General features: G+C 38.9%; 7 protein-coding genes across 10 annotated transcripts in view; 6 read left to right on the forward strand and 1 right to left on the reverse strand.

Moving 5' to 3' along the window:
• Positions 1 to 4334: 4334 nt before the first annotated feature.
• Positions 4335 to 51672, reverse strand: LOC121871902 (mannosyl-oligosaccharide alpha-1,2-mannosidase IA-like). Its single transcript, XM_042374497.1, has 9 exons — positions 51006 to 51672; positions 37469 to 37687; positions 31801 to 31980; positions 30221 to 30434; positions 27333 to 27557; positions 26183 to 26466; positions 24556 to 24672; positions 23913 to 24030; positions 4335 to 10984 (listed from the first exon to the last, which is right to left on the reverse strand). Exons 1-9 carry the CDS (start codon positions 51621 to 51623, stop codon positions 10965 to 10967), a joined length of 1995 nt encoding a protein of 664 aa, XP_042230431.1. The 5' UTR covers positions 51624 to 51672; the 3' UTR covers positions 4335 to 10964.
• Positions 51673 to 69639: 17967 nt separating this feature from the next.
• Positions 69640 to 78825, forward strand: LOC121871903 (eukaryotic translation initiation factor 3 subunit E-B-like). Its single transcript, XM_042374498.1, has 9 exons — positions 69640 to 69742; positions 72399 to 72566; positions 72995 to 73105; positions 74343 to 74465; positions 74773 to 74965; positions 75381 to 75517; positions 76374 to 76609; positions 76923 to 77157; positions 78646 to 78825. Exons 1-9 carry the CDS (start codon positions 69653 to 69655, stop codon positions 78670 to 78672), a joined length of 1320 nt encoding a protein of 439 aa, XP_042230432.1. The 5' UTR covers positions 69640 to 69652; the 3' UTR covers positions 78673 to 78825.
• Positions 78826 to 84947: 6122 nt separating this feature from the next.
• LOC121871923 (mucin-2-like) lies at positions 84948 to 96435 on the forward strand. Its single transcript, XM_042374524.1, has 2 exons — positions 84948 to 85699; positions 94989 to 96435. Exon 2 carries the CDS (start codon positions 95002 to 95004, stop codon positions 96433 to 96435), a length of 1434 nt encoding a protein of 477 aa, XP_042230458.1. The 5' UTR covers positions 84948 to 85699; positions 94989 to 95001.
• Positions 96436 to 96542: 107 nt separating this feature from the next.
• Positions 96543 to 104442, forward strand: LOC121871904. 2 transcript variants are annotated; one of them, XM_042374499.1, is made up of 2 exons: positions 96543 to 98666; positions 100185 to 104442. In XM_042374499.1, exons 1-2 carry the CDS (start codon positions 97346 to 97348, stop codon positions 104309 to 104311), a joined length of 5448 nt encoding a protein of 1815 aa, XP_042230433.1. In that variant the 5' UTR covers positions 96543 to 97345; the 3' UTR covers positions 104312 to 104442. The 2 variants fall into 2 exon arrangements, with proteins under 2 accessions (XP_042230433.1, XP_042230435.1); XM_042374501.1 differs by having other exon boundaries at positions 96543 to 97988.
• Positions 104443 to 107206: 2764 nt separating this feature from the next.
• On the forward strand, positions 107207 to 112228 carry LOC121871924 (proline-rich protein 36-like). Its single transcript, XM_042374525.1, has 2 exons — positions 107207 to 108058; positions 108875 to 112228. Exons 1-2 carry the CDS (start codon positions 107207 to 107209, stop codon positions 112226 to 112228), a joined length of 4206 nt encoding a protein of 1401 aa, XP_042230459.1.
• An 11007-nt stretch (positions 112229 to 123235) lies between these two features.
• LOC121871895 lies at positions 123236 to 127925 on the forward strand. Of its 3 annotated transcripts, XM_042374490.1 has the most exons (4): positions 123236 to 123372; positions 124512 to 124657; positions 124987 to 125912; positions 125943 to 127925. In XM_042374490.1, the coding sequence occupies exons 1-4, from the start codon at positions 123362 to 123364 to the stop codon at positions 127080 to 127082; spliced, it is 2223 nt and encodes a 740-aa protein (XP_042230424.1). In that variant the 5' UTR covers positions 123236 to 123361; the 3' UTR covers positions 127083 to 127925. The 3 variants fall into 3 exon arrangements, with proteins under 3 accessions (XP_042230424.1, XP_042230423.1, XP_042230422.1); XM_042374489.1 differs by having other exon boundaries at positions 123236 to 123470; positions 124987 to 127925; XM_042374488.1 differs by having other exon boundaries at positions 124987 to 127925.
• Positions 127926 to 134738: 6813 nt separating this feature from the next.
• The window catches only part of LOC121871905 (pre-mRNA 3'-end-processing factor FIP1-like), a 9952-nt gene continuing 511 nt past the window's right edge, over positions 134739 to 144179 (forward strand). The window contains exons 1-8 of the mRNA XM_042374502.1: positions 134739 to 134888; positions 137183 to 137270; positions 137718 to 137869; positions 138085 to 138194; positions 140259 to 140400; positions 141381 to 141551; positions 141714 to 141811; positions 143834 to 144079. Coding sequence (XP_042230436.1) covers positions 134754 to 134888; positions 137183 to 137270; positions 137718 to 137869; positions 138085 to 138194; positions 140259 to 140400; positions 141381 to 141551; positions 141714 to 141811; positions 143834 to 144079 — 1142 coding nt within the window. The 5' untranslated portion in view covers positions 134739 to 134753. The remainder of the gene's footprint in view (positions 134889 to 137182; positions 137271 to 137717; positions 137870 to 138084; positions 138195 to 140258; positions 140401 to 141380; positions 141552 to 141713; positions 141812 to 143833; positions 144080 to 144179) is intronic.

Consider the following 144179-nt stretch of genomic DNA (forward strand, 5'->3'; position numbering starts at 1 on the left):
GGGTCAGGGGCGACGTCAGGAGGAGGGTCTATGATAGGAGCAGGTTCTACAACAGCAGCAGGGTCCACGATAGCAGCAGGGAGTGCCTGAGGGAAAAAAAAACGGTGTGTGGGGGCAATGAATGCTGTGCTTCCCTCTCGGCAGGTACAGAGTCCTCAGATGCGCCTGCTGGGGTTGGTAGGACGTGGTGCTTGGGGCAGGAAGAGGAGCTGGTGTCTGCTTAGAGAAGCAGTGCTGCTCTAGGGTGTCTAACCTGCGGTGTAGAGACAGTAGCTGTAGAGCCGATAAGAGCTGCCTCTGTGTGGATAAGCCAGTCTTCCATGTTGCTTGATGACTGGGAGAGTGATTGGTTTCTCCTCCATCTTGTGTCAGTGCGAATCTCCGGGGGTCACCATTTGTGGGCTACGAGATGTTTCTCCTCCATCCTGTGTGAGTGCGAATCTCCGGGGGTCACCATTTGTGGGGTACGAGATGTTGGTTCATACTCAGGATGGGGTGGAGAAAGGAAACTCACAATGTGCTCTCTGTATACATGTATTGGATGTACAGTGCAACTTGGTGCTGGGAAGTGGCAGCGTGGTTACAAGCATGATGTAGAGAGAGCTGGTTGGTGAGGATGCTCAGAGGAGGACCAGCTTGTGGGTTGCCATGCTCGCCGGCGGGAGCGAGGGCTGCCAGGCAGGAGCGGAGGAGTTGGTGTTGCTTCCTGGTTGGTGTAAGTAGAATGAGAGGTAAGTCACCACGAGGTCAGGTCTTATATAGCGGAGGTAGGCGTGGCTTAATAGTTGACCTCCGTCATGTAAGGCGGCGCTGGTTGACCTAGACCACGAGGCAGTCCCTAGGGAATTCGCGGGGTCGGCTACTCGGCGACAAACAGCGTTTGTAGGGGAGGAATCCACTACACTAGATTATCGACTTTTGGGGAAATTTACCTAATTTTCTGAAGTAGATTATCATAGAAAATGGGAAATATCTTCTTTCTGGGAAAGTTGGTTATCTACTTACCATAGAAAATGGGAAATTTGTATCATAGAAAATAGGAAATATCTACTTTCTGGGAAAGTTAGTTATCTACTTTCCCGAAAAGTAGATTATCTACTTTTCGGGAAAGTAGATTATCGACTTCGGGGAATTAGATTATCGACTTTTTGGGGAAATATTACATAATTTTCTGAACTAGATTATCATAGAAAACGGGAAATTTGTATCACAGAAAATGGGAAATATCTACTTTCTGGGAAAGTTGGTTATCTGCTTATCATAGAAAACGGGAAATCTGTATCATAGAAAATGGGAAATATCTACTTTCCGGGAAAGTTGGTTATCTACTTTCCCAAAAAGTAGATTATCTACTTTTTGGGAAAGTAGATTATCGACTTTTCGGAGAAGTAGATTATCGACTTTTTGGGGAAATATTACATCATTTTCTGAACTAATTAGATTATCATAGAAAACGGGAAATTTGTATCACAGAAAATGGGAAATATCTACTTTCTGGGAAAGTTGGTTATCTGCTTATCATAGAAAACGGGAAGTCTGTATCATAGAAAATGGGAAATATCTACTTTCCGGGAAAGTTGGTTATCTACTTTCCCAAAAAGTAGATTATCTACTTTTTGGGAAAGTAGATTATCGACTTTTCGGAGAAGTAGATTATCGACTTTTTGGGGAAATATTACATCATTTTCTGAACTAGATTATCATAGAAAACGGGAAATTTGTATCACAGAAAATGGGAAATATCTACTTTCTGGGAAAGTTGGTTATCTGCTTATCATAGAAAACGGGAAGTCTGTATCATAGAAAATGGGAAATATCTACTTTCCGGGAAAGTTGGTTATCTACTTTCCCAAAAAGTAGATTATCTACTTTTTGGGAAAGTAGATTATCGACTTTTCGGAGAAGTAGATTATCGACTTTTTGGGGAAATATTACATAATTTTCTGAACTAGATTATCATAGAAAACGGGAAATTTGTATCACAGAAAATGGGAAATATCTACTTTCTGGGAATCTGCTTATCATAGAAAACGGGAAGTCTGTATCATAGAAAATGGGAAATATCTACTTTCTCTCCTAGGAGTAGATTTAGAAGTAGATGATTTCGGAGAAGTAGATTATCGACTTTTTGGGGAATATTACATAATTTTCGATTATCATAGAAACGGAAATTTGTATCACAAAATGGGAAATATCTACTTTCTGGGAAAGTTGGTTATCTGCTTATCATAGAAAACGGGAAAATCCGTATCATAGAAAATGGGAAATATCTACTTTCCGAAAGTTGGTTATCTACTTTCCCAAAAGTAGATTATCTACTTTTTGGGAAAGTAGATTGTCGACTTTTTCGGAGAAGTAGATTATCGATTTTGGGAAATATTACATCATTTTCTGAACTAGATTATCACAAAATCGAGAAAATGAAAGAAAATGTAATATCTACTTTAGATTATTTGGGGAAATATTACAAAATTTTCAGAAAATTATGTAATATTTCCCAAAATGATAATCTACTTCCCCAAAAAGTCGATAATCTACTTTCCCGAAAAGTAGATAATCTACTTTCCCAGAAAGTAGATATTTCCCATTTTCTATGATACAGATTTTCCGTTTTCTATGATAAGTAGATAACCAACTTTCCCAGAAAGTAGATATTTCCCATTTTCTATGATACAGATTTTTTTTCTTGATAAGTAGATAACCAACTTTCCCAGAAAGTAGATATTTCCCATTTTCTGTGATATAAAGTTCTCATTTTCTATGATAATTCTACTTCGGAAAATTAGGTATATTACCCCAAAAGTCAATAATCTACATCCCCGTAGTCGATAATCTACTTAACTGAAAAGTAGATTGTGGGGTTCAAGATGTTTGGTTCTCACTCAGGATAGAATGGAGAAATGAAACTCACAATGTGCTCTCTATATACATGTTGTATTGGATGTACAATGCAGCTTGGTGCTGGGAAGGCAGCATGGTTACAAGCGTGATGTAGAGAGAGCTGGTTGGTGAGGACGCTCAGAGGACAGCTTGTGGGTCGCCATGCTTGCCGGTGGGAGAGAGGACCGCCAGGCAGGCGGAGGAGGAGCGAGGGCTGCCAGGCAGCGGCGGAGGTGGTGGTGTGGTGTTGCTGGCTGGTTGGTGTAGGTAGAAAGAGACAGGTCACCACGAGGTCAGGTCTTAAATAGCAGGGGGTAGGCGTGGGCTAGTAGACCCCGCTCTGTGATGCATGGCGGCGCTGGTTGACCTAGACCAAGAGGCACACACACTGGAATTCGTGGGGTCGGCTTACAAACAGCGTTTGTAGGGGAGAAATCCACTTCAGGATAATCTACTTTTCGGTAAAGTAGATAACCAACTTTCCCGGAAAGTAGATATTTCCTATGATACAAATTTCCCGTTTTCTTTAATAAGTAGACAACCAACTTACCCAGAAAGTAGATATTTTCCATTTCCTCCGATACAAATTTTCCATTTTCTATGATAATCTACTTCAGAAAATTATGTAAATTTCCCAAAAAAGTCGATAATCTACTATCCCTAAAAGTCGATAATCTACTTTCCCCAGTAGATAATCTACTTTTTGAGAAAGTAGATAACCTACTTTCTCAGAAAGTAGATATTTCCTATGATAAGTAGATATCCAACTTTCCCAGTAGATATTTCCCATGAATAAACTGTTGAACTCTGGTAGCAAATTCACGCTTTTGGAGGACGCATTTATATTTATTTTTACCAATAATAAGTTATACCAAGACATTTATTTTTTTTCAGTAATATATAAAATTAAAATTTTAAAGATGAGAATCGTGAAGTTACATAGTAAGAAGCAGAGGCGGGAAAACAACTTCATTTTTCCCCGCATCTGCTAACATCCGTGTAATATTTCAATGCTCTTCAGATCTTTTAAAATTTTAGTTTTTGCATAATATAGTATTACTGATAAGTAATTTGTCTTAGTATACCTTATTGTGGGAGTATACATATTAAATGCATCCTCCAAGTGTGAATTTGCTACCAGAGTTTAACAGTTAATTCATGTATAAGCTTTCTGATGAACTTCCTACGTGCTCATGTTTGAAATTATGAATGTATGTATCTTCATAATTTAGCTAAATATCTTTTTCATCAGAAATGTTCATCCCAAAGATGAATAAACTTATTTAGAAATTCATTACTTCAGGACAAAATCAAACAAATTTGAAACAGCCAATCAGGTGTAACTCTTGAGGAAGGGGCAGGGCATCTTTTCTCAGCTGAGAAAAAACGTACTATAGAAGGATGTATAATTTACTTGGACCATAATATCTATGAAAGACTGTACAAAATCTTCAGAACCAGTGATAATTTTATTTCCAACTCTAAAAAGATCAACACGACCACACAAAACATAACAAAGCAACTCTGGTACTTTAAGTGTAACATTTATATATCCAAACAAATATATTCATTGTTTCCTAAGTCCACTTTCTCCATTTGAAGTAACATGTTCCATAATTCTTCTTTCATCCAGCATTGCATTTACATTAAGGTTTTTACAATTAGCAAGTCATGTTCTAAAAGAAATCATTGTAGTCTGACTTGTATTATCAAATGACAAATGTAGTCTACTGTCAACAACACATACTTCATGAGGATATACAGCATCATTCACCATGACACCTAAATATGCTTTATGTACAATTACTACTATAGTATTATTGAAGAATCTTCATATCACAATACACTATAATATATTATCACTTATACTAAAGTAAAGAGTATTTGTACAGAAAATTTATAAAACCATCAAAATACAATTTACATACAGCAACCTTGAAACCAACTTCAAAATTACTAGACTATCTTGTGAAATGCAAATTCAGACATAAAAACATTCAAGTAAAATAATTAGTTATTTTAATTTTGATGGGTGATTTTTGAGTCCTGCATATCCAATGATTGGGTTAGATGTTCCACTAAGAACTTTCACTCAAAAGTTATAAATAGTAAATGGAAAACATACTGTATACCATAATCTCAATGCTTCTATCATCACCAAACACACCAAATACTTCTAATAAAAGTCCTCTTTATCTACATGATAATTTATAACTACAAACATTCTACAGCAAGAAAATATATATTTTATAATACTGTATTTAAAAGAACAGTTAACCTTTCAATAATAACTAAACAATGCAGAGGGAACGCAAAACCAGTATAAAACTTGGATCATTGTTTTCATAAATGAAATAAACTTATTAAACCAATCTGAATTTACAACTTATATTTTAGAATACCCGGTAGTACAGTAAAATTCAAGGAGTAATCCACATTAGGGTGGTTCATAATTTAAGTCCCCCAACTTGTAAAGGCTTAAATGGTCTGTAGTAACAACAATAGTGCAGACATCAGTTACGCACCAGTCATTTGAATATAATTAATCCTTAAAATCATCCACCACTCTTTCTCTCCTGAAGCTTCTTGTGATATTATTTTCTACAACCTTCCACTGCTAAGTTTCATTGATATGCTGCTTACCTGACCCCAAGACAAACACAACATCCTCTCATACAAAGCTGATCCTTTCAATTAACTTTTCAGTCCCCAATAATGATATTCTTCTGGGTATTTTAGACTACTATTTCTCACAACCTGACTGCTTTAAAATAAATTAAAATACACCGTAAGCCACAAGATAGAACTATCATACAAATCTTGCCCTAAGTTCACAGCCTCTATCCTATGTATACTGTGCCAATACCTTTCATCCATGCACAACTTTAAATACTACAGATATTGCACATTTTTTCTGTGTTCATGTCTGCTTACATAATTACTACCTACCTTACACTTGTATTCCATCACAATCTTCCAAATATATTTAAACTTTTATTTGCTTTCATATGATTGAACCAACCTAATGCTCCCTCAAGTCGAATATTGTAGCTGCTCAGTCAGTCAAGTGAGGCATTAACCTGCACACTATTTCTTCTCCATTCAATCTTAACTTTCAAACAATACATGTATTATCATAAATATCTTAACTGTCACTGCATTTCCTCATTTGTATATCCTCACTTTATTCCACTGTCATTCTAACAAATACTCCAAACATTTTAATACACAACTATATCAAGTAACATTACTCTCATTACATAGTTAAAGTTGATGGCCTGAGTAAACCTATTAATTCCTTTCCTGAATGTTTAAAAAAATATAATTTTAGATTTATACAAGACTTACAATAATATTATTTTTTTTTTTAATTTAGAAGCATTCATTGGGTCTTAAATCAAGTAGAAGTACAGTACAGCATAACTTTGTAACAGACTGTATGACATTAACATAACCTTCACCTGTATAACTGTTACTTTGGCAACTGTTACCCAGGACATATTGTGCAGGTCATTTATACATTTTTATTATGTACTGTACTTCGTTTTTCTCACAAGAAGCAATGTACAAAAGAGTCATGGTATCTGCATTCTTAATTTTTACCAAATTTGAATTCAGTACGAGGAACTAAAAAATTAAAGTATATTACTGTATACTGTATAGTATTTCAACAAACAAAATGGCTTATGAGTAAGACTTAAGTGGAAACATTCAACATATTTTAATATAATTGTAATGGACTTCAAATCACTCAATTTTTTTTATCAATTATGCAGAGTATAAGTGTGTAAATAAACAACAGTGTTACTGCAATAAAGTTTGGAATTAAACCAGATTAATCAATTAATTTGTTTGCCTCTACTCCTGGCACACACACACTGCTGTGTCCTTCACCAATGTGGAAACAGGACAAGTCTTCACTGAAGTGTGGATGTAAACATGATGAAAAAGCTGAGGCTGGTGGAATACTTCTCTATTTTATAGAGTTAAGCTAAATGTAACTAATGTTATATTTACAAATTAAATGTACCTACCCTATATCTTCACAACATACAAATCATGCTGATATTTTTGGCAGTATATGTCAGTGGAACACCTAACCCAAGACAGATCATTAGTACAACACAGTGCTCTTTTGTGAAACACCACACATAAAATAAGATCAATTTGCATGTAACACCTCACACTGTGTTGTTTCATAATGCTGTATGAAGAGATATAATCAAATAGTACAACTAAACCGTGATGCCAAGGTGTTGCGATAAAATAAAGTGCAGTACTATTCTGGATGGTAGGCTGGTTGGGGTTCCCTAATACTGATGCTAAGTGCATGATTATTGTAATGCTATGGCTGGAATCACCAGTTTAAACTGGAGTACACGTTACCTATTAAATTATCTATATTCATGCCAACTAAAACTTCCTACATCTTTAGCACTGAGCAATACTGATGTTTAAATTACAGGTTTAATATCCATGACTTAGTAATTATAGTGTATTTAAATATTTAAAGTAAAGTAGAGGAACAAAAGTTAAACCTCAGGTTCTAAATACTGAAATTAGACTTGAGAACCCAGTTGCTCATGCACACAAACTTTTTATTTATAATTTACAATATGGCTAACAACAGGTCATATCAGTCAACTTCCATCCTTTCTATTCATTAAGTAATATTTCAGAATTTGTCCTGAGGATAAGTTTAATCAGCTATGTTATGGATTGCTCATACAGTAACTACCTGGATTTTACCTGTTGAAAGGTAGCTAAGTAAATGGAGAAAAATAAATCATTCAGAGAATGAAATAATTTCTCTTCCTGTCCCTCCCCTCCCACTGCTCAGTAATATACTGGAACACTACCATACCAAAGTATGAATTATATTTGACCTCGGATGTATGATATCAAGTAAAAGATTAGTCATCACTACTATAACTAGTATGAGGTAACTACCACCACCATTTTACACAACCGCACCCCTTCTAACTAATTTGCAATCAATTTTATACTCGCCGTCATGCATCGAAGATCTAGACTAGTGTCTGATCCAAATCAAAAAAATAAGAAAAGATACAATCTTAACAAGCCAGCTTGTAACCTTCAGGATTTTATAAAAATAGCCCATAAATTATTTGTTAACAATAAACCTTGGTCTGAAAGATCTTTGTCTGACAAACAATTATGATCAATCACCTCATGTTAACTGACCCACTGCAATAGACAACACTGAAATTGCCATTCTATCACCCCATAGAAAACTCATTAACTTCTATGTACAAATTTGAACCAACAACATGACATCTTGTTTTTCCACAAAAAAACATACCTGCCAAACTATGAAAAATCTTCATCAACAAAAGGTCAAACCTTAATACTGTCCACGTCTTACTGATGTTTTTGGTATAGAGTACAATAAAAGCAAAGAATTATTAAGTGATTAATACAACTGAATTAAGTAACCTTGGGAAAATGGATGTGTGAGGAGACGTATGTAATAATATTCTAATCAGGCTAAGAAAAAACAATGGGAAACAAAGAATTGGAAGAGTCGAGCTATTCTGTAGAGAAAATAAAATTTTGGAAGATATTACACATGGAGTGTCAAAAGGATATTAAAGTACAATGAAGCAGAAATAATGCTGATCAGAAGACCAGTACAGTACCTCTGATTTGAAGCCAAATCAAACAAATTTTTTAAAGGAAATTTACACTTTGTCTTCCAAATCTATTAGGCACAGCTGTATACAATAACCAGAGTAAAACATAATATATTGTTTAACAAATCTATGAAATATGCAACAATTGGTCTACTAAATGTTTGAAAGAAACAGTCTTGAACAGGAACAGATATAGGAGTACTAAATGAAAATCAAATTAACAGATTTATAATGCAACTCACTTCCATGCAATTAATCGATTCTTCCACTCTCTAACCAAAACTTGCAAATGAATTCTTTATTCTTGTCACAATTTCTTCATTTCATTGATCAAACAAACTGTGACTGTTCGACTTCAATGTGATAGTTATGATAATAAAGTGTTATACTGTACAATACTTCTTTATCAGATGCTCTGACCACTGTGGCTAAGCCTTCAAAACTTTGTATTCTATTCACAGAGGAATTCACTTGGCCCTTCATTTAATGTAATAAAAAGCATAATACTGTTCAGATATATAGGACTCATGGATAGCAGGACAGACCATAATTTTTGTAGATGGAAGGAGTTATGCATCATGTCAGGCTCATATATTATGATAAAAAAAATTCTTGGAATGTAATAGAACGTACATTACCGATGATGGCAACTACAGTAAAATCAAGCTACACCTGTTACTGAACAACACAACATTTTAAGATGACCGGGAAAAGGAATGCTTGTTTCCATACAGAACTTGAAATCATATAGGTGTGAACACGGTCCTAGAGTCTGGTCTATTATCCTGTGGGGAGACGCAATCTAAAACTTAAGGCAACATCATACTTTCATAGTGTAATTGTGGCATTATATACAGACATTATTTCTATCAGGATGAAATTAAAGTATTATAAAAAATAAAATTGTAAGTACCGTACTTTATCAGAGTTTGTAAGAAGAAACTATGATTAAAATATATTCATGATGTACTGTAACTGTATTAAAATCAGCTACATGTTAATACACCAGGTTTAAAATATGAAATAAAATACACTGATAAATAATTAAGTTATTTCACAGGATAACTTGGTGAAGGAGAACAGGAATGTAACAACTGGTAAGAAAAAGTAAATGGTGGGCATGTAGATGGTATACAGCTTTACCTTGGCTTTTCTGAGAACGAATTTATAAATAAAGAAAAATTAAGACCAGCAACTGCGATAACTCATGGACAAAGAGGTAAAATATATAAAACATGCAAAATACAACCAATGTACAGTAATTCAAAAAGGTATGTCCACACTCTGTGAAACATTATAAGACAGAGGATGATAGATATTGGGACGTGCATTTACTTTGGTATATACAGTACAGTAGTTTAACGTAAGTAATGCAATGTGCATTTATTTCAGCATAATTAATATGATGTTTGGTTACCAAATGTAGTAGGATCAGTATGCCACAGAGCCACACATACCAACCCTCCCAGGACATCAAAGAGCTGCATGTAACAATTTGGAAGTCATCAGACCAATCCTGGCAGTTTTTTTTTCTTTTCAAGATACTATACAATCTAGATGTACTGTAGCCTGGTGGGATAAGATAAAATTTAATAAAAAAATCAATTACTGTATAAACAAAATTGCACTACTGTACTGTATAATGCAGTATTTGAAAGAATTATCAATGCCATTAACGTAGGAAATAAAAGATATGGAGGAATAAGATGTCAATGACCTGTTGGTAATAAATTTTGCTAAGTACCTGTGGAGTCTTTTTTTTTCCCCTTTTGAACCGAAGAAAATTTTAAATCTTAGTTTATGAGGAGTGATCATAATTTTTTCATCTAGCATGGTATAATTTGCAACAGTAGTCATTCTGAATCTGAAACATCCACATATGCAGAAGAAATTCCTTTGGACATTGTTCTCTCAATATGATGAAGTAGGATTCACAATCACTCATTTTGCAATTATCAAAGGCAACAATAAAGGACAGGGCAGAGAGAGGTATTTTTTTTTTACCTATAGTAACAAACAACTGATGCATTCAAAGGATAAGAGAGGTACGTACTGTATTGGTCACATTCAGAGGAAAGCTATTTAAGCATGTATCAAAACAATGCCAGTGTGAGCAATTGCTGACTCCTGAGTTTCCTTCACCCACAATATCCTTTACACTAATACACCACAGTACTGTACCAGAGTCCCATTTACTAACCTTAAGCTCACACTGACATAACTTTGATGCCACTTGTCTTAACCACTTCACGAACCTCTGGTGGTGATCTCCACTTCAAAACGTTTTGAGAGTTTGGGGACAACATTGTAACTTTTGTATATAAATATCTTTAGCCAATATAATGTTTCTACTTCAATTACTTTCCTATAGATACTGGAATACCTTGTAATATGTTTATGTCACCTCATCACCACTTTCCTTGATGTAGTTCACCACTGGTTCTCCGTCTCTAAAAGTGAAAGATGATGCTACTGTATATTAATTTGGATTTCATATAAAACCATTCAATAAAGCAGTAATAAAAATTAGAAAAAGATACACAATAAAACTTCCTTTTATGATGTACAAAAATAACACAGGCCAATACACACAAAACTTACTCTAAATATACTGTACTAGCAATGAATGCAAATGACATTTAATTACAAAGATTATCAACAATTTGCTATTTATGAAATTTATTAATATTCACACACAAACATGCATATGTATTCCTGCATGTATGTACATCTCTACATGCATGTGTGCGTAAATGTTAATGGGCATGCCCATAGGCATGAAAATCATAAAACAGGTATGCCAAATTTTTAAAGTTGTGCTTATTGAAGTACCATAGCTTTTGGAGAATTACTTTGTTCACATTGGTTCCATCTTCAATATGCCAGAGACTGATGCTAGAGGAAGTTTATCTATATATCTGTACAGTAAAGTACAGTATTTAGATTTAAAGTAAAAAATGGTTTTTTTAGTTTTCTACATTTATTGTATCATTTTCTGCTTCCTGTGACTGCAGACTGTGGTGTGATATTAGTTTCTTAATAAATTTTGATGAGGATGAGGCAAAGGAGGAGGAAGAGAGACAGAGGAAGCTGTAAAAATGAGAGAAAACAACACTCTCACCATATAATATTTCCGAACCTTCGGGAAACTTCAGAGGTTCTACACACACACACACACACACAACCCATCACTTACTCTTGTACAGTACTTTACAATAGCACTTTATCAGAAAAAGAAGAATGAAGAAAATCATGAAACCCTGCCACCATGATGGGGATTCTGCTAAGGTACCTCGAGACACTGTGGAAAGTAGTACAGCCAATAATAGGATAACATTTCAGTATAAATAAAAGAACAGAATTACATCTTAGAAAAAGCAAAAATAATGAAAGAATAAATAAATGGTGAAATGGGAACATGCAAAAAGTACAATGCTTCACTCAACTGCTTCTTACCGCAGCAAAACAAAAAACACATACACAATGCCACCCTCCCACACAGAAGGCCTAACAGCCTCCAAAAATAAAATAATCTCACCTAGTTGCCATCAGAATTTAACAATACCCTACCAGCACACATTAAGACAATGATTTGGTGTATGACATCATCACCCTTAAAATCTACAAGATTACAGCCTTGAGAAACTGAAATACCCTCTCTGGATTACTGATTTTGGGGGGATTTCCAAGATAAATTAAATATAAATATACAGGTTGTACCTCTCTAGTCCGGCAACCTCGGACCATGGAAATTGCCGGACCATGGAAATTCACCCTTTTCCTGGATAGATAATGACTTGTGTTTATGCCTGGAAGCACTAGCACCACTTTCTCTATGTCTCTTTGAAGACATATTGAAGGGTTAAATGTGATAGTAGCTTTCTAAATTATAGTTTTTAATTCTTAACGATTTTTATTGGAACACAAAAATAAATAAATAAAAATTTTGACGGCGGAAACTTGAATTTCGACGGGAGTTTGAACGCCCGCCAACGCAGACGACGGGCATAATCGTAAACAGCGCGCTTTCTTTATGTACAAAAGATTCATTATTGTTTATTACTGAATGTCTTTTTATTGAATTAATGTTTATGTAAAATGAGCAATACAATTAATTAATAATACGAGAATATTAAACACACGAGAAATGACACAGCATTGTTTTTGTTGATTACAAAACCAGTGACTGACTGGTTTTACATATAAAACTGAAGAAAATAAGACCTTGGTTGTAGCTGTAGTAAAATTAATATGGTTGTTTTAAGTAATGTTATTTAATGTTAATAAATGGAACAATAGAAGTAGCTAACGATAATGGTAAAGAAGAAAGAGATCGCATATGTAAGTGCGCATGCGCACACGTGAAAACATATCATCATTACTTTACATAAGAATATGAAAGCAACACTTATTTACTGTTCATATATATTTTAATTAATGTTTCTGAATTTGTTTTTATTGAATTAATGTACGTGTGTGCAAAATTAACAATACAATTTATTAATAATACGTGGAATATTAGAGGAGACGAGACGGCTGCCGGCATTGTTTATGTTAAAGCTTACGAAACCAGTGACTGATTGGTTCTACATATAAAACTGAAGAAAATAAGACCCTGAGTTTAGCTGTAGTAAAATTAATGTAAAAAATTAATATGGTTGCTTGAAGTACCTGTAATGTTATTTAATGTTAATAAATGGAACAATATAAGTAGCTAACCATTAATGGTAAAAAAAAGTGAGACTGCGCGTATGTAAGTGTGCACATGTGAAAACATATCGTCATTACTCTACATAAGAATATGAAAGCAACACTTATTTACTGCTCATATATATTGAAGGGTTAAATGTTGTACTCTGTATAGACAAGCAGAGAGAGAGAGAGCAGCCGAACTGCCGGATGTAAACAAACCTTAATTTCTCGCGGCTTTGTTTTTTTGTTTTTGTTTTTTAAGGGGATTAGCCCACCCGGGCATAGGTCACTGACCCACATTGGGGCCTGAGGGGCAAAAATTTAATACTACTGTAATAATAATTCACTTCAGTTATATATATATATATATAAAAAAAAAAAAAAAAAAAAAAAAAAAAAAAAAAAAAAAAAAAAAAAGCTGCCTATCTACCTATTGGACAAACTAAAATCGTTCCGGACCACGGGAGTTTCCGGACCACAGAATGCCGGACTAGAGGTACAACCTGTATTACCAAAAGAAAAAAAATCACTGAATGAAAAGCATTAACAATAAACAATACAACAGTACAGTTGATGGTATCCATATGTTCCATGGAAGGGTGAGGTGAGCAGATGCCTACAGGGAGGATGACTTTAAAGTCCTTTGGCAGCCTCACCTTGCAGCAATGTGCATTAACTTCATTTGCAAAATTATGGGTAAACCAGTGATCCAAGCCTGTTTACTAGCCTTGTAAAGCATGGGCATAAATTTCATGTCCAGTGCATGAGGCTTGGCACTCTTTCCTAAAACAAGGACTGTACAGTACTATAGTTTACATATATTGTATGTATATTAGCAGCATTTGTTATGTAAGAAAAGTAAGTCTCTGCCTGGACTCTGACACCATATACCACCTTCTCTCCACCAGCAAGTCGGTTACAAAGGAAAACCTCAAAAAAGAAAAGTTCTGTCAGCATCATAAGTTTGTGTACTTTTCATCACATGTCTTTAAATGACAAATACCATGCAAGTGGCAAGAATATGAACTACAGTACTTCTGATTGCTCTTGAAACTCCTGCTCTCTAAATTTCTCAGTATTTTACAGATATTAACAGTACAGTATAGAGCAGGAATCTTCAGTCAATATTCTGCATAATTGAAGATTCCAAATTTCTGAGTTTCAGATTCTGAGGTTATCCTTTATCACAATCCTTCCCCATATAGATACAAGTTCATCTACACATTACCATATTCAATCAAACCCATGGTATTACATTGGACAAGCACATCTGTCTTTCGCACAACACAAATACGTATAATATTTCTGTCGATTCCACACACATTCAGTTTAGCACTGCACAGCACACTCACAAACTCCACTTCTGAGCAACAAAAGCACTGTTTTAATAACCATATGGTGTTCCCTTTCCATAAAACAACCCTACGTCATCCATCTGGTTTACTCTTCTCACTTTATAACACCCAGTGTCACCCACCTGATCATGTTCAACCCCACACACTATTTAACACCATGTTGTATAACCATCAACTTCTAAATACAGTTTTACCAATCTTTCATTCCCGATTACCTCAATGTGTCCAAACCTGATGGCCTCTATATCATATATTCTTTTCACTTCAAAATATTAATTTCAATAAATTATACTCATAAAAAAATATTTATCGTAGTTTATGAAAGCTGTGACAAAAAGAAGGACAGTCGACCCTCGTTAATTCGGACTAATAGGGGGGAAGGGTGTCCGTTTTAGCCGATTGTCTGAATTAACCGATTTAGGGGTTAATATTGCAATATATTTCAAAGTCATTGTTTTTGTCACGATTTTATCCCACTTTCCACTGAAATACGTACGTCATTTCAGCAAAAATATTACATTTCCGTGAATGCATTATATCGAGCACAGTATGAATAGAATACCATTGTAATATAACAGTATTTTAACCAAAAACTATTAAAAAAAAAGAGTAACTTCTCTTGAACATCGGAAGGTAAGGTAAAATCTTTTGTTTTCGTCATGTATTTTATCCTATTTTACATTAAAATACATCACGTTTCAGCAAAACTACTATTTATTTCCGAGAATATATTCATTCAAGCACAGTTAAGGTAAAATATACATGTGATGTAACAGTTTTTTAACTGAAAACGATTCGAAAAACACGTGTACCGTCTAGCTGATACTCAACAGCTGGTGGTGCGTCATGCGTCGTTGTAAACAATAGGAGGTTGAAGTAGATTACCGGGTATTATATTAAGTGTGAAATATCAAAAAGGTTTTTATTACCGGTATTTTTTGTAGATCAATGAGAACTGTGATACCGTATATGATATGATAAGTTAGCCTGTGCTAAGAACTTCAACATAGACTACTGAAAACACGTTGTAAGGTAATTTAGCCTATTGTAAGTTGGTGAGCTTCATTTGCTGAAGGAACTGCACAACTTTTCATTACTAATTGGTACATATTTTACGTTTCCATTGTTTACTGGCAGTAAATGGTAAATATTTTTCATGTCTGAAGCTAAAAGTTGCATCCCCCCCCCCCACACTAGTGGTGGAGATGTTACATTTAACCAAAAAGACGCTGGTGTTTTATCCCAGCAGTGGGTGGACCAGCATTTTAGCTTAAGGTCCGCATAGGTAATATTCCTACAAATCTTAAAAAAAAAAAAAAAGTTTGTTCAGATTTTGTCCGAATTATCCGAAATCCGGATTAAAGGGGTCCGAATTAACGAGGATCGACTGAATACAGTAATCCCGTGTTTTTCTAGGGTTTTTTTTATCGAGGTTTTGACAATTCGCGTGTTTTTTACTAAAAAAATTATATATACTGTACAGTATATATAAACTATCCTTTAAAAATAAAAATTTTAATTCCGCGCCATTTTCGATGTTCCCCTGTGCCATGCGGCAAACAGACGCCACCCTTTCCCGCCTCAGACACCCGCTGCTCCGAGAAGCCTCAGTCAAGACGTGCCTAACGTAGTACTGTGATTACCTCTTCTGTTTGTCCTCCCAAGTGCATTCCACATGGCTCTGGGATGTAAGTCAGCCTCATCAAAGGCAAATATTACTAGCAAAGACTCTAAAGTGACCAAGAGATCAAGAATAGTGATGACCTTAACGGAAAAAACAGTTTTATTGGACAACCTCAGAGGTGATATGAGCTATGGCTCAGGATGTGGTGAAGACTGACAATTCATTTGTGTCTTTTGTCAGAATACAAATCTTCAAGTGGAGGAATGTGGGTGGAAGAGGACTGGCTGGCTGGCGTGTGACTGCGTGAGGGCGGGCAGACGCCGGGACAGCAGGGAGAGGCTGGCAATACAGTTGTTGCTGACCTCAGTGAAATAAAACATTTTTTATTTACTTGCAAATAATTTTTTTTAGTATATAACTGTTTTTACGTTTTTCCATTATTATATGACAATTTGATTAGTTTCAAATATTGATGTTAGTAAATGCCAGTACAGTGCATCAGTGTGACCACTGGGCCGTGAGTGGAGAGCATGGTGTGGTTAAGTGCATGACCTACCTGAGCTGTTTGGTGGCCACAGGTACAGTGATTCCTAAAGGAGTATTTGCGGTATTGGCTTTTCGCGGGGGTTTCAGGAACGTAATTCCCGCTAAAAACACGGGATTACTGTACTACATACAGACTTGACTAAACTTGACAATTACTCTAAATGAAAGTTGTCATAATACTGTATCAATCATGTCACTCTAGTAGAAAGCCATACACAGGGCCGGATTAAGCTTAATAGGGGCCTGAGGCACAGATCAACTTGGGGCCCCCTACCCTCAAGGTATATATATATATATATATATATATATATATATATATATATATATACTGTATATATATATAGCAAGAACAAAATATACCAAAATTTATCAATGATTTCATCAATATTAAGCTTCTGCAAAATAACACATTCAATGTTCATGAGACAGAAAATTGAGACGTTGCAAGGACATCGTTGAACGAAGTTCATGCTTTATATGCTTCAACTTCGAGAATGTTTGGATTTGGGGGGCCCCTTAGAGTCGGGGGGGCCTGAGGCCAGTGCCTCAAGTGCCTCATGGTTAATCCGGTATTGGCCATACAATATGATTAATCATTCCCAAACAATACCATATGACATCTTATCCAGAATAATCAAACCAAGTTCCTTCAAAACGAAACATCAAGCAGAGTTATGTATATTGCTTACAAAATCAATAATTTTGCTGTTCACTCTGCTGAAGAAAATTATATAAATGTACAGTAGCTAAAAACAATCTGTGCAGGTGGGGGTCGATATGCTCCGAAATATTACGTGTGACTAGTGACAGCTCTTATATACCAATATTTATCGTCCATGGTCTCATATTGTTTCCCACAAAGTATGCACAGATAGTTGTTTTAGCTACTGTACATACATTTTATATCACACAATGAAGATTTTACTTAACTTGCTCTGTAAACTACATTCACTTATTTACCCAAATTACTTCAACATTTCAGGAATGCATAAAATATATAAGAAAATAACCAAATGAATAAAACAAACTTATTATAGTACAGTACTGTAAGTAATAAATTAAAGAATAACTCTTAATTTATCTAAGTTAATAAAACAAAACTGACAATATAATTTGACATTCAAATGTTAAAATTCAAGTTTACAATAAACATCACACAAGCAGTTAATATTAGAGTATACTGAACAAAACTATATGGTACAAACTTCCAATTTAAATGTCCACCTCTCAGTTGATAGTTAAGTTTCAAACTTGGTATGTACACTACCAAGTGTGCCTCCCATTTTCTTATGAGGGTTGTATATATGCTCTCACAGAAATTATGGTGTTCTGTATTACCATAACTCGGCATGCACAGTGAGATAGTATGCTAACCCTGTCCTACCATGTAAACTGCAGAGGGCCTCTTACACTTCCTGTATCAAGAGGGACACTGAATGCTGCCCTTCTCCCCCGAGGACAACCGTCACTTAACATTCATTCCAAGAGAAATCTCACAAATCTTACTTTGTTTAAACAATTAAACCTGCCTTGAGTTCCTGAAGTATCTTGTACAACCATCCGAGACATCCATTTGTCGTTTTGGTCAGACATTGACTGTGCACTACGGTATCCTCTAATTCCTTAGGGCTCTATATATAAAATAATATTGCCATAAGATACACAGTTCTAAAAGCAACTTAATCCTGGTGGAAGTTGGTATTTCTGTAAGTCGTAAAATGCAACAGAGTTATGTGATGAGCAAGAAAGCATCCATTATTGAATGCAAATTCATAATTCTAAACATCCAAGAAACTTGGTGTTTTATTTGTGCAACTGATGTATGTGTAGCATACCCCTCCATCATGTTTACATACCATTACCTAGGACTGCCAAGTCATACTGATAACACTCATTCCAATTTACTTGCACATTGCCATTCTATACAGTGTTTACTGTAGAATCAATTTGCTCAATATTAATGGACAGAGTTAAATACTGTTATTACAGTATACTGCATCTGTATTACAACTGCTGCTTACAAAATAAGGAGAGAATTACTTGTATGCATGAGCTACATTGTACGAGTTTTATTAATTTTATATATATGCTAAAGAACTTCTTGGCATATAAACAATGGGTGGGTAGGCACATGACTTGGACACTCTTGTCTTTCATTGTCTTGCTGTTATGCTGCCCATTAAACCAGATCAATATTTATTAAGACCTTAAAATATGAATTTTCTGAACCGATTTGTATTCTTATGTGCTTCATTATTATTTTTTTTCTAAGCTTTAAATTATTGTCCACATTAAAATAAACATTTAAAAAATCTTAATTTCACAGTATAAAAAAATATTAATGATAAAATAAAAAATAAATAAAAGGAAAAAATAGATGTTCAAAAAACCCATTCCTGTATGCCACATAATGCCATAAATCACATTGGCCTGTCATCAATTGGTGAGATTTATAAAGTTATGTGAAGTCTTGAAACTGTTCCTTGTTGAGCCTGTTGCTGGGACCTACTTCTCCTACATCTCAACAACAAAAGTTTAAAATGATTTCCTCCAAAAATATCACTTCTTCCATTTGCATGTCTAACTGTAAGTTGCCCTTCAGTCTCTCTCTCTGAATCTGCATTATTTCTATGCCCGAGTCTTCTTTCAGCTATATTGACTCCAGTATTTGAATGACGGTGTGAGTTTGTTGCAAGTCCACACATGCTTCTTGGTACTCTCTTGGTTCTCCTCCTGTTCCTCCTCGCACTGCCCCTAGAAGTTCTGTGACATTTTGCACACTGCCTATTATCTCTCAATAGAGGAACTTGTGAAGTTCTAGAAATTTGTTGAGTACTTCGATTGACATTGTCCCATGAAAATAGATGCCTTGTTCTTTTCTGAAGCATGTGGCCCATGTTTATTTCTTTATGTTGTTGTTGGTCTTCATTTTCTCTCCTGATAGGAATGTCAATTCTCACAGTTAAATTCTGGTTTGCTGGAGGAGACATTCTTTGAATAGAGGAGACGTCTGCATCACCAGAAAAATAACTGTGAGAATAACTTCCATTTCTTGTAGAAACTCCATTTGAAAAAGAATTTCTGTTTTGCATATGATGATTACTCCTCCCCCTGAACAGTCTATTTAATGGAGCATGTGCTATGTTCCTGTATGAAGGCCTTCTTCTAAAATGTTTTACCTCATTCCTGTGTGGACCCTGCGTGTGATGTCCGTCCTCTGACGAGGATGTGTTACTACCAACATTATCCCATACAAATAAATTTCTACCCAACTCTAAGTGATCAACGATAAGTGACGGCCGTCCTACTAAGGAGAAGAACTGCCCTGACCCTGACCAAACAGGATTGGCCACCCTCCCTCCAACACTAGAAGGTGGAACCACCAGCCTCCCTGAAGGTGTTCAAAGTCAATTAAACAAAAAAATATATATTATTTTCTTCTCCAGTAGATCTGAGTTCAGTAATATATTATTTGAATTGTACATTTTTATCTCTATCACTATCAAACTAAAGTGAAAATTTTGGTATTCTCTTAATCACTGTGATCTCCTCTAATAAGCTTAATACATTACTCCAACAGTCCTCTCCTTATTAATTAACACATGAGACAATGCTGTGGCTCAGATGATTATTTTGATACTGTAATTCCCAGCACAGCTCAAAGCTATGTCACTGTATCCCAGATTTTCACACAAACAAACTGTTAGTAAGATTTAATAATTCAAGTTCCCAACTCGTCTCTACTTTTTATTAAATGCTGTTATATCATCTGCTCTGGAAAATTAAGGCAATTTATATAAAAAAAAATTACTCACAAGGCCATAACTAATTTTTCAGCCATCAATGCCCAATGACACAAAGCTCTCAACTGTTTGAGGAATATGGAATGTCTTCCAGAAACTCTCAACTGATGTTAACAAACTTGATCCTATTATAAATGAAGATAAAAATTCACAAGCTAATCTGCCACTCTAGTTAGAATACATAATTAAAGTATCCACAACATTAACAAACAATCACAGAGAATTTGAGATTTCAAGGTACCTATATATTTTGAGTACAGTACTTGTGCCACCCCCAACAGTTAGAGAGAAGAGATTGTGTTAAAATAAAATAAAAAGTTGCAGCACAGCAAAGAGCAGCAGCAGCATTAAATTGTGTGGGTACTACTGTTAGTTTTCACATGGTTTGAAGAGTGAGGGATGGGTAATGTAAGCTGTTTATATTTTTTTCCACAAGTAAACACTTTCACCATGCCTAAAAAGGAAGACTATGACACTGGTGTTATGCCACAAACTACAGTACACTTAAACTAGACAAGGTAAAAACCATACAAACAAACAACCTTCTCCTATTCATATTTTACTCAAATTTTAACTGTACATACTGGATGTCTTCACCACTCCCTAGTGTGTAACTCTCTTTAATGTAACTGACAACTTTTTACCAGTAGGACATCCTTAAACAACATTTATCTCTTCTGCAGGATGTAATGCATGATCTATTTCAGTACAGTATAAGGAAGTGTCAGTGTGTTGTAGCTGTTCCTGCATTTACCCAAGCCTTTTCCAAAAAAAAAGAAATAATCGATCACATGAAGATTAGGCACCCTAACTTATTACACCCAATGATTAAACGCCTAAATGATACCTGAGGGGTAAGGTAAAGGTAAGTTAAGGTGAAATAAACTGGGGTGCCCAATCTTCAAGAGATCTGAAAGAAAGAACTAAAGAAAAAGTGCGAATTTTCCAGATAACTGTTAACCCAATTTGTTAACTCTTTAGAATTTTTAAAGGAAACTATATCAACCCATCCAAAATATAAGAGCACACTATGCAGCAGTAAGGAATATGTGACCCACATTATAAGTAAAGTTATTTTGGTAATCCGAATATCAAGCTTAAGAGTAAAAAATGAACCTACAAAATATTTTATTCATCTTTTTACAGAAAACTAAGTAGTATGCAAAACAATAAAACAACATCCAGGTGACTTAAGAAAATGACAATAAAAGTGAAGTCAGGGGTCAAATACAATGACAGAATATGTATACCGGGTAATCTTTGACCATTTTAGGTATCCATAATACGGCCACAAAGCCACACACACTACTGACCCATAACACAAAGCCACACACACTCCTGACCCAAAACACAAAGCCACACACATACACATTACTACTGACCCATAATACAAAGCCACCCATAACACAAAGCCACACACACACTACTGACCTGTAACACAAAGACACACACACTACTGACCCATAACACAAAGCCACACACACTACTGACCTGTAACACAAAGCCACACACACTACTGACCTGTAACACAAAGCCACACACACTACGTTAATAATACATAGAGTACAGTATTTAAAAATCTGAATAACACTATACATAATCTGTATTTTGCACCAGTAATGTACACACATATGAGTATCGTATGCACGTGTGCATGTGTGTGTGTGATTTCTCCTTGCCTGAACCTGTTACTTTTTCACAGTTGTCTTCACAACTCTCCCCCTTTTTTGAGGTTTCTGCACGGTATCCCTTCATCCACACCACACAATAGTGGAAAAGAAGCAGATAATAACCAAAACCCTTGTAACTCATCTTGCTTATATAACGCCAATTAGAAATTTGGTGGTGATGGAAAACACATCTTACCATTACCTCCTAATGCATCACAACAGTTAAATCCACTTCCTTCACAGAAGCCACAGATCTACAATTGATTTGAACTTATTTTGGTGTAACTATTCACAGCCATCAGGATAAAAGATCACATCTGTCCAAACTGTCGAGTCCTACTTAGGAACTGTCCATTAGATCGGACAAGATAAATCCCATTTCAACAATTACCAGTTTCCCATTGAACTGAAAAGTTTGTCCCTATATCTTGTCTCCAAAGATTTTCATCCACAAAACCCCTATCCACTGAAAAATCTTCCCTAACTTCATTGTAAGAGCTGAAAAGTTTGCCTTCCCAAACAATTGCTTGCATTGTCTGCATGATACATTCCCTGAAGACAAGAGAATGCATAATTCCTTAGGAATTGAAAATCTTCTCAATCTGAAAATTTTCAGACTGATGGCATAAGAAAAACATCCACTCTTACTTAATACAGGTACCTGTACTGTACCAGTAATTATATGGCCAAGCCCAACATTAGTACCACTGAAGCTACAATTAGCTTTTTTTTCTACAATAAATGAGGTATGAGAGATACTGTACATCGTTCCTCAGGAAGGTTGGTGGCTGAGGTAAAGGGGGTTGTTACTGTAAATTGGGTTTATGACATATCAAATGAGAATCACCCTGCACAGTGGAAAGCATGAGATGTATGGTATCTTGAGTCGTCCCACTCCCATGTGTCCGGACACAATGTGATCTCTAATCTCTCATTCTGAGCAATGGCTGTTATAAGGGAGTGAGTGACCTTTGCCCAGGTGTGATAGGAGAAACCATGAAAGGGCCTGGACTTGCATCCAATTATAAGTAATAAATATATGTCTAAAATCAATGAAAACTTATCAAACTGGTCAACAGGTGATCATAGTGATAAGCCAAGACTGTCATGTTGCAATTTAATAACACTCGTCTCACATGACAAAACCTATTTTAAAGGGTTAGACAGTTTCTAACCCCAGAGCTTTAATCTGGCAGACTTGAGTACAGTGGTAGGAAGTTATTAGACAGAGATGACTGTCCATTGATTCCAGCTTCAAATACAAGCGAGAGATACAGTAATATGTGATTGCTATCCACTGCGAGCTAGTACTAGTTGTATACCCAAATAATCATTGGTTCATCATAAAAACCCAATTGGCTCACAAATACAGGGGTGTATCAATATTATTGGGGAAGATATATCCAAGAACACTCAAACAACAGTTGCTCTGACTTGATTCATAATAACATGCTCTGACTTGATTTATAACAACAAATACTCTGGCTTGATTCATAACTTCCATGGTGCAAGCCTAACTTGAGTATAAATCACATTGTCAGCGTACATTATCAAGTGCATCTCACCGAGCGAAAAAAATTAGGTTATCCACAGAGGTCATATTCATAAAAACAAACTAGATCATGCAAAATATTTAAATCTACAGACTATCACTCCAAATCAAACTTAGAGCTACTGTAAAAACATACCTTGGGCTTTGCGGTAAAATGCATTGTTACCATCTACAGGGATTGGATGAGCTTCCGTGTTCAACACCCACTCATCAAGACTCAGGAGGGAGTCATCGGAAAATATCAAGTACAGATACTGTAAAAGACACAACAAAACACAACATTAGCACATAAAATGGCAAAAATTCATGGAATACATGAAAGAGTTAACAAAAGTTGTGTGAACACAACATAGCTCATTGGCAGTGCACAATAATGGTAAAGTTCAAATATACTGTAATATGAATTGGTTAAGCAGCCAATGATACATATTAAAAACAAATCTACAATGTAAAAAATTGCTTATAAGAGCACCATTACAGTTCTGATAACTGTGACAACTGTAGAAGTATGATAACCTGTACTGTACAAATTTGTGCAGGTAAGCTAAGAACTGTACAGCTGTATTTGTATTTCTTGATATGGGGATAAAGGCTTTATGTGGTAAAGCAAGTAGCTTGTTACAGTGTCCCAGAACTGTTTTTCTTCAATTACCAAACCTGTGTGTAATGTCACATTATGAGTCAGATCGAGTTGTGTGGTGGACAAGGCTCATCTCCAAACACCACTAAAAATAAAATTTTATCTTACAAGCAAGGAAAAAGTGAGAGCATATACAGACCTTGAAAGTTTCAGCAAAGATGAAGCTCTGTTGAACGTCATCCTTTTGAGGGTTTTCCATGTACACATTTTGAATACCACTATAGCCAGCCTCGGCTCGACAGTATTTCTCCAAAGCCTGGAAGGAGAAACATTTACCAAATTATGCAAACTAGTGAAATTATTTAGGTTACAGGATTTACATCTCATACAAGAGTTCCCATATTCCTTGCAAATTTTAAAAGGTAATTAAACAAGCATGGAGATGTTGAAAGCCTCCTATCCAACTCTAAATTCTTCCGCCACATCTGTGACCAACCATCTTAATACTTTTATATCTCACCAACAGCCATTCAGCTAACTCTTAAAATTGTATACAGTAAACCCTCGATAACTGGGCATTTAATAGCGTGGAATTTCATATAACTCGACATGGATATGGTCTCGGAATGTATTATTATAACGCGGGAAATGCCGAGATATGTAAATTTATCTGGGAAAATCTTGACATATTTGGCCACCTGCATCAACTACCATGCCTCTGTGTCACCTACTATGATGCTTCATTCTTTGCCTGCAGTGCTGGCAAGTTACTTTTTTTACATTTAGTAATTACATGTACACATATATGGGTCGTTAAATTTTTTTATAGGAGCGCAGGTGGGGGGCGATAAGTCGGAATTTGGGATAATTCAGCATGGCCAGAGCCCCATAGTATGTGCCGAGTTATCGAAGGTGTACTGTATATGAAAACATGAAGCAAGGAAATATAATTTTAGATTTTTCAATTAAAAATTAGGTTTCTATGATTCTTATTCTATATACATCTTGTTTACACTTTTTACAGCAGGATGACCAATGCAACGTCGTTGTGGAAACCATTGTTGGTTTATATAACACACCAACTTCCTTCTTACCCAATCTTTCATTTCACCTTATTAAACAATATTCTCAAGTACCAACACTGACTTTTTCACATCAATTCTCTATACAGTATATTTCTACACTGCCTCAACAATTCATGTTATACTACTAACCATTCTCACTAATGGCCTGAACTCTTTAAATTTTTACATCACTTTTTTAATTCACTGATGTGAACTTCCAACTTCCATGAAACTGATCTTAACTGCCTTTGATCTAATATCCATGCTATTATTGCCACCTTAAGGTCCACTTTTTCACAATAGAGATTTTTACCAACACAACAACAATCTGTCAGCCTTTCAAAATCTGAAACATGAAGGTATCTATTCAATCATACACAGCAAATCTTATTTACAGGTTTGACCAGTCATCCTTCACTAGGTAGTTCAGATAAGCAAGCTAAAGCTGTGGTCTAGACCCGGGGGACCTAGGAAAGATGAGGTGTACACTAGCTCATGAGACTTTACATGCTTGTTCACCCTCAAGCCCCCCTGTTGCCCCTGAGGGAAAAATTTGCTTATGCTCTTCCTATTTGTGCAACATTTACAATAGAAAATGAAATACTGTATTAGTGAAAAAGCATATTTAATTCACAAGTGATTGGTAGGAGAGAGAGTGAGAGGGTAAAACCTAGAAGATGGAGTGAGGAAGGCACACACACACACACGCACACATACAGACATACATAAATAATCATGCAAATACAGAAATAAGTGACCTACCAAGATAGCCTCCCATGCCCAATCTCGGTATTTTTGGTCTTTGGTAAATCGCCACATGTAGAACCAAGTTTCAATAACCTCTGGTCTTAGAATGTAATATTTCTCTGATGATTTTAACGCTCGTGCTTCAATTCCTTCAGTGAAACGGAAACTTTCTGGTCCAAGGCCAGTCGGGGTGCGAATGTAAGACTCATGGCATGTGTTTGCCAAACCTTCTGCAATCTCCATATGAGTTGCAGACACTTGACTTTCAATTCTCTTTGCCCCCAGGGCATACATACCACCTGTAAATACATTTAAACATATAAGAAAAATCCATTACTAGAGTATTTAATACCACAAAAAAAAAAATCTACTACATGTTAATAACTTCTTTTAGTAAACTTAAGACCATGTGTAAGACAAACTGAGATGATACTGTTACTAGCACAATAGCAGGATATCAGAGGTTGTCAATAAAACACATCTGCTCACTGAAAAAGTCTAATAATAAAATTTCCAAAGGACTGACTGTTTTATTTCTAACCACAGTGTGATAATTTTTAAGAATAACAGATTAAAGTGATGAGAGTAAAATATACTGTACTGTAATACTACCTAAAAATTATAAAATCTTGGAGCTTTTAGGCTTGGCCCAATGTATCCCTACCAGAGCAATGGCCTTGACACACTGCAAGACGCAATATACTCCAAGATCCCAGTATCATCTGATGATTTTATTGAATAATCTGCCGCAAAATATTTACCTAACTAACCATCCTGGGATATGTACCCACAGGTGATGATAGGTATGGAAAGAGAAGCAGCTGAATAAGTTGATTAAACACATTGTCAGTAACAAAGAGTAGGATGAATGTAAAGGAAGAATATCAGTTGGGTAAACAGAAATTATTTTGATTCCCACATTCAAAAATACCAATTCTATTATGATTATATTTATAACACAAGCCTAATATTCAAAGAAATTCCATCCTATCTTAACAAAACAAAAAGAAAAATAAGTATAGTACAGTATACACCAACTTGTAGAGGTTGTGCAGTGATACTGAAGGTTAAATAAGAAAGGACAATTTCTTTCAACACTTAAAAAATTATCACCTAAAAATCATCAACGAACAGATACGGAACATACAATGACCAAGAAGCTTACCAGAAAAACATGCCAAGTGGTCCATCTTGTGCTCCAAACGGTTAAACTTGCTCTCAGCAATATATGTAAGTCCAGAATGTGACTTCAGAACTAAACGGTTGGTAATAACACCGATAGCTTCTACATACATGTCTCGAGCAATTTCATCTTTCGCCCCAGACTGTATGTAAGCCTTTATCAGGTATTCATAAAAGCTGTCTCCAAGTGCTCCAATGGATGTGTGACCTTGGGAAAGTATAATATACAAATCTAAAGTTAATAAGAGCAACAATAAAGGAAAACCTAGAGAGAAAAATAGTTTACTTGAGAACTACAGTACTAAATAATGCCAGACAATTAAATCTATTCTAACTTTTAGTAAACACATAAGAAAGGAAGCTGGTAGTTTGGAGTAAGAATAAAAATAATAACAGTAATACTAGTATAATAACCTGATCCAATAAACACCTACCCACTAATTTATGAAGTTGCTCATGGTAAAATATTCTGCAAGAATGCCTAGTCTTGCATCACTTTATATCTTCCTTCATGCTTTCATCATTATCACTCCCTTACTTCTTTTAACTCATTAACCCCTTCACAATGGGATGCCACTTTTAAAATTTTATTTGCAAATGCCAGAAAATTGTCAGCAGAGACCCAGCATATCCAAGGGGTTAATAAATACTACCTTAGTCGTATTTCCTATGGCATTCCTTTTTTTATACTCATTCCACCTTAAAACTCGATCCTCCACATTTTAAACCACTGTACAGGAATACCTTGATACAGTATTTGCAACCCTGCTTACCTGCAATTGATATTTTAACACCCCTATTTGATGTTTGCAAAGCATACCCTATTATTCACAAATGAAAAATTACAATACCCTACAGTAATATTTCAAACTGGGCAGACTAGCCGCAGCTCTCATACAGTATTTTGAATTAAGGCCCATTTCACATACGCTCGACGTAATGAACATATGTGTGTGGACTTGACAGGTCACCAACCACCGTCGCTACATTATTTTATCTCCACTACCTTTGAGTTGCTCTGTTGTTACTTTTCAACTCAAAATTTCAAGTAGATGTACGTATTTTTATACAATTTCTTTTACCCTGTTACATGACACACAATTGTCCATACAGAATGTGCAAAAAAAGCAAAGAAATGTGATTATCATAAGGTTAAAAACAGATATAATACTGTACTTTCTTATGTCTGCGGTAGTTAGTGCGCAATTGTGGGAGGGGAAGGGGGTGCAGGGGAGATGGAAGGGGGTGGCGGTCACGGGAATGGGGTGTGGGGGAACGGAAGGAGAGTGCGGCGTCAGGGTGGTATGGGTGTGGGTGGTGTGAGGTAGTGGTGGTTGTTGATCTTGGGAATGTGGTTGTGGTGGCTATTGTGAGGTAGTGGTGGTGGCTAGTGGTCACAGGAGGGTGGTGGTGATAGGAAGTGTGAGGTAGTAGTGGCTGGTGGTCACGGGAGGGTGGTGGAAGTGTGAGGTAGTAGTGGCTGGTGGTCACGGGAGGGTGGTGGTGCTAGATGGTGTGAGGTAGTGGTGGTTGGAGGTCATGGGAGTATGATGGTAGTGGGTGGTGTGAAGTAACAGTAGTGGGTGGTGTGAGGTAGTGGTGGCTGGTGGTCACAAAAGGGTGGTGGGGGAGGTAGTAGTGGCAGGTGGTCATGGGAGTGTAGTGGTGGTTGGTGGTGTGGCAGTACCAGAGGAGACTAAGGGAGGCATAATTCAGCAGCAGGTAACGCAAGTTCTCAGAAACGTTGAAAAACTCAGGTTGCTTTAAGGAGTGCCGAGTCCAACCTGCAACACAAGTGACAAACTCAATGCCCAGTTAGACAGTTTGGTGGAACCCTAAAGGCAATGTTATCAGGAGTTTAAATGCTGCTGCTAAGCTCTAATCACCATCTATTTTACACCCCAACAATTCAAGGAGAATCCAATGATGATGACTCTGCTGTATACAATAATGTAGCTATAGCAAGGAACAACTGTGTTGTTAATTATTGCAGGTGCACCAGAAACTTTTTTATCACCCTGTATAGTCTGCCAGCAGCCATAAAATGAAAGTAAGAATACTGTATACTGTATAATTCTCTTCACCAAAGCAACTTTATTTGGATATAAAAAAGCAATTGTGTAAGACTGTACCGAGGCCCTTATACGTAATGGTGGTTGTGGTATCGTGCATTTCTTCTAAAACAGGTACAGTGAACCAACCAAACTTAACATACCTAACCTTGAACCAGGGTTGGGTCAAAAATATTTTATTTTTATTTAAATAGTCATTTTCTGTAATTTTTTGTGTTTGTGAATCTCAAAGAATGTGTATTTGAGTTTTGTTTGTATTTACTCATTGTACAATATTTGCTCAAATCCATATCAGATATCATCTGAGTGGTAGGGTCGGGTCAGTCTGACCTGACAACAGGAAGCGAGGTCAGCTGGTCACTAATCCAGGTGTTGCCCTGAGCCTGGGTGGCAAGGTGGGGTCAGTTTGACATGAGAACAGGAAGAGCTGTCACTAACTAATTCTGGTGATGATTAATGTGGACTGTAACACCATAACGCAACCCCCCCCCCCCAAGCACAGGACGGTTTGTAAAGTCTAACCAGTTACAAGTTGTTTTTGTTAATTGGTAACAACCTCAGAGTGAAAAAATAATTAATTGATAGAAGTCACAGCTAGCAAATATGTGAGCTTGTATTTGCCAAGTAAAAAATATGCAAGTGTGTATTATCTTTTATCCTTATCACTCCCTTATATAAAAACTTTCAATGCAATTATTCCTCTCTTACTAAAATCTATCTCCTCCCTATATGTAAGATTGTTCATTAAGAATTAGTCTGCATAATTAGTTTTTCATAAGTGGAAATATTCGATACATACGTTGTCCCCATTTTCCAGTTTTAGGATTCATGTAGTTGGGATAGAGACCATCCGGCCGTTCTGTCTTCCTTATAACATCACGAATCCTCATCACTTTTTCCCTAAAAACTGGATCACCAGAAATGTCTGACAGGTAAACAAACTCGAGATGTAGTGTTCCAAATTCTGATAAGATACTTGAACCACCACTTGCCCAGGCATAGTTTTTAGCAATCTGAAAACAAAAAAGATTTCAATAGTAAAAATTCAAAGCATCTTTTATTCATACACACAAGATCAGAGCCAATGCAAGCACCATGACTACTTCTACACTCCCCCTAAAAGTCAGAACCTGGTGTGCATCAGTTCTGTACTGGCACTGTCCTCTGACCATCAACTGGTGATACTTTGCCACATCCACCTGGGAGAAAGCACAAAAACTTTATTTCCTGCAATGCCACAGGAACCTCAACTAAAAAAAGGGGGGAACTGAGCTGTTGAATATATTCTGGCAGCACAAGAAAACTGACAACCTTCTGATTAATAATGACAACTACACATATAGAGTCAGACTAAGAAACACTAAGAAAAAAAATTATTGGTCAAAATTAATAATTTAATTATTTAAAAAATATTTAAGTGCCTTCCTTCTGAATCTCAAAACTACTGTAGATTTACCAAATTGAAATTTAATAAGGTTATCTAATGGAACTGATGAAGTTTACATGAGAAAAAAACACTTCAAGCTTGGAAATCCACAAAGTAGTCTGGTGTTCATCAGTAAAGCAGGGTTTGTATCTGAACAATTACAAGCTTCATTGAAGTACGTAGTTTGGGCTAAAATTTAGATAAAGTTTGTCTTGGTAAGACTTGAAGTAGGGGTGATGCCTAAAATCTCAATGTTGTGTGATGATGGTGTTGTCAAAATTTATGTTGAACTGTATAATATCATGCTTGTTACAAAATATTATACAGTATACAGTATTTAGCTTTAGTAGAAGTGAAGGTAACCAGACAGGATGCAACCCACTCACCTAAGTATGTCAAGTCTTCCTGTAGATATGAGAATGTCTATTGTCTGGCATTAAAAATTTTATCTCAAGAGACTTGGGTACTCAGAATGAAGAATCTATGAAGGATTGAGTCATGTGCATAAGAGTGAATACAGCTGTTTGCCACTGAAAGATCATTAGTGTAAAAAAAAAAAAAAAAAAAAGAGCTGGTGCAAGTATGGGACCCTGAAGAACTCCAGAATTGAATTAAGTGATACCTAGAGAAAAGACCATCCAGAACTATGCACACTCTGAAACTGGAGAGAAAAGAAGAAATTAAAGGGACTAAGGAGGAAAGGCCACGGAAAGGTAATTTTCTAAGCAAGGATCAGTGTCACACTTTGTCATATGCTCTGGAGATGTGAAAAGCTACTGCATGAGTTTCAACATTTCAGCCTATTGAATGGTAGAATCAAGTGCGAGAAATGATAGGTCAGTAGTAACACTCTACTGGAAACACAAATAATTGCTTCACTACATATTGATTGAACATTCAGAAATTAGTTATGCAAACAAAAAACAAAAAAAATAGTAAAATATATATCTTACCCCATTAGCAACATTAATGAGAGCATATGGTATTCCAGTTGGGGTATCAAAGGCTGGTAAGAGTTTGCGAGCAATGTGCAGTGCGCGGTCTCTGAACAGCGGATCACCAGTCAGGGAATACACTGAGAGAAGACCTCCAACAAATCTAATGTTGGTCTCAAACACTGACATTTCTGATCTCTGAAATTTTAAGCATATTAAATAATTAGCACCAAACTAATTAATACAAAAATACATCTATAAGGAATGAAAACAAAAGATCATACTTTAGATAGCCATATCCTGTATAAATTTAGGAATCATTACACACATGGGATTTGTGCTAAATATTAACTCTAGTGTGATGTTCACTTCAGTGAATATGGATGAAAATAAAGGATCAATTGTAAAATCCACTTTATAAAGAAGCCAGGATTGAGCAACTTTAAATTGCCAGTAAGTCTTGGAAGTTTGAATCCCCAGGCCACAAAATACAACGGAAATAAATAAAAAAAATTACATTAACTTTCACCTCCATTCTGGATTCCAATTTAAGACATTGGTCACAAAGGTATCCCAGTAAAGAAGAGAGCCTGAGAGAACAGCTGCTCCCCGACTTACGAAGGGGTTAGGGACCGACATCCAGGTCGTGTCGGAAATGCTTAAATAAACATAGAGAATCGAAATTGGGGGTCTCTTTTTCTTCTCAGCACCACAAAACACTCACTTTTAAGCTTGCCAGCCATTTTAAAGTGAATAACAGATGAAAATTTTGTACTGACTTTGGGACTCGAAAATACGTAATTTGACCAAATTTTGGTACGACTGAGGCAGGTTGTAAGTCGAGTAGGTCGTAAGTCGGGGAGGAGCTGTACATGCTACCAAGAATAAACATGTACCCTCTGATTAGCAGGGTTACAAAATGATGTCACAAGGACCAACTCATCAGATCCAGCAAACTTGTGTTGCAAAGGCAGGAATGTAGACTTGTTTGATTCTGGCTCAATCATAAAATGAGATTTCAGGCTCAATTTATCACTTATAATAACTACCATACGACAGCCAACTAGGAAGCATTGTCCTATAGCTCTTGGACTGATTGGGGGGTCCTAATGTAACCTATAGCCTGGAAACAGGTTCTAGCACCAAGTTAATTATAACCTAAATAATATTTTGGCAAAATGTCATAAGTTTACTCTGAGATTTCTAATTTAGACTTAGCTTACATTGACTTCAAATTTACTGCTCATTTATGGTGAACAATAACTACCCGGGACATGCTCATGGTAGGCTAACCTTACCAGGTTTTTAGGTGTTATGGTTATTTCTTTAACTCATAATTTCAGAAAAATAATTAGATATATGAACTTTTCTTTTTACTCGGTTACATGCACACACAATCTTACAGACAGAATGTGCATAAACAAACTTATCATAAAGTAAAAAACACAAGAAGAAATAAACTAAGTGGGGGAGGGTGGAGTGATGGATCTCGGCTGTCTAGTGTGTAGTCAAACGATTGAAAAATTTTGTTGCCCAGCAGCCATATGGGAATACAGTATTTTTTTTGTATGTGTATTTTATTTACAATTATTTGTATTTATTCCTCACATTTATTGGTATATATTATATCTTATTCTGCATAGGAGTTGGCAACCTGCAGGAATTTAGTTTCAAGAGTTGGTAACACTGTTCATAGTATCAGCTGTTGTTGTGGCGGTCAAGGCCACTCGGTGTGAATCTAGTGTGTTGTTACAAATTACGTCTAGGATTTTACCTATAACTTAGCGGTTTTAAAAAGTTGATCATAGGAATATATTATGAAATAGATTAAAATGAATGAATTATAGGAATATAATAGGATTATATTTAGATACTGTACAAAACTAGGTTTGGGTGCATAGCCCAGAAGAGGAGTGGTGGGTGGTAGAGGAAGCAGGCAGAGGAGGGGGGAAAGCAACTCACCTCCCATGCTCATCCCTTTATAACAATATGCAATTTTACCATAATTCCTATATTTAGGTTCATTTAGTGCAGGGTTAATAAAATATTATCGAAAAATCACACACTCGATACCAGATGAGCTATTGTGCCATAGTATATTCTCAGTCACTTTCCCTAATTATGTTGCCCGCACTCGCCATCTCTCAAGCACTGTTGTTGTCACTGCTCAAGAGAATTGGTGATTACCAAAGGATCTGTCTTGAACACTTAGCAAATAATATTGTAGCTTATTTATCAGAACTTAATAAATATTATTGTTGTGTACAGGTATATTGTGTCTCCATAGGCCCTGGTTTATTCACTGATCAGTTGTCCAAGTGCAAAAGTAGCCAAATCAGGACATCTTGTCTCAATTAATTTTAAAATAGAAATAATAATGTTATAAGACAATGGTTTAGTAGTGCTGTTTTTTGTTTGCAGTGTAAGTGCCTTGTCAAGTCTCCTCGCTTCATCACATCACCCCTTGGATAGTCAGCTCACCTTGCAGTGCTACATTTATTTATTACTGTATTATTTACTTTACTGTACTGTATTATTTACTTTATTATTACAGTACCATATTATTTACTTCATTATTTCTGAACAGTATGTACATTTAGAAAATTTAGACAATATTTTTGTTTGTACAGTAATTATTATAAATACAGGGTAGATTATTTTATGTGGCAGCCAAGGCAAGGTGCAAAAACTAAACAGAACACAAATAATAATCCAACATAAAAATTCATAAATTGTCAGTAATTCAAGTGAACCAGAGCCCCTCTTTTTGTCGCATTAACGATGATACAGTGTACAGTGATTTTTCAAGTTGAAGATAATCCAGACAGTCCCCTATATAACATAGGGTGGTGTTTTACTTCCTTTATTTACTCGTTTGCAGGCACTGTAGTTTAATCAAATGTGGTTCACTTGGTTCTTTGCTTACTTGTACTCCTCCCTCTGTTACTGGGGATCCATTTTTTTTTATTATATTAGTTAGGGAGAACAGAGAGAGAGATATCTGGCTAATTAAATTTATTCAACAAAGATGTATTATGACATTATGTGTGTTCGCCCTATTTCTAACTAAAGATACTGTGAGGGAGGGAATTCACTATACACCTGTACGACGTCAGAGAAACCATTCAATCAACCTTACTGCGCCCAGTACAGACGTCGCCAACTGTACTGTACATCTAACATTATCTATTAGCTGTAGGGAGAATTTTCTGGGTGTCCAATAAGAATTTGTTTTTCAGAGAATCTTTTGGGACTTTTTCCACCGATTGGCTAGTTCACAATATGGGCGTAGGCACATCAGTTCTATGGGCGGAGCTATCTTCATGGCACTTGGCATAGGCAGGAATTTGGTTACTCTTGAGGGGATAACGAATGAATAGTGATGAATTGAGATAATTTTCACTTTACAGGCACTATAAACAACCAGGACTTGTATTTTATTTGTCAATCAAGTAACCCATTCGCCAATTACGTAACTGTATGTTTTCAGCCTTCCAGCTGCCATGCCCTTTCAATAAACCATTAATTACAGAATGCCATGACAATTCGTAGACCTTGATTATTCACGGATGACACCCTGGATGCAATCAAGAATACTTGCGGGTAGTTTTAAAGTTGCTGTCATTTTCGTGGCCGGGACAGGGAGCCCATCGTTCTAAAGACAGTAATTTTTTTTTTACCTGTATTGTTTGTGTGTGTTTGTGTAGACACCCGCCCGCATGCATGCACACACATGAACACACACACACAAAACACATACCTGTACAAATAAATAATAGCAATGGGAAAATCCTCTCGCAAACAATCGGAAACAAGACAACAAAATGTATCTTAATGTAGAAAAATGCGAGTCTACGCCTCAAGTCAACTCCGTGCTTTGTTATTAAAGTTAACTTTAATAACAAAGCATGGAGTTGACTTGAGGGTAGACTCACATTTTTAATACATTTTTGTTTTGTTTTTGATTATTTGAGAGGATTTTCTCATTATTATTTATTTGCATGTGTCTCTACACACACACATATACAATACAGGTAAAAGAAATAATTGTCCTACGGGTAAACACAAAGGGAATATACATTTCTTTGCACACGAGTAAAAATGTAACCCCCCCCCCCCCTATGGTTAGCAAATGATATTCACGGATTTGGCTATTCACGGCCATTTTGAGGCCCAAACCCCCGAGAATTTTAAGAGCATGATGTATTATTACAGTGAACCCTCGAAGATTCGGACCCTTTAAATCTGGATTTCGGAAGATTCGGACAAAAAATTGGAGGGTTCTAGGCTAAAGAAGCCTCCCGAAGAAGCATTCCCAAAACAGGGTGAATGTAGTTTTAGGCTTAAAAGTTTTTATCTGATAAAATGGCACAGACTAAACTTAGCAGAATATAATTTGCATTGCTGAAATCCTTGCAAGATAGTGAATTGTTTGAGTATAGACTTCACATCGTTTGCACAAGAGATAAAAAAAATTAGTCCTTTAGTGTAGTACATTTGAGTACTGTACAAGGTGAAACAGTATTATGTTGCTAAAAAATATGGCTTTTTCACACTGAAACGTCTGTATTACTAACCCCAGTGGTCAGGATAATATGTACAGTACTGTATTTTTGGTGATTTTTATATAATTATTTATCGTTTTTTTTATATACATTTAGTACATTCGCCGAAAGATTCGGACAATCGGCTTTTTCAGACAGGTGGTCCCCCCTTTTAGTCCAGATCTTCGAGGGTTCACTGTATTAAAGGTCAATTTTCAAGTTCCTCATGTAACGGTTAGCTCTCGTGGGCATAGGCATCCCGTTTATTACACCCACTTCCAGAAATATATGTGTAAATCACCTCTACATTATGACTCGTCTCTTTGGGAGCAGAAGTAATGCAGTTTATGTAACTAAACAATACAATAACCCTCCATACACCCTATACCTATTTTTCATTTAATTATATTTTAATACAGTAAATGATTTGTCATATTGATTTTCTGGCAGCCCAGCATGCTTCAGAGTTAGTGCGAGATGTAAACTATTGGGTTGGAGGTTACAGGAATGGTAGTCCCTTCAAGGCCGTGACCACCCATGGTTCGGCAAAACTGCTGGTCCACCCCAATAGTGCCAAAAAATTGGTAGTCGAACTGTAATATAAACTTTGGCCTCTGGTGCTGCAGCTAGTCTACCTGCTAAAATGCTGAACCAAGACTTGTAAGAGCTAGATCAATGTAAATAAACCTTACAAAATGACAGATTAAGACAAAAATATCAGACTTATTTTATTAACACCAAGAACTGATGTAACCCCTATCTACCTTACCTCGTTAAAGCTAGAGCTCAGATAGAGACAACTTCTCTGAGATAAGTAGCTAAGGACTGAATCTAAAATGCCATATTGACTGTAATCAAGATACTAGTTCAGGTAATAGTTGGCATCTAGTGTCTAGCTACTGGCTAGGTAGACACATACAACTTTATAAATAGGTAATCATAATATCACCCCTAACTGCCAGTCAGGGGTAGTCACCTGTTGAGGAACCTTCAAATCAGCTTGCACATTAACATGAACCAATTGGCAGATATACGGTGCAAGGTCGTCAAGCAAAAAAAAAAAAAAAAGCTTTTTTTCAAAATAACATTTCTTACATGAAAATTAGAATAAAACGGACAACTGGCAAGGAAATGTAACTTACCAACTGGTTGAAATCTAAGTGGTACTGAACCCAGGCACGACCTTCATTGAACTCGTCCATTAATCCCATGATATAGAGGGTATCTAATGCATCCACTATTGTGGCTCCCATGTCTTGTCTTCCAAAGATTCCTGCTGTGTGACCTCGCTTGCTCACCGGTCTAAGTTCATTCTTACCCCATGCATAAGTCTTGTAACCCCGCCAGGCATGAAGCACCATCTGAAAATAATAACGGGTTTAGTAAAGACATCTTAAATGTTATATTTGTATGGACACAGTAGACTGTACATGTTCCTTCCTTGCTCCCTCAACATGATTTGCAGAGCTACTAAGCATTGTCATAATATGACAGCCTTATCATACACATTTACCACAGTGTCTTAGATACTTTTCAATGTTTGCTTTATTGAACAAAATGAAAACCCAAAGTGGGATAAGAGTAAACATGCAAAACAGTAAGTGCATATGATTCACACATTGCACTTTCTTTCAGGCAGTGGTCAGGTGCCATTAGCTGACACTTTGAATGAAATTTGGTGCATTATAGTTAAATCAAGATGTAAAAATTAACATGAATTTATTTCTTTACACTTAAATGGTAGGGGGGGGGGGGTGTTATGTAGACAATTTGATGACAGGAAAAGAGGAGTTTAAAAATATTTAAAAAAATTTATTATTCCCATGAAAGGAACAAATTTTGCTCATTGAATAGTGGTGCAAGCAGATTTTCTGTGTGCCAAATCAGAACCACAAACCATGGGAGGGCAGATATTGTGTCGGTGACTAAGTGGAAGGTAAGGGGTGATCAGGGCATTGCCACCCACACACTGCAACTTTGGAACTGTTTTTATTATTGATTCCTTATTAAATTCTTGCTATGATCAGCCTCTTTTGGGGTTTCATTCATCACAAATAATATAACTTCTTCAATAGAAATAAGTGCTGTACCGTATATACAGTACCGTAATACCGATATATAATCTAAGACCTGACTCATCTAATTTCCCTACTGCAATATTGTAGGTTAATGGAAAATTTCAACAAGACAAAAACTATCCATTATGATGAGAAATAATATAAAAAAAGGTACTGTATCAAGATGAAAATATTTGAGGTAGTACAGTAGTAGATATAATTTGTTTATATTACTTATGTTTTATAAAAATGGAAACTAAGACTGGTTAGAGCTGTGCTAAAGAGGATTGTGATATCGAGTCCCTGTTCATGTATACAGTACAGTATAGGGATCTATTTCGCAAAGGGATAATATGCATGTGTCACTTGATATTCATGCACATTACTTCACTAGCGAATGTTGGAAAAATTAAATGTAAAAAAAGCCGATCCTCCAGCAACTGCGGTGGCGTCAGTTGAGGCCCCAGTAGTTTGATGATGATCAGGCAGGCCCTGGAATACACAACCTTCCCAACCAGTGGGACCCATCCGAGAAGGCCCCGCTTCAATATTAATATCAACTGACATAGGAGAATAAAATAGAATGAATCGAGCAGATCAAGAGTGAGTAAGGTTATATTTGTTGTGTTGTCAATAGTAAGAGAGACAATTGAGACTCTGCAATTGTGTATAAATGTGGCAGAAAGACAGATCAGCAACCTGGGACTTGGTCACAATTTTCGTGATACGTTATGGTAGCAGGGTCTACCATTCGACAACACATTATGCTTCCAATATCTTCCCAGGCGGTAGTACCTCCCCGTTTGGTAGCTGCCTACTACCTACTACCTAGCAAATATTAATTGGAAAATCCTCTCACAAATAATCAGAAACAAATTTATTAAAAATCTGACATTCTACCCTCAAGGCCATGCTTTATTACCTTATTAATAAAGCACGGACTTGAGGGAAGACTTACATTTTAATAATTTTTTTCTGATTATTTGTGAGAGTATTTTCCCATTATTATTTATTTGTATGTGTTTTGTGAGTGTGTGTGTGTGTGTGTGTGTGTGTGTGTGTGTGTGTGTGTGTGTGTTTAACACACACACACAAATACAATACAGGCAGTCCCAGACTTATGACGGGGTTAGGGACCCAAATCCAGGTCGTAAGTCGAATATGCGAAAATAATACATAGAAAATCTAAAATGGGTGTCTCTTTTTCTTCTCAGCACCACAAAACTCTCACTTTTACGCTTGCCAGCCATTTTAAAGGGAATTACAAGCGAAAATTTTTTCAGTACACAGCGCAATCACTAACATCGGGACTCAAAAATACGTAATTTGAAAGAATTTTGGTACGACTGCGGCGGTCGTATGTCCGGGTGGTCGTAAGTCGAGTAATGTCGTAAGTCGAAGAGTACCTGTACAGGTAAAAGAAATAATTGTCCTAAGGGCAAATACATAAAGGGAATACAGTGATCCCTCGGTTAACGAACGCGTCGGTTAACGAAATTTCGGTTAACGAATTACTTTCTGTAGGAATCTTCAATTCGGTTAACAAACAAAAATTTGGTTAACGAAATTCTTACGAAATCACGTCAACATGTTTTCGCTTGCTCACCAGCTGGAATACTAGTCCGCCAATACAGTACAGTAATCGGTTCTAGGGCTTAAATTCGTTTCCATTTGAGTATATATCAAGACGGTTGTACTATTCAGTAATTTTCAGTTTTATATAAATTTTTTTAGTCATTTTAACACTTATTTAACATAATTGCAGTACAGGAAACTAGTTTTTGGTGTGCCAATCAGCCACTTGACTCACCCACCAAGGAGTCAGTTTGTATCTCTGGTCAGTGGAGGTAACATCTTGCTTGTGGCTCTCTTGAACATAAACTATTTTTACGTTTTTACAGTACAATTATTGGTCATTCTGAAATTTATTTAACTTATTGACAATATATAGTGCAGTGCAGTGTTGATTTTAAGAAAATAATCTTGAATTACACCTAGTGAACTTAAAATTTTATGGGGGAAAAGACGGCATGAAGCATGGGGTGATTTCTCTTCCACCCCCACTTCCTTCTCTTCTCCCTTCTCCTCCACCCCCACTTCTAATTCCCATCATCATCATCATCAACCAGGATCCTTCTACATACACACCTCAAAGTAAGTGTACTTTACTGCATTTTTTTTACTTTGTATGAAATTTTCGGTGAGCTGGAACCAATTACCCAAAATTCCATTGAAACAATGGTTTCAGTTAACAAAATTTTCGGTTAACGAACGACCTTCTGGAACGAATTGTGTTCGTTAACCGAGGGACCACTGTGCTGTATACATTTCTTTGTACAATAGTAAAAATGTACCCCCCCCCCCCTATCGGTCAGCAAATGCTATTCGAGAATTTGACGATTCGCTGTCATTTTGAGAACTTAACCCCCGCGAATTTGGGGGGCACCCTGTATGTGTGTGTTGTTGCTACATCACTATTGTTACGGTCATCTCCCCTTTCCCTCAATATTTGTTTCAGTTGCCCATTGCATTTAGTTTCTGTTGTTGCCTGTTTTTCTTTAGAATCAGAATTCCAAGCTTATGGTAAAGACTTTAAAAAGTGTCTTGATTATTTTATATAAGTATGTATACAGTGGTCCCTCGGTTAACGAACAGTTCGATTAACGAAATTTCAGTTAACAAATTACCTCCCATAAGGATCTTCAATTCGGTTAACGAACAAAACTTTGATTAATGAAATCCTTACGAACATCACGTTTTGTTGCGAGTATCAGCTGATGGGCTAGTCTGCCAATTCAGTAATCTGTTCTATGTTTACATTCGTTTCCAGTGGAGTAAATATCAAGAAAGTTGTGCCCTTTAATATTTTTGCATATTTTATATTAAAATTATTAGTCATTTTAAAATTTTGATAACATATTGATAATATATGCAGTACAGGGAACTAGTTTTTTGTGCGCCCATCAGTCACTTGACTCACCCACCAGGCGTCAGTTGGGCTTTGTTTACAGAGGAGTGAACATCGATTTTGTTGGGGGTCTTGAATATTTTTGCATTTTCACATTAAAATTATTGGTCATTCTGAAATTTAGTTAACATATTGATAATATATAGCACAATGCAGTGTTGATTTAAATAAAATAATCTTGAATTACACCTAGTGAACTTAAAATTTTATTGGTGAAATTACTGCATCACGCATGGGTCCCCTGAAAGGTGATTTCTCCTCCATCCCCACTTCCTTCTTTCTCCCTTCTCCTCCACCCCCACTTCTAATTCCCATCATCATCATTAACCAGGAAACTTCTACATACACACCTCAAAGTAAGTGTACTTCACTGCATTTTTTTTTCAGTTTGTATGTACTTTTCTGTGAGCCGGAACCAATTACCCAATGCAGTATCCCACTGAAACAATGGATTCGGTTTACGAATGACTCTGTGGAACAAATTGTGTTCATTAACCGAGGGACCACTGTGCTAGAATTTTTTTCATTATGTAAACTTTGTAGAATGTAATTTTATTTTTTATACAGTTATGAAAGACTAAGAAGCAGGTGTGAAGTATAAAAAGAATTAGAAATTATATGTCAATGAAACAAGAAAGTATTGGAACATTGTTTTGGTTTTGGCAGCACTCTCGGTAGTTAGGTTGAGGAGGATAGGAGGGTCAAGCTTGTGTGGTACACATTTATCTATTATTATCTGGACAATCATGGATAATTATGGTGTTAACTAAAATGTAATATGTTCATATAGTCTAAAGAGTATTGTAGTAGTGAGAGAGCACTGCATTTGGTTGAGATAACATTATTCCGAGTGAATTGATTTGTGGCCTTTTGTATGCTCATGGATGGAGAGTACATATTTGTTATATTTTGTTGTTAAATATATTTTGTTGTAATTTTAAAGCTGTGTTTTGATTAAACCAGTTTTAATGGGAACAGTGGTATTGAAATAAGCACCTGTCAGCAGTCAGGAGGTTGTTAAATAAGCTAAGGGTCTGTGTTTAACATTTAACCTCTCTGTTAACAGAAGATGTTATTTTAGTCTCCTCTGATATATTGGGCCTATGGGCTGACTATATATCCTCTAGTGAGTCCTAGAAGAGGGTGTGAAGGTTGTAACACTATTGTACAGTACAGGGGTATATTGTATTGCATAGCTACAACACAGTACAATACTGTATTTACAAATTTGGGTGAAAACATAGATGAACAAGCAAATGCATGGATACATACTGTACAGTGAAACTGTGTTGCTTTTTCACAAAAAAAGGGTGCTAGAAATAGGCACCCCCCCCCCGGTTGCTTTTCACCCGTGTCAAGCTCTACTCACATTCCTCCTTACAATGATTTATGCTTGGCCATGCCCTTGTTTGCTGCACTGTCAGTACAGAATTTCAAAAATCTTCTCAAGCTGCCATTTGATATCATAAATTGTTGTTTCTAACATCATGCTGTTCAGTGGGTTTGCATCCTGAAACACCCTTGTCTAATTTTTTTAGTTTTCACCTAGTATATCAGATGCTGTCATAAATCCTTAAAAAAAAATCTCTCTTGTAATGAGCAGGAGTTAAAAAATATACGTATATACTGTATATTCATCATCCATCATGAAATAATACCTAATAAATTTTTTAATATGAAAAGATCACCGAGTTACAGTATAAACTGTTGACCTAGCTGTGTCCTGTCATCACTTGCAGACTGTGATCATACAATGGTTAAGTGTATGGACAGCACTGGAAGGCGAGCCTTCCCAGGGTTTTCAAAAGCATATCAAATAAGAGAGCCCTGGTGGCTTAAGCTAGTCACACTAGAGTTTTCCGTGCAATATATCCGCGATAGCATTTCATCCACAGGCAATAAGTCAACTGTAAGGTACACACACTGGTCACACTGGCCAAATGAACCATTGGCCAGGCACCTAGCTCGTGCAGCTAGTGTGAGCTCGGTTGGAGAGCAGGATGGCTTCATTGTATGTTTCTATAGCAGTATTAACTGCTTCAGTGAGATATGTAGTCCTGTTCAAGAAGACCAGGACAAAAAAGAAACGATTGCAGTGTCCAAGCGATGTTTGTTTACATAAGTAATGCAAGTACAGTACTCTAAAGTCAAATAAAATTCCCCTAGTGATGTATTCTTATTATTATTTTTTTTATTTACTATGACATTTTTGCTCATGTTTTGTTATTGAAATACACTTTTTATATTCTTTTTACAATTTAACATTAATAAGAAAAAATCAAAATGGTGTAAATTTTATTAATATACAATAGACTCTATAGCACATTTCAACCCACCGTACCATGGATTTTCAGACACTCTGCATCATCCCACTTTCGACAACAAATAAGTTGTCGCTGCAGAGACAACTCGAGGAGTTCGTTGAAAAATCAACGCTACAGTGGATTTATTATGGTTAGAAACTCTAGTGTGACCGCAGCTTCAGGTGATCAGTAGTTGGTGTCCAGCTGTCAGTAAGGCTTGCCCAATTATGAGCAGCCCTACATGGGAGCCTGCTGGCTCACAATCAGATGGGACAGACTTTGGCTGAGATGAGTGTAGCTACTCGTTGAGTTGATTCTTAAAATTTACCCCCCTTTCTTCAATTTGCATCACTCAAGTGTACCTGTATGTATATTACAGTACTGTACCATTATTAGAGGATTAATTATGCAGGGGGTTTAAAAAATATGTTGCAAAATTAGGTGGATATATTCCGGAGACACACACAAGGATAAATGACTCCAAGATCATACAGTAGTGTCAATACCCCATACTTTTGGAGTTCGTTATACTACAAAATTGGGTACGGGAAGACTGCAAAAAGTCTATGGGCATAAAACATAAAATATCAGACCCTATTTAAATTAAGTGGTAACAGTGGAGTAGCAGTTTGGTGATAGCATGAAGAAAGGGTGGCAAAGGATGAATTTGGGGGCGGGGGAGGGAGGGACATACCGAGGTGCCGTAATGTGGTAGGTTTAAGTTGGCAAATTACTTCCTCCTCTGCAGTGGTCCAAGGTGGAACGTCTGTGTCAACCAAGGTTGGACGACCACACGTACCTGGACATGGAGGAGTATTCATTTGATGAATATGCGGATACTGCATGCATTTCACACTAGGAGCAGCTGGAAGAAATGCAGTGGAGGCTGTACGGCTGTACAGGGAACATTATCTGGACTGTAGGGTGCCTTCACGTCCAATGTTTCTCACGTTTCTCATCATTAATCTTCAGTTAACAGAAACTTGTACCTTTCCACCACATGCAGTTGCAATTAACAAAGGGAGACCACAAGACAGGCACATACTCAACATAGAGGAGCAGATACTGTGCATCGTCAAAGACGATCCTGGGACATGTATTTGATCAACTATGTGCAGGTGTGTGTCTACCATTTGGAGGACCCTACACAAACACCAGCTTCATCCATGCCACCATCAAAAGGTCCAACATCTAACTGACAATGACTATCCACAGTGGCTGCAGTTCTGTCAATGATTGCAAAGGCCTTATGTTCAAAACTGCCTGTTTCCTTCTTGGATGCTTTTTACAGCTGTAGTACTAATGCAGGGGATGGCATTGTTAATGTGCACATTACGAAGACCTGGTCTGTTGACAATCCAAAGGCAGTGACACGTACATCTCATCTGGTACAATTCGCAATCGGGCCAGCATTATTGGTAACCACCTTATTGGCCTATATCTGTTACCCCAGCGACTAACAGATGAAACATAATGTACACACTTTTTCTTGAGGATGTGCCCATCAGGATATACCAATAACTGTGGTACATGCATGATGATGCCCCAGCTCCTTTTACTCAAGTAACAGTGGAATTCCTAAATGCTGGGTATCCTGGCAGGTGGATGTGGAGTGGCAGCCCTGTTCTATGGCCACTTGACCTAAATTCCCTTGACATCTACTTGTGTGGCCACATTAAAAGCAAAGTAGTATATAATACAGAGGTCCCAATTCATGAGGAATTGTAGCACCGATTGCAAGACAGTGCCACAAGGGTTCACAGCAACCCTGGAGTCTTTGAATGTGTAGGAGTCATTTTTGCAATGGGCTGAAGCCTTCATTCAAGACAAAGGCAGGAACTTTGAACATTTACTGTAAAATCCGTATCAAATTGCATATGCTTGTAAATAAACTGTAGTAGCAACACTGGATATTTAATTAATAACAACTCCATATATTTGGTTGAAAATTTCACCAGTCCAATGGTGATTGAATGTTGGCAATTGAGTTAAGTATAATTATATAAATTATCCTCATCTAAGAGAAACTCCAAATTTCTTTATAGTAGAGTGAAACTTCTATTTAACGGACTATAGGGAGAGAAAAGAAAATCCATTATATTGAAGATCCTTTGGATGTGAAACTCCCACCTAATGTATTACCAGTATATGAAGAGATAAGTCTGTTATATGGAGGTTTCACTGTAAGGATTAATATAATTCTTTATAATTTGTTTACATTAAATTCTTTTAGGAACTTTTAGTTACTAAATAGAGCTGAATTGGGAAAATTTTAGTAAAGTACATTAATGTATTATTATACAGTACCAGTTTCAATCCAAAAAGTTGGTTTCCCTGCGCCAGCTCTCGCAAGTTTATTTGGTTATTGGCAGAAACATCCAACCTTCAACATGCACACTAATTAATCCTCAAATTTCTGTCGATTATGATGATATTTGAGGGTTACATACCACTACATTTCATGGCATAGGCTTTGATCATTTCAAATTTTCACTGGTTTCTTACAATATTGACTTATTAATTGAAATATTTATGTCAAATTCAGCTGGTCAGTGCCAGAGAATTGTAAGTTCTGTACTGTAGTAAATCTAATTATGTATTAGTAGTGTATTATGGTTAAGTAAAGGATGTTCTGAGAGAACATCTTTAATGTGGTAACAAGGTGATGGGTTTCAGCTTATCAACACCAAGAGTAATTGGACTGCACTTGCAACAGCTAAGTACAGTTAATTTTTTGTGTATTATTATACAGTACAGTACTAGTTGTGCTGTAAAGTAGACTTTTCGTATAACTTGCAGAGGAATCTTTTAGTGGCCACCTAAAATTCTTGTTACAGTGGTAAGATGCCTCAAGTATGTACCGTAAGTGTAGGAGTTAATCTTTAATGGTAATTATTACTTGTTTTTTTGTTTGTGTTTTTTAAAGGGGATTAGCCCACCTGGGCACGGGTCACTGCAATAATAATAACAATAATAATAAAGAACCATAAAGAAAATAAGATATGAAAAAAAATCAAGAGTGAGAAACAATATACAGCTCCTCCCCGACTTACGACCTACTCGACTGACGCCCACCTGGACATACGACCGCCTCGGTCGTACCAAAATGTTGTCACATTACGTATTTTCGAGTCCCAACGTCAGTGATTGCACTGTGTACTGACAAAATTTTCGTTTGTAATTCACTTTAAAATGGCTGGCAAGCTTAAAAATGAGAGTTTTGTGGTGCATTTTCGACTTACAGTCAGTTCTGCTATAACGCGATGGTTGTGCTCTTGTAAAACATCGTGTTATAGAAATTCGCAAAATAGAAATAACAGGGCTTATGGAAAAAATAGGGTTAGGTGCAGATTACTCAAAATCGAAAAAAATTTAGTAGTTAGCCTTACACAAAGGATAGCAGTCTAAATAAATGTTACATTCATATCTAATAATGAAATCATACAATAAATGTAACACTTTACCTTGAGAAAATATGAATATAACTTCATGGGGGAGAAGGGTGATTTTGAGGTTGACAACATCGAGCTTCTCTTCAAGTGCTATAGCCTTTCTTTTACGATCATCACCGGGAATGCGATCACCAGAACACTTCTTGGAGATATTCTTCTTCACCATATTCACAGTTAATACCACAAAATTGGAGAAATATTAAGCAAAAATCGCGTTACAGCAAACAAGAGTTCGCGTTTCACAAATATCGTTCCTCTATTCATAAATAGCGTAACAGCCAATTCGTGTTGTCAAAACACGCATTATAGCAGAACTCACTGTACGACCATTTTGACTTACGACCTGGATTTGGGTCCCTAACCCTGTCTTAAGTCGGGGAGGAGCTGTATGTATGTTGTGTTGTAAATGGAAAGAGAAACAATTGAGACCCTGCAATTGTGTATAAATGAGGCAGAAAGTCAGATCGGCAACCTGGGACTTGGTCACAATTTTCGTGATGCCACATGGCAGCAGGGTGTACCATTAGACAATACATTATGCTTCCAATATATTCCCAGGCAGTAGTACCTCCCTGTTTGGTAGCTACCTACTACCTACCTATTTACCTTATTTAGGTAGCTATTTAAAAGTTATTATTAAGTACCTATTGTATTTATTTACTTAATAATTAACACGGGTAAATGTGCAGCAGACACCTAACACCAGAAGGAGTTGTTCAATTTTGTTCATTTTATCCACAGATGTTCTTTGGATGTTAGTAAGTAATAAAAATGATACAACAATGCACAGAACCTAATAGAACCTGACCAAACCAACCAATGAAAACTACCCAACCTTACCCCCAGCATAATAAACAGAAAGTAAGGTACAGTACAGGGGGTGCCCGGGTTACAAACGGGTTCCGTTCCTGAGGACTTTCTTAAGTCGGATTTGTACACAGGTCGGAACACATGCTATGTGTATACCGTACTTATGTTTACCGTACTTATGTTTAAAGTCCCACTATATCACAGCCTAAGACCCTATATACATCTAAAATCAATTAACTTAAGACCAAATAAAAAACAGAATGACAAAATACAGTAAATGAAAGTAAAAAATAAATCATCAGCTAAATAAAATAATGTAAATTTCAAGTTTAATCCAGTTCGTATCGACGAGCATTTGTAAGTCGGGGACCCCCAGTACTGACTTTGATATCTGGTGCCAATGAAAGCAACTTTCTTGGAACAGCACCGTGTAATTTTTTTTTTTTTGGACACAAGAGTACACTTGGATTGGCTCAGTTGCTGCAGACAACAACACACACGGACATGGCAGATTTTTTAGGCCGAATATTTATGATATACTGTATAATTAACTTCTTCGCATACAAAGCACCTGGAGACATCATTTAAGTGTCACATGATCAGTTTTCACCATATTTTACCCTGAAATTTCTTTCATCCTTCATACCTTGCCTACTACAGGATCATAGATAATGAAAAACTAAAAAATAAAATACTAATAATTAAAATAAAAATTTTTGTCATTTTTAATACTTAACACCCAAAGAGCATCTGTGGAAAAATTTAATGTAATCCAACAACTCCTGGTATCAGCCGTCTGCTCCACATTACCTTAAGTTTCAATGGTTCATTTGGGGGGTTTACATGACACTTTACTACACATGGGTTGTAATCTCAATTATGTGCTGTCTTACAAAAACTAACCCACCTTATAGAGTTAGGACAGTACATTAATTATATATTTATATAATCATTTGTACAGTACAGTCTCTCTTCACCTTACAACAACCCGGACATACGACGGCCATGGTCGTATAAAATATTTTTCACATTACGTATTTTCGAGTCCCGACGTTAGTGACTGCGCTGTGTACTGACTAAATTTTCGTGTGTAATTCCCTTTAAAATGGCTGATAAGCGTAAAAGTGAGAGTTCTCGTGGTGCTGAGAAGAAAAAGAGACACCCATTTTAAAATTGCTATGTATTATTTTCGCCTTTTCGATTTATGACCTGGTCGTCGGGATGGAACCCGGTCGTAAGTCAAGGAGAGACTGTATATCAGTATGTTTATGTAGATGGAAAAATTCTTCTAGAACCTATTCAGTTGCTCTTAGGGTCCACTCAGTAGTGCATATATCAATCCAGTCCATTAGCTCACCTACCTACACTTGTGAATCAGGGACCAGGTGTTTGAGTATTGTTGCTGTGAAAAATAAATTCCAGCAAGGGGGAGGATATCCTGACATAACCCATCGAGCCAAAAAATGAAATACTGTACAGGTACTGTATATTGGAAAGATCTCTGCACAATAGTGGTTCAGTTTATTAATACTGTACTGTTGTCAAGGGAAGTGGGTCAAATTTCCTTGATTTTGTTCACAAAACCCAAAACCCAGCATTCCCAACGTGGCCCCCTACATTGTTGGGGTGGAAGGGGGATGGGAATAACTACCGTATACAGTACTGTATAAAAAAAAAGTGATTTTCCCCAAAGATAAATGTCAATCACCTAAAACAGCAAGAAAACCAGCAAAAAAATATATTCATGTGAAAAAAGATGATGGGTGGTTAACAAAAAATGACTGGGAAAAAATATAAATATTTATGAAAACATTTTTTTTACGATAATTAGCCATCCAGGCACAGGTCATTTGATGACCCACATCAAGGCCTGGGGGGGAAAAATGTAATAAAATAATAATAATAATAATAATAATAATCAATAAAAATAAATAATTATAATAAAGAAAATATTAATAATACAGTACTAATAAAAATTAATATAAACTATAAATAATAATAATAATAAAGAGCCATAAATAAATACAGAAAAATCAAGAGTGAGAAATTATATATGCATGTTGTGTTAATAGAAAGAGACAATCGAGACCCTGCAATTGTGTGTAAATGGAGCAGAAAGTCTCATCAGCAGCCTGGGACTTAGTCAATTTTTGTGGTGCCATATAACAGCAGGGTCTACCATAGACCATACATTATGTCTCCAATATCTTTCCAGGCGGTATTACCTCCCTGTTTGATAGCTGCCTATATCTTAACTCTTAACTTCCCTATACCTAGAAAACTAAGCATTAACACAGGAAAATGAATAGAACTGAAAGTAATCAGCATACAAAACTGGGATAAAAAAAAAACGACGGCCACGTTTCATATATTAGCCCTTACGGTACTTTGTTTAAATCTGCCACATCACAGCTGATGATGCAACTGTAAGAATGCTATATTAACTTGCCTTTAGTGTATCTATAAACCTAAGCCTTCTCCCAAGAAAATTAACAGAAGTTAAAGTAATCAGTGTACAAAACTGTCTAAAAACATCCCCCATAATTAACAAACCGCTGACAGTCACAACGTATATTAGCCTTCTTTTGAGAGTCCACATGTAAAATAATACTATCTATACTTCTATTTGTACTGGGTACTTCTCATAGTTTCCATATATTACTTAGAATTCAATAGCATATTCCTGACAAAATCTGACTACAGGTAATCCTTGTTTACTGCAAGGGTCAAGGTATTCTTTGTTTACTGCAAAGGTTTTGCTTCTCAAAATCTTCAGTGTGAAATTGCAAAATGCAAAACTATTTTTTTTCCATAAAAACAATGTATCAAAAGGGGGTGCATTCCTACCAGGGAACTTTGGGGGTACTCGAGTTGACTTTTCATACAGAACACATAATTCACTCTGAAAACTGCTACAAGTAATACATGACTGATCCCTGTCATGAACCCGACCTGACACCATCAACATACTGTAATAAACTCAGCAATGTATGCCATATATCGTTACTTAATAACAATTGCCTATTTATTAACTCTAACGGTAGCCTTAGTGTATGACAACTACTAATAAGCATTGAGGAAGTTTTTACCTCTTTCACTTTGTCTCGTCGTTGTCTGGCCACAGGGTCTCTGTCTTCACCTCCTTGGACTACTGGTAATGGGTTCTTGCCGTCGCCTCCTGACAAGCCTGACTTTTCAAGCTCAACTTCATTTCCATTTTGCACTCTCACACTCTCGTCTACTTGTCCAACGATCTGATTACCTTTATTAGCCACAGTCGAACTTACTGTGAGTACAACAGGTTTTTCAATTACTCTCATGTGTCGTAATTCTTCATCATTGTTTATTTTTTCCATTAACCGTTGTTTGTCGTCTGATAAATGAATATCATTATGGTCCACCACAATATGATAAAGCCCCTCGTGTTTTCTGATGGCCCCTTCTTCCCCTGACTGTGGCGGGGGAGGGGGCAATATGAGCTCTGGTCCAGCTTTTTGCATCTGTTTGTACACTTTGTAAACATGGTCTACCCTGGTGCTCAGCCCACCTCTCAGGTCAGGTAGGAAAAATATTGGTCCTATGCAAATGAAAAGAAAAGTCAAACACACCAAAAATATTAAGACTTTTTCTCTCGATCTGAATATTCTTCTAAGAGTCCAAGAGCCATTTCGTTTGCTATAAAGAGGTAAAACACCACCGAAGGCCATTGCTGATCCCCGACACCCTCAACATCCAGGCGACTACTGAACAAACCTGCGCCTAGCGGCTCAAGTGATACCCCAATACAGAAAACGGAGGTTGCATGTTAAAACCTCTTTGATATTTATTCACTTAAATCATCGTACAAGTTTACCTTGGTTCACAAAGTACATATATAGTACAGGCATAAAAAAGCATTAACAGTAAGCCGATTTGCGTAAAGGATAGCCCAAAAAAGATTGTTTCGTGCACATAGCTATAAATTCCACCTGAACAACGCTAACTACCAATTTATCTTATTAAATCTCATTTTAGAACACCTGGGAAATATAATATTAGTAAATACATAAATTAATAACTCAATAGAAATATTTCTTGTGTACATGTAATATATATATATATATATATATATATATATATATATATATATATATATATATATATATATATATATATATATATATATATATATATATATATATATATTGTACATTATTTATATACCTGCATTATCTATGTACTTATACTTTTTACTTTTATCCTCTTCACCTATGATCAGTTCGACTAGCATAAAAAGGAAGAACAAACGGAAGAAGTCCAAAGAAAATGACTTTGCAAACTAACAGCTTCGGCCGAAATAGCCTAACGGCGAAGTGGCCAGTAATCCCCAAAACAAGTTCAAGACTAGCATTGTCGAGGTACATTTGGAAACAATGACTGCATGGCGATTAATCGCCCAAATAAAGATATAAGGACTCGTGTAAATGGCTGTCTTATCAGATAAAAATACACGAGGACAAATCAACAGGATGAAGGCTTCATGAACATACATGATACCATCATTTGTTTGTTACGGTCAACTTATTTTTATTTCTTATGTATTTAAAAATAAATCGTATTTAAAGCTGCGTGCATTCGGTTCATTCTACCAGTTATGTCCATCTGATAAATGTTAATCGATATTCGTGATGCCACTCAGCAACCAAACGAGCAATTACTTTCATCTAAATTATCTTGACATCCATGCGTGGTCTTAAGGTTCTGTATCTGGACTAATAAGCTCTTTTGGTTAACAGTTAATTTTATTTTATGTTAGAGTGAGACGATCAGTGGCGAAGAGGATAAAAGAAAAAAGTATTAATTTAACCACAATTGGTAGTTCCTCGGCGTTATACTAAAACTTTTTTCATCCCAAACGATAAAACTTGACTCGTTCGTGCATTACATTTCAAAATTCTATTCTCGAACACATCATCATATAATTTCTTGTTCTGCTTACTATAAAATATTTAATTCATCATTCTGTCTAATTCATTATTTGATTCAAGTGAGAATAAAGTTGGTAAATAAGTAAGTAAACTGACATAAAATAATAATAAAAGTCATGTTATTCATTCAACACTTGTTAATTAAGTTTAATGTTGAGTGCTAATTTATTTCTACCTCTATCTATTGAACCATCTCAGCCCACCACACTCACCCTGCAGTTCACATTTACTCCCGCCCACCACACTCACCCCGCCATTCACATTCCCCCCACTCCCGCCCACCACACTCACCATCGCCTTTAACTCCCCCCCCCACACCTGTTCACCACACTCACCCCGCCATTCACACCCACCCCACTCACCCTGCAGTTCACATTTACTCCCGCCCACCACACTCACCACGCCATTCACACCCACCCCACTCCAGCCCACCACACTCTCCATAATGTTAAACCCATATACAGTACTCACCTCCTCCATTACACCCTCACACACACACACACACACACACTCACACACACACCTCTCAAGCATTCAGCAATCCATAAATAAACAAAAAATAACTGGCAAGGTAACTGACACAGCCCTGGAACACTTGTGTAAGTTCTTTAAGCGACTCCAACACATCGTTACTTCCACACTTGTGGTCAGCATGAAGCAGATCACTTGGTGCTGCGGGTGTGGTCTACTGCATAATTTATGTGCATTATAAACTGTAATAGTGTACTATAAAAATTTTCATGGTGATTTAGTATTATAAGTTTGGTTAGGTTGGTTAGAACAACTTCAAGTAGACCACACACTCTAAAAAGTCTTAAGTTGTCTTAGTAGACCAAACAATATACTATATAGCACCGATCACTCACTACGACTTGACATAATTATGATATATTAAGACTTGATACAATAAGACTTGTTATATTAAAACTTGATACATTATTTCAAGATAGAAAATAATTGAAATCATAATTCCATCAAAATCGTGAAATAAAAGATTAATGTTTTAAAAGTAAAAAAAAAATTATCATTGTCTACCTGAATATACTATACTGTACATGTTGAATCATTGTAAACTTATATGGCAATTTTACTGAATATCTATCTGTCTATCTATCTACTGTATGAACTGTCCGAATGACATACTGTATTGTACATAAGCAAAAAAGTGATTCATAGATTGTCATGTTAACTGGTCGCTCCCATAAATTCGTTCCGTAATATGCTACTTCAAGGTCCATTTTTTTACCAGCGTTGTCTAGGTACATTCTTTGTATACCTGCACTGTTTAAAAGCATGTTGAATTATATACCTGCACTGTCAATACATATGATGAATCTATGTAAGCTTGTGTGGATATTTTACTGAATAGAAGTAAACTGAACCGAAAAAGGAGTTTGATTAATGTTATGGTAATGAGCATATGTACACAGGTGCGTCTGTGTTGTACTGTACGTACATCTTGACCATGCTTGCGTGAGTGTATGTGAGTAGCCCCTAGGAGTAGTTAAACTTTAACCTGGTGAACGAGTCGTACACGGGAGAACGAGATGGTTGTGAAGGAGTTGGTTGTGGGTGAACGAGTCACTCAGACGTTTATGCTCGAGTTTATTTAGATTTTGGTGAACAAGTCGGTTGAACGAGTCTGAGGAACGTAGTTGTTCTTGGTGAACGGGTAGGACCGACGAATCATATCTTGTGAACGAATTAGGTCTTGTTAATTAAACGTGTCACGTGTACGAATCGGACCTTTGTGGACGAGTCGGGTGAACCGTGTGTGTGTGTGTGTTGGGATCAATGTTGCCAGGACCACACGACCATGCGGCGATTTTCATGTTTACTTCAAATCCAGTAACATGCCATGGCACTTCGATTACCCCTCGGGGTCCATATCACTTCTTGGGCTTCCACAACCAGCATTTTAACGTGGCATATAGCAGTGCTTGGTTATTTTCAACAACAAACAGGCTAATTTGATCAAAATTTGTACGAGGTCAGTTCAGATATGGCAAGGTGAAGTTGTTTGTGATTTTCTTTTTTGAGTCATCCAAAATGGCAGATTTGTTTACTAAGGAAGTAACGTCACTCCGGCTATAATATCTTATTATTGGTCGACAAACTCTAAAGAAAATTTATTTGATGTATTTTATGATTTTTATCTTCCAGTAAGATTGTTGTTGCCGGATTCTTGCAGCAGGTAACACGCAGGTCTAATTATTTGGTGTATTCTTTATTTTGTCGCAATGTAACGTTATATTGAAGTCATTATTTACTTAACTGAGTCGTCACATTATTTGAGTCATCCAGCCATTATTCGCTTCATGTAGCCGTGATTCCTCAAGTCTCCATTCGTCTCACTCAGGCGTCTCAGTTCTCCTTCTTCCTTAACTCATCTCAAGTTTCCACGGATTCCTCATTTTCCCGAATCATTTAATGTTATTAATTAATAAGCAAAACGAGTCTTACGAGGTACATTGAGGCAGATCAGTCAGATTTTGCAGCTTCGTCCGAACACGTAGCGAAGATTAACCCTCTAAGGCTAAAGAGTAGAGTCGCGCTTAGGTATTTTATTCTAGCTAACGCCTGAATATGTTCACCAAGACTGATGGTTCACCTTGAAATAATATACAGTGACCGAAAAGTCCCAATGCAACCGTAATATTAAACAATAGATTGTTTCCTTGTTACACCTCAATTTTTCTGTTCTGCTTACATAAGAACATACGGAAATAAGGAGTCTGCAATAGGCTGGTAGGCCTGTGCATGGCAGCTCCTGCCTAGAATTACAATCACTCTCTATCATCCATGAATCTATCTAGCCTCCTTTTAAAACTTACAGTAAGTATTGGAAATGGTATCCACTTTCAACATTTACTGTGATTATTTCTCAATATCTATAGTGTAAGGAGAACAAGGTTAAGTGATTATAATGTTAATTGTTGCACAGGGACTTAGCGAGCACACCCTGTATACTGCGAGTGGAGGCAACACAACCAGACGGAGTGCTTCAGGTTTTCAAAGATTCATACATTGAATTCAAGATATATAAACACAGTAGATAAATAAACATAGGTATTAGATATTTATTCAGTAAATTCATCATATGAGTTTTCATTGATTCAGCATGTATATAGACAATGCATTTATTCACAATATATAGACGGTGCAGGTATACAATATACGGTACATAGACATTGCAGGTATACAATATACGGTACATAGCGGTACATAGACAATGCAGGTGTACAAACAATGTATCAAGACAAGAAGATGAAACAATTCTTCTAACGGGATCTTTTAATAAGCTACGACACGGATATACGCATTAAAATACCAGTAAAACTACAATGAGACTCTTCCGTAAGAAATTATTCCACACATCATCGTCACTTACGAAGAGAAGTCGACGCTCTAGAAATATCTGAGGATGTAAATTTTGGCCTCAAGGACGATAAAAAGTGGTTCCATAAGCAGCTTCGTCACTCACTACAACTGTCCTCTCTCACACACACACACACACACTTGTGACGCCACCTGCACTTTCTGCTGCCTCTTATACTGTGCCCTGTCTTCGTGTACTTTTCGCCTCTTAACGGCCTGATATCCGCTTTGACTATTACGTATTGTTGGCACGTACTTAGGGGAGAGAGAGAGAGAGAGAGAGAGAGACCATCGTCTTCTATACTAATTAGTGTAAACACCAGAATATATTAAAAAAAACTTCCAGAAAGATTCAGTTGAATTATTTTTGCAAAATCACTTCTGAAGGTAGAATATACTGCACTTTTGCATGTCCCCAAAACTATATTTGTATAAGATGTTACATGAGCTACAGTTGAGCCACTTGTACTACTGGCAAAATGTTGACGGATGTGAATGGACATTTTACATATCTTTTCGTCCTCTCAGATAACTCAACTGATTGTGTATGTTTATGAAGGACACACACACACACAGTCTATTTACATGACCAGAATAATTAGTTTAAGCTAATTTGTGTTAGTGGGTTTGTTATTTGCGTTAAATTGTGTGTTTGGTAAAAGCACATAACCTTTTGTTGGTGGCAGCAACAGATAAGACAGGAGACAGCATCAGCAACTCTGGCGGGTTTCATCCTGTAAACTCCCTGGGGTGATGTTAACACCCTGGGGTGATGGTAACTCCCTGGGTGATGGTAACTCCATGGGGTGATGATAACTCCCTGGGGTGATGATAACTCCCTGGGGTGATGGTAACTCCCTGGGGTGATGGTAACTCCCTGGGGTGATGGTAACTCCCTGGGGTGATGGTAACCCCCTGGGATAATGGTAACTCCCTGGGGGTGATGGTAACTCCTTGGGGGTGATGGTATCTCTCTGGGGTGATGGTAACTCCCTGGGGTGATGATAGCTCCCTGGGGTGATGAAAACTTCCTGGGGGTGATGGTAACTCCCTGGGGTGGTGTTGTTAACTGGGGGGCTAATCTCCAGGTGATCCCATTATTGTTACTATTTTAATGTCAATATATAACGACAATCTTATATTAATAGCAAATTTAACCAAACAACTGCGATTTGGGCGGCTTCCGGTCACTTGGCCGACAGACGTTTGGCCGACGGACATTTCACCGACGGACATTTGACCGAACGGACATTTAGCCGAATGGACATATGGCCGAATCGAACCTAACCTAACCTAGCCTATACAAATGTGCAAAAATGAATTTTTTATCATGCAAATGTATCACATTGCAATTATGTTATCTTTTTATCCTGTGTTTTATAAAACAATTACATTGCAAAGAAGAAATAAAAAAAATAAAATAAAAAGGCCATATGTTCATTCGCCCAAATGTCCGTTCTGCTAATTGTCCGTTCGGTCTATTGTCCGTTCGGACAAATGTCTGTCGGCTCAATGTCCGTTCGGTCAAATGTTCGTCGGTGAAAAGTCCGTCGGCCAAATGTCCTTCGGCCATCTGTCCGGCCACGGATTTGGGCAGCAATGCAATAAATGGATCACGTGAGGATTAGGCCCCAAAGACTATTTGACCTAATGACCAAAAATCCTAACACTAACCAAGGGGAGGGAAGGGTAGGTTAAGTTAAGTTAGCGTTATGATGGTTAACCTTATTGTGAAATAAACTATTGCGTCTAATCTTCAGGTGTTTATAATAAATTAATATTATTCTTCTTGTTATGATCTCAGTATTTAGCGCCAGTCTTCCTATATATTGAAGATGTTTAGCCAAATTCTTAAGCTATAACAGTATTGCCAATATGTAATGCCATCCTTACAACATCTATTTTATTGTTTAATTATTACGTGTTCCCGCCGTCTGATGTTACACCGGGAAGGATAAAAACAGCACAATCACTTGACAACAGTGTGCGACCCTCACAGTGATGGGCTACAACTTCAACCGTGAAAATCTGCAACATTTCACATAGAATAGCTGCAACGTCATAACAACAATCTAGATAGATTCATGGATGATAGAGTGGTAGTAACTCTCGACAGGAGCTGCCATGCACAGGCCAACCGGCCTATTGCAGACTCCTTATTTTCTTATGTTCTTATGCAACCCTGGCACTGAGTATGACACAACGCTTGGTACTACTGGAGCTGATTCAGTGATTCCCGTCTTTTCTCACAACTGAAATTGAGATAGTTGCAAAAACACAAATCACCAATTGTACTGTACATGAGTTGACATGACAGGTACAATACAGCACAGTGAGGTCCAACAGCCAGTCAACCTATACTGTAGGCCCTACAGAAGGCAAGCAGAGCGGCTCGTCACACCAAAACCATCTCAGGCATGACTTTCTGGACCATCACAGTGATGATTCTCAAAAATTCATACGATATTAAATTTTCCCCTAACCTGAAATGTGTAAAGCCATCTCTCACCTCTGCAGCGGCAATAAGAGGCGACAGTACACAGAAACTCTCCCATTATTAGATGTGTTGTCTGAAGGTACTAAACTTTGTGTCTCTTTTGACTATTAAATCCCTCGTTAGTAGTAAAGAAACTTTTATTAACGTTGTTTTATAAAGCGTTTGTGATTTTGTTACAATACAAGGATTATTAACTATATTATTATCGCCTTACTCCGCGGAGGTTGTACTTTATTGTGCGTGAAGCCTGTGAGGTAAGGACGCATGGATCACCTGAAGATTAGCCCCCAACTTACTTCCCCTGGTGATTAAACTCCTAAACTAAAGAAAACTGGGGGATTAGGTTAGGTTAGTGTGAAACTGGTTAATCTTAGGGTGAAATAAGCTGGGGGGTTAATCTTCAGGTGACCCGAACAAACACATGACAGCACCATAAATATCATTATAATGGTGTACTATACACCATCATCTGCACATTATAATGGTGCACTATACGCCACCATCTACACATTATAATGACACACTACACACCATCATCTACACATTATAATGGTGCACCACACACCATCATCTACACATTATAATGGTGCACTACACACCATCATCTACACATTAAATCATCGTGTGTGTGGATGGTCAGGATAAATAGGCCAACACGAGATCATAAAACCGATTGGTCACGGATTCACTAGAACCAAACACGCTAATTGTGACCACTGGCAGATCATTCTCAGTGTAGGGGAGGGGGGTGCGAGGGGGAGGGGGTGTGAGGGGGGGGATGCGAGGGGAGGGGTGCGACGGGGAGGGTGCAATGGGGGTGGCACCGTATGTGGGGGAGGTGATATTGTTTGTGCGAGGGGGGTGGCACTGCAGTGCCAGCTAACAGTTGGGTGATCGATGATGATGAAAGACTTTACTGAATAATATAAAAATATTATTCTTTACTGTAATTGATATGTGTTGATTTTTTTTTCATAACAAACCTTATATTTAATCATGTGTATAAGTTGTTGCCCCCCCCCCCCCACACACACACGTATACTGTATATTTATTTTCCACTAACTATCTAATAACACCATAGCTCTGTATCCATCAGTGGTGAACATTATACAGGAAAACACCTCGTACACTGAACCATTGTGAAATCTTACGTTCATGAAAGGAAAAAATATAGGAGTTGTAATTTATTGAGACCAAAAAAACCTGCAACAGTAAGACACTCTATAATAATGGTCTATACACCACAGAGGTCGACGGCGGTCACTCACTTAACTCACTCACATCACTTGAAGGTTGCCCTCCTCCCTCAGCTTACTTTACCTTAGGACTGACCACCCTCATGCTCTGCTAACCTAACTAAATCTAACCTAACTTAACCTAACCTCACCTAATCTAACCTTATCTAACCTAGCCTAACCTCACCTAATCTAACCTTATCTAACCTAGCCTAACCTCACCTAATCTAACATTGTCTAACCTAGCCTAACCTAACCTTATCCAACCTAATCTAACATTATCTAACCTAACCTAATCTAACCTAAACCCACCAGGTAACATTAGAGTATTTGATCATCAGGTGAAATAAACTGAGGGAGCTAATCTTCACGTGATCCATACACTCAAGTAAACAGGTAAGTCCATCACTACCAGCTATTCGGTTATAATTATACAGTATACAAATCTTAATATAAATCTAGTATGCATGTTTCTCAAGTCATCTCTTCCTGGGAAACATTACTAAGAAATATGAAATGTGGTGAATATCGACCAAGGGCTGAACAGAGGGGACATTACAAAGGTACTCAAACTATCCAACCAGGAGCGAACTCGTAACAATGGTGTTAAATAAGACAAATTTAGATTTAGGCGCGAAGTAGGTAAACACTGGTTTGGAAACAGAGTAGTGGATGAATGGAACAAGTTACCAAATATCACCATAAACTCGAATACGCTGGATAGCCTCAAACATAGGTTGGATGCTTATATGAGCAATTGGGGTTGGGTGTAAATGGGACTGCCCAGTATGGGCCAATAGGCCCGCTGCAGTTTCCTCCATTCTTATGTTCTTATGTATGTCTGTGTGTGTAGAGGTGGGTGGGTGGAGAAGCCGGGGAGCCCTCTATCTATTTATCTATTTATAAAACAATCAGCCTATCTACCTTTTAAACTATCTTTCTATCAGTTAAATTATCTATCTAGCTGTCTATCAAACAATCTAACTTTCTACCTAACAATTAAAACCATCTATCTATCTATCTATCTATGTCGTGTGAAAAAAAACTCTAAAAACAAAAACAATTTAATTAGTACCTTTCCTGCAGTCCTTCAGGCGCTGATTACCAGTACAAATTACTTCAGTCTCCTTTTGAAATATCCTCCACGTTAGAGCGCGCGCGTGTGTGTGTGTGTGTGTGTGCGACCTTATCTGTAACGAGTGACACTGATAATACCGAAAGGAAATAAACTTTAACGCGTAGATTATTTCCGCGCCGAGCTAGAGAGAGAGCTAATATGGAAGAGCATACCCTCCCCCCCCCCCATATTTATAACCTTACTGGCGGTCTATGATAGCAGTCAAGTCATTGTTTATGGAGACACGAACCATGAGTTTATACCGAGACACACCTGACTCACACCTACGTATGTCACAAACGAGGAGTGTATCGCCTTCTCTTAGTACCGAGACCAACTTTATTATTGTTTAAATCAGGTGTGTCACGCAAGGCTCGATTAAAGTGGCCTCTTGTCACGAAACTTATTAAACATAAACAGAAGAAAAAGATAAAACAAAGCGTTATTGGAGTTGGAGAATGAACTTGGTGTTTATCGTTGTGACTACAGTATACTGTATGCCGGTGATGTTCGAATATGTTTGAATTTCCCGGAAATGAATATCTAAAAAAAAAAAATTAACTTGTATGGTTGCCTTAGGTTAAAACACAACATCCGACATTCACAATGGTGTCATACTACACCGAGACTCGACTTTAACTGTCAGTTTACTTAGCGCCTGCAGTTGAATGGCAGATTCAACGTACATATTTTTTGAACCCAGATATTGATATTTTCTGAACTTACATTGTATACCTGCACGATCTAACTTTACTTTATACCTGCATTCTCTACATACATGCTGAACTCTTCACCTACATTGTCCATATACATGCTGAATTGTATACCTGCATTGTTTATATACATACTGAATCAATGTAAACCTGTATGCCGATTATACTGAATGAACACCTACCTAATATAATATATAAGTGTTAATGAAGAGACAAACAAACTGGTTGTCAGCGTGCACTTTGTGTTGAACCCTGCTGTAAAGACACTTCCTGTTGCCTCGTGCCTACGTTGGTTCAGGACACACTGATAATATCGATTCTCTCGCTTAGGTTACCGAGGTCTTTAATAATAATAATAATAATAATAATAATAATAATAATAATAATAATAATAATAATAATAATAACGGCAACAATAGCCTACTACTACTACTACTACTAATACAGTATAATAGCAACGAATACAACAGCAAAATTAATGATCATAATAACTAACGGATTATTAAAAATAGACAACAGCTAAATATATATACTGTATAATACATGAGCATTACATATTATACGACGCTAAGCAAGGTGGATAGGCCATCTGCTGTCAACCTCCTATATTTCCCACTTCTGAACTTTGCCTTTTACTGTACCCTTCTTGCACACTCAGAGCTAATGCTCTCTTCTCTCCATATCACCAACCAGCCATTATACGACATACAGTAACATGAGGGGAGGGTATTTTATCAAGAGGTTTCAGTGCGTTTACAGTACAGAGAGGAAGAGAAACACGGCGTCAACACAAGTTATTAACACTGTAAGGGAAAAGGGTATTACTGTACTTCATTGTGTATAGTAGATAGATAGATAGAGAGATAAAATTCACTAAAATTTTCATACAATCTTCCATTATGGAGTAAAGTGCTATCGTATTGTTTAATATATACACGACCACCTGTGAAAATATGAACGTAAGATATAAAAAAAGAACTATACGAATATGAACGTCAGAAAAAAAAAAAAAGATAAAAGATAAGATATGCAAGGGATGAAAATATTTATGTATTAGTTTGAGATAAACGAAGGCAAAGTATGTTACTAGTGTATAGCTAGAAAAGACGTGAATATCGAATTTATAACACGGATATTTAAATTATAACGAGACTATCAATATGATGATACAAACACTTTAGATTACTATACGAATATCGACGTTAAGACACAGAAATTAACGTTAAGACGCGAATATTGCAGTTAATGACACAAATTTTCAAGTTATGACACAAATATTGAAGTTATAACACGAATATTGAAGTTATGAGACTTTAAATTGAAGTTATAACACGAATATTGAAGTTATGAGACTTTAAATTGAAGTTATAACACGAATATTGAAGTTAGGGAAGGATAAAACAAGCTAAGAGAGGGCGTGAGAAACTCTTGATACGCACGACTTGACTGAGCTTGTGTGGGTGATAGCATACAGGTGGTGGTGATGGTGGTGGTGTGAGTGTGGTAATGGTGGTGGTGTGGGCTTGGTGGTGGTGAAAATGGTGTGAGTGTGGTAATAGTAGTGGTGGTGGTGGTGGTGGTGAATAGTGGTGGTGGTGGTGGTGGTGAAGATGGTGTGAGTGTGGTGTGTGGTGGTGGTGAAGATGGTGTGGTGTGTGTGGTGGTGTGGGTGTGGTGGTGGGTGGTGGTGGTAGTGGTGGTAATGTTGGTGATGGTATGGGTGTGTGTTGATAGTCTGAGTGGGTTGGTGGTGTGGTGTGGGTGGTGATGGTGTAGGTGTGTGTGGTGGTGTGGGTGGGTATAGTGGTGATGGAGAGTGGGGTGTAGTCGTAGTGTCGGGGTTGTAGTGTAATAGTGTGGTCAAGAGGAGTGTGGCAGAGAGGTGGCGGGAAGGAGGGGGGAGGGAGGGTTATGGAAGTGTGTCAGGGGGTATGTGTAACAGTGTTTGGAGATTCATGACGTGTCAGAGGGGAGTGGTGAGGGAAGTGTAGCAAAAAAGGAGTAGGGTGTGACAAGAGTGTGAGAAGAGTGGTGGTGGGGTGGGGTGGGCAAGAGTGGGGGTGGTGGTAAGAGTGGGTGGCAAGAGTGGGTGGAGTGGGTGGCAAGAGTGGTGGAGTGGGGTGTGCAAGAGGGGGTGAGACAAGAGTGGTGGATGGAAGTGGGTGACAAGCAAGAGGGTGGGGTGTAGCAAGAGTGGTGGGAGGCCAGGCAAGAGGGTGGGCTGGTGTGACAAGAGTGGGTGGGGTGTGCAAGAGTGGTGGAGTGGGCTGTGGAGAGTGGGTGGGCTGGGGTGTGACAAAGGGGGGTGGGTGGGGGTGGGGGTGTGTGTGACAAGTGGGTGGGGTGGGGTGTGGCAAGAGTGGGTGGGTGTGGTGTGACAAGAGTGGGTGGGGTGGGTGTGGCAACAGTGGATGGGGTGTAGCAAGAGTGGTGGGTGGGGTGTGTAAGAGTGGGTGGGCTGGGGTGTGACAAGGTGGGTGGGGTGTGGCAAGAGTGGGTGGGGTGGGGTGTGGCAAGAGTGGGTGGGATGGGGTGTGTGAAGGGGTGGGGTGAGGTGTAGCAAGAGTGGTGGGTGGGGTGTGGCAAGATGGGTGGGGTGTGGTAGAGGGGTGGGGTGTGCCAGAGATGGTGGGGTGGGCTGTGCAGAGTGGGTGGGGTGTGGTGTGACAAGTGGGTGGGGTGGGTGGCAAGGTGGGTGGTGTGACAGAGTGGGTGGGGTGGGTGTGGCAGAGTGGGTGGGGTGTAGTGTGACAAGAGTGGGTGGGGTGGGGTGTGGCAACAGTGGATGGGGTGTAGCAAGAGTGGTGGGTGGGGTGTGGCAGAGTGGGTGGGCTGGGGTGTGTGACAAGAGTGGGTGGGGTGTGGCAAGAGTGGTGGGGTGGGGTGTGCAAGAGTGGGTGGGATGGTGTGGCAAGAGTGGGTGGGGTGAGGTGTAGCAAAGTGGTGGAGTGGGGTGTGGCAAGAGTGGGTGGGGTGTGGTAAGAGGGGTGGGGTGTGCCAAGAGATGGTGGGGTGGGCTGTGGCAGAGTGGGTGGGGTGTGGTGTGACAAGAGTGGGTGGGGTGGGGTGTGGCAAGAGTGGGTGGGGTGTGCAGAGTGGTGGGGTGGGATGTGGCAAGAGTGGGTGGGGTGGGGTGTGGCAAGAGTGGGTGGGGTGGGGTGTGGCAAGAGTGGGTGAGGTGTGGCAAGAGTGGGTGGAGTAGAGTGTTGCAGGTGGTTGGAGTGGGGTGTGGAGTGGGTGGAGTGGGGTGTGGCAGAGTGGGTGGGGGGGTGTGAGTGGGTGGGGCAGGTGTGACAAGTGGTGGTGGAGTGTGGCAAGGTGGGTGGGGTGGAGGTGGCAGAGTGGGTGGGTAGGGTGTGCAAGTGGGTGGGGCAGGTGTGACAAGTGGGTGGGGTGGGGCGTGAGAGTGGGTGGGATGGGGTGTAGCAAGAGATGGTGGGGTGGGCTGTGGCAAGAGTGGGTGGTGGTGTCGTGGTGATGGTGGTTGACAAATAAAGGATAAAACTATCTGTTTACTGCTTGTTTCTATTTATCTCTTTCTTTTTACCTCTTTATATACGAGTGTATACACACACACACACACACATATATATATATATATATATATATATATATATATATATATATATATATATATATATATATATATATATATAGATAGATAGATAGATAGATATATTTCATGTAGATCACAATGAAAAGGTGGATAAGATAAATCTTGATAAAATCACACGGGAAAGAAACAACGCCTTAGCTTTCGTCTTTATTCAAGACATCTTCAGAGGCAACTGGATTAGATGGACAGAGAGAGGCTTAAATATACACGGTGACCTTATTAAACATGAGGTCAGGTCATAATGATGTCATCCACTAATCCCCACACCAACACCAACACACACGTAGAGGAGCTTAAGAGAAGGGGATCACAAATTAGAACATGAGGATTTTAAAACTTGTGACTTTAAAAACATGTGTAGTTTGACTCAGTAATAATAATAATAATAATAATAATAATAATAATAATAATAATAATAATAATAATAACAATAATATACATATTGTGTTTAAGAGAGAGGGGGAGAGATTCGGTATCCCTGCAGTAAACAAGATCTACCCAGTATGGTCAGTTCTTCATCCTCACTATATAGGACCTGTACAGTAGGTATTCGTGTGGACGTGATAAAGAATTTTATCTAAAAATTACTCAAATCGGGTCGAAGCAGCAAGGACGGAAAAAAATATATCTTTTTTTTTCAGATATGAAATAGTAGTAAATAAATTATGCAGAAAACACAAAAAGATATACCATTACAATTAAACTCTATCCTTATCTATAAGTATTCGTTATATCAGAGGGTAAATTATCACTGATAGGGCTTGAGGCTGCATCATGTACCTCCCTCCTTTGCCACCATAAACAACGTGGCTGAGCAGATTTTGTTGGAACTATTTACGCATCATTCTAGGATGCCCAAAATCAACCATGAATTGTAAACCTGAGGAAAGAGCTCGGACTGCCCTCCCTATCTGAGAGGATAGCTCTACTTAATACCATGTTTTGTGTCAAAGTTTTGAAGAACAATGGTCCCCAAACTACAGCTCAAACTGAGTTGATGTTCTATCTACTGTAAGTAATCCCGACCATCTCGCCAACCTTCCACAAAAGACTCTCTTTGGGGCGTGGCTTCATAAAAGTGTTGCAGATCTCTTGAAACTGAATGTCCCAATCACCCCAGACGAACCCATTAATGCCATTCCTCCTTGGCTGGATATATCAGTTCCTATTAATTACACTCCTGTTGGTAGTAAGCAAATGTTAAACACCGATGTGATGAGATGTGTCACACTAGAAACTATTAACAGACACATAGAGAGTATTAAATCAAGTGAATGTTATGCTTTTACTGATGGTTCTGTGCAGACAAACACAGGTAGAACAGGCTGTGCAATTGTAATATATAAAGAAAAAGAGATGATAGTGTCAAACAAACAAAGGCTGAACAACTGGGTCAGCACAACACAAACTGAACTAACTGGAATCTACTTAGCTACAGACTACCTCAAAGAAAATGGAGGTGGGGTGATATTCTGTGACTCTCAAAGTGCTTTGAAATCAATGAACAGCCCGTCAGGCTCTATGTCTAAAGTTGTATGTGATATTAAAAGAAATGTGATAACTGCCAATGAGAACAACTCTCGTATCGAATTTGTGTGGATTCCGTCCCATGTTGGAATTAGGTATCATGACCGTGCTGATAGACTGGCCAATGAGGCATGTAAGAAAGAAAATGTTGACCGTGACCTTGGCCTGTCCAATGCTGTATTTAAAAACATTCAAGTCAGAATCATGAACTCTGATCTAGAAGAACTGAGAAATGCAGAGACCTGGCAGTTGTAGCATTAGTAAATATGACAAATTTTGTGACGAGAGGTACCGGTATGGCCAGCATAAGGACAGAACCAGACAATGTGATGTAGTCGTGGCCAGAATTAGGCTAGGATACAGACACATCTGGCAAGTTAGTAACGCTGTACCCATACCGGAACACTCAGCATGTAAACTTTGTGATAAACCTTTAAAGCATACACTTGAACACTATATTATTGAATGTGACACTGTCAAAGACTTCAGGCCACCTGGCTTATTGTATCATGAACTTTGTAATTACTACATTGAATCGGGGGTGCTTGAGGACATTCTTGCTGTTTATCCCAAATTTGCTAGCCCACACTGATTAGTCAATTAGAATATGACGTCCAATGTATATGAACCACTGTCTTGCATGGCAGCGAACAGTGACATCACCCACATGACTCTGACTCTAATGCCTATGATGCTGCTGCAATGAATATGATGTATTTCTTTGTGTACGAACCTCTGTCCTGCATGGCAGTGAACAGTGACATTACCCACATGAATCTGACCTATATATACTGTCAATGAATATGATGTATTTCTTTGTGTACGAACCTCTGCCCTGCATGGCAGTGAACAGTGACATTACCCACATGAATCTGATACTATATATATATATATATATATATATATATATATATATATATATATATATATATATATATATATATATACTGTTAATGAATATGATGTATTTCTTTGTGTATGAACCTCTGTCCTGCATGGCAGTGAACAGTGACATCACCCTCATGAATCTGACCTATATATACTGTTAATGAATATGATGTATTTCTTTGTGTATGAACCTCTGTCCTGCGTGGCAGTGAGAAGTGATACCACCCTCAGTGTCAAGACCTGGCTGAATTACTCAGAATAGGCAAACTGTACTCCAAGCTTTGTCAATAAATTTGTTAAACTAACAAAAAACAACCCAGTTTGTATACCTGCTGCCTATGTCCAATTTATACCACCACTATGTATAATGTGTACTTCCAATGTCCATGTACAATTTATAACTGTACTATGTGTACTTGCACTGTCTGTGTACTATATACACTTATACAGTACAGTATGCTGAACCAATGTGCATTTGTGTGACGAATATACTGAATATCTATTTGTCTTTCCTTTCATATCTAACTTGTCGGCTTTCTACTGTAAATCTGAAACATACCTTGACGTAATAAAGATATCCGAGAAAACAGTACAGTCTTACGTAATATCAGTTTTTAAAAAAGTATGGTTAACCGAAAAAGAAAATGCTGTTTTACGACAAATGCAGATATTTTTTTTTTAAACTTCCAAGAAGTTAAAGAAGACCCGTACAAACTTCACAGCTTGGAGGAACAACTGAATGAATGTTTTCTGAACTCCTAGATAGGGGACCTTACTCGTCATGTTACTTCAGATGTATTCTGAAGTGTATTCACCTACACAGCGTATGAACTGACAATTAAAGAGGAAGACTTCGGAATACGGTTCAGATAATGCACTGCAAAATGTGTTACAAAACTTTCAAGACTCATATATCACTGGCGAGTATTTTTTTTGTACTTTATGGTAGATATAAAGAAGCTGACAGAAGGCTTATACATTTTTGTTGATGAAATACAATAATATGTGGAAAGAAAAGGAAAAGTGACGAAACAAGAAAAAAATTTAGTATGTGATAGTCGTCAGATTGAGTGGGTGAAGTTTGCGGCGGTAATGGATAGATTTGTTTAGCTCCGACGTCACACATCCTCGAGAAAGTGTCAGATTGGTCAACACATTCACTTACCAAGTTCATCGACACTTATCTCCAGATTTCATATTCACAAATAAACCAATGAATCTAACACATGGAAAATGTATTTAATACATCACCTTTGATATGAAGCGTATGAGGATTCCACAGGAAAACTTAAAATAGTAAATGAATCGATAGCATATGTTGAAGCTATTATTATACTCGTAAATATTAATGATATGATTTTCTTAAAGGTGTTAACCTGATCCAAGAATTGAATATTTAAATATACTGAGTTATCTTCAAGTTAGCTTTTATGTAGGTAAAACAGCTTGGGTTGTAATACGGACAACTATGCAGTTATTTACGGATGAAAATATTACTATCTCATGTGCGGACAGTTTGCTATTCTTAACGGCATCCTTTGTGATAATTATGTTTCCATTAACTGTAATAAACTTAATTAAATTGTTTCACAGTAATCATTATTGACGTGTATTAGCGCGTGTGCTGGTACAAATATTATATTCAGTTCTCTCATACACCAAGCAATTTTTAGTAGTTTATCAATATTACTTATATTTTTTAGATAATTAAAACGTATAATTAAACTAAACAAATTACATTTAAAAATAAAAATATCTATATACTAGCACCCACTTGTCTTCCTTCAGCAAGTAAAGATGGCGGAATACGACCTAACCTGGAAGTTAGGGCCCTTTTTGGACCGCCATTTAGTTTTCCCTCTTATGGAATTTTTATCCGTCAAGGGAGTAAGTAGCTTCTCATACTGTTCAACACATACACTAATATAATCCAGGTTAGGACTCACGATTGGGGAGAAAAAGGTGAGAGTCTGTCAGGCATGCTTGTTTACACTTGACTACCGGCCAAATCATAACATATTTTGTCCCTTTTGAATTCAGTCTTGAAACCAAGAGAAGGTATGACATGCCTTTTAAAAGTACAGATTAAAAATACTGCAGTGGATACAGGTACGGCAGCCGTACGCCAAAAATCACACTGGATGTACAGTAGGTACAGCAGCCGTATTGACTGACTGTTGTTACTGGTTAGGTTACGTTACGTTAGGTTACGTTACGTTACGTTAGTCAGAAAGAAGGCCATCTTAGTAACTATCATTGTATAGTCTGTCTGCCATGCATTAAACAAACGGCTGCTGTACCTTGAGTTAGGTTTACACAAACCATAGGGGGGTCCAGGTGGGTGGAGCCATGGATGAGAGTCAGTAAGACTAGTTCACCGGACACTTGTTTTACCTACAATGCACAGCTCAGTGATGTCACTGTTGTAAACATGTATCATCTGGTAGCCTCCGTGTATGCCCGCATCTGGTCATAGACCAACAATTATAAGAACATAAGAATGGAGGAAACTGCAGCGGGCCTATTGACCCATACTGGGCAGTCCCGTTTTATACCCAACCCCTATTGCTCATATAAGCATCCAACCTATGTTTGAAGCTATCCAGCGTATTCGAGTTAATGATGATATTTGGTAACTTGTTCCATACATCCACTACTCTGTTTCCAAACCACTGTTTACCTATTTCACGCTTAAATTTAAATTTGTCTAATTTAAAACCATTGTTACGAGTTCGCTCCTGGTTGGATAGTTTGAGTACCTTTGTAATGTCCTCTTTGTTTAACCCTGACTTCCATTTATACACCTATATCATGTCCCCCCTCACTCTACGTCTCTCGAGGGAGTGCAAATTAAGATGCTTTAACCTGTCTCTGTACTCAAGGTTCCTAATGCCCGGGATTAGTCTTGTTATTTGTGCAATATACGGATGCACCAGTAAAGCTGAAATCCCAAGCAGAGAGCGCATCAAGTATTACACATATCCTAGATATAAGAAAACTTGTGATAAATGGATAAATGTCCGCAAGCGCTCTGATAAAGTAAACACATTAGGCTAGCCGAGAACTTGTTTGAAGAGTTCATATTTCTTTTGTATCTCCTTAATTCTGAAATGTTTTTCGGTATCCAGGTATCCACAGGAAGGTGAGACAATCATCTTGCTTTATGTGTCCAAAAAGAACTCTGAACATCTTTAATAATCTTGAGGAAATTAAAGTTAAGTACATCCGTACGCGAGTTTCAGGTGTCAGCACCACACTTGTTTCAAGTCGTGAGGGAGGATTTCTTGTAGTTTCTTAATTCTGCAGTGTCAGTCAATATCAGGTCATCTAGAATACCACGAGACATTCTTCTTGCCATGTCTGACCTCCCCAAAAAATATTGCCCCAAATATAAGAAAAAACAGATTTACATCACTTAATTCACCAGCAACAGTGGTGATGCTTAACGCCTAGAGAAACTTACATTATTTTCTTAAGTGTGCATTTTAAGGCAATATCCAGTTGTCCGGAGTACCCTCGGACATTCACCTTGCCATGTCTGGCAAAAGGAAAATCTTTGCATTGCTTATAAGCTAAAAAATTTAGTTTCTTCATCCATGTCATCAGTGAAATGCCTGGCACCCCCTGGGTGTTTCCTTGTAATATTTGTCTATTTTAAATTTTTTGGGGGTTTGGGCTAGATCACTTATTTTTTGGAGGACTATGAGAACATAAGGCATTCATTTTGTTATACCTGGCCATAGAAAAGCCTTAGCCTAACCAGTATTCTAAAAAAAATTAAACAATCAAACATCAACCAAGGCAAGGCTGTAGTCCTTGTGGTCACCACAGGTAGAGTGACGTCATTGAATGGGGCGGAGCTAAAGTTTATGACATTACAGCGGTGTGTCCTTGGGTGGAGCCCCCCAGGATAGGAGGTTAGATCAGGTCCTTCTGGTTTCTCTGATTAGGTTAGACATGTTATACTGATATTTAAGTCATTTGGTTTGATTTGGTTTCATCAGTTTCTTTCGTGTTTTTACTCCACAATTTTCCTCTACTTGAAAGCCCTGCCCACTTTGTGTGATTAAAATTGCATTTAAGTGAAACAAAAATAAAAATATACATGTTCGACAAAGGTACTATAAAGCATTTTTTTTCTCTATCTCCCTATATACAAATCAATATAGAGTTCCGTGCATGGTCGATATGGAATATTTACCAAATTATAATTCCTATAACTATTCTGTCGTGTTTTTGGTACATACCATACTGTATTATGAAAAGGTTTCTTTAACACTCATGGTAAATCTTTCCTTTATAATTAATCAGGTCCACAAGCTGGTTAAAAAAGTAATATGTAGAGTGTTAACTTGATGTTGGTCAGGAATATTAGTACAAATGTTAATCTTATTATCACTTGTCAGCTCTGATTTGGTTGGCTGAAATACTCCTAACATTATTACCTGTATTGTATGCAACAATTAATATTTTGTTTGTTTTGCCGACAGGTGAGTTTTGTATGGAATTAGTACCCATTGCTGATGTAACACTGATTTTCCAGATCTATGATGAAACAGACTTACAGAGAGCAAAATTGGAGCTGCTGTCCAGCACAAACATGGTGGATTTTGCAATGGATATCCATACATCACTCTACCCGGACCAACCTGCTACTACAGAGCTTCCAGACCGCAGGTCTCGCGTTGTGTCTGAATTGAAACGTCTCCAGGTGAGGAACTTGGTAAAATAAGTTTTTAATATAAACTTAAAATTTTGAACTGTACTATTAACTATTCTGAAAGCGTAGCTCATGGAAATCTGTCGTTATGAAAAATGTAACCACATTCCCTCTAATCTTGTTCTTGTAGAACCTCGCTGTGTACTTCTTACTCTCAATGTTATTGAACATCACCCCATCTGTTGGTGAATATCCAGGTCTTTGGAGTTATGAAAACAGTCTTAGCTTCTGAATCTATTGTTTGAACTTGGTAAATAAATACAAAGCTACTTATAAAAAAAAAATGAATAAATTAATTTATGTCTGCAAACAGTAAAGAAAGTTCTATATATACCGGTAACTTGCGTTTTTTTAAGCTTACGGTACTATTAGCTGTACTGGATATAGAAAATATTTTTTAAATTTGCAAATTTCTTTAGACAGAGACTGAGCCAATCTTCAAGATCTTCAGTGACAATGAAGTACAAAAGCAGCTTCAGGCATCTCGTGACCATCGCACCCTCATGCAGTTCTTGGTTGATAATTATGATGTGAGTTGAACCGCCCAGATATTTGATGCAGTACTATAAGATTCTGCATTGCCACAAGTGCATCCAATTCACACCCATTTAAAGTAAAAAATATAAATGCCTGGTATGTCTAATGCACAGCTGTTTGAGCCGGTTTTTGGTTTGAGTACAATTCAAATCTTGTTTTTTTTTTTTTTTTTACGAATTTACTCAGATTTTTTATTTGAAAATCAAAATAACCTCTAAATAGACTGAATGGTCTGAAATATCACACATGGTGACATATGCAGGTTTTGCCCAGGATATAAAGCATGGGTGCCCAGTTCCAACCCATCCACTATTTAGTACAGTGGTGTTTTAGATCTTATTTATAATTTGATTTTATTTTTATTTCAAGAAAGGGGAAAAATGAATACATAAGTCTGTGCTAGTCACCTATACCTCACACTTTATAGAGTCAGAGGACACACTGTAGGAGGGCTAGGAACATTGTAATCCCAGAGTTTACAGATATGCACATGCCAAGAGACATACTGTACACATGTAGATACTGTACAAGTGGAAAATTTAAACAATATGATGATTATTATTGTATTATCTGGTGAGAGTGGATGATGCTGGGTTTTAAGCGACATGTAAACCAAATATGTAAGGGGAGTACCAACACAGTAGTTATCTCTTACATTAGTAGGAATGAATGAATGACGGTGAATGATGGGGAAATGCAGGTGTGTATTTGTTCATATTACTGGCCACCCTTCATGAAGCAGGAAAATGCATGATAGAAAAAATGTAATATACTGTACTGGTAATTTTTTATGACTGTACAACGTGAATACATACACCGTACAAATTGAAACCTCGTTCAGAGATGCTCCTAAACTTGGTACGGGTATATCAGGACAGTATTTAAATAATTTGTATTTGTTCTAGAAACCTGCTCGCCATTTTTCTATTTCCTTTTTTAGATTTAGGTATGTGTAAGATCCTTCCATTTAAGCTAACTTGAGGCTGTTGGAGGAATGCAATGGCTTGTGGAATATGTTGAAGTTGGGATTGTAATACTGTAGTGTGCATTGATATTTATGCGCCACAGTCTTGTAGCAAACATACAGTATTGTTGTACAGTGTATGCCTTTTGATGTGTATAACATATCTTTTTATAATATTTATTTAATGAGTTACTTCAAATTATATAATGCAGAATAGCTAAATAGAATATATAACCCTGTACTGATTATGTCTGTTATCTTTGCAGTTCCGACCAGAAATGTTGGATACCTTGTACTCATTTGCAAAGTTTCAATATGAGTGTGGTAATTACTCTGGTGCAGCAGATTATCTTTATCTCCATCGTGGTTTAGTACCTGGCAGTGATAAGGTATAAACTACAGTACATGTTTTGTCAACACAGTACAGTACCTCACTTGAAATTTTAAGTTCTGTACAGTATTCAAAAACTGCATTTCATCTAATATGAACAAACATGTACATTATGACTCATAAAAAGGTGTAAAGATAAATCAATAATTTTGAATAAACATTCTGGGTATGTTAAAAATTACCAAGTTATTTTAAACAAGAATAACAATAGATGTGATAATATGGTAATGGTTTTCCCATAAATAAGCCTATACAGGTATATTCTTTCTGTGTTTTGTTTATACTTTACTTATATTTTTTTCTAGAACTTCCTGAATGGACTGTGGGGAAAGCTGGCATCTGAGATTTTAACTCAGCATTGGGAAAATGCACTCGAGGACCTTAATCGTTTGAAGGAGTTCATTGAGGCCAATCTCACGACCTCACCACTACAGGCCCTTCAACAACGTACTTGGTTGATCCATTGGTCACTCTTTGTCTTTTTCAACCATCCTAAGGGTAAGTTTACATAAAGAGGAAATAAAAATTAGACTTGACTAATAGGCAGTTATTGTGTTGTACTACTTTGCACCTTTAAGAGCCTAACATTGAGTAACACATACCAGCAGTTAACACTACTCTACACTGCTGTAGATAATTGGTGGTCTTCACTTTTCATTTCAAGAATGCAAGGAAAAGTGAACTTTGGTTATCCCATGATGGCAAAGTTCTGTTATTAAATACTGTATACAATATGAGAATTTGTACCAATCTGGACTTTATAAAGGCTTGGGTATGACTAAAAGGTACAATATACAATAATTTTCAGTGTAAGTTAATAGAGTATTGAGAAATATGTTTACTTTTTAAAAGATTATTGAAGAAATGTTCATGCATTTTGTATTGTATCTAATTTTATCATGTTATCTTTCAGGTCGTGAATTAATCATTGAGATGTTCTTGTACCAGCAGCCATATCTCAATGCTTTACAAACTATGTGTCCTCATGTCCTGCGTTACCTAGCAACTGCTGTTGTTATTAATAAGAACAGTAGGAGGGCTGCAATGAAGGTTAGTTATATATTTTTGTAGGTATAAAAAAAAATCCTGTGAAGAATCTTTATACTAATAAATTAATTTTAATTTCTACTTGATAATCTTCAATGTTAATTATATAACTATTAATAATCATGGTATAATTTTGTACAATAAATGTTGAATCATTAGCATAACATAGTGTATTGTAATTATAGTGACATTAATAACTACGATGTAAGTTTTTATAATCGACTTTGAGCTGTGGTAGGGTATAAGAATGGGGGAAACTGCAGCAGGCCCATTAATCCATACTGGTCAGTCCTGTTTACACCCAACCCCTATTACTCATTTATCCATCCAACCTGTTTGAAGCTACCCAGTGTGTTCGAGTTAATGATGATGCTTGGTAACTGTTTCACTCATCCACTACTCTATTTCCAAACCAGTGTTTACTTATCTCATGCCTAAATCTAAATTTGTAAAATTTAAAACCATTGCTATGAGTTCGCTCCTGGTTGGATAGCTTAAGTACCTTTGTTTAACCCTGTCTTCCATTTTACACCTCGATCATATCGTCCCTCTCTCTACGTTTCTCGAGTGAGTGCAAATTCAGATACTTTAATCTGTCTGTAATCAAGGTTCCTAATGGCTGGGATTAATCTTGTCATCATCCTCAGTATGCTTTCTAGGGATTTGATATCCATTCTGTAGTATGGTGACCAAAACTGAACTGCATAATCCAAGTGTGGTCTCACAAGTGCAAGATATAGTTTTAGGATAACCTTGCTAGTTGTAACTAGCACTCCTATGTATGAACCCAAGTACAGTACTTTGTTAGGGTATGATGTGTGTAGATAAACCTTGATAATTAATTTGCTTTAATATCCAGGATCTGGTGAGAGTAATTCAACAAGAGAGCTACACGTACAAGGATCCCATCACAGAATTCCTGGCTCATCTCTATGTCGATTTTGACTTTGATGCCGCCCAAGAAAAACTTCAACAATGTGCTGCAGTTTTGGAAAATGATTTCTTCCTTGTTGCTTGTCAAAATGACTTCATTGAGAATGCTAGACTCATGATCTTTGAGCTTTTCTGCAGAATTCATCAGTGTATCAGTATTAAGTAAGTTTGTGATGAATTTGTCCAAGTAACTGTGCACATTTTTAATGGGCAAAGTAAATATTGGTAGTAGCAGAAATAATTATCTGCCTGCTTATTGCCATCTTTATTTTATTTAGTTTGGTTGGAAATAGTACAGTACTGTATATTACTATCTAGGAGGTTTTTAAAAAAAATTAAATAAAAAATACTTTGTAAGGATTTTCACATTATGCAAGTGAAATGAGCTTCATAGTTTTTGGGACAGTATTGACTTAAAACAATTTATTTGTACAAGTAGTCAGAATCATTTCTAATAATATTAAATATTCATCAGCATGCTGGCAGAGAAGCTAAACATGACACCCAAGGATGCTGAGAGGTGGATTGTTAACTTGATTCGACAGGCCAAATTGGATGCCAAGATAGATTCTCAGCAAGGCCATGTGGTGATGGGTACGCAAGCTGTATCTCCATATCAGCAGCTTATTGAGAAAACCAAGACTCTCAGTTTTCGTACACAAATGCTTTCTATCAACGTGGAGAAGAAAGCTACAGCAAGATACAGTGAAGTGAGTATATGTGTAGTACTTAAATTTGAGATTGTCATGTCATATTACATGCTTAGGGTAAATAGTTCAGCTTCAGAAAAATGTGCACGAACAATGGAATCATAAAGTTTTGTTGTTTTTCTAAGCAAAATATTGAATTGTCTTTCTCTAATTTAAGTTATAGCCCTTTGTAGCCCTGGTGAGGTGTGTATCTTACTACTACTATCCCCCTCCTCCTCCTCACCACCCCACAGGTCCCTGTAAGAATTAGGGAAGGTGACTGGGCAAGGAAATTGAGATTTTTAAGAAGACACAATGCTTAAAACACGAGAGCATCTATTATTGAATTTAACCAAAGTGGAGGAAATAAAGATATCATTGGCTATTAATTTGGAACCAACTGAAAAATGGTGAAGAGACACATTTGAGTGTCGGTCAACCAATAACCTGGCAACTGATGGGGAATAAGCTGCAGTAAACCACTTTAAATATGTTTATCACCAACTTATAACATACATATAAAGTGATAGCTGAATGAGACGTACAATAATCCCGTGTTTTTTGCGGGAATTACGTTCCTGAAACCCCCACGAAAAGCCAAAACCGCGAATACTTTTAGGAATCACTGTACTTGTGACCACCAAACAGCTCAGGTAGGTCATGCACTTAACCATGCCATGCTCTCCACTCATGGCCCAGTGGTCACACTGATGCACTGTACCGGCATTTACTAACATCATTATTTGAAACTAACCATATTGTAGTATAATAATGGAAAAGTGTAACAGTTATATACAAAAAAAAATTTATTTACAAGTATATAAAAAATTTTATATTTCGCTGAGGTCAGCAACACCCGCATTGCCAGCCTCTCCCTGCTGTCCTGGCGTCTGCCCGCCCTCAGTACGGTAGGCACGTGTGGACTGAGGCTTCTCGGAGCAGCAGGTGTCTGTTTGCCGCACCGCACAGGGGAATATCGAAAGTGGCGCGAAAATACTTTGTTTTTAAAGGATATATATATATATATATATATAATTTTTTGAGTAAAAAAATGCGAATGGTCAAAACCGCGATAGAAAAAAACACAAAAAACACAGGATTACTGTATGTAGAAACCAATTACCTATTAAATTTATTATCACCATTGGAAGAATATATTTTTGTCAAATTGGTCTGTGCCACTAAGCATTGGAGTTTAAGGTGGCACAGATTAGGATAATACTGACAGAGCAGTGAGTAGTTTTCCTTTGAAAGCATACAGGGTGGTGCATAAGTTGCTTTACCATAACAATGTGTATGTTAACTCCTTCGTAAGACAACTTGGTGCTACCCTGTATATGCATGTGTTGAAGGTTACTAGGAAGAAAGTGCTGTAAATTGACGCTCAAGGTTGTGGCTGGTGTGTTTTTTGATCAGAGAGAGATACTCACAAATGATAACAGATTTCTTATGTCACAAAAACACAAAAGGTGATTAACTATTAACAAAATGCATTTTCTCTCGTTTCAGGGACCAAGTTGGGCTGTATCCAGTTAAGTGTCTCATACTTATTAGAAAGTGGAGTTCCCTTGAAATGAAACCATCAGAATTTATCAACCAATTATTACTTTGCTGAGGGAAAGATTAAAAAAAAAAAAAAAAAAGTAAAAGGAAATGTAATTCTTTATAATAATAAAAACTTAAAAACTTTTTGAGTGATTCTTTTTCAGTCCTTGCAAAATTAAGGTACTGGTGTAGATTAACAAAGTATAAAAATTTTCTAATTTATTTTCAATTTCTTTCTGTTCCTATTTTTTCGCCCCCCAAGCCCTGTTGTGGGTCGTTTGACCTGTGCCCGGGTGGGCTAATTACAGTAAAAAAAAAGAAAAAAAGGTCAAGTGATAGAGATCAGGGAAAAAATATTGTAGTTAAGATTGATGAAATGGTGTACAGTATTTTCTGAAAACGAAAGTAATATTTGTACCAAGAATGTAACACTTGTGCAATAAATAATAATACAGTACCAACAATCACTGGAAAATAGGGCCTGTGCAAAATATAAAGTTTGATATTTATAGAAATACAGTATGCAACAACTTCCTCATGCAATATTAGTTTTCATACACTAAATATATATCATACAATAATGAGAACGCAATGCTGCTATATCATGTTTGTCTTACAATACATATAGATGGATGAGTTTGTTACCAAGTGAGAACATAACTGAGTAAACTACTGTATACTAATTCCCTGAAAAATGGTAAGTGACACTGTTGGCACATCTTTACCCTTGCTGGTATTTATTTATCCTTATCTGACTGAAAGTTATCCAGATCCATTTCCAAAAACATTATTTGCCACCTTTTGTTTCCTTTCATTTCTCTCTAGTTAACACTTTATACCTCCTTTTCATTTCTTGTCACCCTTCCCCTGCCTCTCCCCCTACTCCCACCCTGCTGCCTCCTCCTTTCCTTTCATTGTCTCTTAAAATGTTTCTTTTTTTGTAAGTGACATATATCATATCACCGAAACCTAAATATGTAGTTTTATTTTTTATGAAGATTGTTCTTTCAAATATTAATACATGTATACAAATACTGTACTGGCAAACAGCCCGATCAATCAATTCCCTAGCCGCCACACATGTAGTGTGACGGTGCCAAATGAGCAAGGGAAGCACGGTATGGCGTAACATCACACCTGGGGGTGAATATGTAGATTGTCAACAGACCCACTCGACTGTAACCACGTACTTTAAATAGGGCTTGATATTTTATGTTTTATGGCCATAGACTAGTTGCAGTCCTCCCCTATTCAATTCTGGTATAACTGAAACTATGGGGTACTCTATTGACACTGGTCATGGAGTCATTTATCTTTATGTATGTCTCGGCAATGCACCCCTGAATTATGAATTGTATTTCCTAAATACCCTGTATAAAAATCAATATAAGAGTTCCATGGTTGTATTTACTGAATCCTTACCACAATAAATTTATTAAATAACCTAGTATTCAAACCTTGTATGAATTAGCTGTCGAAGCAAAAACTTGGTTAACATTTGTTTTAGGACAACCTTTGCTGTAATCCTGGGATATTTATTGTCTTATTTAAAATATATAGATGAATTTCATTCTATGGTTTTTTTTTTAGTTTCTTCTGAGTTTAACATGGCTTCTTAAGAGCAGCTGCAAGGCTATACCCCCCTCCCCCTTGCCTCCTTCACCTTGAGATGCTTGTGTATGCCACTAGCCACAAGGGATTTTTTTTTTCAATTTTCAATGATCTAAGGTAAGAAAAATTGAGTAAAATCAGCTTCCTTGGTTATGTTAGGTTTGTTTGGCAACAGTGGCGGCCATATCCTGCTGAGGGCCCATGCGCAAAACGTGTTTCAACTTTATTAATTTAATAAGGTTTACTACAGAACATTTCTATCATCCCAAATACACATATTCCATACTGTATATAGTATTAGGGGAAACACTTTACAATACAACATAGGTAAATGTAGACCAGGCTGGAATTGAACTTATTATCCCTTTTACAATACTACCTGTAGTACAGTACAAGTAAATGTTAGGAAAATCAGTCAAGGTATGATATGTCACATTACACCAGGCACTTAACCTTGTAATCTACCATCTCTGTAATGTATTATGGTATTAGTACAGTACTGTACAGGTATTATACTTCTGCTGTAGAATGCGATAATTTATCATTTCATCACTTACGAGCTGTTAGTGCAGTTGGTCTGTTTTTTTGTAACTGTTATGAACTTTATTTTCCTGTGTTAATGCAAGTGGAAACTAGAGTGGTCAGAGGGAAGCTGTGAAAGCAAATTTCGTAGGGTCACACTGGAAAACATCCTTCTCTTGTCTGTCCCGAGCCAGGATACACAAGTTAGTGCTGTACCATGATTCATAAACACCTCCCCCTTCCCCCATCCATCTTCCTGATACACAAGTTAGTGCTGTACCATGATTCACAAACACCTCCCCCTTCCCCCGTCCATCTTCCTGTTTTTATCCTTCTTTACTACTTAAAAATCCAGGGAATATTATAGTGCCCAAATTCTAAGTGTGAAAGTCTACCCTCACTCCCACCCTCAACAGACACCAAATCAATAGCCATGTTATGTCCAAGTAACATCATCACCCCCTCCAAGCAGAGGAATCTATTGTAATTCTCCTCTGACAAGATATGATAAGCACGGTCATGACGTTCCTCTAATACTATCTACAGTAGATTGATGCTTCACATCTTCAACGGGGATTGAGAACCCCCCCTCCCCCCTCGATTCCTTGATATACAGTAGTTTCAACTGCATATATATATATATTTTTTTTTATGAGGTTAATGTTATAGACGTGTGGGACTTATGTATACAGTACACCGTAAACCAGATCTAGTTCTGTATAACAACAATTAATAAATCGTTTGGAATACTTACTTAACACTACGTCTATTGATAAATTCTTGGTCTCTAAACTCTTAAGTGAATGAGTTAAATATAATGTAGGGTTTTGGAGAGGCTAATGCCAAGATACCACAGTCGCCCAGGTTGTGTGTGTCAGACTGGGCCCACATGTTGTTTCTAATAAAGAACTGAATCATATTAGGCACCCCAACTTCTTTCATCTGATAATTAAACATTCTAACCCACCCCCACAGGTAGCATTGGGGCGTTTAACCATAAGGTGAAATAAGCTGAGGTGCTTAATCTTCAGGTTATTCGAAAGTGCATATAAAAAGTGGGTTTATAGCCTGTTCGTTAGAAGCAACGCGGCTACAGCACATCATATTCCAAGCTTCGATACACGAGGTAATAGCCACCACTCTACTCGACTGCTTTCACTTCCTTAACTGATAAGTCAGGTAACCATTCACAGCTTGGTGGACGTTGAGTAAATTCAGCCATAATCAATATCATAAACCTAAAACAATTAAATTACTGCGCGAAATGTAAGTAGTGTCATCACATGGGCGCGTGATAACCTACACTCCTGCCATACATTCACAATTCTTCACAGATTCATGACATGTCTTCATATTATAATTTATAGGCGGTCAATGAATGCTGAAATATATGTAAAGACAAATGTATCAGAGGAATGTTACAAATCTACCCCTTACACCTGTAAACTTTTCGACTGAATAAAATATAGTTATTATTCAATGTCTGGATATTCGCTTGAATAAAAGGTTAAAGACCTCTCATAAGTAGAGCATTACCGGTAAATTTAACGCCAAAAAACAGCTCTCAGTACGTAGTGTATTATCTCAGGCAACACACCTGCACCCCCAGTAAGTATGTTGATAATGAGCCAGAGCTGTGAAAGTTGTGGGAAGTAGACGGCATAACTTGACATTATTTGTAGCGTTGTCACTCATGGCAACAAGGTTAGTGTGCCGTGTGAGTGTTAGGTGTGATGCTCAATTAATGATGGCATGGTGTATGTTCTTTCCCTGGGCAGACAACCTTTTGTCAGCTTGGCCACACGTTCCCCTGGCCCCGCCGGTTGGTCCTCATTGTCAAAGACAACTCACACAAAGCAACATGGCGCCTAATGACTTACCCCGTTACCTGACTTTCCCGTGACCACAGCGAGGCTCAGCACTTGCGGTGTTTATAAATTACTGCCTAAATGTATACCTTGAGTACAACAATATTTGAAGGTCGCGTTAATTTAAGTTACGCAGGGGCGGATCCAGGAATATCAAAGGGAAACGTGGCGAACAACTAACAACTAGCATTTTTTGGGGGCGGTGTAAGCCCCCAGATTTTATTTATTTATTTTATTTTTAATCTGACCAATATCATGGGCATTTGGAGGCCATTTGAGGTCATATGCACTTGATATAAGGAGATATTCTGAGGTCAATCATAATTTCCTTTTACAATACAAAAATGCCTGAGTACAATACTGCATTAAAGAAAAAGTATTGGAATTTTCTGATGAAAAGGGGGGGGGGCGTCCGGAACCCCAGGACCCCCCTGGATCTGCCCCTGTTACGTGTGATTTTACATTTTGGATTTTGAAACTTAAATTTGTGAGATAGAACTTTCACTGTTTTCCTGGAGTTTTCAAAGCTAACCTTTCCAATTCAACCGACTGACCATTTTATCCCAGGATATATAAGTCACCCTCCAGTACTTCAAGTTGTAGCGGTGAAAGAGTATGTAGAAATTTTTTTTAAATTGTACATAACTATGTTAGAAAGCATGACGTTAACTGTAGAACAACCGGGCACCTTTCTACGAACATCCTGTGAGGCAGGTGATGGGAACTCCGAAGCGGTGTAATAACAATAATAACAACTGCGTGTGGTCACGGGAAGTGAGTCACCCATAGTTACCGTCCCTCACTGGGAAGTTGCCATCTACAGTAGACCAAAACTGAAACTGTTATCTCTCACGACTATAGTTGATGCGCCACCCATGCTCTAGAAGTCTAGATCCTCACAACTACTACCTGTTGCTGCTACTCTCACCCACACTCACATGCAATGCTCACAAAGGCATACAATTTTTTTTCTCTTATCATATGTGTATTAGTAATATTGTAAAGGTAGTATGACAGTTGACAGTTGGTGGGAGGCCGACGTGTACAGTGTAGCAAGAAGTATCAGGGTTAAACTAAGTGAGGTATTATGTATTACAGTATTATCACTGGGTGGTCCTGCCCCTCCAGTCACGGTGGAAGATCTACAAAGTTCATTATTACATCGTTATTAATAATCTTCCTTCTGACAATACTTCCGCTACTAACACATATCATAAGTGAACGCTGGTGTGACCATAAAGGGTACGAAGACCTCTAAATTTAAGCTCACTCACCAGCTAACAGTGTATATTGTTAAAATTGGTCATCCTAACTTAGAGGCGCAAACAGACATATGAATTATGAAAGCGGATCGGAAAGGATTCTAGATTAAAAAAACAAAAAGTGGGTCAAACTATGGAGAGAAAAATACAGTTTGAATGAAAAGCTGTATTGCCATTTTATAATCAAAAGCACTGTACTGTATGTTGTCACCGGAGATTGACAACAGCCAACTCTTTCACGTATTTCCAGCCTGATTATTACCTTCACTATAATGTAAATGTGAAAGAAACAATAACAGAGTCATAATGTAATACTATATTTGTTTACATGATCAAAGAGGTGGTGTAGCTGCAGCGCACACAACTAATATGACTTAGTTAACATCTCCGTACAGCGCCACACCAGCGTGATACTTAGCTTATTTCACCAGATGATTATACAGTGTTGTTGGACTAGTCATTATGTATCACTAACTTTGTTAAGCGCTTAAAGACTTAGATTTTGAAATGCAGTATTAACATAACAACAATCCTATTGCTACCTGGAGGGGATAGGTTAGGTCAGCATTAGGGTATTTAATCATCTCGTGAAATAAGTTAGGGTGATTGTTAATCACTGATTAATCTACAGGTGATCACTATGCACTGCTAAAGAGTAAGTTCTTGTACTGTTTTTACCAAAGACTGACACGAGAACTAACATCAGCGGAACTGGTGGCAGGTTACCCCAACCCCCCCCCGGACCACAGAAAGCAGTACACCCGACTACTAAACTATGAAATTCGGGACAGTGAAAGCGATTGTTGAATCAACTTTCGGTTTGTAATGAATACTAATGGGCGTCATATATTCCAGGCCAGTTAGTGTGTGTGTGTGTGTGTGTGTGTGTGTGTGTGTGTGTGTGTGTGATCAGGGAGGCGCTGGAGTGTGTAAATGTGAAGGCGCGCGCGAGGTGAGTATGGCGGTGGTAACACTTCCCCGCCATTCGTTGTGTGCGTGTCGCTTGGTGTAGGTGTGTGTTGTGTCGCTTAGTGTAGGTGTGTGTGTTGGTATTGTGCGGTGTGTTCCAATTACTGTTGAGTGACCGCTGACTCCTGTACACCAACTGTTTGCTCTCCGCCACCACGGACTCAGTGAAGTACTTTAGGCCATAAGTACACATCCCTCCACCAAGGACCAGTGCAGTGTTACGACTTTAGTACATATCCAGTCACCACGGACCAGAGTAGTACTTATAAGCTACAATTACAACCCTTCCCTCACCACAGACAAGAGTAGTACCCCCCCACCACGGACCAGTGCAGCTCACACCCCCACAGGTACACACACCTGACCTCACAGTACAAGAGAGATCACACTTCTCGTCTCACCACCCTGAACGTCGATCCCCCGCCTCCCTCCAAAATACTCACTACAGATCCACCAAATACTCAACTCAACCACGCACACCTGTGATGACCATTCAACCAAACACGTGTCATAAGTATTAAAGTATATAGTGTCTTCAAGTATCGGAACCAAGAAGATAAATACAACTTCATACAAGATCATTAACTCTGTCTATACACTATTAAGAGAGTAAAGGTTGATACTAAGTTAATATACTGTTATTTACTTGTATTTATATATTAAGGTTACATCACAACATCACGTATATCGTCCCCCCCCCAGCATAAACTGACTACCTGTTCAAGAATCATTTCCACTGGCCAAGGGAGACATCAACCATTGAAATATGTAAACACGCAGTAACAGGTAAGACTTGATGTGTTTAAGAGAGAGAGAGAGAGAGAGAGAGAGAGAGAGAGAGAGAGCAGTGTGTGTGGTTTGGTTGATGTGTAAAAAGCATTCGAATCACCTGAAAATTAACCCCCAGCTCATTTCAGACTAAGATTAAGCACCCCTAACGCTAACCTAACACATCCTAACCTAAACTAACCTCCCCCAGGTAGCTAACACGCACTCTCGCTCTTTGATCATCCCGTTCAGTCATGTTAAGATCAACTTTTGTCAACATGTCCTGCCGAATTCACAAACAGATCTCTGAAGTGAGAAGCTCTACAAACAATTCCTCTCCACAAAGGTCAAAGATAGAGGGCCTGCATATGCTAATTATACACAGAGGCTTAGAGCCAGGAAGACGAATTTAAACCCATGAACTTTAACCTCAGGCCAAGGTCACTGATGGCCAATAGAAAATGACAGCAGCAATTTTCTTGTTCTTTCGACTCAAAAGAATACATTTATTTAAGTTGTCAAAAACTATCATAGGAAATCCACGCGACTCCAAAGCTGATACATTGGCCCTCACACTAATAGTTTCGATGTGATAAAAGATACTTCGATAATTTAATTGGCTTTGGATACCAAACACTTAGTGTGTACAGGACTGCCGGGAGTCACACCGAGGCGACTGTAAACAAATCACTACTCTTAAGTTTCTGTTGGACTTAGTGTGCAGCTTGTTTTATTTTAACATGTATTTATTGGTTCAGGAGACTGGCCTCACACTTCCTGGAGAGGTGAGAGTGAGGAGGGACTTAATGTACACACACACACACATACATACACACACACACACACACACGCACATATACACACACACGCACACATATACTGTACACACACACACACACACCTTGGAGGATGACTTTCAATCCACTGTTGTTGTACACTAACATTACACCATCAGAGGTGATGTCCACAAATACACCTTTTCACATATCCGTTGAGACATTGTTACATAACTATTTGACAAATTTCATAACCGAATGACAGAACACATATCGAATGACAATCTAAAATAACTGTTCGTTCATGCTAACGGAAGTGATTGACATAAGTTATAAAGTTGACAGACGTGAACAATAAACCGATAGTCTACATATAGTTTGAGAATGTAACAATTGGAGAATGACATACCACCAACAGTTATTTTAGATTGTCATTCGATATGTGTTCTGTCATTCGGTTATGAAATTTGTCAAATAGTTATGTAACAATGTCTCAATGGATATGTGAAAAGGTGTATTACGCGAAGTCCACCATACTTCTGTATGTGTTATTCCGTTACTGTTGTCCAGCAATGGTTGCCATCAAGGGTAAAGTTCGCTAAGGAAGAAGTCTTTTCCGTTAGAAAAATTGATGTTGCACGTGTCGTGCACCTGTTTGAATCTTCGGGTGAATGACTTGTACTAAACCGAGCGTGTAGGAGGGAGGCGTCGTGATTGGTTGAGAGGGACGCCTCAGGCTTCAGTCATGCAGAAGCTCCTCGTTCTTATCCTTGTTAGCTGGAGACTAACGAAGTTAAAGAATTTTCATGTGTAAACTTCTAGCTCAAGTATTACTATGTTTGCAAAAAAGTCCCCCATGCTGCCTCCTTGTGTACCGAAGGCTTAGTATACAGTGCGTTGTATCCACACTTCCCCTAACGGGCCGTCATGAATATGGGACCACTTACACCAAGACAATAGGTTAGGCAACATTCTTCATTTAAAATATGACAGTAATAATATATGTCATCTGTACAAGAGCGTCGCTGCCAGAGAGCGAGAGAAAGTTGGTGCCTACCAAACATACGAGTGTAATGAGCAGGTTCCTACACCACCCCTGTTGCCGTCACCATCACTATTATGATCATCACCATCATTTCCACAGTTATCGAAGTCGTTACCACTACACGACTCACCGCAACAGGAGGACCGTTCACGTTAAAATACCTTATATCAGTACAGTGTCTACGACTCAAGGTTCATGGAGGTGATGACAACTTTTTTGTGTCTTTTCTCAAGATCAATTTACAAATAATTCCACTTGGGTATCTCACCAAAGTGTTTGATAACTTCAACAATTTGACTTAACAAAGCTGCTGTGATTCTTAATTATATGTTATATAACTATACAACTATACGTATAATAATAGCAATGGTTGCCTCTCGTGTTAACGAGGATGACCGGCCCAAGGGCCACCTCGACGTGATTTTTGTTTAAGGTGTAGAAGCTGTCGCCAACACAACAACCACACCCTGAGTTAACGAGTTGCATGACCCAATGTCAAGGAATAGTCCAAGAAGACCGGACAACTCGCCAACTGCACTGACTAACCATTACCCCGGAACACGATCCGCAAATCGATTAACATCCGGGTTCCCAATTACTGCTGGGTAGACAGAGGCAAATGGCGTAAAGAAACTTGCCCATAGTTTCACACACACACACACACACATCTTGACATAGCTGTCCTCACAATCTACACATTATACTTTCCCTTAATATCAAAATGTATTTATTTACAACAATATATACAAATAAACCTTCTCATAGTCTCACATGAACTATTCGGTAGCTGTTATTTATCTACGTGATATTTGTTTACCGTTGTTGTTATTGCTATTGTTATTATTATTTTTGCTATAGTTGCTGCTATTATTGTTGCTACTGTTGTTGGTCGTGGTGTTTTTTATTATTAATATTAATGTTATTTTTTGGTGTTATTATTAATGTTAGATTTGTTGTCGTACATGTAAACTCTCATGTACACTTTACGGTGATGTTCCCGGAGTGTGTATTGATGTTACCTGTCGGCATATAGGAATATTCTCCTCACCGGTCCAAGTATAAGAAACAGTGAGGCGATAAATGGGGCTGGATGAATATACTTTACTTTGTTATGGAAGAGTTAGAGGGAAATTTTGACTCCATTTTGTTCTTGGGGTTTAAATGAGCCAATCACACGAGTTCCCACACCCACAGAGGAAGATAAGTACGTGTGAAAATTCCCCCAAGTGTCCAGGCCGGAGGTGTACAGTATTGAGGCTCATAACGGGGTGTTGGTGATTGGTCAATACTGTTTACTTCCATCACACAAACACTACTGTACACACACACACACACATACACTACTGTACACACACATACACTACTGTACACACACATACACGACTGTACTCACACACACATACACGACTGTACTCACACACACACATACACGACTGTACTCACACACACATACACGACTGTACTCACACACACATACACGACTGTACTCACACACACATACACGACTGTACTCACACACACATACACGACTGTACTCACACACACACATCATTGTACTCTCACACTAATGTACTCACACACATCAACCCAGCGTGAAAACATGTACGCGGCATATCAACAAACCTATATACATAACCTTCAAACAGCCGAACCAACAAGCAAAAAAACTAACAAATAAAAAACACACACACAAAAAACACCAGGATATTCCATTTCAGTGAGTTTCTTCTGTTCCGCTTGTGAAGAAATACGAATCATTACGGACGGCTATGACCAATGAACAATCGGCCAGGGCAGTACAGTACCGCTATACAAACAGTACCATTAGAACCCGCACCTCAAACACCGCCATACTGTAAATATAAACGCTGTGTGGGGATAAAACTTAATGTTATTGACTACTTCTAAAGCTAATCCAGTTTTGTTGGTTAAATAGATAAAAAAACACTTACATTCACCTGAAGATTACCCCTCCCCTCCCTCCCCCCCGAGTTGATGTTATGCTGTAAGGGTAGGTTAAGTTATGATATGTTATTAGGTTAGTTCATGTTAGATTAGATTTGGTTAAGGATGGCTATGGTGATATGTTTATGTTATGTTATGTTATGTTATGTTATGTTATGTTATGTTAACCTTACAGTGGTTAGTCTAAAGGTGAAACAAGGTGTATGTGGTCTAATCTTCAGGTGATCTAACGTTTCACCTGTGATTAAAATACGCTGATGGATAACGATAAATTCACATGGCCATATAACGGTCCCTTCCACACGCTAATAATAAACAGCGAAAAGATTATCAACAACTACAAAATGTATTAACCAATGACGAAATTTGTATCAAGAACTAACTCCAGAGCGTATACACATAACGAATGACGTAATATGTGGAAGTGTACAATTCAGGACTGGATAAAGAGGAACACGTAAGCATCTAGCGAGTCACTGTAATGGTTTAGATTTAGAACCTTCAGCGACTGACCACAACCATCAATCTACTCTGACAGTTAAAGCCTGCTTATCTATCTCTCTCTCTCTCTCTCTCTCTCTCTCGTGAAGAGGTTGCATCGTCATCATTTCAACAAAAGTTTTACACTGCACGACACAATCACATAAATATACTACCAGTGTACAACAGAGACACGACTTAACAACACCTGGTTTTTTCACCATCAGTCTCAACGTTCACTGTCAGCTGGTCAATATAGTGTGATGATGAGCTTGTAAACCACGGTCTTGAGGATGATGGCGCCATGACTAGCCAGAAGAGGTTAAACAATATTTAGGTATGTTTTATGTTACAAAATTAGGATCACATGAAGATTAGGTACACCTGTTTATATTATTTTTGCCACCTTTTCTACTACTTCTTCAAAAATCCTCATATTATTTCCCATTACTTGTAAACATAGGTGAGTTTTAATCACTGGAAGAAATCCTGGAATATTTACACTCCCGCATCATAAATAAATAAATAAATAAATAAATAAATAAGTAAATAAATAAATAAATAAAAACAGTCCGCTATAAGTTTCGTATGATCTGGTTCTCTCATTACCATCACCAGTTATGCTCATCTCTCCTCCCCCCAGAAAAGGATCACCCCCCCCCTAATAAAAAAAAAAGGTAAATTATCAAAGTTCAGTAAATCTAAGAGTTTCAAGACAGACTCAAAGCTGTACCTCTAAAAGTGCTATACTGTACATAGTGACCGCTGCCCCCCTCTATCTTACAGTATGGCTGGGGTGGTGAAGGTAGGGTTGGTGATGTTTACAGGGTCACGCATGGAGACGTTTGAGAAGCTCGGATGTAGAACAATTTGATTTAGTTTATTACTTTATGTATATTCTTAAATGATGTATATGTCTACCTTATAGGATCACCTGAAGATTACACACCCTGGATTATTTCACCTGATGATCAACCACCCTAAGGCTACCTGGAGTTTAGGTTAGGTTAGGTTAGATTGTTTTAGCGTTAGGTTAGGTTAGGTTTGGTTAGATTGTTTTAGCGTTAGGTTAGGTTAGGTTAGGTTTGGTTAGATTGTTTTAGCGTTAGGTGTGGATGAACTTCAGGTGAAATAAACTGGAGTGTCGAATCTTCAGGTATTACGATTTTTAAGACATTATCCTCAGCTTTTAGATACTTGATATTCTTACGACCAGAGAGAGAGGGAGAGAGTCTAACATACGTATCTCTAGTTTATTGTAATACACTATAGTGCGTTTTTTCTCATCTGATAAAAAACGCACTATAGTTACTCTCCCTTCTTACCCAACTTTTAACCTGTAATGAAGGAACAAATGGGAGCAGAGGAGAGTACGTGAGTGAGACAGTGGTAGTAGGTAGGTAGGTAGGTAGGTAGGTAGGTAGGTAGGTAGATAAGGTGATAAATAGGTAGGTAGATAAGTAGGTAGAAAGATACGTAGATATATAGATAAATAAGTAGGAAGAAAGATACGCAGATAGGTAGAAAGATAAGTAGATAGGTAGATAAATAGGTAGGGTCGGTAGGGAGGTGTTAAATAAGAGGAGTGGGCCGTGCACAACCAAACAGCTGATATTTTCACCAATTTACCAGCGACCGTCAACGCGACCACACCACACGCCACACCACTCCACCATTACCGCTGATAATATCTTAATCATTTTTATTTTCTTTAACGATTTTCTCACCAAGTTTACCGTAATGTGTACCTTCCGCTGAGAGAGAGAGAGACGTGTTTGAGTTGATCCAAAATATTGTTCTCGGATTTGGGGGGTGGTGGCGGGGGGTAAATATTGAAGCATAACATAGCCTTTTGCATACAACTTACCGTTATCCATAATATTTCCAGGAATAACCATTGATTGCATTATATATAAGCATAAATAGAGAGAGAGAGAGAGAGAGAGAGAGAGAGAGAGAGAGAGGTTGGTAGAAAGATAGATAGACATAGAGAGAGAGGGGGATAAATAGATAGATAGATAGATATAAATATAGCGAAGGGGTGGGAATGGAGGAGGGTCACCAAATACTACACAGTACAGTGCAGTATGATAAGAGGCTAAACCATTACTGTACCATTTTTCGTCACCACTCAGGTCTATAATTGAACACCGTAAAGACACGTGACTTTGTAGGTAAGACGATCAAGTTTAAGGGGTCACCAAGAACTGGTTACTGGGTGTGGTAAGATTAATTCCCTCACGCGGGAATATTATTGAGAATCGGGTCAGTAAAGGCGGATTCTGAGTTGATGTATATAGCCGAAGAGCAAAGATTATATTATTATTATCATTATTATTATTATTATTATTATTATTATTATTATTATTATTATTATTATTATTATTATTATTATTATTATCATTATTATTATTATTATCAGTACATTATCTTTAAAAGGAATTTGTTTACTGCATTTACCTAACTTAATCACATCTAACCTAACTTAACGCAGTCCAGCCTAATCTACCCAAACCTAACAGAACCTAACCTACCATAATCTAACCCATAACTTCACCTAATATAACCTAATCTAACAAAAGTAAACTAGGGTGAGTAATTTTCATGTGATTTTATATCTAACACAGGTCATGTATCCCCCTGCCCCCACTACCCATTTCTGGTTTTTTCGGGTTTTTGATTGAGAGAGACCGCAGGACTAGTGGATGAAGCTGCGGAATTTCCAAGCTGCCAGAAACCAAACCACGGGGGCGTCAAACAGCAAGTCATCCACCGGACGTCACAACAGTAGATACCTTGGTCATGGTCAATGCTTCTAACACGTTGAACTTTGTGGGTCAATGTTACCGAGGACGAGTCAATGTTAGCGAGGGCGAGTTAATGTTAGCGAGAACGAGTTAATGTTAGCGAGGACGAGTTAATGTTAGCGAGGACGAGTTAATGTTAGCGAGGACGAGTTAATGTTAGCGAGGACGAGTTAATGTTAGCGAGAACGAGTTAATGTTAGCGAGGACGAGTTAATGTTAGCGAGGACGAGTCAATGTTAGCGAGGACGAGTTAATGTTAGCGAGGACGAGTTAATGTTAGCGAGGACGAGTTAATGTTAGCGAGGACGAATCAGTGTTAACGAGGCACAAACGATGTTTTGGAGTCCATGAGTGTGTGTGATAGTGACCATGAGTACAGTAAAAGTGGACAAGTATGTGTGTGTGTGTGTGAGAGAGAGAGAGAGAGAGAGAGAGAGAGAGAGAGAGAGAGAGAGATACTGGTCCCCTTAGCAGAAGACAGATGAAGGCGCCTCACTGCCCCACACAAGCTACCAGTAACCACATAGTAAACCAAAATATTACTTACAACAAAACAAAAATAAATAATAATTCACGGTTCCTCTCACACGATCCCAACCCACATCCTACCTCGAAAATAAAATTAAATAATAATAACAATAATAATAATAATGATAATGATAATGATAATGATAATAATAATAATAATAATAATAATAATAATAATAATAATAATAATAATGATAATAATAATAATAATAATAATAATGATAATAATAATAATAATAATAATAATGATGATGATGATGATGATGATGATGATGATGATGATGATGATGATGATGATGATGATGATAAAATACGTGAATTGCATTAACCACCACTTGTTATATGTTTGTGGTTAACGTTGAACCACAAACTGTTGACCTAATTCACTGCTGGAAACATAAACTGACTCAAAGTACACACAGATATTACTTTAACCCCGCAGAGCATAACAAATATTACACTTAACGTTTCCTAGTGTTTTATTAAGTTGATGTGATAATAAATGGAGTGTGATCTAATTTTGAGTGCAGTAGCTAGAATACTTGGGAGGTAAATCTCTCTCTCTCTCTCTCTCTCTCTCTCTCTCTCTCTCTCTCTCTCTCTCTCTCTCTCTACTGTTACAAGACCGATGCCAATTATTTTTTTCTCTCTCAGGTACAAAATTTTCTCGAGGAGACTTAAGAGAAGAGAACAAATATAACAGTATCTCCATAACACATCTCCGTCACACATAACACATCTCCGTCACACATAACACATCTCCATCACACATAACACATCTCAGTCACACATAACACATCTCCATCACACATAACACATCTCAGTCACAAGTATCAAGGTTCAATGGTTCACAGTTTTACAAGTGGTGTAAGTGGTGTAAGTGGTGTAAGTGGTGTAAGTGTTTCATATAGTGGAAAGTTGTGTTGGTAGTAATGACTTTGTTTAACCCTCAGGTGCTTTTGCTTCCTGTGTCAGATACCTTGGTTGTGGTGTAGGAGGTGGCGGTGGTGGTAGTGGTTAGGTTGGCGTTAAATTAGGTGAGATTAAGTTAGCTAGGGTTAGGTTAGCGTTAGGGTGGTTAATCTTCACGTGAAATAAACTGGGCTTTCAAATTTTCACCTGATAAAAAAAAAAACTCGCATCTCAGTCGTCACCATCCCACCTGCCTGATCTCGTAACTCGGGCAAAAACTAATTCTACCCAGATGTGTGTGTGTGTGTGTGTGTGTGTGTGTGTGTGTGTGTGTGTGTGTGTGGCCCGAGGTTGTATGTCATCCTATGCCCCTCCATCCTCCTTCCTCCTCCACATCACCCACTCAGTTGGACGTAATGAAACGCTCCGGGCGACAACAAGACAACCGGTAAAACGCTATTAAACTTTAACTGAGTTTTCTGGCGTGTTTTTCTTTGTACTTTTGTGGCTTATCTACTAATAGCCTCTCACGTCTTTAAGCAAAATCTTTTACGTGCGGCCAAAATATCAATGGTTACTGTCAGTAGTCATTATACAGCTTATCTAAAAGAGTTCACCTGAAGATTAGATACCCTAACTTATTTCACCCGACGATTAACCTTTCTAATGCTAACCTATGAAGGATTAGGATTAGGTTAAGTTAAGGGTAGCCATAAGTTTCTACCTGTGATGAGGCTTAACTCTTACATATTCTTGAGAACATTACACTAAAGACAACGTTATATTGTTTACAGGAACTGATGCACAATGGGACTTATTCAGCGGAGAGGATCCTTCGTCTCCCTACTACTTCTCCTCAACCTTGGCTACACCGTCTCCTTCAGGCCACACCGTGATGTCCTCCTCAGCACCCAGGACTCTGAGGGACAAGGTGACTTTGGGCTGGCACAGGAGGGGTGGAGGAATAAGAAGGATGCAACTTGGACAGAGGAGGATAGACAGAGTTTTGGTGAGGCTGTAGAGGCTGTCCACGGCCCTCGTATTGGAAGACGGAAGCCATACGTGCCCTTCAATAGTCTGACATTCGTTACGGCTAATAATGACGTTGGATCCTTTGACTGGGCTCTGAGTAACGAGAGTGATATACGCCAGAAGATTGCCGGGAGTAAACTGGCGGGCAAAAGACCAATCTCAAAAAGACCCTCAACAACAGCCTCACTTTCCTTCGTATCTACCAAACCTAAGACAACAACCACTCAGATACCTACAGCCACTCCAGATACATCAACAGCAGTACCACATACCACTCAGGCATACATAACGATACCGGAAATACCAGAAACAACTTTACTAGGTACACAGAAACCTACGTACCAATCACCCAGCCTCACCACTACATCAGCATCCAGACGACCTACTACCAGGGTATCAACATATGCCCCCAAGACCACTACCATCACCGCTACCACCACCCAGCCTCTGACAACAGAACATATCACAACGGAGACACCAACACTCTCTACTTGGCTTCCACCTTCTATGACATTTCATTCGCCACATAGTCCCTCTTCCTTCACACGATTCCCTTCCAACAAAAGACCCACGATCAAGATTCCTTCAACCACACGTCAACCATCAACCATAGATGAGTCTTCTCTTACCACATGGTCCACGATCAAGATTCCTTCAACCACACGTCAACCATCAACCATAGATGAGTCTTCTCTTACCACATGGTCCACGATCAAGATTCCTTCAACCACACGTCAACCATCAACCATAGATGAGTCTTCTCTTACTAGATGGTCCACGATCAAGATTCCTTCATCCACACGTCAACCATCAACCATAGATGAGTCTTCTCTTACTAGATGGTCCACGATCAAGATTCCTTCATCCACACGTCAACCATCAACCATAGATGAGTCTTCTCTTACCACATGGTCCACGATCAAAATTCCTTCAACCACACGTCAACCATCAACCATAGATGAGTCTCCTCTTACTACATGGTCCACTTCAACTATATGGCACCATCCTTCCACCACAAAATCCCCTTCAACCATAATGCTCGATCCAACAACCAAACCAAGTCTAACGCCATGGGTCCCTCTATTTACAAAGGCCCCAACAACCACAAGGGCCCCAACAACCACAAGGCCTCCAACAACCACAAGGCCCCCAACAACCACAAGGCCCCAACAACTACAAAAGCCCCCAACTAAGGCCCCCAACAACTAGGGCCTCAACAATCTAAGATAACAACCAAATACCCCCAACAACCAAGGCCCCCTTAAACAAGGCCCCCAACAACCACAGGGCCCCCAACAACTACAAGGCCTCCAACAACACACGATCCCCAACAACTACAAGGCCCCCAACAACCACAAGGCCCTCAACAACTGCAAGGTCCTCAACAACCACAAGACTTCCTTTAATAACCTGGCACTCTCTACCAAATAGATACCATGGAAATACTTGGCCTCCAACAACAACTAGACCCCCTCCTCCCCCTACAACCACAACACCCACTACAACAACTAGACCCCCTCCTCCCCCTACAACCACAACACCCACTACAACAACTAGACCCCTTCCTCCTCCTACAACCACCGAGTATTCTTGGGTCACTAAACCCTATTCAAACACTAATTATGCATTCACAAGACCTCCTTCCGTCTATTTACGACCTAAAAGCACAGTTACACCATCAGCTGAGCCACCACACACCAGCCCAGGCACTGGATCTGTGTCGACGTGGAGGCCAACATACATAGCACCACACACCACCACACGAATTTCTAGTAATCCATCATTCACCACTACATCACCACCAATAACATCCTTCACTAGACCAACGTACTGGTTCACAACACCTGCCACAACCTTGTCTACAGCTCCCCAGAGAGATATAATAACTCCTGTATTTGAATCACTGACGAGAACACCAACCAAGTCATCCTCAACACCCCGGCCAACCTTCAAGATTCCCGGCAAAGTCTCGACAACAACTACACCTTATTTTACCTCATCTGCCTTGACACTACAACATAAGTTCTCAAGGCCGACTACACAATCCAGACCACTACAGTCATATCTGAGACCATTTGAGACCCCTCCTCAAAGACCAAACTTTCCTCAAGGCAGCCTAATGACTACTACTGAGGAAGACCAACTTACAACTGTTCATTCCCAACAAGAAAGTATAAACTCCAAACCTGTTGTTACGTATCTATATGATATACCCACGGCCTCACCTCGACCCACATCAGTGATAGCTGTAGACGACTTAGACCAACAACTGATCAAGGAAGCTATGGGAGAATTCATCAGACAGAACAAGCCGTCTCTACCACAGCTAAATACCATCACTAAGAAGCCTGACAGTGTGTTTGAGGTTTATTCTCCGGTACAAGTGATCGAGGAGCCAAATACTGAGAATCTCTTTGAGCAGCACTTCACAGAGACAGTACCAGTAAGTGATTTCTTACACAGTAACTCACAAAACGGAGAGACGAAGAGACCGAACCATTCCAGCATCACGTTCACCTCTTCACCAGGACCAGATGTTTCCCCACAGCGACTCACACACGGTAACTCTGACTCCACGACTCCAACAACTACATCAAGACCAGCTGCTCCAGAAGCTTTAGATGACGACTTTAAATTCCCTGACTTAACCAGCTTGCCGCCGCTGACGAGTGTACAAGTCCATGAAGAACCATACACCAAAGTGGAGGGAATCCAGAGCGGCGAAACAGTACCCACTACCAACTTACCTCTGACCCAAGAAGGTAATGCTACCCCCGAATTTGAATACGACTTCTATGAGGACGACCTGAGTGAGTACTATGCTGCCTATGGTATTCTTGGGGACGGGCATGAGGAAGAGATAGATGATGGTCGTCCACATACGCTTGGTGCCCCGTCTAAATTTCCCGGCCTTCAGACTCTCACTTGGCCCTATACTATCACCCCTACTTCTAAAACCCCTGTACCTGACGAAGCTCATTTATTACGGATACCTGGACTAGACAATGAAAATCTTATTCCTCAAAACTCTAACTCTGATTATGGCTTACCGTCTCAAACAACACCTCACACACACTCTCAAGTCTCACAACACAACACATCATCCTCCTTAATGGAGTCGTTTATCTCAAGCTTTTCCTCCTCCCTTCCCTCAGCCGACGACTTCCCTAACTATGACGATTATTACTATTACTCATCACATAGTCAGTCGTATACTGAAGAGACCCATGACTATTACATCTACCATGACACAATGTACAGTAACAACGAGGATGAATACAACCCGGGGGAGCGAGACCCTCCTGCTGTGGCTGTGAGAGTGGCGGAGGCAACCCAGCTGACCTCGCCTCCCCCCACACTCGCCTCCTTCAGTGCAGAAGGTTCCCCTGAGACCGTCACCCACACACCCGATGACTCTTTGCTGCATCTCCCCAATGACAGTAAGTTAGGAAATATTAAGGTAAATCAGAACATCTTTAATCTAAGCGCTCTACTATATCCAAATTACAAAGACCCTCAAGTCATTCCTTCTGAGCTAGAGAAGTTAAATCTCCTTCCTGTTTATCAACCACCTAACATGAACGTTTTCAACACGGGCTTCTTACACACTGATTATGTTGCCACGGCAGGCACGTCCACCTCCACCACACGTCGGCCGCCTGTAGTGTACACGTCACCAGTCAATAAGGGCGGGGTGCTGGGTCGTCCGGGATCACAAGGTCAAGGTAAACTACCAGAGTCACATTTTAACACGTTCGCCTCTCTTAACCCTCTCAGGCCTCAACAGTCTAATTATATAAGTCAAAACGTTGGCCTAACAACTAATAATAAGCCGGTGAATCAAACAAGCTTACTCAACTCTGGTAATATTGAGTATAAAATAAGTGATTCTAACTCACACTGGCACGATGACGCCTTCCTTCCTACTACTGATAATGATAATCACTTTGATCAGCCTAACAGAAGAATTTTTTACGAGAAAAACAACTTAAATGTCGGTAACTTTACAAGTGAAACTTGGCCACACTATGAGAGTTCACACATTAGCACAGACAAGTACAGTGCAGAGCTTCACCTCCCCGAAGAAGCTGTTGGGGGGAGTGTCAGTGTGGATGGCTGGCCCACACTTGGTGCCTCTGGTAGACCCCCTTCAGTATACCTGCCTCACGTGGCTCTTAAATACCAGCGTGTGAATGCGTCCGATTATACTGTATTTCAGGAAGTGTTAACACAAGTTGATGAAAACCCCAACTTATCTCTATCAACAAACATTCCACAACATAGTTTAATTAATACCGAAAAAGATAGCCAGACAGGTGATGGTCTAACAGCTAGACCCGGTAATGAGCCGCTCAAGGTAGATTCTTTACCCTTAAACCCTGATAAAATTATTCCCCACGAACCAGAATGTTTTTCGCCACCCCCATCATCACCCAGCTTGACGCCTCACACAAGACCCTCATCACCCTTAATTAATGACCAGGATAAGGTGACACTTCCCAACGTATCACTAACTTTTAACTTGGACCGTCACGCCTCCCTCACACCTCTCTCCTTCTCCCCTCCTCCTGTCTTCTCTAGCATTCTGAGACCATACCACAGACCTCCTCCTCCTCCTCTATCTGCCGTCCGTCACACTCGAACACCTGACTACAGACCTTCTTCTGTTACTACTGACCAGGACACAGCCAGACCATACAACACACCTGAGCACACGGCCGTCTTCAGCAGCACTTCACCTCCTCCAGCAGTACAAGTTGGGGCGGCTGATATCAGGACAACAAATATGCATGGGATTCAAAGTTTACAACCTAATGACCAGTCTCACGTGACACTAGCAACACCATCGAGTAACGCGGTGTCTTCCTTCACTGTTACTGACCCAACAATTCATTTCACATCTGCAGTTACTAGCCACTTTACCCAACACCCTGACGACACTTCTGTTCAATTTGCAGACTCTGGAGGCACCGGACACCACCGAGAACAAGGGAGTCATTTTAACACAGAGGATCATCCTACACACCCTCACGCTCAGTTCGTCTTGGTCAAAATCTGGAACATGGTGGACGGGCAGCTGCAGTTAGTGGGGGAACAGCCGGTGCCCGTCAGTATGTTCACCAACTCCTCCATCGCTAACGGTGCTGTGGTCAACCCTCAAGACCTACCACCTCGAGTCCTGGCGTCGTTGGCCTCCAAGATGAATAACTACCCGTACCTAGACCCCGCCCTCTACCACCCACCCCGCGCCACACGATCTCTACCATCCCACCACCAGGAACACCACCTTCAAGGCTCACTGGATGATGACATCGACCTAGGCGGCTTATACCAATCTCTCAAGAATACTGTCTCGGGCTCCTTACCTGCCAGGAACTCTCAACCAATGACAAAAACTAACACATTCCACCCTTCGCCTAATTCCCAGCAGCTTATGTACACTACCAGAGGAGAACACGTCAAAAATAGAAGGAAATTGAAGAAACTGTTTGATTTTGATGTTGGTCGACCTGTCTTACACACACACAATACTGGAAAATCACATCATCCGACCTTGAAGGAACAACTTCATTTCGGTAACTCAAGACAATCAAGGTTTACCGTGAACAGGCCAAAGAAGTCTTCAGTTTCTCTCGGTTCAATACAGCGACGCAGCAAAAGAACAGCAGAATTGCTGCAGGCACTCGAGGGCAAGGTTAACAGCGAGGCGGAACCTTTGGTCATTCACTTCATCCTGCCTCAGACAACTGCTCAAGGACCACCTAACTCACACACAGCTCAAGGACCACCTCTCTCAAACACAGCTCAAGGACCACCTCTCTCACACACAGCTCAAGAACCACCTCTCTCACACACAGCTCAAGAACCACCTCTCTCACACACAGCTCAAGGACCACCTCTCTCACACACAGCTCACACATCCACCACCGTAGACTCACAAACTCAAAATCATTCTTATGAGGTCACGGAAGAATCTACTTTTTATAAAACACAAGTACCACCACTACCACAACTACAACCACAACCTCCACCATCACAACCACAACCACCATCACTTTCGCTGCCACCACCACCACCACAGCAAACCTTACCATTAATAGTCTCACGCCGAACATCACCACCACCACCACCACCACACGAGGTTGGAGGTGTTGGCAGTGATAATATTCATATGAGTTATCCCTCATATCTTACAAATTTCTCACCCACACCTGACCAAACTCATTTCTCACCCACACCTGACCAAACTCATTTCTCACCCACACCTGACCAAACTTACGCTTCATCCACACATTATGACCAAACTAGGACCCGGCCTGACCCTGACTCCCCACCAAGAAGACAGTACTACGGGGGTATTGGTAACCCTGACCACAACAACCTGCCTTTCTCCATCGGGACAACCCTGGAGGAAGATGACCTTACTTATCTACATGTTCTCTCTAACTTTGCTGACCGGATAGAGAACTCACCGAACCCTGACCCGACCATCCAAGCACACGTGGGTGATGTACTGAGTGCAGAAAGGCCATACAGCTACAGTGGTAATGGAGGTGTACAAAGCAACGCGTTTGAGTATCCGGCTTATGCACAGGTGGGTGATGGCGTTCTTCAGCCTCTGCCGCAGCCTAATGTGCCTAATGAACACCGAGGGTCTATCTTAGAGCTTCTGCCTCAAGACCTTCCTAACATCAGTCCTCTTCATCCCACAGAACACCCTATAAACAACCCCGTTAACCTGAAGAGTGTCCTGGGCTCTCTACCCTCCCACAACACACTCCGCAAGGAACAGCTCCAAAGTCGCCTCGCTACCATCACCGGCACCAACACCTTCTCTGGCCATCTGGGTAATCAAGGTTTCATTAACCACAACAACTACGCGGCGCAAAATTCCGCCTCTGGTAACTACGGTAAGCAACCAGCCTTCAACCAGGTGGTGAAGAGATCAAACCGGCCAAAACCAGGGTACCTGACCCTCATATCTGACCTTCTGGATGATTCGACTTACTACCCGCCAGGTTTTGACAATGATGACGTCACACCTGAGGCCACAACACTCCAGCCACCCAATTACACAACCTCCTCTGTGTATGACGTAAGTTACCCAGATTATTTGAATAACGACCAACGTTTACCTTCCACCAATCAGCACGCCAGTTCACTCACACCCTTGTCCAACCCAGTGAACTATCCATTACCACCCTTCAACGACCTGAACTACCCGTTACTACCCTCGACCAACGACCTGAACTATCCGTTACCATTCTCGACCAACGACCTGAACTATCCGTTACCACCCTCGACCAACTACCTGAACTATCCATTACCACCCTCGACCAACGACCTGAACTATCCGTTACCACCCTCGACCAACCAGGTAAAGTATCCAATCACATCGTCTACAAACGAGGCTAACTATCCACACATACAGTCTAACAGCCACGGGGGGTATCTACGCCCACCCTCGACCAACGACCTGAACTATCCATTACCACCTTCGACTTCCCAGGTAAACTATCCCCGCCCGTTATCTAATAACCAGGGGAACTATCAACGACTTCCACCAGCCAATCACGGGAACTATCAACGTCTTCCACCAGCCAATCAGGGGAGTTATCAAAGTCTTCCACCAGCCAATCAGGGGAACTATCAACGTCTTCCACCAGCCAATCAGGGGAGTTATCAAAGTCTTCCACCAGCCAATCAGGGGAGTTATCAAAGTCTTCCACCAGCCAATCAGGGGAACTATCAACGTCTTCCACCAGCCAATCAGGGGAACTATCAACGACTTCCACCAGCCAATCAGGGGAGTTATCAAAGTCTTCCACCAGCCAATCAGGGGAACAATCAACGTCTTCGACCAGCCAATCAAGTGAATTATCAACGTCTTCCACTAGCCAATCAGGAGAACTACCAACGTCTTCCACTAGCCAATCAGGAGAACTACCAACGCCTTCCACTAGCCAGCCAGGTGAACTATCCACACCGACCATCCAACCAAGAGGACTCTGAACTCCGACCATCCACTGATCAGGTGAGATACATAATTCGCCCCTCGGCCAGTCAAGCACATTCTCCCCCATCACTGCTGGACCAGACAGTCTTCTCGAGCCAAATTGATCAGGTCAAATTGGCTCATTTATTCTCAACGTTACCTGAACATGTGGACATTCCCATCTCACCTGTGCTTAACCCATCCATTTTTTCCAGTCAACAGTCATTCCAAATGCTGGGTTTTAATCAGCCGCCACCTTCTGAACCTCCAACTGTTGACCAGTCCATAAATAACTACTACGAGTTCCTCCAGTCTACTCTTCCCCTTCAGCAGCCAACTAATCTAGACCAGGGCGTCTTCAACCCCTCTTACCCTTACCACCCAGCCTTGTCTAGTGTTGTATTCGATGATCTTCCCAATAATGATGAGACAATCACTCCTGCGCCTGCCGTCATTGCTCCAGTGGCCGCCATCGTTCCAGTACCTGCCACAGCGACCGTCACTAACGTACAGACCTGTTTGTCGGACAACACGTGTGCTCTGGGTATCGCTGCTTTACTCGCTCTGGGAATATCCAAAGCCATCGCTCTACCCTTCTTGGTTCCTGCACTAATAGGACGCCGCCGCCGCCACCTACACTACCTCTCCTCCTTGATAAATACTTCCAAAAAGGTGATGGCCGATGAAAAACAAATTGAAATATGGTTGAAAAACTTGACCACATCTTCGAATTCAACAACAGAGAGTTCTAGAGACGTTTTCACAGTGGCTTACTCTTTCATCTCGGACATTGCCAACATCAGTCCTGGAACTAATCTATCTCAAGTCGCACAACAAAAGACCACCAAGAAAAAGATTGAGGAACTTGAGAACACATTAAAAACATTGACTAAAGATGAAGTCATTTACCTGATGCAGAGAGCACTAAGGATACTTCTGGGTACTGCTACAACACACACGAGGGAAGGAGACAAGAAGGTAACACATTCAGGAAACACAAAAGAAGACTTAAGAAATAGTAACACAGCCGAGGATCTTGAAACACCTCGTCCTCTCACCAGTAGAAGAGAGAATGTGTTGCAACAATGAAGTGAATCATCGACTGGTTATCAGCACTAAATAATCCTCTTGTCTTATACAGTCTTCGGATCACGTGAAGATTAGCGCTAATCCATCTTATTTCACTTTAAGATTAACCACACCTAACGCTAATCTAATCTAACTTAACCTAATCACCCTAACGCTAACCTACCCTAACCTAACCTCCCCCCCCCCCACAATTTAGGGTGTTTAATCATCAGGTGAAATAAACATGAAGGGGGCCTAATCTTTATGTGATCCCATTCTTTATCAATTTCACTGGGGTTTAAACACAAATTGAATACAAGGAATAAAGAGAAGACATTAGTTGGTGTTTTTTAATACACTGAAGATAAATAATCACGCAATATATTCTGAAGGTATAAAGTTAATTTCTTTAACCAGAACACACACACACACACACACACACACACACACACACACACACACACACTGTTAAGGTGACTCGTGTACAGCCAAATACTATGGGACCTTCACATCAAACACTATAACTATACTACGTGATACACAGGGTGGCCAAGGAGTGTCGCTAATATATCCATTATTTATTAAGAATACATCGAGCGAGAGAGAGAGAGAGAGAGAGAGAGAGAGAGAGAGAGAGAGAGAGAGAGAGAGAGACTTGTCACTGTAACATTAAAAAAGCATTACTGAAAATACACAAAGCACAAATATCTATCATAAATAACGTATACATAGCAATACTCTGGGGCCTACCAACGAGTGACCCGCCCACGGTGAGCTTAAGGGCGTGCGTCAGTGATGTGGTTGTTGTTGTTGTGATACCCTATTTCCTCTCTGCTTTGTGTTTTCAGTTGTAAATACATTCTTTGGTAAATATTAAGACGTTGTGTAAATTAATCATATTTATTTGTATAGTTATTGTTTAATAAACTTAACTGATCAAAACTATTTTCAATCTCTCTTTTCTTTTTTTAGGTAAAGTGTTAATGTGTCCTTGTATGTCAGAATAACCCAGGCCACGTGTTGGTAATTTCTTCCTTAAACAGATATATTCTTCAACAAAATCCCTGATTACAATAATGTCCCTTAACAAACTCATCAGATCTTGTACTACTTAACTGTGATAAACTAAAACATATTGGTAACGTTATCCAGGTAAAATTATGTTTGGATGATCAATTTATCATAATATAATAATATCTGTGAGACACCAAGACCAGTAAGGTTGTCCCAGTGGGTGGAGCCAGCCTGGGTGTAGCGGAGGGCGGCGGTCAAGCTAGGTAAGACCCTGGTGTGACGGGACACGTGCATGGCATGGCCACTCTGACACGTGTCAAACAAGACGTGCATGTGTCTTATGATGCCACGTGTTATCCACCTCACTGTTGGTCTGACTGTGTAGCTGTTGTCTGACTGTGCAGCTGTTGTCTGACTGTGCAGCTGCTGTCTGACTGTGCAGCTGCTGTCTGACTGTGCAGCTGTTGTCTGACTGTGTAGCTGCTGTCTGACTGTGCAGCTGTTGTCTGACTGTGCAGCTGCTGTCTGACTGTGCAGCTGTTGTCTGACTGTGTAGCTGCTGTCTGACTGTGCAGCTGTTGTCTGACTGTGCAGCTGCTGTCTGACTGTGCAGCTGTTGTCTGACTGTGTAGCTGTTGACTGACTGTGCAGCTGTTGTCTGACTGTGCAGCTGCTGTCTGACTGTGCAGCTGCTGTCTGACTGTGCAGACTGCTGCTGTCTGACTGTGCAGCTGTTGTCTGACTGTGCAGCTGCTGTCTGACTGTGCAGCTGTTGTCTGACTGTGTAGCTGTTGACTGACTGTGCAGCTGTTGTCTGACTGTGCAGCTGTTGTCTGACTGTGCAGCTGTTGGCCTGACTGTGCAGCTACGGCAGTCACATTCCACGTAAATTGAATGAGCTCCACCATCCCCACCACAAGTAAACACCCCCACATTACAGTATAACTCTAACACGCATGGCACACCGTAAGTACACCTTCACCCTCGTTATCCTCACCACTAAACCATGTGTGTCCACCGTCAATCATATTCTCCAATTAAAATACCTCTAAAATTTCCCTAAACATCTTTCACCCGTAAATCAAAATATTAACACCACGTGAATTTCCCACCTCCCAGCAGCTTATAAAACTAACCTAACATAACCTAACATCTAAAAAAATATCTCCTCTTGCTTACTAAATTGACCAAACTATCACCCACTGCTTACTGACTAAACCCGCTTAACTAGTACTAATGCGGACAATAAACGCTCTCTTCTTTACCACCTGACTAAACTAACTAACACCACTTAACACACCAACTAACTAATTTGGGTCTTATTAACAACTATAATAACAAAAGTCTTTCCTGCCATTTGACTAAACCTGTTTGGCTTACTAACATAATAACAGTTTACTCCGCCAATTGAGTAAACTAGTGTGGCTTACTAATTCTGATTGCAAATAAGTTTCCTTCTGGTCGCTGAGTTGTGTGTGTATCCCGTCATGGCGACCTTCATAAACGGTGTTGTAGGACGTATGTGATAAAGTATTGGTGGTTTATTAATTATATAATCAATAAAACTTGTTATTACCTGATTATTAGCTCCCTAGTTTATTTGATCTTAAAATTAACCATCCTAACGCTAACCTAACCTAACCGAACTTATCCTAACCTAACCTAATCTACTTTAACCTAACCTAATCCTCCACATCACACTAGGGTGGTTAATCTTCAGGTAATCCCTTTAATAATTAAATAAAAAATTGCAATAATATAAAGAAATTTAATGAAGTTAATTAACATAAAATAAAGTTATTTATATAGTCATGTTTTTATTAATATTCAAGAGAGGAGTTTGCTTACTTTATTTATTTCATTACAAATATTTATGTGGATTCAAGACAGATATGTGACGATATGTTACATGTTACAGATCTCCCAGCGAACATATCGACTTCCAACACCCGACCTACCAACAGCCAACCTCTCAACAGCGAACTTTCCGAAAGCCGACCTTCCAACAGCCGACCTTCCGACAACCGACCTTCCAACAGCAGACCACCTAACACCGAACTTACCGACAGCCGACCTTCCGACAACGAACTTCCCGACAGCCGACCTTCCAACAGTAGACCATCCAACACCCGACCTCCTGACAGCCGACCAGGTGACCCTCCACAAGACTGGTCAGACCCGGGCATCCCTCAGGTGGTAGTGAAGGTGTGGGACTTTAAAGATGGCCAGTTGACTCTCGTGGCCACCAAGCAAGTCCCTTCCTCAACCTTTACACACCCCGGCGTCCCTCACGGTGCGTCGCCTCTCACACCTATCTCCATGACAGCTGAGATTGACGAGGACGTTGCTCAGAGTCTCTTAGCACAGCTGTCACCATCGGGGTCACAGCCGTCCTCATCATCGGGGTCACAGCTGTCATCATCGGGGTCAGAGTTGTCTTTATCTTTGGGGTCACAGCTGTCCTCATCATCGGAGTCACAGCTGTCCTCACCATCAGGGTCACAGCTGTCCTCACCATCAGGGTCACAGCTGTCCTCACCATCGGGTTCACAGCTGTCCTCACCATCAGGGTCACAGCTGTCCTCACCATCAGGGTCACAGACGTCCAGTCCCCAACACAAGACAAAGCCAGCGGGGCCATACAACCAACCGCATACAACCACCACGATCCAGCCACTCAGTGAGACCCACCAAGTCCACCAACATGTGCCTCCACTCCACCCACTTGCTACTGAGGAGTTACAGGCTCTCATGGTCAACATTCTGGAGGAAGACAAGTCATCTGGAGGAACACAAGAGTGGCCACCACATCTGAACGACGCTCCTCAACCACTAACAACAAGTGATCAGAAGCCGCTCCACCATCCTCAACAACAATATACTCTCCTACAACCGAAACAACCCCAACACACTCCCCAACAATTGAAACAACCACAACACACTCTCCAACAACCACAACATACTCCCCAACAATTGAAACAACAACAACAAAGTCAAGAACCACAACACACTCTACAACAACCACAACACACTCTACAACAACCACAACACACTCTACAACCACAACAAAGTCAACAACCACAACATACTCCCCAACAATTGAAACAACCACAACAAAGTCAAGAACCACAACACACTCTACAACCACAACAAAGTCAACAACCACAACACACTCTCCAACAACCACAACACACTCTCCAACAACCACAACACACTCTACAACCACAACAAAGTCAACAACCACAACACACTCTCCAACAACCACAACACACTCTACAACAACCACAATACACTCTCCAACAACCACAACACACTCTACAACAACCACAACAAAGTCAACAACCACAACACACTCTCCAACAACCACAACACACTCCCCAACAACCACAACACACTCTACAACAACCACAACAAAGTCAACAACCACAACACACTCTCCAACAACCACAACACACTTTCCAACAACCACAACACACTCTACAACAACCACAACAAAGTCAACAACCACAACACACTCTCCAACAACCACAACACACTCCCCAACAACCACAACACACTCTCCAACAACCACAACACACTCTCCAACAACCACAACAGACTCATCAACAACCGCAAGACAGTCAACAACAACAATCACAACAGACTTTACCCCAATCACAAATTCTGAAACAACCGCAAAACACCCTGCAACAACTACAGCAACCAGAAAAGACTCAGCCACCACAGCAACAAACTCTGCAACAACCACAATATACTCATCATCAATCTCAACAGACCCTACAACAACCACAACATACATTGCAACAACCACAATATACTTACCAGCAACCACAATATTCTCTTCAACAACCACAATATATTCTACAACAACCACAACAGCCTCTGCACCAACCACAACAACTTTTGCAACAACCACAACAGACTTTGAAACAACCTCATCAGCCGCTACAACCACAACATACTCTGCAACAGCCATACCATTCTCTGCAACAGCCACACCATTCTCTTCAACAACCACATCAAACTCTACAACAACCACAACATTCTTTACAACAACCACAACAGACTTTGCAACAACCACATCAGACTCTACAACCACAACATACTTTGCAACAGCCACAACATTCTCTGCAACAGCCACACCATTCTCTGCAACAGCCACATCATACTCTGCAACAACCACACCAGACTTTGCAACAACCACATCAGCCTCTACAACCACACCATACTCTGCAACAACCACAACATACTCTGCAACAACCACACCAGACTTTGAAACAACCATATCAGCCTCTACAACCACAACATACTTTGCAACACGCACAAGTGAGTCACCAACACCACCCATACCCAGCGCAACAAAACGTTTCCATCCAAGATTTCAATCAACCATTACCATTTAGCGTAGCAGCAGACAGCGGCCATGTTGACATACTTCGTCCACCTCCCATCACTGACTTCGACGCCTATATTAAGTATCTTCAGAATGTTGCCTCTAATGACACATTGTTGAGCCCATCCCTTCTCCCGTCTCCATCGTCACTGGAACAAGACTTGGAGCCACCTCAGTCAACGCCGTCATTACTGCAACAAACAGTAACATCACAGCAGCCTACACCATCGCGTCTTCACCCAAATCCATTTATCTATCCAATCTTATCTAAATATCCGAATTCATCACCAGTTCACTCGGTAGTACAACCAACTTCATTACCAGCTGCACAAGAACTATGGTTAAAACCACTAAGCCTCCAGCAGTACCCACTTCCCCTTCAGGTAGTTCCATCATCACTGCTGGCAGGATTCTCGTCCAGTCCCCCCCAAGTGACAGCGAGTCCGTCTGGTCATCTGGTTGGTCATAGCAGTCCACCAGTCACACTCCACACTACTTCTCAGGTTCTAGAGACTCTCACTCAGACTCCCAGTGTTCAAGTTGCACAAAAAAATACTGATCTCTTCAGGGACTTCACAAAAGAGATCCTGCAAAGTCTTTCCTACATAGATACACAGTCAGCGTCTGTACATAACACCTTGGTCAGTCATGAAGACAATAAAGAGACTGTGGTTGGTCTGGCTACACAACTACCCACACATAGTGGCCAGATTCCCCTCCCTTCACCTACCCGTCACCCTGTTGTCTCAGCAGATGAGTCTGACTCTTATAACACCCTCAATGATGTGATTAGTGGTGCTACCAAGGCTGCTCCACTTTACACCCACTCATTCCTTACAACACCTTTACCATCTTTAACCAAAAGAACTGGTGTCACTGACCCTTACAGTGATACGACCCCCTTTGTCATCTCTCAAGAAACATCTTCAGGAGCGACTGATAATGTTGTTTATAACTGGCAAATTATTAACAACCAGGAAGAACCTAATACACAAGATTATCAAACTCCTTACCAAGACAATCTCCCCCGCCCTATTTATAAACACCGATCCTCCAGCACATCCACTGGCACAACCACTTCAACACCTAAACCTTTTGGAGGTGTTGGTAACCCTGCTCTTCTAGGAGTGCCCGTCAGTCTTCAACATAACAGCAACACCTACGCGGAGCCCACCACCAGGCCACTACAGCAAGAACCACCACATATTTTCGGCGGTGTGGGTAACGACGCCCTGGACAGCTACCCCCTGATTGTTAGTAGTAATTTCGAAAACAAAAACCCCGACAGCTTCGTATCTCTGGAGAGCCACAACCCTTTACTTGGTGACACAACACAGATTGCGGACATGAGTGCCAGTGGTGTCATCGACGACCAGTCACTTGTGTATCCGCCGCCAATATTCCAGCCGATGTATGGGGATGAAATACCTTATATTGACGACGACTTATACAACGTGAGCAGCGCAGTGTGGCAGCAACTTCAACAACTACCCTCGTTTAATAATCTCTTCGCCGGTATAGATATTAACGATCCCAGAATTTCAGGAGTTATACAGTCATTAGTGTTACAGTCTATAGGAGCAATTGACCCACAACTGTTACATGCCCTTGAACTGGGTGACGGGCAGCTGAGATATCACCATGACTCTCTCTTATCCATCCCCGCCACACCTCTCCTACCACTCAGACCAGACATTGAACACCAGATAAAGAACATTATCAGGAACCAAGCGTGGTTTTACAGTGGCATTCCTAAATACAACGACACCCTGTACGTCGATACCTCAAACATGAATTACTTCGACAGTGGTGTTAGTCCTGACGACACACACCAGTACGTCCATCCATCCATATATGATCCCCTGGCAGGTGAAAGTACAGACAACACCAACATATCATACCAAAATTTAGTTGAGTTGATGGAAGGTACAAATGATGATATTCTCCCCCCGCCACTCATTAACCTGCAAGATGCCCTCAAGCAACACCTGGGGCCCTTCCTCTCACCTGACACATCTGACTACAGTCCCAGCCCTAGTGACTACAGTCCCAGCCCTAGTGACTACAGTCCCAGCCCTAGTGACTACACACCCTCCCCAACATATTTCAGCTCCTTCTTGATGCACTCTAGCCCCTCCCCAACACACTCTAGCCCCTCCCCAACACACTCTAGCCCCTCCCCAACACACTCTAGCCCCTCCCCCCTAGACCCTCTCCAGCACACTCTCTCCCCAGACCAACTCGTTCCAGCTCCTCCCCAACTCGTTCCAGACCCTCTCCAACTCGTTCCAGCTCCTCCCCAACTCGTTCCAGACCCTCTCCAACTCGTTCCAGCTCCTCCCCAACTCGTTCCAGACCCTCTCCAACTCGTTCCAGCTCCTCCCCAACTCGTTCCAGACCCTCTCCAACTCGTTCCAGCTCCTCCCCAACTCGTTCCAGACCCTCTCCAACTCGTTCCAGCTCCTCCCCAACTCGTTCCAGACCGTCACCAACACACTCTAGCCCCTCCCCAACGCCTACACCTTATATAAAATCCACCTCCACGACATCGCCAGGCCTACAACCTCTGAAGACAAAATTTCAGGATGTAATTAAGGAGACGCCTAAGCCTGACAGTAGTAGTTTAGACAGCTGCATGGGCAATAAGTGGTGCGCAATTGGGTTGGCACTGACTGTTGCGATGGGTGCTACAGGCGCTATGGCAGTGCCTCTCGTGGTACCGGGATTTGGACGAAAACGAAGAGACATTTCCAGGAGGTTGGCAGAAGAGGAGGAAACAGTCCGCCTGATACACTCCTACCAGCCTAAAGTCAACCTTTATGAAGCATTTATTAAGGGGCTGTTTAATGATACTAATTTAGAGCCTGACTATGAAGATCACGACAACACTACTCCCTTAGAATGGTTATATCCGTCAGAATGGTCAGCACCGTCAGATTGGTCAGCACAGTCAGCTCCGTCAGATTGGTCAGCACAGTCAGATTGGTCAGCACAGTCAGCTCCGTCAGATTGGTCAGCACCATCACCACCATCCCCACCTGACATTGCCCTCATAAACCCTCTCGTTCCTCCCATTAACCTCAAGCCGCTCCAATTCGTCGACACTGCCCCCTACCCTAACATCTTCTCCGCCGCCTCTGATGTGGAAGAAGATCAAGATGACGAAGAAGAAGCAGACACAGTGAAGAAACCACCAAAGAAGAAGAAAAAGAAAAAAAATGAAAGTGGTGGATGTTTAAGTAGTCCGAGTTGCTCCATGGCTATCGTGATGACGGTGGTTGGGATAGCTGCTGTAGGACCGATACTATCACGTGGACGGAGAAGAAGAGAAGTGCTGGAGGGAGTGGGGATAGGCCAAGATATTCTCCAAAATATTGACTCATTCTCCTCTGAAAATTATGATCTTCCGGCAACATTCTCAACGGAAACAGATCAAAAGCGAAAGAAAACGGAATATATGAAGGCGCTGCTGGGGAGACTGATACAAATGCACCCGTCACTTGAGCAGCTCATGCACATACACACTGAGAGGGAAGCCAACGCTTCACCCTATACTTCAATTAATGATAAATACTCCAACTCTAAAATTAAATTAAGAGAAATATCCCCCAAAGTTAATTAATATTTAAAACATGATCAAAATATTAAAAGAATAACAAGAAACGGAACACAATGAAGATTAGCCCCCACTTTATTTCAATTCAAGATTAATACTAAGCTGCTAACCTAACCTAACTTAACCTAACCTAAGTAGCACTAGGGTATTTAATCACTAGATAAAAAAAGCTGGGATGGCTAATCATCATGTGAAACCATAAAACTGAGCATGACTGTATTAGCCCCTTTTTAACAGACAGTAATGCTTAGATAAATGTATCTCTCTTAAGGTATTGTACAGCAAGAAGGTAGGGAGGATTATTTGGCTCTTATGAAGATTAGGAACCCCCAGTTTATATCACCTAATGATTCAACACCATAATGCTAACCTAACCAAATCTAACTTTACCTAACCTAACCTAACCTTAATTCAATCTAATCTAACCTTACTTAATTTAACCTAACTTAACCCAGTCTAACCTAACCTTACTTAATCTAACCTAACCCTATCTATCCTAACCTAACCCTACATCACTTAACCTAACCTAACCCCTATTTAGTGCTATGGTGTTTGCCATCTGGTGTAATAAGCTGCGGTTCCTAATATTCATGAAGTCTTATACTATATGGATTCCTATGAACAAAACATAAAGGCAAATACCTGAAATATGTCACTTATGTGGAACAACCGGGAGTGTAAATCTGAACAAATATTGAGTTACGCGTTGTACGATACTGCCAGGTGTTCAGTACAGATGTTTATACTGTACTACTGAACACCTGGTGAATATAATTTGAAAATACAGGATATGTGTTACACCGTCCAGCACTGCACCGATAGTAATATGTAGAATTGTTTATTTATTTACGTTGTCAATAAACACATTTATCTTGTTTATATGGTTGTGATATTTATATATATATATAAAAATAAATCAAAGTATTTAGTGTATGTTTTAAATTTCCAAAAACCAAAGTTCCCAAATAGAAATAGATTAATAGAGAAATACGATACATTTTACACCCTTACATATTGCATATATTGTTAAGTAGACAGTGTTTACTATTTCTGCGAGAGGTAAGCATTGCAAACAAGTGCGACTTAATACCAGCTTCAAGTTTCCCTTATCAACATGGCTGGTAGGTATTAAACTACATTACGTAGCACCTGCCTAGTGTCCTGCAAGGGGATGAGATGAATAGTTACACGAGAGCAGCAAGATTTATGACGACCAAGGGTTTACTACAGGCAGGTTTAGCTACATGATCCACCTTGGTGTTCTCTCCCTGACTGATGTACAGTACAGTCGCTTTCACTTATACCTGGTACAGTGACTGGTGGGTTTTGTGAGAATTGGCACCAATGTGTTTGTTGACGTCGTAGTATTCCGAGGTCAGAGGAAACGTTTTTGATAGTGGTTATGACGGTGTAAGAAAAGGTTTCTCCTCTAAGAACACTGGTACTCCCTGTATGGCTACACAGTACATTCTGATTATCACAGAATGCCCAAGTAAACAGCTAAAGATCTGTTCTGGGTGTGCTGAAGGGCGTACATTCAGGTACTGTAAAACTTCAACTAAAGGTGTAATTGTAAGACACGTGAAGACAGAGGCTACAACAACCACCTAACTCTAGTAATGGTCTGTCCCGACAAAAAATAAATAAAATAAAATAAATAAAACAAATAAAATTTAAAAATATGAAAAGCAAAAACAAAAGTGAAAAATAAGAACCTAGTCATACAAGATGTTAAAAAAGCGTTCGATGAAGTCTGGCCATAGGACTAAAGTATAAAATTCTCCAAGTAAAACAGCGCAGACACAAATTGGACAACTCATAGAACTAGTAAATGGTGTGGCACAGGGGACAGAAAATACGTATCTAGAACTAAAATATTAAACTTCACTTAAGTAAATAAAAGATAGAACACCTAAAACAGGACCCGAACCAAAGAAATAATGATTCCTCACGAGTAACACCCCAACATAAAGAGGACAATTCAATAAACAGTACAAACTATAAATAAATACATCAGAACAAGTTAAACAGTCTGAATTATACAGACAACAACAAACAAAAACCTGGATGACGTATGACGAGCTAGAGTCGTCAAGCTGTTGTATGTGTGGAAGTAACTCAGAAGGGCGGAGTAAAACCATCGCAGTAGTCCATAGCTTGAGGGAACACACACCAAGATCACACCAGCCAGGAATACACTGACCCGATTGTACTCGTGTTTACATTTCCCGCAGAATAAGAGGAGGGGTGGGGGGGGGGAAGAGGCCAGTCCCATCCTCCCCACCCCCACCACCACCGAGCGTGAGAAATACTCCTGGGCGAGGATTAGTAATTGAGGGGCAGCAGGCCTGAAGGAAGGTGATGAAGTCGTTCTTAATAATTCTGAATATAGATGGGAGTGAAAATATGGTAAATTTTTAAGCTGGACCGATGTAGAGACGTACGGAAAAGAGACGGTGATAATGACCACCTGCCTTATTACTGCTTCTTGACGAATGTTGGGGTAGTTGTAGAGGTGGTGCACAAACTAACCGTCTCCCAAGTGCGGAACAGTAATTATGTTCGGATATGCAGACGTGGACTGAAACAATATGACACTTCTCCCCCTTAAGTCCGCTACTCCATGGACAGTCTTGAGAGGGGACAGGAGACTCAGGACACGTCAGCAAGTGAAGGAGTATCTTCTGAACCTCGAGAGAGCGTCGGCTATGATGTGTTTTAATCTCGTGGTCATACAGTTGCTTCTGCCCATTCACCTCAATACACATTCTGCCATTCCTCACAAAACCCTATCCCGCCCCAGGTATAAGTGCAGGCGATTGTACAATGACATCCACAAGATGACGATGGTGAGGCTCAGGATGAAAGTTTGGAAGAGGAGACGTTGCATGTTATTCATAGGCATTGATAAGGCCGTCACACCTATTACTAGTGAGTTGTGAGGGCCGGCTGTGAGATGTGAGGACCAGTCCCTAACAGTAGTGGTCGATGAGGGCTGTACAGCCAACTTAACATCCAAGAGTTCACTTAGAGAGGTAGTGTGGTAGTCGTCCAGAGACAAAGGTTTGTGGGGGGACACACTCAACCCCGTCACCCACGACACACACACACACCCGCGCCTCCCCTGTCTTAAGTAACCCTTCAGTAAACCCCAACAGAGGACAGCGTTTCTTCGAGTATCACGGGTAAAGGTGTTTGAGATTTAGGTGGTGTCTGGGTGAAGTACATCCTGCCAGGGTTGAAGACACAGCTGAGTAAGGTAGGAGTAAGAATGTTAAGGTTGAAAATTTTGTGGCAGATGGAAGTAAGATGCGATTAGTTGAGATGACGGAGACGTCACAGAGGTTTTCATCCTCCCCCGATCAGGATCAGGCGAGACTGTTGTTACAGGAAGACGCAGGTATCCAGTGGGGGGCTGACGCACTTGGCTCATATAAAAATGCTTCGTCACTGTTTACATTTTCGCACCTTAGGCAGCTCACTGCACTTGGGAGGTTCGTGTTTGATTGGATGTTTCGTAAGAGTATTTATCATTGTATGACCAACTTGACACGTGCACACGATCACATCTCGGTCACGATGGAGAAGAAAGAAAGAAAGATAGAGGTCAGTGAACACTTTCCAAGTGTCAGACTCGACGCTGGAGGGAGAGAGATTCGGTCCAGTGACCAACCATTCATGACTATACATTTGAGTCACACCAGAGAGAGAAAATGGGAGTAAGATTAAATTATTTTTTATACTAATATGTTTTACAATCAGTTTTTTATGTGTATGTGTGTGCTTGTTTGTTTGTTTGTGTGTGTATAAAGAGAGAGAGAGAGAGAGACAGAGAGGCTTTACACAACACATAAGGTGAGGGAGACTCGCACAACACACCGGTCCAGGGAGACAGATGGGCGGCGCTACACAACAACACAGTGATGACCATTACCGTAATACACATGTTGCACCTTACAGGGGGCTGACCAACCTACAGTACACTCACATAACAACATACAACATACACAACACAAAACACATATTTACGTAAGACATTTCACAAGAGTATAAATATGTAGTAGCACCAACTAGGATATTATCATGACGTCAAACCTTCCTCTCACAAAACTAATAAAACACCTCAATACAATATGTCACAGGTGTTAAGGTGTGTTGGAGGATACAGTGAGTAGGGGAGAGGGAGAACCACAATAGTTAATGGCGCAGTGTGTTAGAAGTGTTACAGCCATCTACTATCATTAAGGTCACGCCTCAAGCATTCCCCACCGCGCGCGTGTGTGTGTGTGTGTCCAGTACCGTTAATACTGTATGGATTACAACTACCATTTTGATCACATTATACTTACAAGTGATGAATGAATATATTTTATAGCCATACATACATACATACATACATACATACATACATACATAAACATAAAACACACACACAATCCCTCCCGGAATACAGTTTTTGGCAAGAATTCACTGATATATATTAATCCTCGGTACACCAAAAGTCTGTACACCTAGGGTACCTCCATGGGTATGGCCGGGTATAGGGCACTACCGACTACCCCCCAGAGCATAATTGTTGTTAGCCTTTGTTATTGTAGATAGATAGATAGATAGATGGATAGATAAACTGTAGATAGATAGATAGATAGATAAACATTTATTCAGTAAAATCGTCAGAAAGGTTTACATTGCCTCAGTATGCATCGTAGGTTTATAATTCAACATGTATATGGCCAATACAAGTATACAATGCGTACATCGACAGTACAGGTATACAGGTACAATGTACAGGTGGTGAACAGGGCAAGGATCGGCAAACAAACCCACCAGATGCTTATTAACAGAGGCCTTGTGTTGTTTTCAAATTACAGTCAATAATAATAATAATAATAATAAGGAGAAGAAGAAGAGGAAGAAGACGAAATATAACATCGCACTTTATACTCAATACGAACATGTACAGTACTTGACCAAAATATCAATCTCATTTAGACTACAGGTAAATCAGGTGAGAGAGAATGCATAACTCTGTCACCGTCCACTTGACACTACTCTCTAGGCTACTGCGTCATCTGCCTCAAAATCACGTAAAGTAGCAGCACTCATAGTAAAACTTCCCCATGCTATACCTTGTGATAGATACAGTACAGTACCCGAGTCCTCTTACATATATATCTGACCAACAGTATACCCAGAGACAACGCCATTTTGTATTTGAGAAGTGAAAACAAGCAAAATTGTAGAGGAATAAAATTATTCACTAAGAGTAACACTAAAGAGAATAAAAATAAAGTGAAATAAACAAGTGAAACAATGGAAACTGGTTTGGTGACGTCATGTTGGGAAAGACACCAGTGAAGTCTTACAGTTGTCCTAACACCCTGGGCCACCATACACAGGGTAATAATGGACAAGTTTCTAAGCCATTGAAACTTTTATCGAATTCTTTTCACCTTATTATGATACATTTATTAGCGTGGTATCTGTTTATATTTATTTACTACGTACCCAAATAACAAACAACAACATTATATTTATCAGATTACCAACAAACACAATGATGATTATATGTCACGTTGGATTACCTGAAGATTAGCCCCCAGCTTATTTCACCTTAAGATTAACACCCCTAATACTAAATTAACCTAACATATCGTAATATAACGCTACGCTCACCTAACCTAATCCCCAAGGTAGCGTTAGGTGGTTAATCTTAAAGATGAAATAAGCTGAGGGGCGAGAATCTTCAGGTGGTCTGCCAAGTTTTAGACCAATCAGATTATCTTGTCACACATTTATTCGACACAGTTTCAACATCATTTTAGTCACCAGTTTGATACACTTTCATGTCGTGCGGAATGTTTGATGAGCGAAACTTTAAGATTACTGGCTAAGAGTCTGTCAATGACCTTACAATTCATATATAAAGTGGCAGTCTAGTGTGATGCGTGCAGATGAATATATTATGTCCAGGTACTGAAGAAGGGATATGGAGGTCTATGTGTAGTTTAAGGATGGCTGATTCGTGGTGGGGATGGGGGAGGGTGAGGGGGGTCAAGAGGAATACCTGGAGTGGATCTAACAGGGGAGGAAGAGGGGGGGGGGGGCAACGTACAGGTACGCCTTGGGATAAATTTTGTGAGATAGAAGAATCATGGATGCAAACAGGTATACATTGTTCTTTACTTATCTTTAATCTCTCCACTTAAAAACAACAACAATTACTACACGCTAACTCAATGCGTGTGAATGAAATTTGGCAATACAAGAAATAGAGTACATCTCTAGTTACTGTACCCAGACCTCAAATTTGACCGGGGCAATCTCTCAGTGTTTATAGTTGCAGCTACCCCAGATATCAAAAGGTTTATGGGATTTTACACCTTATTCCTCAACGCCGTATTTTTAAGCTGTGACCTCTAGGTATGGACAGTCGACGGAGTTGTGTCCTCTGAGATGTATCTCGGGGACCAGACGGGGTGACATTACTCCAAAATGGGGAAACACCTCACTAACCTACCGTAACTTAACCTAGCAACCTAACCTAACTTAACCTAGCTTAACCAAGCCTAACCTAATCTAATCTAATCAAACATAACCTAATAGGATATTCGAGTTGATGGGTTTTCATTCACCTAATTACCTTGCCGGTGAGAATTTGTACATGTTACTACACCCAGCTACTGGTATATTCAAGGCCGGCAAACTCTATTCGATGAATCTTAATACTCGCTCCAGCACCCCTACTTGGCACACACACACACACACACACCTCATGACAGTAATGCACGAGTGATGAGGAAGCCACAACACCTGTAATCAAGCAGCCCCCGTGTCCCACATACACCGGGGCCCGTTAGTTGTGTATTATAGGTAGCGTTAGGGTGTTTAATAATATAATTGGGTGAGATAAGCTGGGGTGGATAATGTTCAAGTGATCCATTAGAAAAATAATAAAAGAAAAACCTGATTTCGTTAATTACTGTATAATATATTTGGCTATACGCTATGCAACAAGTGTTACTCATCACACAGTTAGGTTAGGTTAGGTTAGAGACTAGAAAGCGAGCAACAGTAAACCAAGTTGTGTGGGAAGTCGGTAACTAAACCTTTTATAATGTGCACCGACCAGAGACATTTGCACGCTTGGCTCCCCATTGTCAAGGCATAGTTAACTCAGCGGAGGGGGGGAGAGAGGGGAGGGGAGAGGAGAGCAGAGGGGAGGGGAGAGGAGAACGGAGGGGAGGGGAGAAGGGAGGGGAGTGATACTGCCTTAGCAACACTTGTCTTACTGCAGGTTTGGATCACCTATTGATTAAAATAACCTAACGCTAATCTAACCTAACCCAACTTACCCTAATCTATCTTAACTTAATCTAACCTAACTTAACGTAACCTAATCAAACCAAACTTAACCTGAAATAAGCTAGGAGTTAATTTGCAGTTATTCCGAAAGTTCGTGTATGATGGTGTTATCCAGCTTAAGTACTTTATGTTTACTGGTACTAGTCAGCTTTACTTCAGCTTACTGTGACCTCGAATGACTGAATTACATGTCCTTGAGCCACCCCTTTAAATCACTCTTCAATTTGTACGTTTTCTAAATGCAAAAAAAAATCTTTCGACAAGCTTTCTTTAAACAATCATATGTGTTGTGTTGTCTGTGAATGAGGAAATTCTGAGAAAAACTGAACTAAGAATTGTGGTAAGTAAGAGAAGGTGGGATGTAGGTCAGGTAAATATAGTTAAGGATCCTAACAGAGAGAACCAGTCGTGATGTTTGACTAAGGAGACAACACACTGAAGCCGTTCTTACCGTCTCAAAGTCTTTTATATACAGTAAAAATCGCCTTACAAGTTTACATTGATTCAGTAAGTATGTGGACAATGCAGGTGTATAGTTCAGCATGTACACTGCATAGACAACACCTGTGTACAATTCAACATGTGTACAGACAAAGCAGGTATAATTTTCAGAGTGTATGGAGACAATGTAGGTACACAATATAGCTAGACAGAGCAGGTAAACAAGGTACAGTACTCTATAATTATTTCCTTTCCATATCGGCCTCCATGGCAAAAACTTAACCTCCGTTCGCACACAAAACACAGATCGTACGCTGTTATATTTCTTCGACAGGGAATATAAACAGAGGAACAAATCCCTTTTAGGACAAACAGCGAGTTTTTTGTGACGTTCTAAAAATAAGTTGGTCTTATCTTACAGGTATTTTGCTTTGTATTTTCTGTATAGGATCTTGACCTATGACACATATTAACAACAGAAAATGTTTCAAGTTTGGACATCTGATAATATAAAGGCGGCAACGATGCAACAAACTTACATAAGACATCACCTACCAGGAAAAGCTTTAAGGCAGTCCACTCGCCATTAATTGAGATATACCTGTTTATGTACTGAACATAATTATTAACTTATACCACTTGGTATACATAATTTATCGGACTCATGAAGATTAGACACCCCCGCTTTATCATCTGATGATACCACACCCTAAAGGTAAATGGGGGTTAGATTAGGTTTGGTTTGGTTTTATGAGCATAAACTGGAAATAAACTGGGGTTCCTATTCTTCATGAGATCCAATATAATATACATTATTGTACAATATTAGATATTATCTAATAATGTACAATAAGGACTGTTGGATCTTTCGGTTAATTCAGTTAGAAAATACACAAATAATGACCACTAACCTCAACTACCACGCTCCTGGTAATGCCCATCACCCACACCACTGTGCCAAGTCTACAGTTTGTGATGACTCATCACAAACTGTATCCAGTTCATGCACAGTTACCGCCTGAAATGAGAAACATGAATTGAGAGATTGGGAGAAAGACGTTTGTTAAAAGGACAAAATGGAGTTAAACGAAAGTCCGATAAACCAGTAAGCCATCAAAGTGATATAAATGTATGAAAAATAGATGAACCCCGAGGGAAAATGTAGTTTAGCGTGTGTACCGTAGAAATGCTTTTATATGCGTCTAAGGTCATTTGTTTAGCCTTTACTATATTATCTACTGTATATATCCAGAAGAGCAACAATTACAAAAGATTGATGATGAATTTTATGGAGAAAGTGTTGTCACTCATACCAGAGGAAGCAAAGACAAGAGTCATCCTGTCTGGTGAGGTAGTGTACAGTGTACCCACACCAGCCGAGCTCTGTCATCACACGAGTCGTCATGTGCCTCTCACTACTGTGCCCTGCCAAACATCACAGGTTTTCTCCGGGTGCTCAGGTTTCTTCCAGTACTATCAGCTCATAACAAATTAACTAAGTGAGGGAATGATAAAAAAAGTAACTTGATTATTTTTTTATCTTCCCTCAACCTCTCTATACCCTGTACCCGTAAAATAAAGATCTACAATCCCTTCGTCTGCGGCTACGTTCTCATCATCGAAGAATCTTTTGCTCCCTTCGCATTATGGGTGATGGCAGATATATTGCGTCTGTCTGTAAGTTGGCTGATTCGCCCGACCGAAGCAAATTTACGAATACTTAGTTATTCCTTCAGTTTTGTCTTCACTACAGCATTCAACATTCATTACCTTCTTCACATTATCAAGAATGACTCAAACACTGGATCTTCAACATAAAATGTATATTCAAGACTTCCCTTGGGCCATAAAAAATGTTAATATGTAAGAGTCTAGACTCTAGAACTCTAAACATCTATTGTTTTATTCCTTCAGTAATACTAGACGTCCAAAATTCGGAATCAAATATAAATCATAAGTAAACAAACTTGGGAGGAGGAACTATAGACTTCGTGGCTTTCTTGTACTGTACCGCCAAGCGAGCAACACAGCGCCTCACAGTGACGCCCGTCTGGTGTGATGGTGTTTGCTACTGCGGTCGTTAGCCTGGATTTCTCTGCCCCGCGTGGCGGTAGAAGAGCTCGACGCCCAGTCCAGCAGCCACCTCGGCAGTGGAAGAACGTGTAGTGTCTGTCGGGAGCTGTGCTGCTAACAGTACCTCACATTATCTGGTGGCCGTGACCCACTTGTGGCAGTGTAATGCATGATACTAACGTGTGTATTACCTACTGTTGCATCTAACATATGTATCATTTCGTTTTGGAACCTTCCAACAAGAATAACAATATCTGTATTTGAAACTTCGTCATGCAGTGAGTAAAACGTCTAATTTATTTAAGATTTTTCACCAACTTATTTATCAATCTTTTGCCGAATAAGTAACAAAAGTCAACATACAGATGAGAAGAGACAGGCACGGTGGTGCACCTAACTTGTGTCCGTAGGTTAACCTAATTTTATTTTTTACTGTGACAGAAGATAAATAATACAGCTGTTGTTGTACCCTGTAGACTCTTGTACAAGTAAACATTACTAAACCATAAACTGTGTACGTGCATATTTTAACATGGAACTTTTTTATTTTCATCTGTGTTTTATACTGAATCGAGTTTGTGTGTCCACATAAGAAAAGGTGTTTGTTTGTGTGTACAGAAGAAAATGTGTACAGTTATAAATAGAGTTGTGCGTGGATGTATACACGTTCACCATGTGTTGTATAAGACGTACGGTACATGAGGCTAGCTAAATATTATATCCAGTGCCTCTTCCTAGATTTATGTGGGAAATGCCATGATGTTTTGCAGCCATTAAATATAAGTCACCACCATCTAAAGATATTACCCGTCTTATCACACTCCACAGAATACTGCTGACCACTGCTCCCTGCCAGTACAGTTTCCCCTCCAGGTTATTTCATTTTAAAATTAACCACCCTAAGGCTAACTTAACGTAATTCCCCAAGCAGCGTTTAGCGTGTTTAATTAAAGGTGAAATAAGGTGGGGCTATTCTTCGGGTTTGAGGGTGGTCTTAGAAAAATATATGAAGATATAAAGAAGCAAAAGACACCGTGAAGTTTAATGTCGGATTACAATGGCTGATTTTAACGCAAAATTTGGGAAATGGAGAAGTAGGACCACATGGGTTGGGTAATAGAAATGAGGGGAGAGAGATTAATTGACTTTTGTAAGGAAAACAAGATAATTGTAAATACAGTACATGGTTTGGACCACACACACACACACACACACACACACACACACACACACATCCTCTCTGCGAGTTATGGGGGAAACGATAACTAATACACTAGGAAGATGTTGAAAGTGTCGCTTTAAAACGTCCATCACTGCAGGCTGTACAGTGGCAGAATGCGTGATCAGCCGAGACCAGCCGTAAGGTGCATCCTCTTAATGACGCTTCTCGTGACGTCACGGGCAGTAGCCAATCATGATGAGGCTTCACCTGGTGATATCATCACCCCGAAGGATCAACTACCAGGTAGTTAGTTCTACATTATCTTGAATCTCATGTAAATAACATTATTAATACACCATCTTTAATACTACGCTTTCATTCACGCCTCAGTTTAAAGATCCATTAGTTCATGCTGAACCCTATAACTATTCAACATAATCATTATGTTTGGTTTATCTTGAGATATTTATTTGTATTTAAAAAATATTTATAAATCAATCAACGACATTGACAACATCTATTAGTAAACACAATCACTGACTATCATTTGTTTCAATAATTATCATACTTCAGCGTGACCCTGTGAACCGCCCCGAGGCACTCACAAATAATGTAACTTGGGATTATTGCAGGGCCCAACTGGGAGGACAACGAGGAATCCTTCAGGATCCTGCAACCACGTGTGGCGTCCCCAGCACCCCTCCAACACCACCTCCACTATCACCAGCACGACCAGGTGCAGAATCACGATAAGCCTCAAATAGTTGAGCGTGAGGCGCGGACTCGACGCTCAGTAGCAGGTCGGAGTTCAGGAAGTGACATGGTCAGTCACTTTGGAGGGATCGGAAACCCCGGCCTACTAGGTTTTCCTATTAGTCTTGGTAACTCCAGTAGCTACTTGGTTCCTTCAGAGGACCACGGCACCACCCATCCACCCATCTACGGAGGAGTTGGTGATGATATACGAGAACATTTTCCATTAGTGTTTGGAGGTTCTCTTAACAGCAGCAATAATCAACAATTCGTTTCAGTCGGGAATCAAAGGCCATCGAATATTTTTTCAGCTTCCTACAGCTCGCCCACCTCAGCAGCCTCAACATGGGGTAATCCTCCACACGACACCTCCAACACGCCCACGCCCTTAACACCTGCCAACTTCCAACACTTATTTAATGCGCAACTTGCACACGATAATGATCTTCCAGTGGAGGAAAATATTTCGTCTTCAAGCTCTGTTCCGGTGTCGTCTGGTGCTGCTGCTCCTGATGGCTTGGACTCACAGTACCATTCACAACAAACACCTCCCAAAATCAATACATTGCAACTGCTCAATAAATTCTATGAAAATTTTGCATCTAGTAATCCGTCATACACTTCTCAACAACAGCAGCATCCACAAAATGACCCGTTGATACCAGATATAAGTACGTTAGACGACGCCTCACACCAGGTTAGTCAGCGACCCTACATACCGGCCTATGGCAATCTCCAGGTAAACCAAAACACTGACCTACAGAATGACGACGTGAAGGTGGTAAATGCAGAGGTGTTTACCGCAGTGCAAAGCGCGGACGTGGTGGACGCAGAGGTGCAAAGCGCGGACGTGGTGGACGCAGAGGTGGCTTCCGCAGCAGCTGCCTCAGCTACCACAAGTGCCTCAGGTTGTTTGTCCAGCAGTGCGTGTGCCTTGTTCGTTGCTATCGCCTTGGCCTTTGGTGCCACGTCAGCCTTTACCATTCCTTTCTTCGCTCCGGGTATTCTGGGACGTAGAAGGAGAAGTATTGATTATGTTGTTTTATCTCAGGATAATGCGACTTCCTTCCTTAATAATTACCTGAATTTCTTAAAGAATGATTCAATTAATATTTCTAAATCGGAAAATCTCTTCTTCAAAGCACTCACTGACCCAACCGATGATTCTACAAGACAGATACTTAAGAAACTTGAACACTTTATACTGAAGAACAAAGATAAGCTACTTAACATTACCGCACAAGAATTACAGTTAAAAGAATCAAATCCAGTTCTCGATGTAATATCAGAGAATGTTGATAAAACAAATACCAAACCAACTTCTGTATCTATGAAGCCGTCAGATGGAGAGATGCCAGACACTGTTGTGAGTAAGCATGACAATATACATACTCAGTACACATGGTCTGTCCAGGATCACCCGTCACCACTACGCTCTGATGGTCGTGCATTTGGGTCACATTTAAAATCACCAGGTGCAAATTATGACATTCTTGGTGCGAAATACTCAGAAGGTAATAGCCATAACCCTTACTCACAACTACATCAACCAGGGGTCACAACAACTACCTCAACGTTGCCCTACAACACCCAACGTGTCTCCCACCTCAACACTTCATTCTTGAGCAGACGGTGGTCAACAGAGAGCTACAACACTCAGCCACATCCCACCAACTTGCTTCAATATGTAAGAAGTGTGAACACTCCTTATCGTGTGAGCAATAGAGCTTTACCAGATTCATCTCACTATTACCCAACACCAGACTATGACTCCCCGTATACCCACCATCCTTCCCATGCATCTGGAGGTGTTGACATCTTGCAGAGGACAGAGAGGCAGGGAGGAGGGCGGGAGAGGGTGGCCCTCTACCGTACCGTGTGCTCTGGCCTCCACCACCCTCACATTCCCGACAACGACATCACCAGGTTCATCGCCAACAAGTGCAACATTCTTCAGTATGCTGGCATTATCTAGAGGTTCTCATTTTCCTCTCAGTATTAAACCATAGGTATCTGCTAAAGACTCATCTTAATGTGCTGTGTGTTTAATGGGTCAATGTTTCAGTGTAAAGGTAAATTTATTACTGATAAGCCAAACATAGTTTTAACAGTGTATTGACTTTGTGAAAAAAATATCATTGTCACTCCATACACTAAATTTAATCACAAGCATAATAATTGCTGTTATAGATCATCTGGAGACGACAACATGTGCTAATTGAAATTCAGGCCAAAGAGCATGATATACTACTGTTCTGTGTGTGTGTATGTGTTACGCTAAAAATGGAAAATCGTCCGGTTACGCCTTAAAACTCAACTGACGTTTTGGCTCATTTCAAATGTGGGTAAATTTGTTCATTTCTACATAATACGTCGTTTACGATCATAACCATGCCTGTATACCTAAATCAGTCTAAGCAAGGTTACCTAAGATGGTGATGATACTATTCACATTCTTGTATTATGAATTATTATTTCGCAACTATCCATATTTAGCGTGACAATATGTCTATCTACACACACATGAAACGCAAAAATGCACATATTCCCTAGTGAGGGTGAATTACATTCCCGTCACTTAATGAAACTTGCATATTACAGTACTGTTATTTACAGTACAGATGGGTTACTTGAAATGAAGATATATTTTCTTAACAGTTTTGTAAATATATCGTTCATAAATGTTTACTTAACATTCCATTCACCATATTTAATACACCATACAAATGTAGGTAGTATGCCGCCATCAAACAGGGAGGTACTACCGCCTGGGAAGACATTGTTAGCATAATGTATTGTCTAATGGTAGATCTGGCTGCCATATGGCATCATAAAAATTGTGACCAAGTCCCAGGTTACAGATCTGATTTTCTGCCTCATTTACACACAATTGCAGGGTCTCAATTGTTTCTCTTACTTTGACAACACAATGAACATTATATCGTTTCTCACTGTTGATTTTTTTATGGCTCTTTAAAATTATTATTATTATTATCAGTTATTATTATTGTCATTATTTTATTTATAATTATGTATTTTGTATTATAAATTTTATTTAATATGAACTATTATTATTATTATTATTATTATTATTATTATTATTATTATTATTATTATTATTATTACATTTTCGCCCCCCCAGGCCCCAATGTTGGTCAGTGACCTGTGTCCGGGTGGGCTAATCCCTGTAAAAAAAATAATAAATAAAAAATTAAATAAATATTATACTTATGTCTATACCGATGAAATTATCGTAGATATACTGTGCACAATAGAAACCTAGAGATTTTTTCTCCTTTTTCCAAGAAAAAACATTGTTTCTAGAACATTGACGCCAAACTGTCAGTCATCTTCGTCTATAGCAGCTTAATTAAGCGAGATAGTTTGGTGGAGTATTTAGGTCACATACATACATACGTACACAAACATACACATACCAACACGCATGCACATAGCTACACATACACACACACATACATATACATGGTGTATACATAAAAAAACATACACACTTGGACAGTGATTGTGGCAACCAATTCTTAAGTAGTCAATCGTCTGATTTGGAAACGGAGCACCCTAACAGGTGCAGCACTTAAAACTAAATACATTGATCAAGAAATTACGAATAACTACAGATATGAAATAGTCTATCTACATTACGACATCTCACTTCAATACTTATTACGTATAGATATAAAGTACTTTTGATTAGTATGTTAAGTTGAGGGGAATGGAAATACAGTGCAACCAAATTTACATGTACAATGAAAGACACGACCCCCTGACGGAGACACGATGATCCTCCCCATACTGGCCAGATATTTTGTAAATAACACTGATTATGTGTTAAAGGAATATCCTTCCTTCCTTAGGCTTTAGTAAGCCCCTTTATAATATTTATACTGTATATACTTATCACACTTGCCAGATGCTTCTGGTGTCATTGTACAGGGGTACCTAGTGACAGCACTAGGATCCCGCTTCCTCTATCAAGGAAGAAACTCACAGATACTCACATTTGATCTTCTGGAAGAGGCTCACGCCTGTGACTCCAGCTCAATAGCCTCTTCTCTACTCAGACGGTGGCTGCGTGTGGCGGATATTTGTGCCCTATAATTATATACTTGTTGATTTTTCCAGTATTTATCTAATTTTGCTTCAAACTTTTCCACCGTCTCCACATTCACTACCCACTCAGGTAACCCATTCCAGTTGTTGACAACCCTACTCGTGAACGAGTGTCTTCTGAGATTTAGCCTCGCTCTTGTTTTGTAGATCTTCTTTGTGTTCCCCCGGGTAGTGTCAGCCTCCCTCATCTGGAACATTCCTGCTGTACATGCCGGGTCATATATGCCACACACTATCTTGTATGTTTCCACTTGGTCCCCACGAGATCTTCTGGACGCCAGTGTCGGTAACTGTAATTTCCTTAGTCTTTCCTCATAAGATAAATCCTTGATCTGTGGTACTAATTTGGTAGCCCTCCTCTGTACATTCTCTACTGCTTCAATATCCTTAATGAGATATGGGCACCAAATTTGATTAGCATACTCAAGGTGTGGCCTAACCAGAGCAGTGTACAGAGCCTTGAATATAGGTGCATCCAGATGAACAAAAGTTCTTCTAATAATGCCCACTATTTTATTAGCCTTGTTGATTTTCTCAGCTAGATGGTCAGAAAACGTCAGCTTATCATCGATGACTACCCCTATATCCTTCTCTACAGAGGTCTTCTTGATCGTTGTGTACATATGATATCCATGGTCAACAATTTTTGTTCTTCCTATCCTCATGTATTTACTTTTTTCTGGGTGAAAGTTCAGCATCCACTTCTCAGTCCAACCCCTGATCCCATCCAGGTCCTCCTGCAGCATGTCACAATCCTCATCTCGTTCTATTTTCCTAAAATTCTGTGTCATCCGCATATAGATATACCTCACTGTCGTGTTTAGTTGCCTCAGGCAGGTCATTGATAAAAAGGACAAACAGCAGGGGGCCGAGGACAGAACCCTGAGGGACCCCACTAGTGACCTCTCTCTAGTCAGATACTTCTCCATTTACCACAACCCTCTGTTTTTTCTTAGTTAAAAAATTCCTTACCCAATCAAGATATTTTCCATCAATGCGATAACTAGATACTTTTTCTAATAGTCTTTTGTGGGGTACTCTATCAAAAGCCTTCATGAAGTCATAATACACTATGTCCACAGCCTGTCATCGATAATTTCCGTCCAGCTGTCTAGTACCCTAATCAACTGTAGGACTGTTGACCTGCCGGAAATGAAGCCAAACTGTTTATTACTAAACAATCCATATTTTTTCATATGGGATATCATCTCTTCCCGTAATATTGACTCCATTAATTTGCAGATTACACTAGTTAGACTGACTGGCCTGTAGTTTCCTGGTTCACTTTTACTTCCCTTCTTATAGATAGCTGTGATATATGCAATACGCCAGTCCTCGGGTATATTTCCTTCTTGAAAAGAGCTTTCAAACAAGATCCTCAGAGGCTGAAGTAGTTCCTCCATCATCTCCTTAATGACTCTTGGATGTAACCCATCTGGACCGGGAGACTTATGTCTTTTCAATTTTGGAATCACCTTTCTTATTTTGCCCTCGGTTATCTCCAGGTGTTCAAGAGCTGGCACGTCTTTCTTGTTGACTGTTGGTATCCCCCTATCCGGTTCCTTGATAAAAACTCGTGAGAATTACTCTTGAGAGTACATCTGCCTTTTCTTGATCATTCACAGTCTTCTGTACTTTTTCCTCATCCTTGTAAAGATCTGCAATTCTAGCTTTTGTTCTTGTTTTTGTCTGTACATACTTTCAGAACACTTTTGGATTTGCCTTAACATTTTTCGCAATCTCTTGTTCTTTGCGTTTCAAGATGTTTCTAGTTTCCCATCTGACCTGGTTATTTAAACTCCTGTATTCCTTTTCAGTTTCCAGATACATCTCCCTTGTGCATGCTCTTTCATTGAACTTCGTTTTCATTATTTTCAGTCTCTCCCACAGTCTCTGTTTTTTCTTCACTTTAGCCCAGAGCTTCCTGTTTATAGGTAATTTTTCATTCGTTCTTTTTCTGCTAACCCTCAGTCCTCTGATTATCTTCTTAGGGACACACTCGTCAATGACTGCCTGGAATTTTCCTTTGAACTTATTCCACTTACTTTCAATATCTGGTTCCAATGATAAGTATTGGATCCACTCCATCATAAGCCTTTGCTTCATCAGTAGGTAATCTGCTTTTTCATACATGTACACTTGTTTTTTACTTTTGTCTTCCATCTCTTGTATGTCACAATGGAAATAAATACAGGCATGGTCACTCTTTCCCAGTGGACTCTCCAGCTTGATATCTCCTACTATAGATTCTTCGTTACTGAACAACAGGTCAAGGGTATTGCCTGTGCTGTCTCCTCTTATCCTGGTGATTTCCTCTATATGTTGAGTGAGAAAGCAGTCTCGTACTTTCTCGATGAACATGGTACCAACATCATTCAGTCCCATTACAGAAGTATAATTACTCCAATTCATTTGTGGAAGATTAAAATCACCTACAATTATTTTATAAAGCACATTTTTATCATTGACTTCCTGCATAAGTTGGAGCAAATTAATATTATTGCTTTCATCACTATTAGGGCTTCTGTAAATGGAGGTAAATAGTAAATTACCACTACTACATGGCACTTCTATACAGCAATATTCACAAAGGGCTAAATTTTGGGTGCGCTCTGTCTTTGATTGTACACGTTTAGGTGGATGCTTTTAAATCCAATGTTTCACTGATATGCACACCAGTTGCTCGAATAATTTGTGACTCCCTTCTACGCGTCAACAGTTTGAATAAAGGTTATCAATAACCTACCTAACACGATGTGTCACTACAGCAGCCAGTATCACTAGGAATATGAAATAAGGCCCTTAAAACACCCATAAATGGGACAGGGTAGGCTGTCTAGTGCCTGTTCCGGCAGACAATAACTAACCCATGACAACCAAAACACACTATTAGCTTAGCTAGGCGGTCAGCCCGCCCTCTCTTACCTCCTCCTGAATTTCTTCAATTTCCGAACTATAACTTCTTTCCCCCACCTCTAATCTTCCTTCATTCCTCCTTTCCCTACAAAAAAATATATCACTAGGGTCAGCTCTGCTGTGAGCTCAGCGTTTCCTCACTTCCCGCCAAAATCCTCATCCGCTTAACGTCATAGCGATTCAATCAAATTCCCAAAACTGACCAAATAATACTTAATAAAACATTGCACTTAGATAAAAATGCAGGACATAATATCTTCACAATTTCAAAGTTGTCAGTGAGGTAACAAATTCAATCGATTTCATTAATTTGTTCATGCCTTTACAGTTTAAGTTACGTTAGGTTTATGCTATTTATTTACTTTACAACAAATAAATGACTCAACGGTCGTGTTTGTGTCTGAATATAATATTATAAAGTTAAACAACTTCATAGATAACAAGTCACCACCTTTTATGGTCTTTATTCATTATATCTCACCAGTAACTTCTATTTTCTTAATTACCGTTTCAGTTATAATATTTTGGTGTGTACGTTTAATTAATTGTGAAAATTGATATTTTCGGATTACCTGAAGATTAGCCCCAGCTCATATTCACCAACAACGACCTAGGGGTTTAGTAAAGCTAGGGTGTTTAGTCATCAATTCTATGACAACACATCAAAACTTCACTTTCCATTGTCATTGATATGAAACTATAATAAGCGCTCACACGATATTTATCCCTCGTCTATTTGGCAAGTCAGTAAGTTTCATCAGTTGTTTAACCAGCTGCCTTGGAGAACACCTTGACTCAGCCCCCATATCACTTAGGTTAGGTCAGGTTAGGGTAGGTTAAATAAGGTTAATTACTTATTTTCGCCATTTATCAACTTACTATCTGTTTGAACGCGTTATCCAGTGTTAGTACAGGAGGAAAACCTGTTATGTTTGGTAGGGTCACACAGGATAACACCCTTCTCATGCATGTCCGGGCCTTGACATTAGAGTTACGCCCGTTACCGCTGTACCACCAACACCCCTATAGCTATATGAGTATATGGCAACCCCCACTACTATTTTGTAGATGTTAACAATAGTTATTGTCTATATACCGTACATGCTGATTCAGTGAAAACATGTATGACGATTTACTTAATATCCTTCAATCTATTTAAAATCAAATAATCTATTTACCTCTCTACCAGAACCTCTGGCCTGCGTGGCAGTGAGAAGTGATAGCACCCAGTGTCAAGACCTGACCGAATTACTCAGAACAGGCAAACTGTACTCCAAGCTTTGTCAATAAATTTGTTAAGCGTAAAAGAAAAAAAAATCCCGGGTTCAAAGCGGCTTAATTTTAAGTTAAGTTGAACAAATAAATTATAGAGTAACTTATATAAACCCTTCAGTAAGGTTAGGATAATTTAAAATCGCATTAAAATTAAATTGTATCCTTGTTTTAGCCCACTTTTCTATCTTAATATTGCCTGACTTGTGGAGTAAATATTTATAGAGAAGGTCCCTAGTCGGCATGGCGGGGTTCGCATCGTGTATATCAAGGAACATTATAAGGATATTGAACTCCGTTAAATTTTCTTTAGGCCCCGACACTAGCGCCATCTATTGGATAAGCTAGAGTACTTGAAAAAATGGTAACATTTTAACGGTAACCTCAATATTTCACGCTACCGTTGGTAATCATTTTAATTATTTTTGTTTATATATAATTTTACTACTTATCAGCTTATTAGCCGTTCAGACAATATGTCTACTCTTTTTTTTGGTTTGTTACGACCTTTACTGTCCAGTGTTATTACAGGAGGAAACTGTACTGTACCTGGTGGAAGGAAACCTTTGATATTTGGTTGTTACCCTGGGTAACATCCTTCTCATGCGTGTCTAGCTCAAGTAAACTCGAACCCTTGGCGTGAAACTGAGAGATATGTATTACCAATGTGTTACCAACACCCTTCAAATTATTTAATTATTATTGTTACAGTACAACTCTTCACTATTGTCATCTTTTTTTATATGGCTCAATCCTTAAACAATAACAGTAATAAAATGGTGTATAATAATTATTTTATTTTATTTTTCCCAAAATCATTCAACAAAAAGGGATTAACAATAAAAAGAAGCTCTATTACTATGGATCAGGTGACCACTTGCAAGATACACTTGGCTTGCCTATTGTGAATCCAGATCAAAAAGTTGCATACACTCCAAGGTGTAAAAAGTGATAATGGTGAACAAAAATACACATCAAACAAAACAAAACAAATATGGACACTGGTGAAGCTCATAACAAAGTAACAAATAAGACCTGCCGCCCTAATGGCTAGTAAACTAAGTGGTGTAATGATAAATTAAACTAATTTAACCGCCACTGCTTATGAACCAACAACATGTATTAAGAACTTACCTTTTCCTGTCTTGGGATGAAATGAAACCTTGGCTATCTATTATTTCCTACAAACAACACAACGGCCGGCACCATTTGGAGCCATTGTAACACACAGCCGACACGCCAGCCAGTCACCGCCATCTCTGGGACAAACACCCACCTAATAGTGACTGAGTTATTCCTTATAATATTCCTTGGTTCATATCTCTCCTGGATGTCAGACACAAACTCAAACATGGCCGACGTGCAGGATGATGACCAATGGCTGTACGGCGATGAAAAGGATGATCCGAAGGAAGATGGAGAGATAAATGAGAAAGCAGGTGAAGAGACAGAGAGAGCAGGAAAGGTAAGGATTTCATCCAAGTCATTCTTATAAAGGTGTGAACAGAAGGAAGTTAATTAGGGGAGAACTGAAAGAAGAGATTTGAAAAGTGGGATGGATATTTTGCTATGACCGGCTATTTTACCGTGAGTGCGCTCTAATTGACTAAGTAATTTCTGTTTAATATGAAGGGAGGGCTTCCGGCCAGGAAGTTAGGTAGGTTTCTTTGGTTGGTTAGGTCAGGTTTATTCATTTCTAGCTAATGTCGCCCCTTTTATAATGATAAGAACATCTATGGAAGAAATTAACAAAATCGAACAACCCCTGGTTAGGTATGTTTATAGCTACACAACGATCGACTCGGGGCAAATTAATTATCAAATGCCGCCAGGGTCACGCTCAAATATAGTTCTCGCGTTCGCTGGTAATGGACAATTAGCCAATTAGTGCGCACTCACGGTAAAATAGCGTTAGTAGGAACTTAGCCGGTCATGGCAAAATATCCACTGCCTAAAATTAAAGAGACGAGTTCTAGTATTGCCAATTATATCGCTCCCTTGCCTGCATTACATGATTACAAACTCAAGATAACAGCATCTGATGGTGAGTATAGTATATACAGTGGTATATTTTGTTTACAATATACTGTACATGTAGTGTTTGCATAAATAAATATAGCTCTGTGTCTGCCTGATTGCAGAGTTAAACCTTCATAGCAGCGGTGCTCTGTGCGAGATGCAAAATTTAAACACAGAGACATTCACCAATGCCTGAAAAATTCCGTAGATGTGTGGTTATTACCGGGGATAAGGAAATTCGTGTCAGTACCTGGAAACGCTCTGCACTAACAGCTCTGGCTAATCTGGAGAATTTTGTACAGTATTTACTGTTAAACTTATTGGCTGTAGAAAAAAAAAAAAAAAAATTGGAGAGAAACATAGTTTAAAGGTGGTGCCCTGAGGATAAGACATGACCAAAATTCTCTAGCTTTAGGAATGATCGCATCAAAACTGGCTGCAGTGTTAAATCTGATTATGAGAGGAACAAACCACTGATAATTGCTATCTGAGCATAAATCACATCACTTGGGTTAAATATACAGTATTTTAGTAATACCGCACTTAATGATGCGAGCACATCTACCACCTATTTTCACTTAGTTTTTTATTGAGGACAACTTTCTTACCTGATGAAAACCACATATCAAGTGCAGAAATTGTTTTCTTATTGAAAATAATCGATGTCCATCCATCTTCATTTTTGTGCTTGATGTGTTGTCAATTCCAAACAAATGGTTACAGCAACTATATAAACACTTCCAGGGACTGCTACACAGTATTATTTACCCTAAATACAAAATAAATCATGTATCCTAGAAAAATTATGAAATGTAGGAGTTACTGGAAGCTTTTATATGACGACAATATATCAAGTGCAAAAATGTCATTGAAAGGACTTGGTGTATGTACTGTATATTATTTTTTTAGGAAAATCCCCAGAAAAGCAAGAATACCTGAACTAAAATTGCAATTCTTCATCTTGATTTTTTGTTTTCTTGAGATAAGGAAAGTTGTCTTCAATACAAAGCTACAGTAGTTGAAGATAGGTTATTTAGGTATGGGAGAGTTAGTATTACAGGTGTACTGGGTAGTTATTTTACTAAAGTTGGTGTAAAGGATCAAACACAGATTTTAGGAGGGAGTGTTCAACTGAAATCACATAAGTTTAGAAAAAAAATATGGTAAAGATTTCAGAAATTTATTATTTTTCAATGGCAACACATTCAGCTCACCTGAAGAAAAATGAAGAATGAAATTACTGTATAGTATTGATAACGACTTTTTACTAAAATATATTATAGTACAGTACTGTATTGAGAAAAAAATGACAACTGGCAAAAGGGCAGAAAGATATTAGAGATATAGCAGTAGCATGCTTGCCTCTCGCTACTGCATTATAGGTTCAGTCCCTGGGACATACATGGTAGATTTTCTCTTTGGTACTCCAGTTTCCTCCTGTACAGGAATACAGTAATACTGGGCCTTGAAGAATGGCCTTCACTTCCAAACATAGCATATCTTTGCCCAGGTACTCCAGTTTCCAGTGTACTAACATGAACAATGAAGGTCATTACAAAGAATAAAGCAATCATCCAAATGGCTAGTAAGCTGAAAAGTGGTGAAATAATAAACTAAGATGTGTAAATTGCAGTGCCTAGGAGATAGAGTTACAGTGTAGTCTATGAAGAGCTGTAGTAAGTGTTTACTGTCAGTATATTTTATTTTATTCATTTATTTATGTTAATTTTTTCTTTGCAGGAAAATGATCAAGACAAAGAAGCAGCTATGGAGGAGGGTGAAGGAGAAGGTGAAGCTGACAAGGAAACAGAAGATAAAGGAGATAAAGGTTTGTTCTTCATTTTGGGGTAATTAATTTGTACTTGTAGATAATATATATATATATATATATATATATATATATATATATATATATATATATATATATATATATATATATATATATATATATATATATATATATATATATATATATATATATATATATATATATATATATATATATATATATATATATATATATATATACTGTACAGCACATAGATAATCAGTAAAATTGTCATACTGTGGAGTCTCGATAATTGGCGAAATACTAATTCATAGGTACCTTTTTCTAAAGTTTTCTGAATAATATTGTTAAGTATTAAGTCATTAAACAACAATTTATCACGTCTAGTTACTGTACACTACTTTATAAAAATGGGATAATTATTTTAATTACAGTACTGTATACAGTATACTGTATATTCACATATTGGATGCATCTGTTTTTCAGACAAAGAAGGCGAGAAAGAGGATAGTGGGAAGGGTAATGATGATGATAGCAGTGATGATGATGACTTGACAATTACTATTGGTGTTATCAAGACACAGCCAGACATCATACAAGCCCCTACTGCTGCTCACTCTACTAGGTTCCAACCTAAGGTACATTTCTCTTGTGTAATGTAACATTATTGATCAACTAGTAACCTGTGAGTATTAATCTTTGTTTCAGTAGGAAGTGATCAATTGTAATGAAAATGAAAATGATTCACTTGCATGATAGCTAAGTGATTATGTATGACTTTACCTTTATTAAAAGTTTAAGACCATGATTCATGAAATGGAATTACCTTTAATATCTCCTATAATTTTTACAGGCTGCTCCCACCACAGGTTTAAAGGATGACGATTTTAATTCTCCAGGAAAAATCAATGGAGTTTCTATAACTGAATTCAACTTAGCAGATTTGGAGGATAAACCCTGGAGGTAATACTGTACCAATATTTTATGTAAAAAAAAATGGAATCTTTGCTTGATATCTTGAACAATTTTAGTAGATCATAACTTTGAATACAGTACTTATTGCCACAAATTGACCAGTATTATTGTCAGCTAAATCTGACCCCAAAAAAGTTTTGTGATTACTGTATTATTTATATGCTGTATATGGAACTGTACACAGATGTAATATATTTTATAGGGATTCCATAAAGAAATAGTAATAATATATCTTCAAAATTATTTTAAGTTTAATAAATTGAATAATGACTTGCCATTAACCAGAATGATCACCCAAAAAAATCCATTGTCCACCGAGGTGACTCACAATGGGAAAATTAATGTCTATCATGGATCCTCCCCTTAGTTCCACCATTATGTTCTCATTGCTCACAAACCCAGTTACTCTTTAGGAATCTTAACCAGAAATACTCGACACCTAAGACGATAACAACACCCTCAGTCTTCCTCCCCTGGTTGTGCCGTCAACTGTAGTTGCACAATTTCTTCGGCAATATTATTTTTGTGTTATAAGTGGACCATAGTATCATATGATGATATACTTTACGTATTTCTGTGGTTCCTGAACAGTACATCAATCATTCATCTCTTGTATATTCACTTTTCTGTTGATTCCTTAACCACTTGTGTACAGATACCCCACTGCTGAATAAAATTAGCTGGCATTAACCAAATAGAATATTAAAATTGGCGTTCTCATAGTGAAGGGGTTGAGAATGAGTTTCATATCCATACACAATCACTCCAGCATGCACATTATATACTTAATCTTATTTGGTTAAATCAACTTGGATAAAGTATATGTATCAGGTGCCTTCAAGAGTGCCCATGTACTCAATAGGCTTGACAGCATTATTATTGTTCACTTTGTGAACATAGAGTAGAACGTCAATTTAACACGAATCTGTTTAAAATTATTGATTTAAAGCGACACTCGCAATGAAGGACAACAAATCAATTTAAAGCGAATCTCCTAGTTTACGTGAATCAAATCTGGCGCATCATATGGAAATACACAATATTTTAAGTTTCACGCCTAATGTTTCCGGCCAGACACCTCTCTGGGCAGCTACAAGGCTGCCCGCCACCCTCCCGCAAACTCAATTCTCGCGCTGATGCTCTAGTGAACGGACATACTGTGTGACACTATCTCCTTCCACCAAGTGCATCAACCATCGCCACTATGTCCAAGAGGTCAGCCACTACATCTTTAACTGGCCCATCTACGTCTGGGCAGACACGGCCATCATTCAGTGCTTCCCGCGTGTCAGGTGCCACCACAGCCACACCACCAGACATTGATGTGGATGATGAGCTAGCCGAGTTGGGCTCTGCATCTTCAGAGGATAACTTGCCAAACTAAAAGTGGGTGAAAATCTATTTTTGATAGCATAAAGTAATGAAAAACTAAGTTGAGTGGAAAGTGACAGTGCAGGGGGAGGCCAGTGACGCGAGGCAGCAGACAATACAGTATCACGCAATAACAGTACCGTCCAGCTCTCAACTCGACTGCAGGAAGTGCTTGCTGCATATATATCATTACTTCATAGTTTCTCATAATTATTAGTTAATAAAAGTCTTTAGTATTTTGTGTTTTTCTCAAGTACCAAACTAAATTATTCCATTGAAACAACACTTCGATTTAGTGCGAATTCGATTTAAAGCGACCTCTCTTGGAACGTATCTTGCGTTATATCAACGTTCTACTATATATATATATATATATATATATATATATATATATATATATATATATATATATATATATATATATATATATATATATATATATATATATATATATATATATATATATATATATATATTAAATTTTTTCAGTTTCAGATAAGTCATTGTCTTATGTTCCAGGAGTTTCTATTGGTACTTTGCTCATTATCAAGTGTATAATGACGAAGCATGTAAAAAATTTGTGACGGACCCTCAGTGTGTCCCAAAATTAAAAAATGAGAAATATCTTACACTGTGTGGAAACCATCAGAAAACCTTGAACCATAAATTTTATCTTTTCAGAAAACCTGGAGCTGACATTTCAGATTATTTTAATTATGGATTTAATGAGGAGACATGGTTCAAGTACTGTGAGCGCCAGAAGAGGATGAGGATATCAGAGTCGGGGGCTGGTCTGGCTGGTCTAGGTATCAGTGTTACCAAGGTTAGCAAAGCAATGTTTTTAAGTTTTTTAATATGGGTATAATTCTCAGTTATGAATGTTGTATAGTATTGATGAAATTTTTTTTTTTTGTTAATGAATGACTTGAAGTTTCTGTTTTTCTACATGTTAGTGTTATTGATTGATATTTTAAAAATATTTTACCTACACTCTATTCACATGAGCTGTGCAACCAGGGCCTAGAGCAAATTTTATCAATGCAGCTGATTGACTGGCAGATTGAGGTGTGTTGGGTTAATATAAAAGTCTTCATTATTGAATTTCATGACTTTGTACAGTTTTCTGCAATTGCACATACAGTATAGGGCTCTGGCCCTGCCAAGTTATCCTAAATTCCAACTTATCGAGGCACTTACCTCCTCCAACAAAAATACAACAATAAAAAATTATTGACCCATGTACTGTATGTGTACATGTACAGTAATTACTAAATGTAAAAAAGTAACACTTACCAAAGAATGAAGCATCATAGTAGGTGACACAGATGCATGGTAGGTGATGCAGGTGGCCAAGATATGCCAAGATTTTCCCAGATAACTTTACATATCTTTGCATTTCCCGAGTTATACTAATACATTCCGAGATCATATCCATGCCGAGTTATCAAATGCAGAGTTATCGAGGGTTTACTGTAATAATAATAATTAAATGTTTATTTAGATTTGTAATCAAAGCCAGGGAAGTAAAAAATAGCATGTGAAACACATTGATAATGTGAATACTGTATCTTAAAGTTAAAAACAGTCAGCAGTGTTTGCTTGTTTCACCACCCCAACACATATTCACCTGGTGTGACTCAACCAATCACAAGATTCCTTTGATTTGGTCCAGTTGCAAGCTTGAAGTGAGAATAGTACAGTAAAGTGGTTCACATGTTACAATGTTGTAAATAATTCATAATACTCTACTGACAACAAACTAGACTAAGCAGCTGTGACACTGTTGATGTTTTTACTTTTCAGCCGTTTGGTAATGCTCCTAACAGCATCCCAGTAACAATAATCAATGATAACAGTAAATATGGAGGTGCTGGGTCACAGAGACCTAAGGCTGGTCCTCCGCCACGTAACAAAGGCATGGGACAGATAGATGTTATAGGTGGAACATCCAATCCAAAGACCAGCACAATCCAGGTAAGTTGATGCATCTTAAATGTTATGGCTATTGATTGAAGTACAGTATAAATGTTTATGTATTTACTATTTTTTTAATAATTTAAAACTTAATACAGTATGTTTATTCGCTAGTGAAAAAGAAACATACCCGATTATAACTTTATAATTTATGATGTTTAGGTTATGACAGCTGACAGGCGAGAATATTCTAACAAGGTGATGATGAACGGTCCTCCACCTCCGCTGCCTCCTGCCCAGCCAGGATACAATGATATGGAGTAAGGAACCTCACAGTACTGTTATTTATATGTAATTTTTTTCAGGTTAAGATATATACCCCCCCACCCCCATACACACACACACACACACACTCAAAAAGTTGTCTCATCTCTGCACCATCTAGTATTTAACTTATTCTTTATTAGTACTTTTCTCTTAACTTACATGGCAACTTCCAAAAAAAAAGAGGCCTTGTAAAACAAACCCGGTTTTGCTAAATAAATGGGCATTGCACTCCCAGGATCTGATATTTACACTCTTTATCTTACCTCAGGGCATTGCAACCCTGCCTTGCCAGCTGTTCCCACCCTGTGTGTTGGTGTTAGGAAGGGCATCCAGCTGTAAAACTTTGTCTCAACATGCCTGATGGCAACTGGATCGCCAGAGCTGTACCCATCTCCTGGTCTCTGCTGTATTTTCTGGGCTGGTGTCCCAGTTTTGTTTTGGTGGGGGAGGGGAGGGGAGGGGGGTGCCATCAGGTAATTGAGGTTAACCCCATGCAAGCATGGAAAATTGTAAAACGTTAATATTTTAATGATGATGAGTACACTTTACCTAAAATAAAACATGAATTGCCATTCATCACGAAAATATAATTATGAGAACTCACCAGTACAGTACAGTACTAATAAACATCACACAAGCATAATTAGGCCCAATTCTTGCAATTTTCAGTTTCTGGTTTTCTGTCCATACCCCAAACATCTTCGTCATATCTCTTAACAGTAGGAGTTCTTCACATTCAGGATTTTTCATCACACTTTCTACAATTGACTGGGTCAATACTTTTAAACCTTAAAGCATTTCATGACTTTACACTCATCACAAAAAAGTTCTTGAACAATTGGCCACGACAGATTTCAGAATGAGCACTATGGCTCATGTCATCTCAAAATGGTTGGTATGTCAGGCTGCGAAGTGACTCAATATTTCATAATAATGTACAGGATGTTCATCTTTATATTACTGTATTTACAGGTGGAAAAAAAGTACTAGTAATTTAATTTGCAATAAAACTTCCTTAGAGAGCAGTGTTCAGACTTCTCATTTGTTTTGTCACACAGGTATTGTATGACCCTTAGAGCATTCGAAACGTTTTGTAGTGAGTGTACATATGCTTGTTAACTTTATAGCAGCTGACTCCTCACATACAAATCAATTTATTTCTCACTTGTATGCTAGTACAACATTGTCTTGGGTTTCTTACTTTGAACACATCCCCAAGAAATATTGGCAGGACACTTGGGCTGTACCATCATGCAATTATAGTACAGTATGTAGAATACAATTGAAACTCTTCATGTGTGAATATACAGAGTTCTATCTCATCCATTTTAATTGTTATGCTCTTAAAGGCCTTAGATGTTGAGGTGCAGTAATGACATTATAACAACAACACAAGTGAATGTGGTAGTGAATGAGAGGCCACTTGATTCTGTTATGCTTTAAACACCAAGTAGATACTAAGAAGGGGCACCACACCATAATAATGTGGTATCGATGCTTCCCACATTGTTTGACTGGGCATACAATGTGAATATTTAGTGGGCTGAAGCATGAACCTTGACCATTCAGCTTGTGAACCGCCTCCCATCTCAAGTGAAATTTGGTGTTATAAAATCAAATAGGCAAGACTACTTCAAGTCCATACAGAGCCCTACATCTAACATTTTGACTTTGTATGCAAATCATACAAGCTCTCACCTGTTAAAGCTGTTTCATCTACTTGTTGATTGTAGCATTGGGTATACATGTTGTTTTGTTCGTAGTTTCTGCCAGAACTATGAGAGTAATTAATAATGCTGTTAGAAGTCTTCTTAGTTCACTTGAAGCTCTACCACACCAGTTTTATGGATGATGTCTTAAATTCCTTTCCATAGTGTCATAATTGGATTTTTTTTCTTAACTGTTCCCTTTCTTTCTTTCTTTTTATTCATCAGACCTGCATAGCTCCAAATTTATTAAGAATACACTTATAAACAAAAGGTTTCTCATGTGTATAACTTCCTAATTGTTTCTAGGTTTGGTGGTAACCCATATGGAGATGCATATTATCCAAGTGACCCTGCCTTCTATGGGGGAGCTTCATTTGAAAACCCTCCTCCATGGGGACCAGGACAAAACCCAATGGGAGGTCAGAATAATTGGGAAGGACCAGGAGGAGGTCCCCCAAATGTAACACCAGTGTCAAGTGGAACTGGTTACTTTGAAGAAGACTCGGTTAGTGCTCCTCCAGCACCAACAGAGCCTGAAGAAGAAAGACACAGGTGTGTGTACCTACTTGTGTGTGTGCCTGCCTGCCTGTTTGCATCTGTGTGTGTGTGAGTGTGTGCATTGAAACAGCAAAGTGAAAGAGGACAAGAATGG

Source organism: Homarus americanus, unplaced genomic scaffold, assembly GCF_018991925.1.
Source record: "Homarus americanus isolate GMGI-L3 unplaced genomic scaffold, GMGI_Hamer_2.0 scaffold34345, whole genome shotgun sequence".
Lineage (NCBI taxonomy): Eukaryota > Metazoa > Arthropoda > Malacostraca > Decapoda > Nephropidae > Homarus > Homarus americanus.

Bases quoted from the DNA above. Each gene is read 5' to 3' on its own strand.
- LOC121871904 (XM_042374499.1), top strand. From the start codon at position 97,346: ATGACTACTACTGAGGAAGACCAACTTACAACTGTTCATTCCCAACAA. The intron at 98,667-100,184 runs GTAAGTTAGGAA...TTCAATTTGCAG, and splicing joins GCTGCATCTCCCCAATGACA to ACTCTGGAGGCACCGGACAC.
- LOC121871924 (XM_042374525.1), top strand. From the start codon at position 107,207: ATGTTACATGTTACAGATCTCCCAGCGAACATATCGACTTCCAACACC. The intron at 108,059-108,874 runs GTCAACATTCTG...CTCCAACAACCA, and splicing joins AGGAGTTACAGGCTCTCATG to CAACACACTCTCCAACAACC.
- LOC121871902 (XM_042374497.1), bottom strand. From the start codon at position 51,623: ATGGCCTTCGGTGGTGTTTTACCTCTTTATAGCAAACGAAATGGCTCT. The intron at 37,688-51,005 runs GTAAAAACTTCC...TATTATTTTCAG, and splicing joins GACGAGACAAAGTGAAAGAG to ATGGTGCTTCATGCCTGGCG. The intron at 24,673-26,182 runs GTAGGTCACTTA...TTCTCCTTCCAG, and splicing joins GGGCATGGGAGGCTATCTTG to GCTTTGGAGAAATACTGTCG.
- LOC121871895 (XM_042374488.1), top strand. The intron at 124,658-124,986 runs GTAGTTAGTTCT...GGATTATTGCAG, and splicing joins CCCGAAGGATCAACTACCAG to GGCCCAACTGGGAGGACAAC.
- LOC121871903 (XM_042374498.1), top strand. From the start codon at position 69,653: ATGGCGGAATACGACCTAACCTGGAAGTTAGGGCCCTTTTTGGACCGC. The intron at 74,966-75,380 runs GTAAGTTTACAT...GTTATCTTTCAG, and splicing joins CTTTTTCAACCATCCTAAGG to GTCGTGAATTAATCATTGAG. The intron at 76,610-76,922 runs GTAAGTTTGTGA...AATATTCATCAG, and splicing joins CATCAGTGTATCAGTATTAA to CATGCTGGCAGAGAAGCTAA.
- LOC121871923 (XM_042374524.1), top strand. From the start codon at position 95,002: ATGGGACTTATTCAGCGGAGAGGATCCTTCGTCTCCCTACTACTTCTC.